Genomic DNA, 144,179 nt, shown 5'->3' on the forward strand with positions numbered 1-144,179 from the left:
AGATGCAACCTCTTTATATCTAGAAACTTCTGTGTATTTTTTTTATAAATATGAAGAGGCAGGCTGTATCAAACAAATAAATTATTTTCTCTTATTCTTTGCACACGCACCAGTATCACTACTTAGACCTCGCAAGTAGGGGTATCTGGATTCGGAAGGATCCGGAAAATTTGGATTTACAAAAATTCAGATTCGCATATTAAAAAATATGGATCCGGATCCTTAAAATTAAGATCCGTGCATATTCAAATATAAATCTGGATGTAAAATGCATTTGGAAAATCGGATATTTGGATCCACATTATTTTTCAATGAAATTATTTATTAAATTAAAATTAAATAAAATATATATAAGAAAAAAAACATAATAGGACTAATTAAAAAAATATAGAAGTTAAATTAAATTGAGAAATATATTGGGATTTGCATTATTTTTTAATTAAATTATTTATTAAATTAAAATTAAATGAAAAAATATATAAGCTAAATGAAAAACATAGTAGGATTAATTAAAAATATAGAAGTTAAATTAAATTAAGAAATTATTGAGATTTGCTTTGTTTTTTAATTAAATTATTTATACTATAAAATTAAATGAAAATATATATAAATTAAATGAAAAACATAATAGCATTAATTAAAAAATATAGAAGTTAATTTAAATTAAGAAATATATTGGGATCCGCTTTATTTTATGTGGATTTGTGGTCTTTTTATAATTTTATTTGTGGATTTGTGGTAATGCTAGACTTGAATTTATGTTATTCTTGATGTTTGATTTATGTTGTGGTATTTTTATTTGTAACTTTATAGTGTTGTATGTTATTCTAGGTATTAAATTGTTGATTGTTAAATTGTGATTGAATTTTATTTGATATTATTAGGTGAATTGTTGAATTTTAAATTATTGAATTGTAATTTTTACGGATCCATATATTCGGAATATCCACTCGCAATCTGTGCAGATATTACTTTATCCAGATCTTAATTTTTTTTTTAGATCCGTAAGTGGATTTGGATATAAGAATATCAATCCGGATCCAGATTTTGCCATCCCTACTCGCTAGGGTTGGGTGTTCGAAACCCAAAATTAGTTCGGGTTTGTTTTGGTTCAGATTAGCTATAAGAAGGTGAATGGGTAAATTTGGAGTCCAATCAATTTTCATTTTGAACCGAATTAAAAACTCAATCGGGTTTGTCCTTAAAAATAAAAAAATAAAAACAAGGGGTATGAAAGGCAAAAATAAAAACACGTAATCCCCAATACCCTTCTCCTTATTGTAAAACACATGTTATAAGCGCTAACCTTAAGCTAAGAAACATACATGCTACATCGCTGCCATTGTCACCTACTTTCAGGTGTTCTGGTGCTGGCTCAATCTTTGGTCAACTGAAGCTGCAATTATTTCTATTGCTTAAGTTCTTTAGTTGATTTGATTCCTTATGTCACGGCCCGCTTATATTCCACGTTGTGCTGTGCAGCCTTAGGTGCCAAATTCACACTCTCTTAACCTTAAGTCAGCTTTACACTCAAATTTGTTGCTAGATTCGAAAACTGGAATGAATATTCACTCAAACTCACACAAGATGGGAGGAAAGGACTTGTATTGTTCGATGAAATGCTTACAAGCTATGTGTGTTGTGTTGCTTGTTATGTCTTGTGTATCTTGGCCAAATGAGGCCCCCTCCTATATATAAAGTACAAGAGAGTGGGTTAATGCTCAGGTACCACCTACCACCTACCCATAATAAGTATATGAGAAATATCTACACACTGCATGAGTCTAGAATCATCTATGGGTCAAGCCATGCTACTTGGAGGCTTGGGCCATGACATTCTCCTGCACCTAATTAGGAGACGTCCTCGTTGATTCGCTGTGGAAGTCCTTGATCGTGTTTTAAAACTGCCACAAATCATTTGCGAGCTCCCAACTTACTTCGCTCTCAGGTAGTCCCTTTCACTTGACGAAGTACTCTTGGCATGACAGAAAACTCTTCTTCTGAACAACATGATTAGCCAAGATGGTCTCTACTTCTTTGTCTTACACCCTCATGTTACCGAGTGGAGGGCGCTTGGATTCTCCTCGCTTCGGATCTTCCGTATCCTCATGGTATGGCTTGAAGCAACTCACGTGGAAGACTGGATGGAGTTTTAGCCAAAAGGGCAACTCTAGCTTGTACGACACATTACCGACCCTCTTGATGAAGGGAAGTGGTCCCTCGTACTTCTGGATAAGGCTCTTGTACAGTGGACGAGTAGACTTAGGTAGGGACGGAAAGATCTTCATTAGCACATGTCCCTTACATTGAACTCCAAGTGTCTACGCTTACTATCCGCCCACTTCTTCATCCACATGGTTGCCTTGTCGAGGTGCGCCCGGGCTATGTCTGCTTGCTCATGCCACGACTTAGTCACCTTGTATGTTGTGGGACACCTCCCGGTGTAGCTCATGATGAGTGTGTGTGGCGTTAGCGGCTGTTGTCCCATGATCACCTCGAAAGGGCTCTTCGAAGTAGCCTCAATTCGCTGCAAGTTGTAGAAAAATTGGGCCACATCCAGTAACTTCGCCCAATCATGTTGGTTGACGCTCACAAAACACCGCAAGTACAGCTCTAACAAGTCATTCATTCTCTCTGTTTGCTCGTCGGTCTGTGGGTGAAAGCTCGTAAAGAAGTATAACGCCGACTCCATTAGCTTAAACAACTCAGTCCAAAACCTCCCCGTAAACCAGCTGTCATGGTCACTAACGATGGATTTCGGAAGTCCCTTATACTTTACCACATGCTTAAAGAAAAGGTTGATCGTGTCCTCCGTAGTGCATTCATTCGGGGCGGGAATAAAAGTGGCATATTTGGAGAAGCGATCCACCACCACAACAATGGTCGCAAACCCCGCAGACTTCGGAAGACAAGTTATGAAATCCATCAAAATGTTTTCCCACGGTCGATCCAGAGTAGACAATGGCTCAAGCAACCCTACGGGACATTGTTGCTCTGTTTTGTCCTACTGGCACACTAAGCATGTCTGCATAAACTACTCCACCTCATCCCGCATCTGAGGCCAATAGCATGCCGACTCAAGTAAGGCTCGTGTCCGTCTTTGCCTCAGGTGTCCATCCCACTTGGTGTCTTGACACTCCTTGATCAGGTTTTCCTCAAGTTTCCATACTTCAAAACATAGACACGCCGTCCTTTGGTGTATAAAAGGCCATCTTTGACTCAAAATCTCTTTGATTTCCCCTGCTGCACGAGAGAAACCAGCTGCTTGGACCTAAGCAAGTAGTGCCTTTATGTGTGCAAATAGTGCACTACCGCAGTCATCTCCTTCTCTTGTACCATATATCGCCGCTCCGTATTATTGAGCTTTCGGTTTTCAAAGGCTATGGGATGTTCAGTTTTCATAAATACAGCCCTAATAGCAAAATCGAAAGCATCCGTGTGTACCTCGAACAGTAAAGCATGGTTCGGCAGCGTCAGTACCAACTCTTCCGTCACGACCTTCTTAAAGGCATCAAAGGCTTGTTGGCTCTTCTTCATCCATTCCCACTTAGTAGTATTCTTGAGCAAGTCAGTGAGTAGTGAGACAATGGTGGAACAATCCCTAATGAACCTCTAATAGTAGTTGGTGAGGCCTAAGAAATATCGCAACTCTGTAACCTTCGTGGGCAGCTCCCACTTGGCAATGGCTTGGACCTTGGCCTTGTCCATGAGCAACGTCCCATCTCTAATTTTGTGGCCAAGAAAATCAACTTCCGGTTTAGCAAATGAGCACTTCTCCCGTTTAACATATAGCTCATTGTCCCGCAACACCTCGAACACAACCTGCAAGTGTTCGGCATGCTCCTCCAAGGTGTCGCTATAGACCACGATGTCGTCAAAATACACCACCAGAAACTAATCAAGGTATGGATAGAATATGCGGTTCATGAGGATGCAGAATGAGGCCGGCGCGTTGGTGAGGCCGAAAGGCATGACTTTGAACTCGTACGCCCTATATCTAGTCAAACAAGTTGTCTTGGGTTCATCTCCCTGTACAATCTTCACTTGGTAATATCCCGATCTAAGGTCCAGCTTGGAGAAGTACTTGGCCCGTCTAAATTGATCGAACAAGTCCACTATCAATGGAAAGGCATATTTGTTGTTCACGGTCACCTTGTTAAGAGCTCAGTAGTCAATGCACAATCGAAGTGAGCCATTATGCTTCCGTTGGAACAGCACTGGTGTCCTGTATGGTGCCTTCGAGGTCTGGATATATCCCGCGTCTAGCAGTGCCTTGATTTGCCTTTGAAACTCCTCTAACTCTAATGGAGACATACAGTAAGGTGCTTGTGCAGGCAGCTTGGCACTTGGCTCCAGCTCAATCTTGTAGTCCACCTCCTATCACGGGAGCAATTGTTTTTGGCAATTCAGATGGCATCACGTCCCTATACTCCTTAAGAACTTAGGCTACCGCCTCCGGATGGGCTTCATGGCCGTAGCGTCTTTCTCTTCACCAGCCTCATGAATGGTAGCGAGAAATGTCTCCTCATGTCGTTTGCAACACTTGTTGATTTGCATTGCAGAAAGTTGGCCTGGTGATGTGGCCTTGCTTACTGTCGGGACCAAGCATGGGATTCCCTCCAGGATGCACATTGGGTTGTACCTCAAAAGTGGCACCGCATTGAAGTGTTGCAAAAATTCCACGCCCAAAACAAGTGCAAAGTCATCCAAAGGTACAACGAAAAAATTGGCCTTAACTTGCCAAGGGCCTAAGTGTAGCTCCACGTCCCACACTACACCGCTAAGTTGTTTGGCCTCTGAATTCACCGTCTTCAGTCATCTATTCGTTTTCTCAACCTTGAGTCTAAGCCGCTTGGCCTCATCCACCTTGATGAAGTTATAAGACGCTCCCGTGTCAGTCAAGGCTTGAGCTTACTTCCCATTGATTGTGGCCTCGACGTGCATGAGCGACTTGTCCTGCACCTTTGCTAGAATTGGCTTGGCATTCAGTGCATTGAAGAGTTGGAGACAATCCATGTTGGTAGTGTCGGCTGGTGGTGCCTCCGGTTGCTTCTCACCGGTCTCGCTAAACATGGCGTTGAAAACCTTATTCTTTGGGCAGTCCTGCACCCAATGGTCCTCATCACAAATGAAGCAACTGTGCTTGCGTTTGGCTTCCTTCTTGCCATCCTTCGGACCATCCCTCGGGTCATCCTTCTTTTGTGGCTTATCATTGCCATCATGGTGCTACCCTTTGCTCCCCCACTTTTGCCATATTGAGGCTTATCATCCTTCTTCGCCTTAGATGACTCACGCTTCCAAAATTCTACAAGCATGTCCACCTCGGTAAGGGCTGTAGAGAAGTATTCACTTAACGTCACTATAACTCTTATTGTGCCCACAATTTGAGTCCTTCCATGAAGTTGAACAATAAGTCATCCGTGTCCATGTTATCGATTTGGAGCATGAGCTTCAAGAAATCATTAACATACTTTGAGATGGATGTGGTATGCTTCAGTTCTCGCATCTTCTTGCGAGCCTCATATGCCACATTCCCCGAATAGAATTACTTCTTGAGCTCGCACTTCAGCAAGTCCCATGTGTTGATGATGCAGGTCTCTCGCACAATCTTTGCATGCTTTCGCTGCCACCAAGCGATCGCGTAGTCTTCAAGATATCCCGTCGCAATGTTCACCTTTTCTTGCTCACCTTAAATATTGGTGGCCTCAAAGTACCTCTCCATTGACTACAAGAAGTTCTCGATCTCTTGGGCATCCCGCTTGCTCCATACCTCCTTAGTCTTGATCCTCATCGGAGGTGCTACATTAGTGTTAAGCACCCCCCCAGCCACCGTTTTCTTGCAAAGTGCCCAATCTGTCTTAGTTTCCTTAAGACCCGCGTGAAGCTCCTTCACTTGAGCCCTTAGCGTCTCAATGGAGTTCATGACCACTGCTTGAAACCAGGGGTGAAATAAGCCAACCTTAGTTGAGGGGGCCAAAGAATTTTTTTTAAAAATAAATAAATAAAATTTTTAAAGTAAATAAGTAATTATTAATATAATATAAAATATTGAGTATTAATTTTTTTTAACAAGGGTCACGGCCCATACTTGTCCCTTAATAGATCTGCCCCTGTTTGGAACTCCTCAAGGCTTTGGCGTTGCGCCACCAAGTCTTGGCTCAGGTCACCCATTCGTTCCCCAAGATCATCCACCTCCTCCATCTTTTACTCAAAGATCTCGAGGCATTCCTTAATCTCGGCGACAATAATTTCCCCATGGACAACCCGATTCTCTTTGGCATTAAGCAAGTCTACAGACTTCTCTTTATTGTTTTTCCCCTTCTTCGCATCCCTCCATCTTTGGTCATCATGAGTGAGTTCCGACATCCTTCTTTTCAAACCACGCAACTACCCCATGAGTGTTTACGGCTCTGATACCAACTATCACAGCCCGCTTATATCCTATGTTGTGCCGTGCGGCCTTAGGTGCCAAATTCACACTCTCTTGGCCCTAAGTCAACATTTCATTCAAATCGGTTGTTGGATTTGAAAACTGGAATGAATATTCACTCAAACTCAAACAAGATGGGAGGAAAAGACTTGTATTGGTCGATGAAATGCTTACAAGCTATGTGTACTGTGTTGCTTGTTATGTCTTTTGTATCTTGGCCAAATGAGGCCGCTCCTATATATAGAGTACAAGAGAGTGGGTTAATGCTCAACTACAACCTACCACCTACTTATAATAAGTACATGAGAAATATCTACACACATGAGTCTAGAGTCATCCATGGGCTAGGCCATGCTACTTGGAGGCTTGGGCCATGACACTTGTTATAGCTACCATTGTCTGTACTGTCACTCGTCATTGCTTCCATCTTCATTTGTCGTCGTCAGTTGTGCAGGGTAAATTATTGTATTTGATTTGGGACTTTGGGTGTTGTTATTGATGGTTGTTTACTGTAATTTGGGTGATGGTTATTTAAATATTATAATGGGTTTAGGGTTCTTAAAGAAATGGGTTTTAAATACTATAATTTGGTTGTTTACTCTCTTGATTCCATAATTTGTGTCGTGACATTCTTAAAGAAATGGCTTGGTTGAGAAGGTGTTCACCATCGTTAATAATAAGTAAAAAATAACAGCTTTTATGAGTTTCTCTTATTTATTTATTTTTCTAATTTCTTCTTCTATCGACAACCAACAACTTTTGCAATTGATCTAGGCTGGAATTTGATACATATGAAGCTGAATTTGGAATTTAGTCAGTTGGGATTTGATTCATTTAAAAGTGAATCTGAAATTTTAGGTTGTAACCTGAATTGTAACCTAAATCAAAATAAAGACCTGGATTTTCAATATAATACGATTCAAAACTTGAATTCATACCGAGTTCAATTTGGTTCAATTTGGCTTGGGTTTGAGTTTTGAGTCCAGTTGGGTTGAATTTTCCAACCTGAATGGATTGTAACCTAAACTGAAACCCGAACAACTTAAACCGAAACTCAATTTTCCCACCCCTACTAATATACACATACATATTTGGAGTAAAGTGAGGGAAGAAACTCCTCCTTTTAATAAATCAAAACTCACCTCTTCCTCTTCTCCTTATATGAAGTTTATTTCTTCAAACATTTCGTAATTGGCATGATTATAGTGCTAAAATCGCGAATAAATCTCCTATAAAATTTCACCAGTCCATGAGAAAATTCTTAACTTCACCCACTATCTTGGGCATAGGGCATTCTATAAGGGCTTGTATCTTCCATTCAATAGATTTAATCCTATCTATACCAACCATGAAACCCAAAAATTCCACATTACTATATAAAAGGCTATGTTTCTTCAAATTAATGTAAAGTTTATTACAACACCTCTATAATCATTGTCAAATGCTCCAGTGTGTCCACATAATAAATCAAAATATCATCAAAATACACCGCAACAAAGTTTTTGGAAAAAAGGCTGAACAACTTGATTCATTAAATATATAAAGGTACTTGGCGCATTTAATAACATGAATTTCATCATAAACCACTTGTACAACCCTGCCTTTGCCTTGAGTACTGTTTTCCACTCATTTAAAGGCCTAATTCTAATTTGATGATACCACTGCACAAGTCTATCTTTAAGAAAATTTGAGCACCTTCTAACTAATCTAACAAATCCTGGAATGTTAGAATAGCAAATCAATATTTCACGTTAATATGGTTAATTTACCTATTGTCTGTATACATACGCCAACTCCCATTGTTCTTTCGCATCAACAAAGCTAGTACAACATATTGACCCATGCTCTCAGGAATGAATTCTTTTTGCAACAACTCATCAATCTATTCTTGTAAGATTGCATGCTCTTGAAGAGTAATGCAACAGTGAGGCAAGTTAAGGTATACTCGCACCAGGAACTAGGTCAATATAATACTGCATATCTCCTAAATGTGGTAGGCCATCTAGCATCTTAGAGGATGTAAAATCAGCTAACAATAATTATACTTCATCAAGAACAGTCTTCGCCTTAAGTTCCTTCTCATTTTTTAACTTCTTGCGGTCATCACAATCATCCTCCAAATGACTCTTAAAAATGGTAAGAAAACTCTTCCTTTCAGCTTTAGAATTCTTTTTCTTATTCGTTGAAAGCACCAAATGAACCTTCTTGCTGTTCCACCAAAATTCATATATAGTATCCCTTCTTTTATTAATTGCATTAACAGTACACTATTATAGTCTACCCAGTAAAAGATGACAAGCATCCATATCCATTGTATCAGAAACCACATCACTCTTATAAATCTTTCAAATAAAGAAAGGAACACGACAAACTTTTGTAACTCACATTGCTGTCCTTTCTTTATCCACCTTATCTTGTAAGGTGCTAATTTTTTTTTTATAGTCCCATCACGTCAGCTAGTGTCTTCAAAACTATATTCTCGCTACTACCTCTATCGATTATCACATTGCAATTAATACTAAAAATTACAATATGTACTTGGCTTTCGTTTAAATTGAATAATTGATGGAATTACAAATAGGGTTGTATTACCATTTTTTTATAGGAAGTTAAGAATTAGTGATATTTTTTAGAAATCAAATCAAACATTATTATTAATGGTACCACATGTCCTAAAAATCTTAATGCATTGGTTATCATCTTTAAACTTTGGTGCTAATAAAATCTTTTACATGATACAATCAGTATCTCTCTTTCATTTGAACCAATATTTAATGCTTCTTCTCATCTCCATCCTTAACAACGTTTGTCTCTGTCTTGTCTACTTTATCTTTACCATGACATTCATTTGATCAATGCCTTGGTTTCCCACACCTTAAATACTTATCTAGTATAGGCTTTGCATATGGATTATTTTGCGGCTGCTATTGGTACAGCTGCTGTCTAGGTGGATACTGTCTTGTTTGTTGCTCTAATGGTTGTTGTGACTAACTACTTCTAGCCCATGTCTTTTGCTTGTTCTCAACCCTATGACTACTTGGCCAATTCTGCAGACCAATGAATTAACGTTGTTGAGTTTTTGAAACAGTAACCTACTTCCGTTCTTCCAACTACTTCACCATCGTGATCGTTGTGCCCATATTCCAAAGTGGCTCTATGATCTCATCTTGAAGCTCTTATTTCAATCCATCAATATAATTTGCAACTGTTCTAAATTTTGACTCATCCAAACTATTTCTCACTCGTGGTCGATTAAAATTCTCTTACATAGTTATCGACACTGCAATTTGCTTGCCTGCAGTTCTGATATTTCAAATATAATTGTTGTTTATAATCTATTGGCTTTTCCATTATCCTTTGGATTCTAGCCAACAATTTGATTATTGGCTCTCCCGTAACTCTTCTTCAATTTTGTATGTGTTGCCACCATGTGGATGACACACTCTTTAACTTAAATGCCACTAGCTTAAACCACTTCTCTTAAGGATTTTCCATATACTTAAGGAAATTATCTACTTGTGTTATCTAGCATGCACGTAGGCATTCGTCTTGTAGCCCTGGATACTGATGTACTATATTACAATTGACACACTGAGGCACTACTTCATGATTGTCTCCTTGAAGTATCGTTTTTTTTATTATAATCTTGTTCTTCACAATTGACTCCCTGAAATACTTCCTCGCGATTAACTACTTGCCTTTGATATGTCGCTTTGTTCATATCGTTAATAAAAAACCTAAGATCCTCGATTACTCGCCCTATTGCCTCCATTCTTGGGTTACAAGCTTCCTCAATGAATTGCAAGGATGTTTCTCTGGCTATCTGTTTGATAGCTTTTATAGCCTGTGCCTGCATCTCTTGATCATCACCTTTGGGATAGTTGTTTCTTTTATCGCTCGGTCATACCATGGTCACAAACGAACCTAGCTCTGATACCAACTGATGATGTGGAGATATAAGAGATTAATAGATAAAAGAAACTAAATTTTTGAATAATGAAAATTTTATTGGAAAACTCTAAATGAACAAAACTAGGATTTGAGGTCCCTTTTATATTAACCTTAAATATTACGAATTTACCAAAATGGGCAAGTCTGAAAATTTTCTTTTATAATGAAATTCTCATAATCTAAATAAGGAAAAAAAATTAACAACACCTAAATCTGATATTTAGAAAATAAAAATAAAAATCCTAATAGTTATAGGAAAAATAAAAAATAAGTAAAAATTATAAAACAATTAAAAAAGAAATAGAATTTCTGCCTCGACCACAAGGCAAAACGGCATAATTATTCTGAGTTTGCTTCGAAATATTACATTATACACCCAAAATTGACACCTATAACCCAAGTTAAAGCCCTCAGAAAGGTATCTTACTCATCCTACGCAACCAACTTACATCATTAACTTAGTTTAACAAAAATGTTTTAATTGACATTAGTTTATTTTGATATTCTTGTGTTGGTAATATGATTTTATACTATCAAGTTCTGAAAGTAAAATTATTAGTTATTTAAGGATCGAGTACTCTCGAGATCTCCTTTTATCAATTGCAATCCCCATCCCCTCCTCTCAAGTAATTATAACAGAGACAGGGAAGGTTCAAGGCCTTAAGCATAACATTGTGGATGGATATGGAATGTCAATCCCCTTACCTTTCCTTCCCATTACCATCTCTAATCACAAGATACAATTATTTTTATTATCTTTTTAACTTGTTAATCAATCTTTTCATGTCATTTAAGTTGTCGTTATTATGTATTGACTTGTACTATCTACCATGCTTAAAATTGGGGTCTTCTTAAGTTGTATTTAATGTAACTTATAGTCATTAAAAATAAAATAAAAATAAAATATTGATCTCATATATAGAGATGGCCAGCATCAAAGCAAGGCCCATGCATGCTCGTACTCGTGTCGTGCCATACCCACTATGTATTTCATGTCGTGCTTAATTTTTTTGCTTAGGCCCACCACATGTGTCGTGCCGTGCCTAAGAAAAAAAGCCTAATAAGTTTTTTTAAAAAAACATTTTTAAGAACGCATGTCAAGCTGTTGGTTTACTTTTTCAAGCCTAAGTATTTTTTTAGGTCTATACCTTTATTCAAATTTAATAAAATTAAAAATTGAAAACTCAAGTCAATATTTAATAATAATAAACTAATAATAATAAGAGAATGTGATATTAATTACTAAGTTTGACCTTATAGTATTAGAATTTTTTTAATACTTAACAACAACAACAATATTAAATTTTTCTTAAGAGTTAACTTAATTGTTAACTTGAATTTACATTGAGTCATAGATCATAGTTCACAAAATTATTAATGCATATTTATAAAATCATGATATTTATAATTTTATTTATTAAAATCATGATATCAATTATTTATTTAATAAATTATAAATATAAATCAATTATAGTATGTTTATGAAACTAAAAATTAAATGAATTTAATAATTCAATTTCAAGTTATTTGTAAAATTATAAAATTTTAAATTTACTTTCATTAAAAAATAAAACGTGCTTATTGCGGACTTTTTCATCATGTCATGCTTAACCCATCTTTAATCATACCATATTTTTAAGGTCTGCATGCCTAAAATTTTGAGCTCGGCTCAATCCACGTGCTTGTCGTACTGTACCTCGTGCCTTACCAAAACGTGTTCATATTGTACCGTATTGTGCGGATGCCACAGGCGATCTAACCCATTGACCATATGTGCACTTATATATTACTTATTTTTACATATTTACATTATTTTTACTAACCGTAATTTGTAACAAATATAACTCAGATATTGCCATAAAATTATTATATCTAAAAGCATTTTAATGTTTACTGCTTATTTTTAGGTTAACACACTATGGATATAGCTTTTATGTGGAATCAATAAATAAAAGGATCGGTTCCCATCACCCTATGCACGTTTCCCATTTTAATGCTTCATCTATTTATTGATTTTTGTTTGATACTATTGACCATCTACTGTTCCTAGAGCCCGATTTAATGTCATGTCTGTCTTTATTTGTCGTCAGGACAAGGACTTTACTGAGATGTTTCTCTACTTTTGCAAAAGATTTTCGAGATTTAACTTTCTTTTTCTCTAGGTAATTAGAAATTGAGTGTTCCTGATGGCACCGTCTTTTTAGCCATGCAGGACAAACAAACATCAATGAAATGGACGTGCAGTGGTGTGTACCTATCCCGTCCAGGCGCCCATGCTCTTTTGTTAGCGGAAAGTTATTTTACCACAATACCGCAATTGTATATTAAAGCTTAATGACAAAGTTCAAAAAATATAACCCCAGAAAAAATCTAATAAAAATATTCTAATTGGTAATGATTTTTTTTTTATTTAATGTACAACTGTTCTAAGAACAAAAGCTGGGCCTAATTAGAGAACCTAAGGTGATTAATATTGGATAATATGATTATACCGGTAAATGTACACTGTATCCCTTTTTTCTTTGAATAAGTTTTGTTTTATTAAATTTTAACAATACAGTATTGTTGGGAAAATATGCTCTTTAAAAGCATATGTGTTTATTTAATTGTAATAAACTATTTTTCTGATTAATAAAATAAATGAGATATTTTATTCAAATATCTTAATTGCATTAATACTTGTATTAAAGTCCATTTAATCATATTATATGTATTTATGTGATCACCATGTGGATTCACAGAAGACATAAATACAAGTTATCTTATGATTAAATAAATTTAGTTCGCAGTTGATAAATAAAGTTGGGCACTTTATTTAGGTATAGACTGTAATAAATTCATTGAATGATTTGTCTTAATCATGTATGAATTTATTGATGTAGTACGACTACATTGAACAGGATCACATATGAGATTTAATTAACTTTGTAATAACTGTCAGACTTATTAAATCTCATAGGCGTTGATTTTACTGTAATCTTAATCTTGAGTTAATTATGATTTCATGATTGTAATTGTTATTCCATTTGAGTTACCAATGGGCACGACACATCCTTGTGGTCAAGATTACCCGGTATCTTGGTGGGAGCAATTATGAGTATTGGAGTTATGGATTAACAATATAGAATTTGTACAACACATCTCTTGATGGGTTTTCGGCACTTGATCATAGAATTCTCTGGCCAGAGTGTGTCAACATATTTAGTATGTTGAAAATGATCATTAGAGAAAACCAGTAAAGATCAAGGAATAAGATGTTATTAAATTGATTGGACAGTTGAGATATCAATTTAATTAACGATGTGGTACAAAGGATTGTGCAGTAAAGAAATCAATGTGGCTTGAGACGAATTATTATTCGAGCATACAATTATGGAAGTCAGTTCCAATCTTTTAGTGGAGTAGATTTGGAATAAAATAATTGGGCTAGTTTAATTACAAGCCTAATTATTGTAGCCACTATTGTATGTTCCCAAATGATCCCCGGGTTAGCTCATTTAATTGACTGCACCACTACTGGACTAATAAGTAAGATAACTAGCTATTTGGGTCAAAAGCCTAAATATATCATTTAGTGGGAGGCTCCATTTAATTAGCTTTTGTATAAGGGGCCTTATGTTATTTTACAAGGTGGGTCCCCTATTGAAAAAGCAAATTACGTGAGTTTTGTTTTTTGATATTTTGGAGCCTAGGGTTTTCACTAAAGGGTGATATAAAAAAGACTTATTTTTCTCTAAAGAATAGAGAGAAGCCACTTTTTATACAGATCAGAGAAAAAGATTTTTCTCTCCATTGTTGAGAGAAAAATTTTCTCGTGCTAGTTGCTTTGGTAGTGATAAAGGCGCCCACACGTCAAGTGCAGATCGAACCTGAGTCATAACCTGGAAGATCATTGGAGACAGTTCGTGATCTAACAAGCGTGGTGGTGACGGATCGTGATCTAACAGGAGTGGTGGTGGCGGATCGTGATCTAGGAGCCTAAATCACTTCAGCGGAAAAAGCCAACTCGGATTTTCAAGGTACGATTTCTAGAATACAAATTCTTATATATTATATGAGAGCGATCTTCAAAAGGTTTTATAAAAATTTAAAAACCTAATTTTTCCCCAACAAGTATTGATCACATAATAACATCAATGAAATTTAACTAATATGATGATCCAAGAGAGAGTGTTGTTAAGTAGTGGCTCATCACTTTAGTAAAGCACAAATCCCATATGAAAATATAACATCCCTATAGCTTCCAATGATTGTATATATGTGTGATGCATGTAATTGTTTTGAAAATAATAAGAATTGACTTCTTATAAGTTTATTAACAAGCTACTTATACGTAATTTATTTTTTATTTTGTTAGATTTATGACAGTGAAACGTGACCAATAATATTAGTTATTTCTCTTCGATAAAAAAAGGGTTATTTTTTGCGAGCCCTCATAAGAATCTATAAATGTTACCGTGCACCCTAATCTTTCAACAACTATCGCCGCACACCCATTCCGTTAGAAATTACCATTAACCTTAACGATTTTATCAGACATCTGTTGAAATCACCATAATGCCTCCATATAAATTGAATTGATTGCAATTGCTGGAATTATAAGAACATATATTAATTGGCAGTTGGCACTTTATTTTCTTTAAAAAAAAATTATTATAGAATGTGTAAAAACAATGTTAAATATAAACCAGAAAATAATTACAATTAAATTAAAATTTTTTTAAAGAAATTAAATTAAAACTAAAATTAATTGGACATTATTAGTCCTTGAACCAAAACCCAGAAGACATCTCCAATCCAAGCTCCAACATCATGGCATTTCCCAGTATTTATAGCAATAACCAAATATCTTCTTTGAAAGCACACAGACAACAACATAAACTCCCAATTTTATAGCAAAATCAAAATAATTTATATATCAAACAAATTGTCAACTACCCAAACCTAAAAATCAATAAACAATAACATGGAAATCCAAAAATTTTGGGTTTGGGATTTTATAGTTGCTAGTCACCAGTGTTGGTGCCGCATCAGTCAGCAGCAACCCATGATTCTTTGAACTGCCAAAAGCCTCTCGATCTTGCGTCAAGCTCCTGTCGCTTGTTTCCACCTAGAAATGGTCATTCGTTGCGGTAGTGCAATTGGTTATGTGACCCTTGTGACGTCGATGGAAGGGGAAAAGCGAAAAACCTTGTTGGGGAGCGTGAATGGAGAAGGGAAGAAAATGAGCACTTGTTGCAAAGTGTAAATGGAGGAGGGAAGATGGAGCATCATCAGTGGTGGACCCAGAAATTAAAATGAGGGGGGGCTTAGTTCAAAAAATTTTATTTAAGTTAGATTTTTTTAATATTCACTCGAATATGTTTTAAGTCTTATAAACTCAAATTTTATTACTTTTTTTTTAAATTCTAAATAATAATAGTAATAAATTATTATTTTTAAATGCGTGAAAATATCATTTTTTGAAGTAGTATTTTAAATGCGTGAAAATATTATTTTTCGAAGTAGTTTCCACAAAACATTTTAAAAAATAAAATAATATGGCTAATGGGATTTGAATCAGGTTTTAAAATCATTAAATAGCACTCTTATCATTGAACCACAAGGCTTTTAATATATGAAAAATGTGTCCAAATTATTTTATCTAACTTTTTCAAAAGGGGCTTGGGATACATTTAAAAGAAAACTTAATGGTCCAGGGGGGCTGAAGCCCCTCCTGGACCTTAATTAGGTCCGTCCATGGGAGCATGAATGGGGTCACGGAGAAGGAAGAGAAAAAAATAATTTTTTTTCTTTTATCTTTATTCATCGATGTAACTTTAATATTCTACCCTTATAATAGTTAAGTTGATGGTGATTTTTAACGGAATGGGTGCGCTTTGATAGTTGTTGAAAAATTAGGGTACACAGTAACATTTGTCGATTTTTATGGGGGTCGGCGAAAAATAACCCTAAAAAAAATAATTATAATAAATGGTAGATATTTTTTAACGCTATAAAAGTGATTATTGATAGAATTTTCATATACGTTGCTGTGCTCTGACGAGAAGTTCCTGCTATTTAATTATGAATCGACCTTTTGAAATCAACTTTTGCACAATTAACATTTTCTTCCTCTTTTAGAAAGAGTTTTAACTATGAGGCATCCGTCCAGATGCAACGCACATCTGTCTTATTTTGTATTATTTATAGATTCTAAAAAAACTTATGAGAGCTCAGACTCAAAGAATGATTTCTCAAAAAAATAAAAAATAAAAACCTCAAACAATGAGGTGATCAATCTCTAAAACCATGGATGCCTTCAAAAAAAATATTGAGGAATCAATAATATTTTTTAAAAATATTTATGAAAAATAAAACATGTGCAATTTTTTTAGAAACAATAATCTGTGATTTTTGAGAAATTTTTTGACGTATCCAACTAGTAAAAATATTTTTTTATTCCATCTTAAAAAAATGTCTTATTTACACAAAATTAGTAATTTTTTAGAACTTCTCAATATAAATATAATTTACATTCTTGACAAAAAATTATTGATAAAATGTTATTGAATTGTTTTGTAGGTTATAAAATACTTCTAATTAGGGTGGGTAAAATTATCTTAATGGAATCAAACCAAACCATTTTAAACTCAAATAAATTAATTTGGTTCATTGAATTTAAAAATCTATTTTGGTTTGAATTATTTAAAAATAAAGGAAACTAAAATTAGAAAAAAAAAACCCAAACTAAACCAAAACTATTTGATTCAAGGGTTTAAATCGATTCAAATGTCTCGAAACCTAAATTTCTGTATAGATGAAATTCCAAAATTCCAATTCCAATAATGTAAATTTCCCCCAAAAAAATTCCCAATAATGTAGAAAAATCTCCATAAATAATAAGAAATGGAAAATTTATAGATATAAAATTCCATGTGATATGACTACGTTAATAATAAATTTCCAATAATGTATTCGGTAGATGATGATTCTGGGCTTACAGTGATATTGACCAAGTCACTTCGGAAAGTGTGGCATGCTATGAATGACATTGAAAGCATCCTCAACTACCTCACCTAAACTGCATTTATACCTCTGAGCAGCAGCTTCTCCTCTCACTCTGAGAGGCCACAAACAGAACTTCCCATCAACTCTCCCAATTGGCTGAGCTAGCTCGATTGAGACAACAATAACAACAACAACAAACAGCAGTAGTTGGTGCACATGGAGAAGAGTAATAATATTGGTGGTGCGGTTGCTGCAAGCTCTCCTCTGCCAATGATGGGATCGAGGGCTCATCAAGAGATCAATGAGGATGGCAACGCTGCCTTGCGCACAGCTGAGCCAATTGCACGTTTGGTGCCAATGGCTCTCTGTGTTGCTGCACTTGTGCTCATGCTTAAGAACTCTGAGACTAGTGACTTTGGCTCTCTTTCTTACTCCGACCTTGGAGCCTTCAGGTTTGTAGATTCATATTTCTTTCATTAAATTGTATACTTTCCGAGGATTTCAAGAGACTCAACTGGAATTGATTCATTATAATTGTTTAAAAATTGCCTCAAATATGTAGGTATTTAGTGCATGCCAATGGCATTTGTGCAGGCTATTCGCTTCTTTCAGCAATTATTGCAGCCATGCCTCGTCCCTCCACCATGTCTCAAGCCTGGACTTTCTTTTTCCTTGATCAGGTAAATAGGGCTCGTTTTTTGCTTGCTTTTGATGACATTCAGCTTGAATTGAAATAATTTCTACATGATTCCTTTCCTTATCTTAATTAGCTCTTCTGTTAAGCTTTCAACACATCTTGTGTTAAAGTGTACATCACATCAAGGGTAGTGCATGATTGGAATTCGAATACTCACGTGAAAATGCTAGTTTGACTTAAATTTATTGACATAATTTGGACCAAAAACTGAGCCATCGTTTACAAGTTGTTTCGTTAATTTTATGGGCATTTTAGGGTTTTGATTGTCTTATGGAAAAAAGTAGTGAAAAAAAATTTCACTTTATTATCATGCTTTAATATAATAAAACAACAGTTTAATATTTTTCTAATTTTTTATTACTAATATTACATAAACAACTATTAATATTTATAATCAGATAATTCTTAAGATTATTCTACATTCAATTTATGGAAATTAACCTAAATCTTCACTCTTACTAATATTTGGGGATATAATATTTTGTGAAAAAGAAAATTATCTCTACTCAATTATTTTTCATTGAGGAAGGAAATTTGAGTTCCCATAAATACTAGTACTCACTAAATAATCTTCTTCTTATCCATTACCACCAATTACATGTAAGTAAGAAACCCAAATCAGGGAATCTTCGTCCATCATAGTTCTCAATAACGAGAAACAGATCCATATAGGTCATCCAAATTCTATTATACAATTTGTTGACCAGATACTTAAATTTTTTAGTTTTAAAAATCAAGTTAAAAACAACGGGTACGAAAACTCCTTTAGTGACGATGATCAAACCCTAATTTTACTTCAATTATCTAACTTTTGTCAAAACAAGAATCAAAAGCTACTGCTAAATTCATGAACCCAGTTGCTCACTTACTTGATTCTGGCGGCTGGAGCCGTGTCGACGGAGGTGCTGTACCTGGAACGCAAGGGAGATTTAGCCATCACTTGGAGCGCAGTTTGTGGTTCATTTGGTGGATTCTGTCATAAAGCTATAGCATCAGTGATAATTACATTTGTTGCAGTGGCTTGCTATGTTGTTCTTTCGCTCATCTCCTCTTATAAACTCTTCAGCAAATACGACGCGCCTATCGCCTGCTCGGGCAAGAATATTGAGGTTGCCGCCTTCCATGGCTGATGATCGCTCACTCAGTTTGATGCGATATATTGTGTTTGCTCAAGTTACTCCATGCAAGTGCTTGTTTGTGTTATTGCATAATTGTAATGTAATTATGGTCATGATCTTTGCTTTTAGTCTCTCCAACACGAGAAAATAAATGATCTTTGCAAGCATTGGGTTATGGAAATTCTGGCATGGAGAAATAAACATCCTTTGTTTTCATATTCTAGCATGGATAAAAGGCACTGAATGGAAAAAATTGAGTACAGAAGAGGATCTGTAATTTGAAATTAGATAAGATGTTGTGCTCAATCATTTCATTTTTGAATGAATGGAGCAACTAAGAGTTAAATTTGAATAACCTATTGAGAATATTTTGTTGGTTAAAAAACAGTTTTTCTAAAAAAAAAACTTTCAGGATCAATCTCATATAATATATAAAAATTCGTAATTTAAAAAATCATACCTTAACAGTATGAGAAGATGAACAATCAAAATTAATCTAGGCCCCCAGATCACGATCCATCACCTACCTTTTCCTGTTAGATCACGATCTGTCACCACCACGCTTATTAGATCACGATCCGTCACCACCACGTTTCCGTTGTGCTTGTTGGATCACGATCTATCACCAAATAATCTTCCAAGCTATGACTCAAATTTGATCAACACTGGACGTGTGGGCGTCCATTTCACTACTTCCAAAATAGCTGCTTCTTTTTCAGTGTTTTTCTCAAAACGTGTATTTTAAATCACGTTCATCCTTAGGCTTGAGAAAAATACACTTATATAATATCTCTTGTAAAACCCTAAATATTTATTATTATCATTCAAAATAATAAATATTTTGAATTTAATATTATCTCTCCGATTACGTGAAAGTGGAGACCATGTGCAACCACTTTGGGGCCCACCTTGTAAAATAACACAAGGCCTCATTTGCCCATGAATATAATACATAAGGTTTAAACAAATATTATAATTAGGTTTAACACCTAATATGCCAGTTTTCTTGTTTTTAGGTCCAGTAGTGGTGTAGTCAATTAAATAAGCTAACCCGGGGATAATTTGAGAACATACAATAGTGGCTATAACAATTAAGTTTGTAAATGAACAAGTCTAATCATTTAATTCCAACTCTACTCCACTATAAGATTGGAACTGACCTCCATAATTGTATGCTCGAATAATAGTTTGTCGCAAGCCACATTGATTTCTTTACTTCATAATCTTTTATACCACATCGTTAATTAAATCGATATCTCAACTCTACAATCAATTTAATTACATCTTATTCCTTGATACTTACTAGTTTTCTCTAATGATCATCTTCAACATACTAAATATATTGACACACTTTGGCAAGAGAATTTTATGATCAAGTGCCGAAAACTCATCAAGAGATGTGTTGTACAAATTCTATATTGTTAATCTATAACTTCAATACTCATAATTGCTCCCACTAAGATATCGGGTAATCTTGACTACAAGTATGTGTCGTGCCCATTGATAACTCAAATGGAATAACAATTACAATCAGGAAATTATAACTAACTCAAGATTAAGATTACAGTAAAATCAATGCCTATAAGATTTAATAAGCCTGACAATCATTTCAATGTCAACTAAATTGATATGTGATCCAGCTCAATGTAGTCAAAGTATATCAGTAAATTTAGATATGATTAAGACAAATCATTCAATGAATTTACTACAGTCTAAACATAAATAGAGCGCCCAACTCTATTTATCAACTGCGAACTTAATTTATTTAATCATAAGATAAGTTGTATTTATGTCTTCCGTGAATCCATATGATACATATAATATGATTAAACGGACCTTATTCAAAATATCTATGCAATTAAAAATATCTCAAATATTTTATTGATCAGAAAATAAATAAATTAATATGTTTTAAAAGAGCACATAATCCCAACACATTTCTCATTGGAGCCTGACATAGTTTTGATCTGCCATTATAGCACCAAAAATTTTTCACAATAGGTTTTATAAGGTAATGTATAATCATTAGGGATTCAGATCTACTTATTCTATTCTTAGCTTCCTTTTTAGATCTACTGATCGGAGGTTGGGAAGAGAAAAAGAATAAATCGATACATTTAAACTATCATAATTAATGTACACGTCCGCGAGTCTTGAAAGACAAATCAAGTCAAGATGATGATAATAGAGCATTCATTTTCATATATCATAATTGAGACGTATCAGTGGAGAATTCAATCACCATATGGCACTGTATAGTCCTTGTAAAATATCACTTAATTCCCCAGTCAAAATTCATTTAAGTCCCCATTGAAAGAGTTTTTAAACCTTTGGATGAGAATGGTAGCTTTTGTTGAGCCCCAATCTATTTTACTTGTTTTCCTCATTAATCTTTTAAACTAAATATATAATAACATTCAGGTGTACTTTTAAATATTTGTTGTACTATTTTCATATTTTATATTAAAATAACTACTTAAACTTTACCAGTTTTTAATAAATTGAGAATTTTAATCATTAGTCATCTCTGTTTACACAAATAAAGATTGAAAAAAAATGAACATTATTTTTATGAAAAACCTCAATTTTAATTGCCTCCGAGGAGGTAGGTAAGTGGTGTTAAAACAATTTTATTTAGCTGACGAATCAAATTCAAATTTTGAAAAAATTAAAGCACTATAAAATAAATATAAAATTTTAACCAACCTTACCTTTTTAAAAAGAAAAATCAATTTATAAATTTAATTTATTGATAAGGACGACGAGATGGCACAGAAGATTTAAACACAAGAAAACAAAATAAAAACAAAAAAGAAAAGAAATTTAAAAAAAAAAGAAGAAACAAAACTACATCAAAATGAATTTTTATAATCATAGGGAATAGGGATGGACGGATAGTACCTGGCACGATCGTGCTTCTTTGGTCCTTTATTTATTTATTTTTTTCAGTTTGTTTTTTCCCTGCTGATCAACTCATTTTGTGATCTTTCTTTTATCCACACCAGACATTTTCCTCAGCTCTAAAATAAATCCGAGTACATTCTTCTCATCTTGAAGAGACTTGGAAACAGATTCTCACTGCTTGCATCTTTTTGCCCATGCAATAATTTTGGGCCACTCAGTCTCAAAGATGAATTGACCCAATGTTTCATATGAGTGAAACCAACAATAGAAAGGAATAAAAGCCACATCCACGAAACCGAACATTTTCTCCCCAAAATGAGGATCGTCTCCAAGCTCTTCCTGCAATGTTTTCAGAATTTCAATTAATTCCTTCGTTACTTCCTCCAGTTGTTCTGTTTTTAAGGCCCATATCTACTTTCTATCTGTATAAATCTGCAAATAATTATTTTACCTCATTTAATAACATTCGTTATTTATTTACTAGAGCAACAATTTTTTTGATTCATGACTAGGACAGTTTATTTTTCGACTGAATGTATATAGTGAATAAAGATTATATTTATATTTTAGCCTCTTATCTCTTCTGCAATTCGAATTCGGATGGTAAACTAAATAAAACTGTTTGAAAGCTATTCTACCAAATTAATTGGAGACCAAAACACTTATTAAAAAACATTTGTATAAATTAAGATATAATTTTTTTATGATATTAAGAACCTTTATCTTACTCAATGTTTTATAAAAATCAATTTATAAATAAAAATAAAAACAAATCTATTATTTAGATTTTTAAATTTGTATCTATTCATATTTTAATCAAATTCAAATTTCAAATGAAAAAAAATGATACCTAAATTTTATCGTTTTAGATACCAAAAAACTACAATCAAAACTTAGAACAAATAAAAAAAAATCAAAAAGAAAGAAAGATAGAACACCAAAATTGCCATAAAATATTAACTCTATCAATCATAATATTAAACACACATTCTTGTCAATATAATCGGGAACTAGCTTCGCACCTCACCCCGGGAACTCAAGGGTGCGTAGCTTGCTTGTTAAAGGGGTGTTTCCGTTCCTCCGTTGTGGGATAGTTTTTCCCTAGTTCGGTCCTATAAGAAGAGTTCTCTAGACTTTGTTATGATCATAAAGACTACTTAGGCGCTTAGCCACTCCTATATGGAAGCTTAGGTCATAGTTTTGGCAGAAAGAGGAATTGTAGCAATCTTTGATCAAAGAGCGTTAGTGCTTCGGTGATTCAACTGCATCACAGTTGATTCGAATAGAAAACGGTGCTTTGGATTGGGAGCAATCATTAATGGTTGGGCAAAAATTAAGGGGAAGGATAAAGAAAAGAGTGATGTTGTTGATGCTAAAAAAAAAAAAACCTCAACAACTGAATTTATTTTATGGAGGATAACAGAACGAACCCAACCTCAAATGTCAATTCGATCACAACGTTTCAAATCTGCCAACCACAAAACATGGTTAGGATGCAATGGAGGGGATTCGGGCATAGATCCTCCAATATCTAAGTTAGATATTTGCCATATAAGAAGGGAAAATGGGCTGGAAAAATTAGAGATAATGTTGGAATTCCATGGATTTTCGGTGTTGTTGTTGAAGATCATGTAGTAAGTAGAATGGTTGAAAGGTTGATAACTTGTAGAGTTAGTTGAATTCTTCATCTAATGCTCTCTTTAGCTTAAATAGGACCTGGATTGTGGGTGGTTACCTCCTCGATTTCAGCACACTCTCCAACAATTACCGGTAGTTGTCTATCAATTGAGGGTGCTTGAAAAGGTAGTGGCACATAACTTTCCTAAAAAATAAGCCACATTTATCAAACAAATTTTCAAGTCCAACAACTTTAGGTTGTACTAATAACCAGGTTGGCGACATAAGCTTCAAGTTATATTTACATACTAGGTTACTAATATAGGCTTATGGTTGTACTTATAAACCAGGTCGTCAATATAGGTTTAGGGTTGTACTTACAGACCATGTCGCCAATATAGGCCTGAGGTTGTACTTATAAACTAGGTCACCAATATAGACTTGAGCTTGTACTTATAAACTTAGTCGCTAACATAGGTTTCAAGTTGTACTTATAGTCAGTTGAATGGCAATAGGTTCCGAGTGCGCTTGGGTCAGCTCTTTTTCTTTAAAAAAAAAAAAAGAAACTTGAATTTGTTTGGGTTTGTGAAAATCTGGTGACTTGTCTTAAGCACCATTTGCTTGTTGCGTTATCACATTTTTTAATATAAATTTTGCTAGGTTTTAGAATTGTCCTACTTTGTTCTATCCAGTCACTGATGAATAAAGTAACATGGTGTCTAGTTGGAGGTTGCTATCATTTTGCTTTGTTGATGTACTGTGTATTGGTATTGAATAGAAAGTTAAGGTTTTAAGTGTGTTAAGGTTTAGGCAGTAATGGAGTTTAGAGGCAACAATAATTTGCTTTGAGAATTTGTAAAATGCAGTTAGAAATTCGTTAAATGGGTTAAGTGATATTGAATCGGGAATGAACAATAATCAAGAAATCAGAGGAGATAATGAACTAGAATCAAATTACAGTGTGGCGGAGAGTGAGTCCAAGAAAACAATAAATGAAAATGTAATTGTGGGGAATGATCTACACAGGCAGGCCGATGACAAATCCGATGATATGTTGCTTAAAAATAACGGAGATGAACATGAGTAATACAGCATGAAGAATTGAAATTTGATACAACAATTGAAGAGATTAAAGACGAGTCCAGATTCCAAATGATATTACACTTAGGTTATTGAGGGAAGATGAGATAGCTAGTGGATTAGGTGATGGAGAAATTGCGGTATACATAGAGATGAGTAAACTTGGTTTCAGGTTGCCAATTCAACCTTATTTTGCTCGAATTTTGTTAAAGGCTTTGAGTCACGGTCAACTTAATTTAAATGGCTGGAGGGTTTTTAGTGATATGTATGTTTTGTGGGCCGAGTAGAACAATATTGAACCTTGTTTTAAGGAACTCACGCACTTGTATCTATATAGTAAACATGGGGTATGTCATAAAAGATAATACTCTTTTGTCCAAATCAAAAGGTAGAAGAGTAATGCTCAACTTTTCGAGCTCATGTAGGGGTTTGAAAAGTAAACACTTTGTGGTGGGCGGAAATTAGGGTAAGGACGTAGAATTAAAAAAGAGTTGGTCTAAAGTTCCTACTCAATTTAATAGACCACGTAAAGAAAGTTTTATTCAGGTTGAGGTAAGAATAGGGTTGTAAACTAACACTTGTGTTTTGTTGTATTGACTTGGAAGAGGAACATTGGCATAGATGACAAATTAAATGCAAGAGTTAACAAAGAATTTTTAAATGCAAAGGACTCGAAGCTTTTGTTAGCACCTGAGAGATTGCTTAGCACTGTTCTCATTTTCAATTTACCCCAAAATTGTTCATGCTACAATTTTGGTCTGTGTATATATTACAAACTTCCTCAAAATATCTTAGATGCTCAAAATCTCTTAGATGCAAATATGGATTCTCATATTCGAAACCATGAAATGTTGGTAAAAGTTGGATAATACATGGTTTGAAGTTGAATCGAGACGCTTCTAGAGAAAATATTATACGCGACGGTGCTCCGGTTCTCATTGGATTCATGTAATCTCTCAAAGTTCTTAGTTGATTCTGATCATGTTGAGATTAGTTGTCTCCCTGATCAACTGGAGGATTAAATTGGCCTAAAATATTTTCATCTTGGATCTCGTCCATGATTGGTGGTGGTGATTGAGATCTACGAATTAACCTACCACTTGAAGTTCGAGACCAATGTTTCATGCAATGATGATGATGTGTAAGTATAAAATTATGTTGTAAAGTTGATACACGAACAAATGAATAACAAATAAAAAATGAAAAATTACACAAATTAAAGACAAAAGAAAAATTAAATAAATAAGATAAATGTACAAAAAAATAAACAAAAAATTAATTAACTAAAATTAAAATAACTAAATAGGCAATAAACCAAACATATAAACAAAGTAAAAGCCAAAAATAAAATAAATGCAAAAATTAAATTGCAGAAATAAATAAAAGAAAAAAAAGAAAAGAAATAATTAAAGTGTAGGCTCTTTTTCTTTTCTTTTTTCAAATTTTAAAAATTACCAACCAAGTAGTGATTAGTTCAAATTAATGGGCCTTGTAATTTTTAAAGTCAAATTCCTTTTATTGAGTCCAAATTAGGTCCAAAGAAATCAAATTTTGGTCCAAGAAAGTTCAAGTTATATGTCCGAATTTGAGGTTTATGGGAAATTTTGGCAAGGGACATATTCGAAAATGTTTTGTGATTTGGTGGTCCAACCGTAATTATGAGAAGAATGAGCCAGAAACTTTTTGTGGTACAACTGAAATTATGAAAGAGTTGAGGATTGAACAAAATTTAAGAAAAGAAAAAGGGGGTAAAAGAAAATTTACACAAAAAGTTAAAAAAGAAAAAGAAAAAAAACAAAATAAATACCTCTCATCGGCAACGACACTAAAAACTTGACACGACTTTAAGGTAATTTCTAACTCCCAAATATAAGAGTGTCTTATTATATTATAACTCGGTGAGTCCGATGTCGATTCACAAATAAATGATTTAATTTTTTTTTATTTAAGTTTATCAAAAACATTAAATTAAAAATTAAAAATATGCAATTTAATTTAAGAAAAACTATGAAATTGAATTAGTTAGTGTTATGGATCCACTTTTAGTAATAAATACAATTTTACAAATTCTTTTTATTTTTATTTTATTTCTCAAAAGATTAATTGTATAAATTAAAATAAGTTTCCCATTAGTTTTATTATAGATTAAGAACTTAATGTGCCAAAACTCAATTTGTCTACAATAAGTCAAAATACCATTTTTTCCATATATTATACTAAGATATTAAGAATTCATTATGCCAAACTCCCATGTTTGTGTACAATAAATCAAAATTTCAAAATATAAAATATGGGTAAAATTAAATAGAAAATAATTCAATTTGTACAATTAAAAATAGAATTTAATTAAATCATATTTTTTTACTAAGAGTTCCGCCTTCCCCTAACTATGAATATTTAGCTAAATATTTTTGAAATAAAGGAAATTATTAAAATTGAAAAACACATAATTAAAAAAATGGAATTTGAAAATTGAAATAAAACTAATTTTATTTATTGAAAATATATTACAAAGAGAGATGAGAAGAATAATTTGGGGGGAAAGAAGAGAAGAGAATGTGTGAAGAGGTGTGTTCCCCACCCTCTCTATGTATACTAATACATGGTAAATTCATACCACACAAATAAATAAATCTAATTATATCTTAGCCTTACATTTGTCACACTAATAAAGTATAAACTTAACTTAATCCACTCAAGTATATCCAACACATTCCACTCACAATTACCATACCTAATATGATAAAAACTTATAATTTTATAATTACCACATTTACCGTGGTAAAAACTTAAAAATTTACAACAAAAGTCTCGAATCCTTCTCGACAATGACATAATTTCTCGGACTTTCAGAATCTAAATTTGACATCCGCACATTTGTTTGGAGCCTCAAATTGCATTATGGATGAGAACCGGAATCTTCTTGTGAATCGGGTTCATCTGCAGAAGCATAGGGGTCTTATTAACCAAGTCCTCATCTCTGAACTCATACTCTACCCCTTTCTCTGCTAGTGCAATCCTGACTCTAATCCCAAACATGCTGGGCCAAGAATCCAGCAGAATCACCTCGTCCGCCATCGTAGCAAAAGCTTGCAGCTAAATTAATTAACCCGAAAATATCAAATTTAAGAGGCCATGAAGTTGATGAAAGATGAATTAAGGGTATTTAGTGTGCATTTATAGTGACGTTTTGTTTTAGTCTTGATCTTTTATTATGTATAAATATTTTGGGTTCACTTCATTTGGTCTTTCATATTGAAATAGAAAATAAATCAAACGTATTCTTACGCTAACTAAATATTTTAATTCATTTTAGTCTTTAAGAAAAAATAGATTAGAATTCTTTAAGCAAAAGATCCTTGTCGTTCAAGGCTGGACTGAAGGTTCAGTGTTTAGTAATTGGAGGGTTATTAAATTGTTTTAGTCTTGGTCATCTTTGGCGGGCTCACAGGAAAGTATTTACAATTATTATTTAAATCTTTGGCGGGCTCACAGGAAAGTATCCCTTTTTCCTGCCAATTGAGTAAACCGGCATTTTGTCATTGTTTCCGTCACCATTCTGTCACATTTTTTCCTTTTTCCTGCCTACGTACCCAAAATCTAGGGTCAAGTCAACCTTTATTAAAAAAAATTTCCAAACTCAACACATTCGAAGGATTTAAATTAGTTTGAAGCGATGTTAAAACTTAACTCCATAAATCACTTTTGCCGACATATCTGATGGGTTATATTTGGTATTGATCTTTTCAACAACACAACAACACTCTCGATAACCTCCCTCACATAATTATACTTCACATCTATGTGTTTTATTCGAGCATGATATGTTTGGTTCTTCGCCAGAAATATCGCGCTTTGGTTATCACAGAAGACCTCAATGTTCTATTGGATTACTCCCAAATCAATTAATAAACCTTTCAACCAAATAACTTCCTTTATAATCTTTGTTGCTACCATGTACTCCGCTTCCATAGTGGAAATAATAATTTTCCATTATAGAATCAACCTCCACTTAATCAAACCTCCATATAGCATGTTGTTAATCTTTGCTTGTCAAGGTCTTTGATAAAATCATAATCACAATATCCAACACATTGTTAATCACAATCTTTCTTGAATAATAATCCAACATGAACTATCCCATACAGATATTGGAAAATCTATTTCATCGCAAGCTAATGGTTTTTTCCTGTATTGTGCATGTATCAGCTAATCATACTCACAGCTTAAGATATATCAGACCTTATACACAACATAGCATACATAAGACTACCCATAGCAGTAGCATATGGAGCACGAGCCATGTAGTTGCACTCCTTTTGAAAAGTACAAATTGGTTTAGTTTTATCATTCTTACAAAACCTTTCTAGCACCTTTTTTCAAATAAGACTTTTGAATCAACCACACACTCCCACTCTTTTGGTCTATATTAATCTCTATCCCAAGTATTCTCTATGCATCACCCAATTCTTTCATCTTAAACTTAGAAGCTAGCTGCTTTTTTAATTTTTCAATCTCACCTCTATTCTTTAAAGCTATAAGCATATCATTAATATAAAGTAATAGATAGATAAAACTTCCATCTTGTAGTCTTATAAAGTAAACATAGTGATCGTGTTGACTTTTGGTGAATTTTTACCCTTTTATGAACTAGTCAAATCTCTTGTGTTACTGCCTTGATAATTGTTTTAATATGTACAAAGATTTAATCAATATACGCGCATGCTCCTTCCTAGCAACTTTGAAACCACAAGGTTGACTCGTATGGATTTCTTTCTTTAAATCTTCATGTAAGAATACTGTCTTAACATCCAATTGAGTTAATTCCAACTCATATTCAACTACAAAGGCAAGTAGGATAAAAATGAAAGCATGTTTTATAATTAGAGAGAATACTTCATTGTAGTTAATACTTTCTTTATAAGCAAAATCTTTTGATATGAGCTTTTCTTCGTATCGAAGAGTTGTTTGATTTAGAAAACTTTGCTTCTTAGTGTAGACCCATTTATTGCTAATAAACATTTTCCCCTTAGGTAACTTTATAAATTCTTAAGTCTGATTTTGATGAAGAGACTTCATTTCTTCTTCTATAGCTAACTTTTCACCACTTTCACTACTATATCTAGTTTCATTGAAGGTGTTGGGGATATCATTCTTTGCATGATAATAAACTAAACACCCAAATACATGAATGGAGTTATAATCTTGTGCATGCTTTGCAGACCACATTTTCGTTAAAAATTTTTCCTCCAATTGCAGCAGAAGGCAATCAATTTATTAAATGACTTGTATAGCTTATAGCCTCAACCCACAAATTTTTATTTAAACTAACATTAGATAACATACATTATACTTTCTACAACAAAGTACGATTCCTATGTTCAGCTACACTATTTTGTTGTAGAATATGTCTCATTATGAAATGTCTTTGTATACCCCCACTCTGGCATACTTGCAAGAACAAATCATAAGTATATTCACCCATATTATCATATCGTAGTACTATGATCTTTCTACCAGCTTGAGTCTCTGCCAATTTCTTCAATTTCACGAAAATCTTTAGAACCTCATTCTTTGCTCGCATGATGTACACCCATACACGTTTAGAGAAATCATCAACAAATGAAACAAAATAATGGCTTTCACTAAATGATGTAGTCTTGGTTGGACCCTCATAATCGCTATAAACATATTTAAGAACCTCATGAATATCATGATTAGCCATATCAAACTTGACCTTTTTTTTCTTGCCTATAATACAATGTTCATAGAACTTCATTTTACAGGTGTTGGTACAATTTAAAAGCCCATGCTTCATCAGAGTTTATAGAGAGTTTTCTCCAGTATATCCCAATCGTAAAGGCCATAGCTTAGTGGTGTCATTATACGCCTCAGAAACATTAGCTTCATCAGTTGTATCTTCTTTCAAATAGTAAAAATTGTGATATTGAACCCTTTGTAGAATCACTATAGCCCCATATGTGAACTTCATTGTGTCAGCTTCAATGGTAACCTTGCAGTTTTTAGCTTCTAAAGCACCTACAGAAATTAGATTTTTCTTTAAGACTGGAATATAACGTCTTTCAATTCTCTAATTATTTTATCGAACATCTTGAGTTAATTTTTTCCTATCCCTATCGTTCGATAAAGTTGATTATTCCTCAACATAACTGCACAAATTTCAAATTATGAAAATCCTTAAATCATTCCCTCATGAGACACAAATGATTAGTTGCTCCAGTATCAAGTATTCACTCACTTGAATTAGCCACATATGTTGTAGGCGTAATACTTAGTGAATAGTCAGAGTCTTCATCTTTACGTGCCATATTTACTGTTATTGGTTTCTTCTCATCTATCTTCTAAGTTTTCAAACAATCTTTCCTCCAATGGCCTCTTTCAGGATAAAAGAGACACTTATCTCGAGCAACATTTTTGCTTCTCAATATGGACCAAGAATTCTTTATACCCGTTTCTTCTTTTTTCCCATCGCCCTTTCTCCGATTGACAAGGCTTCAGATGATGCTCTTTTGGAATATTTGTCATTATTTTGAATTTTCAAATTAGTCAATGTTATGCAGACATCTTTAAAAATGATTATACTTTAATCATAAAATAAGGTAGTCCTAAAATGACTATATTCTTCTCAAAGTGAGTGCAGTAAAATTATAGCCTTGACTTCATCATTAATATTTTTATCAAAATTTCTCAAATTTATAAGTAGCTTTTCAAATTTTGAGACATGGTCATGCATTGACACATTGGACTTCATTCAAAAGCTATATACCTGGCTTGTTGCATGAAGGTGATTTTCAGGGCCTTTCGGCAAATACTACTCCTCTAATGTATGTCATAAGGTCATTGTACACTCCTCATCTTTCACCAAATATTTCACCTCCTTAGTCAAGTAAGATCTAATTTGACCACTGACTTTCTCATTCACACAATCTCAAGTTTCTTCGTTATACAAGTGTCTTTTATTTTTTAGAGTAACGTTGAGATCGTCTTGAATAATGGCATCCATAACTTTGCGCCTCCATATGTTGAAGTTGATTTTCCCATTAAACTTTTCAACATCGATCTTTCAGCGTCTTATAACCGATGCTGAATGATAATGTTATAAGTCTCACCTCCCAGCTGAAGTGTCTCCTAGAATAGTCTGGACAGATATCTCTGTACTTCTAGAAGTTTCACCTTATAATATTTTCTCAATAAACTATTTCTACCGGAGAGATCAATATGTATGAAAAAAATACATTACAAAAGTTCTCATAAAAGACTAGAGGGGTCAAACCGGTCCTACTTGAAACCCAGACTCCTTAAATTCTTATTGTCTTTATGATAGAACTCTCCTAAGCATGCACAAATCCAAACCATTTCACAAGTATGATCTGTTGGCTCCAACATATTTGAGAATAGTACCATATATGTAAATAATATTGTATACACGAACAGTACCATATGTGTAAATAGTACCATCTACACTAAGTACGAACTGTTGACTCTAATACCACTTGTTGTGTGTAAAATGTAGAATCAAACGCACCAAATAATCATAGAAAAATAAAAAGACAGGAATTTAACTTTGATTCGGCAATTATGCCTACATCTATGCGAGCAAGAGAAAATAATTGTATTAATAATAATTATTTAAATACAATATTTGAGTAAAAAAATGTCACTTCTCATACCTTAAATACATCGAGTACTCTCACACTCGCTAAAATAGAAAGAGTATTTTAATTATTCACTTTCAACAATTCTTCACTTGAATTATTTTTCTCAAAATTTGAGATGAAATGAAATAAAAAAATACCTGCAAGCTTGCACTATCACTATTGCACCTAACCCTTTAATTGCATTTCAACAATTTCGGCCACCTCCAAATACATGTCAATAATTTCAGCCACTGATTCGAAAGACTCTTTAATTTCTTCCAAAAAAAAAAAAAGAAGTCTTGCATCAAAAAAGTCTTCATAATTTTGCAAAAGTCTTCATGCCCTATTTGATTTTAACATATTAATGGTACATGACATCCATACCGAAGGGTAAATTAGTCATGAGACTTCACAATTGAATAAAAAATAATGGAAGAGAAATGATTTTAACTCATAAAGCATGGTAGATTGACGCCACAGAATATTCCCAAGAGAAAAACAAAATAGTAATAGACAAAATTCATTGTCCTAGTTTATTTTGAAGGGAAAATGACAAAGCATCTGTCGCAAGGAGAGATGCAAGGAGAGATACAACTAAACTCGCTACAACAAACCTGCACGATACAAATACAAGTATTATAAGCGGAACCCAACATTTAAGTCATCAACCACCTGAAAATAGCAGGCAGCACGATTGTGCTGCTTTGACTTCTCTCATCGTCTAGCTATATCCCTTTACTCAACTCTAATTTTTTCCCTCAACACTGAAACAAATTCAAACACTTTTTTCTCATCAGGAAGTGCCTTGGCAACAGTCTCTCTCTGCAAGCATCTCTTCACCCAAGCAATGAATTTGGGGCACTCAGCCTCAACGCTGAACTTTCCAAATGTCTCATACGAATAAAACCAACAATAGTACGGGATCAAACACAAATCCACATACCCAAAGTTGTCTCCTCCGAAAAAAGGCTTGTCTCCAAGCTCCCCTTCCAAGGTCTTCAGAACTTCGATGAACTCCTTCTTTGCTGCCTCCTGCTCTTCTCCCTTTGTGGCCCATGTCTTCCTCGAAGTATCGTACATCTGCAATTTACTTTTAATAATGTATCAAAAAGTTTATTTGTAATATACAAAATTTAGCACTTTTAGCATCCATCTCAAGACAACAATATCAGCAGCCGAGGGGTGCAAGTCTTACAGAGCCAAAATAAAGGACTGAATTTAAGTTTTCTTAGTAGTATGCATATTTTATGATAAACTCAAGTTCATGACTTCTCCATTTTGATCATAATTCATTGCTCCTCATCATTGGCCTTCACATTTTTTTCTGAATTTACATCATAGTCTACTCAAGTTTATGATATTTGTATTATAGCCCCGTCGAATCAAAATCGTGATTATGCCACAGCTTGCATCAACAATATGGATCTTTTTTTTTTTTTTGGTAATAAAAAAAAAGAACCCAGAACAGAATTCTCATAAACATTAAGTTAATTACTTTAGTTTAATCTGAAAGTTTCAGCTTCTATATAAGTTAATTACTTTAGCTTGGTTAAGAGATCAATTAGATCTGAAAGAGAAACAGAATTCTCATCTTGAAATTGATTATTTTAATCTGAAAGTTTCAGCTTCTTTGCAAGCTAATTACTTTAGTTTAGTTAAGAGACCAATTAGATCTGAAAGAGAAACAGAATTCTCATAAACATCTATCAGAAAATCAACAAGTTACCTTCTTGTCAATAAAATCGACCCAGAACCTCGCTTGAGCTCTTTGGTAAGGATCGTAGGGAAGCAATGGAGCCTTGTCCTTCCAGACTTCATCAATGTACTGAACAATGATGGATGACTCACAGACCGATTTGCCATTATGGATAAGAACCGGGATCTTCTTGTGGACGGGATTCATCCGCAGAAGCAGCGGGCTCTTGTTGAACAAGTCCTGTTCTTTGTACTCATACTTGACGCCTTTCTCTGCCAGAGCAATCCTGACCCTTATCCCAAACATACTGGCCCAGAAATCCAATAGAATCACTTCGTCCGCCATTGTCACAGAACCTTACTGAGAATTAAGGGCGAGTGAGTGAATAAATGAAACGATGAATATCGAAAAGTCAGGTTTTATGAGAGTGTGTATTTTATAGCGTTCAGTTTGCTGCAGGTCGTTTTTAGATTTGAACAATATTTGAGATGCCGTGTGTGCTACGAACAATACCTGGTCCCGGTGACAGCTAATTTGTGTTGTCGTTTTTTCATTGTTCTAGAAATATTTAATCCTTTATTCATATAAATACCTGGATCATTATTAATTGACCGAGATATTGAACATAATTTTAATTTAATTATTTTTCCTTATAAAAAAAGGTCCAATTGTTCAAAACATGTGCTTTTACATAATCAAATTAAACAATTAATGAGAATTTAATTAGTTAATTCAACAAAAATAGCTGCATGCCAAATCTAAGTTTTTATCAAATGCTTGGCAGCTGGCAGCCCAGCTGCCGAACAGCTTAAACAAATAAGACATTACGTTAATCTAGGTAGATTTCTAATTATATTATTGTAAAAAAATAATAATAATAATTGGTATTTGAGGAATTTTGGTACATTTAAAAATTAGTTTCAAATAATCTAACTTATTTATTTTCTACTTTATTAGTACTGAAATTAAATCTACATAATCAAAATAAATGACACATTTTCTGTTTTATTTGAACTTTATATTCACAAATAGTATTTAGGCTGCCATAGCCGACAGTCCTTAATGGGTGGGACCTTAGAAAGATGAATGCATAAAAATAATTTTTTTGAGATTTTTTATGTTGCTGTTAAAAAGAATTCATGTTCACATTTATTCAAAATTTAGACAAATTGAGTTGAAGTGCAATTATTAGTGTTTTGCTAGGCTTATTAATTAATTAATTATAAAAAAAATTTTATATAAAAATAATATGGCATTGTTGTCGAGGGAGAAGGAATCCTCCTTGTGAGAACAAGATATTTTAACAGTTTCGAACCAGTTTTCTCTTTTTTATTTTTTATTTTTTTCTTTTTTTTGTGGTTCTCAAAACCAAGAAGAAAATATTAGAAAGCTTTCTTGTAATAATATTGTCTTCATTTTTTTAATCAAAACCAACAATTTTATGTTTGGTTGAGCTAGACCTTAGGACAAAAAAAATAAAAAATAAAAGCGCTAAATCTTCGGAGGGCTAAATGATAATCAAATTTATGATAATGGTTAGAGTTCTAACGATCATATAGAAAATTCTTTGGGGAAACTATAGCTCATTTGATCTAGTTATTGGACTGTTTTAGACACCACCAATTTAGCCATCAGCTACGGAAAGAGATTTGATTTCATTTCAGATTTTCAATGTCATATTTCCATTATATTTTCTTATTTATTTATTATTTTTTTTTGTGGAAACCAGAAGGTAATTAAGTAGAATATTTTATACGCAATATGTGTGAAATCTCAACTACTCAAATAACCTTGTATTTGTGTCAAAAGAGCAATCTACCTTACGGTTATATATATATATATATATATTAGCACAAAATCTTTCCAAACATATCACTTTATCACTAAAATTTATTGCCAATTGCTTTTCTTAACTTAAAATTTTAATTTCTTTCATTTTACCATCAATAAAAAAAAAGCAGGATTTTTAATAGAAATTAAGAAAAAAAAACATTTATACTCTAAAATTTGAGGAAATGGTCAACAAGACCCCAAGTATTTAAAATGAGATACCAAGACCACCATTTAACCATTATGCACTTTATCTTTATTATCCAAAAAAATTGACTTTAATTTTTTTTTATAAATATGAATATTATATAAATAATGTAATTTATGCAGTAGACTAACAATATTAAAATATTAAAATATTTTAATAAATTTAAATATGTAAATTATTATATTTATTTTAGTAATATATTTCTATTTATTGTAGGATTTTAAATAAACATTTACATTACGCTACATTTTGCAATTAAAAAGAAAGTCACATACTAATAATGCTAAAATTATTATTTTACATAATATCTAATAGACTATAAAATATTAAAATATTTGTAAATATTGAAAATATTTTAAAATGTATATATTATCATATTTTATTTAATGTTGTTATAATACATTAGAGTTCATTTTTTCGTGATAATAGAGATAAACGATATTATAGTCAAAAGAAGGTCTTGGTGCCCCTTTTTTGAGACTTGGGGGTGTAATGACCCTTTTTTCCAAGTTTTAAGAGTGCACATATCCTTTTCCTTAAAAGTTACGGTAAAAGTTTATTTTCCCTAAAATGTGTAGGTACAAATTTACCTCTGAATTTAAAAAATATAAAATTAATTATATACAAAGAAATAACACTTTTATCAATTAATTATTTTAAATATAAATATTATAGTAGTTTTGACTCAAGGATCCCACATTAGCCCCAGGACATTGGTCTCCAACCAGAAAAGTAAATGCTTTAGCTTGAGAAGCTTCTGGCCCAGTTGGACCATAAAACTCACTAGGATAAGCAGTATTATTAAACCAGACAAAGCAACAAGCAATGAAATCAAAAACAGACAAAGCACCTAAACTATAAGATAAGTCAGCCTCCTTAAACCCTACAAGTGCACGACGAGCCCATGCAAAAATCTTGGTTAAGATATACCAGATTCCAACAAATATACAAATGAAACCTAACAATGACCTCCATTCCAAATCAGCCACACTAACAATCCATCGCTCTCCTCCAAAAAAAGAATTTTACTAAATAATCAAAAATAACACTAGGACTAAAGGTCAAGTTGGTAATTTTCCTTACACCCCCACCCCAAAAGCCCAAGTACAAAACTTGCCCAAAAAATAAAGAACCTTGAATGCTGGAACAAATTTCTTAAGATATCCTTATAACATCGGCAATTTCTTAGTAACATTAATCATTTAGTCGTAAAATAATAAAAACTAAAACATTAGATATTAAAAATAATTATTAAAAAACGTTGGTTGTAGAATAATTTAGAAAAATAATTAAGGAATAAAATGATAATGTCGAAAAGAAACTTATAATTTAACATCAACCCTATCGTCACGCGGCTTTATTTAAAGGTTTGAATCCCAACCTTTTGTTAGGACTCGCATTTCTCATTCCACCTTATTGAAGATAGGGATGGCAATAGATTGGATCTGACCCAAGATCCACATGATCCAAATCGAATGTGGATTGGTTTAAAATGATTGTAAGTTCTTGTATTGTATGATTTTGAGGATGGAATTAAAATTTTCCTAAAATAAATCACATTTGCAACGGGAAAGCGGATCACCACGGCGGACACCCCTACTACAAGAAGAGAACCGCTGGACAGATCCATTAATCAAGATAGATAACCAATAAAAGTCGAGTGAAAGCCAAACTGAGTCAGAGCCCGTAGAAGAAATTCCCATTGGAGAGTACCTAAAGCCTTGGCGTATCAATATTTAGGCCCAAATTTCTACCAAAAGATTTTCGATCCAAAAGGATAATATCTTCCAGAACCATACATGTACTACATTGAATGTGTCTACCTTTTACAAAGGCAACTCGCTGAGGAGAGGCCAGGTTTGACATAATCAGGCTTAATCTGTCGGCCAATATTTTATGAATGATTTTGAAAAGGAAGTTGACAACAACAATGGGACGAAATTGACCAACCTCAGTGGCTCCGTGCAATCTCTGAATCAAAGCCACAAAGTTCAGGAGGATCACGCCCTGCTTTAAAATGAATGAATATACTAAATAAGATCATTCTCAATAATATCCCAAAACCAATGGAAAAATAAGCCAGGAAAACCATTTGAGACTTGGGGCACTAGAGGCATCTAAACCAAAAAAACCCATCCTTTTTCCAGACACATTAGGAACAATAGTTGGCATTTCATTATCTTCAGGACTAGCTTCGTGATAACATTACCAATGGAAAGACCGGTGTAGAATCCGAATTCTCAGCATACAAATTTTGATAAAAATTAAACACTGTGAGAATGGATTCAAGTTTAGTTTCTCCGTTTACATCAGTTGGAAATCTTTTTTTTTTTGTTAGATTCAAAGTAGATTTTATTTTTATTTTTTTGTTAGCATGAATATCATAAACACATTTCAGTTCTCACATATTAGTTAAAAATTTAGATTTTATGTTTATTTTTACGATAATACACTACCCATTTAATAATTATGAATAAACTAATCAAGCACACCAAATAAATAAAACGACAAATAATCTCACAAAATAAAAAAGCCAAAAAAGAAAGCCATTAAAAAAAAATGCAGCAGGAGAAGATTTTTGTCAGAAATTTTATGATATTATTATTTTTTGATTAGGAGGTGGACAATTCAAAACAAACTTTAATTCACTACCTCTCCCATGATACCAAAGAAAATCTTAGAAATTGTCTACAACATATACGATAAAAGATTTGGCTGAGAGCGACTTTATAGAATTGTTAATTGAAGAGTAAATATGTCTTCCACAAATATAAAAAGAATAAATACAATTTAATATCGGGGACATTGGACGATTACATAAAGCAAAAAAAAGAGAGAACTAAAAAGAGAGAGAACGAATACACTAATTTATTAGCGTACTTGAACAAACTCTTTTCTTTTATTCGCCAAACTTCTTAATATATTTGAACTTTTCATGGGGTTCATTGAACTTTTCACGGGAATCATGCTCTTTCTCTTAGGTCAGTAACTTTCCGCTCACCGAACACGAAAGGATCAAGAAAAACAAGATGCGGTGGTAAGGACATTGGACAAAATCAAGGACCTGTCTACCTTAGAGATTCTGTAACATACACACCCAATGCATGCACCACACCTGTCCTGCATATGGAAAAAAAAATGCAATTGTTTTTGTTTGGTAGCCAGCTAACCAATCAGGAGCTGGCGAAGTTGGATCTGTATGTTACAGAATCTGTAACTTAGCCAGCTCCCAAAATCAATTGTCCTTTATTGCAGTTTATCTAGAAGGGAAAATGACAAAGCATCTTCGAGGAAGAGAAACTCAACCCAATACAAATAGTCACATCATATGAATACAAGTAAGCCAAGTACATCAACCCCCTAAGATTAGCCAAAGAACACTTCGTAGAAATAAATTTGTGGAAAATAATGTGATAGAAAGGTTTGGCTGAAAAATAATAACTGCTAACCAAAATAATTATATGAACTATCCAAATAATTTTCTCTAATGTCCAATCAATTTCTGCACGTGATAACATTTATATAATAATTATCAACGTTGTGATCTTTGTGATTACAATACTCTAAGATAACAGTCGGGGACAAAATTAATTATCCTTTATTGGAGCTTATTTTACAAGGGAAACACAACAAATCTGGATACAAACACACAATAGGAAAACAACTATCATAAGCCAAACCAACATCAACCACCTAAAGAATAAGCAGGCAGCACGGTTGCGCTACTTGACCTATTCTCAGCTCCTAGATATGTCCCTTTTTCTCTCTACTCCAATACTAAATTTTTCCTCATCCCTGAAGCATGTTCAAGCACTTTCTTCTCATCAGGAAGTGCCTTGGCAATAGTCTCCCTCTGCAAGCATCTCTTCACCCAAGCTTTGAACTTGGGGCACTCAGCCTCAATGCTGGACTTTCCAAATGTCTCATATGTGTAATAGAATGGGATCAAACTCAAATCCAAATACCCAAAATTGTCTCCTCCGAAGAAAGGCTTGTCTCCAAGCTGCCCTTCCAAGGTCTTCAGAGCTTCAAAGAACTCCTTCTTAGCAGCCTCCTGCTCTTCTCCCTCTGTGGTCCATGTCTTCGTCGAAGCATCATACATCTGCAATTTACTTTCAATATTTGTATCAGAAAATCTGGCTGAAAATGGATAAAATTTAACACATTCAGGTTCCTCATCCCTCTCAAGACAACAAAATCAGCAACAGGTAGGTTACAGTCTTACAGCCTGCTGTAAAATTATGTACAGGCCAAAAACATCCAAAAAAAATAAAGGAGCAAGTTGAATTCTAAGCATATTTTAAGATTTTCACCTAAAAATTCAGCTTAATCGCTTGTTTCTCTTTAATTATTTTCAAGACAAAAGATTCTACTATCTCAAAAATATAGAACTCCCAAATATCAAGCTATTCCTTAAAAAAAAAAAAAATCTATAAACTCACACACCCACTAAAGCTGAAGCCAAGAAATAAACATTAAGAAGGCCACTACTTACTACACTTACTACTGAAACTAGACTTTAACTGCAAATATTCAGCCTAATCTAGTTTATAGTACTCTCACTCTGATCCTCATCGTTGGGCCCTTTACTGATCTTAAGCTACAACTAAAACCTACTAAAGTTTATAATATCTGCATCATAGTGCTGTAAAAACCAAAATCTTCAACTCTATAGGGGACATCTTTTCCCCCTCCGTTCAATGCAAACCCAGTTTATTTGTAATCAAACAACAAATCCATGATATCTACTCGACAATGAAATATTTTAATAACAAAATTTCGGCTTCTATTTTAATAAAATTACAATTAAATCTAAAATTGAAAAAATACCCATAAACACACTTCATAAAATCAACAACTAAGTTACCTTCTTGTCAATGAAATCTACCCAGAACCTAGCTTGAGCTCTCTGGTAGCGATCAGAGGGAAGCAATGGAGCCTTGTCCTTCCACACTTCATCAATGTACTGAACAATGATGGATGACTCACAGACCGGTCTGCCGTTGTGGATGAGAACCGGGATCTTCTTGTGAACCGGGTTCATCTGCAGAAGCAGGGGGCTCTTGTTCTTCAAGTCCTCTTCCTTGTATTCATACTTGACGCCTTTCTCCGCCAGAGCAATCCTGACCCTCATCCCGAACATGCTGGGCCAGAAATCCAACAGAATCACTTCGTCCGCCATTATTACAGAAGCTTACTAAGAATCAACAGTGAATAAATGAAAAGACACGATAAACACGCCGAAAGTGAAGTTACGAGAGTGCATATTTATAGCGAAAAGTTTGCGCTAATCGGTTTGGACTTAGCAAATGTTTGAGATGACCGTACGTGGCTAATATTGGTGTCTTTTCTTTCCAGAAATATATGATCTTCTCCTGGCCACTTCGTGTTCAAAATAAAAAATAAAAAATAAAAAATAAAGTGATGTTATAAAACATTCCAGGCTCTTCCATCTCCAGGATAAGTCATTGCTTCCGTCACAATCGCGCAAGCACCCAACTAAATTTGTTTTGGATAAAAGATATTCATCTCAAATTTTATTGTAATTGATATGTTATTCATTAAATATTGATAATTTTTCATAATAATGACATTATCTTATTAATTAATTGTTGAATGTTAATTGAGATAGCTTTTGTGATAAAAATTTAGGTTGTGTAGCATTATTCATTTTTTCACAATATTTTCTTTAATGAGGAGGGCAACAACCATTACTTAATTAAAATTTCATTCCATGAAATTTAGATGGCAATTTAAGGGCTAATTTGATAGTAAAGTAGTTTTTAAAAATATTTATTGTTAATTCTATTATAAAAATAATTAGTTATGAATAGCATCAACTAACATTTAGTTTTTTTTAAATTAAAATTTTATTAATAGAAAAATGATTACAGCGATTTGTCTTTACATACAGTTGGAATTTCTTCTAACCAAACTTTTTCGATGGAATTACAAAGAGCTAATTTAGCGAGATGATGTGCAGCTCCATTGTAGGACCGTGGAGCAAATTTCACTTGGAAAGAACTCTCAGAGGAAGATAAGTGATGAGTATAATTTATATATATATTACCTTTTATTGTATATTTACTAGTTATTTTTATTTCTTATTTTTAATTAATTGAATTGTTTTACTGAATAGGGAATTAATTTGAGATTATGAACAAAAAAATACATAAAAGATCCATAAGAGGAAAGAATTGAAGAATTAAAGATTATATTCCAAAGCTTCCGCGTGAGCTTAAGATAATTAAAGAAAGATTTTATTTAGCAATTTGGAATGCATGGGCTGGGTATTAAAGGAAGAAATCATTAATTGACCTTTTGTTTTGGAAGTCAAACGTGTGGCTAGATTTCCACTTTTAATAAGGAAATAATATACAAAAGATTTGGCGTGTGAGAGCAAAACAAATAAAACGCCAAAGCCTTTTGGCTTTAGAATTGAAAAGGCGGGGCTCATTTTGAAGACTATATAACCAAGCTTTTTAACTTTTGGACCAAAAAGGGGGAAGGCGCCAGATGAAAAAGGAAGCAAAAGGAGACGCGATTCAGGAGAGAAGACAGGAGCGATAGCAGCTGTTCAGTTTTCATGGCTGGTGTTATTTATTTTGTTGCTCTCAATTTAAGTATATTTAATTAATTTTCTTATATTGAGATTAAGGATGAAACTCTATTAAATAAAGTAATTATCTCTTTATTTAATTAATTTTCTACATGTGTGTTTTAATATTTATAGTTCTTGTTTCACATGATTAGTTGGATGCTATTAAATTTTTTTCACCAACTCTGTCATGTATTATTGATTGTGAAGATTAATATTTGACTAAATCTATGTTTGGATCTATAAAGTTTATATATGATTATCTTTGATTTTATATTTTTCATTAAATTGTTTATATAAAGTGCTTATGAAAACTTTGACTCTTTGTTATTCAATATATTTATATGGGATGCTTAGATGTCATACTATCAAGCAGAAAAAGAACATACATAAGATTAATTTTATTTGAGCTCAATTGTTATATTTATGAGATGATATAAATTGATTTCGAGTTATCACTCTAAAATTGGGAATTAATTAATATTTAAATAATTACTAGTTGAATAGTGATGGATTCTGAAACCTTAGTAATTTTTGTCTTATTGAATTCTCATTTGCTTTAATTGTTTTCTTATTTAATTAGTTTAATTTTCTTTAAAACTCAATTTGCTCAACTAGGTTTGAATTAATATTAATTTTAGATTTAAATTAGACTTTTCAATTTATAACAATTCATGTGGGTTCGACCTCGTTACCACTATACTATCTCTAGATTCGTGCGCTTGCGAGTATATTAAAATTTTTCACAACAAGTTTTTGGCGCTGTTGCCGAAGTTTGTGCTAGAAAGTTAGTTTAATCTAAGTTGATTTGATTCTTCAACTAGTTATAATTTAGGTTGTCTTTTATTTATTTATTTAATTTTTTTATAAAAAAACACAAAAAAATTATTATTTTTTACTTTGAATTCTTGTTTGGTTATTTGATTTCTTTTAAATTTTATTTATTTTTATTATTGTTGTTTTATTTTTCTTCTTTGTCTAGTTAGTTTATGAGTGTTTGGAAAAGCGATTCAACAAATCGTTTAGTAAAAAAAGAGTCTAAAATTGATAGTAGTCAAGCTAGTTCTTCTCAAGTGATGGATGACCCAAATAGAATATTGCCAATACTACCACCAGTGCAAGCATAGAAAACCCCTAGAGATTATTTTTCACCACTTGCAGCCAATCAACCATCTTGTATTGTGTTGCCACAAACTACAGCAACACACATTGAACTTAAGCCCTCTGTCATTCAACTTTTACCATTTTTCCAAGGGTTAGAGAAAGAGGATCCATATTTGCAAACTAAGGAATTTCTTGACATATGCTCTACATTCTGTTTTTAAAATTTTAATGAAGAGTCAATTACGCTTCGTATGTTCACTTTCTCATTAAAAGACAAAGTGAAAGCTTGGTTGAATTCACTTCCTGATGGGTCTAATACTACGTGAGATGAATTGAGTAATAAGTTCCTCACCAAGTTTTTCTCTATATCTAAAACAAATGCCCTTATGAGAGAGATAAGTGGTTTTTATCAAAGAGAGGGTGAGCAATTTTATGAGTGTTGGCAAAGATTTAATGATTTATTCCTTAAGTGTCCCCACCATGGTTTTGAGAAATGGAGACTTATACAATGCTTTTATAATGGTTTAACCATGTCAAATCATCATATGGTGGAGTCTATGAATGGTGGGAGATTTTTGAACCTACATGAAGGGGCTGCATGAGATTTCTTTAATTCACTTTCTGAAAATTCTCAACAGTGAAATTTTTCAAATCAAAGGGAAAAATCATCTCAAGTTTCTAAAAAGGGTCTATATGAAGTTAAGGATGATTTTGATGTGAACGCCACTCTAGCTACTCTTTCTAGGAAAGTAGATGTCTTAGCTCTGAACCAATCAATGAATCACCATCCTAGTGTAGCTAATGAGATTTGTGCTCTTTATTCTAACTTATCTCATACAACACATAATTGTCCATCATTACCAGCCTATCCAAAGGCTTATTCTGAGCAGGTACATGTCTTACAGTCGTATGAAAAATCCTTCAATAGTCCATATTCATCGACATATAATCCTAATTGGAGGAATCAACCTAATTTTTCTTGAAAACAAAATCAACCTTTGTCGAACCAAGGAGGGCAACAATTTAACATGCCCAATCAACAATTTGTCCCTTCTAACCAACTATATCCCCTTGCCCAACAGCCTATGTCTCAATTTGTTGCACTCCAATAAAGAAAACCTTCTTTAGAGGATACACTTCAAAGTTTCATTCAGTCTATCCAACAAGCCTTTCAGTCAAACACTCAAGCTATTCTAAAGCTTGAACATCAATTGGGTCAATTAGCAACTACTGTGGCTGAGAGAGAAAAAGAAAAATTCTCAAGTCAACCAATTCCTAATCTTAAAAGAGTGCATGAAGTTGGATCAAGTTCGAGCCATCTGCATGAAGAAGCAAAATCTATTATGACCTTAAGAAGAGGAAAATTATTTGACAATAAGGTGGAGGTTCGAACAAGAAAGACATTTGAACATACTTCTGTAGATTTAGTTCCATCACAAGCTTCATCACCTAATGATCAAGAAGAAAGTGGCCCACCAACTTACATTCCTAAGGCTCTTTTTCCCTAAAGGTTAACAAAGGTAAAGAAAGGGAGTTCAACAGGTGAGATTATGGAAATCTTCAAGCATGTAAGTATAAACATCCATTTACTCGATGCTATTAAGCAAGTTCCCTCATATGCCAAGTTTTTAAAAGATTTACACTGTCATCATTAGAAGATAAATCAAAATGAGTTAAACATGCCTCTAATGGATCATCAGTGTGGTTAGAAATGAATGAATCTTCTACTAATTCTTCTATCATATTTGCTTCGACAAATTCATCTTCTTCTTGTGGCTGCTTGATAACATTAAAAATATTCAATTTCATGGTCATATTACCAAAGGACAGCTGCATGTTTCCATTTCTGCAATTAATAAAAGCATCGGCTGTAGTTAAGAAAGGACGGCCTAGAATAATTGGGGTGTGTTTCTTAGGATCTTGTACATGCTGAATATCAATAACAATAAAATCAACAGGATAAAATTTATCAATCTGTATCAACACATCCTCTAGAATTCCATGAGATATTTTCATTGACTTATCTGCAAGTTGTAAAATAATAGAAGTTGACTTTAACTCACCTAATCCAAGTTACTTGTAAACAAAATAAGGTAAGAGATTAACACTAGCTCCTAAATCCAACAATACTTTATTAAACAATTGGTTCCCTATAACATATGAGATATTAAGGGAACTTGGATCCTTAAATTTTGGTGGCATTTTACATTGAAGTACATTGCTGGTTTGTTCAGTTAAAAATGCCTTTTTGGTGACATGCAAATTTCTCTTTTTAGTGCCTCATTCTGAGAAGAAGATTAGCCCATCTGTTGAGACAATACCAAAATTAGAATTTAAAGCACTGCCCGACACACTGGAATATGCATTCTTGGGAGAATCTGACACTCTACCTGTTATTATTTCTTCTTCCCGATCTTGAGCAAAAAGGTAAGTTGTTGGGTATTCTAAAAGAGTATAAGGAGGCAATAGAATGGACCATTGCTGATATTAAATGTATTAATCTAGTAAATTGCATGCATCATATTAATCTTGAAGAAAATGCTAAGCCTATTAGGAAGATGCAACGTAGACTAAACCCTAACATAAAAGAAGTGGTAAGAGATAGGGTTAGCCATGTGTAAGTTGTTCCTAAGAAATCTGGTGTTACAGTAGTTACTAATGCTAATAATGAGTTAATTCCCATTAGAGTAACTACAGGTTGGCGTGTTTGCATTGACTATAGAAAATTGAATTTAGTCACAAGACAATATCATTTTCCTCTTCCATTTATTGATCAAATGTTTGATGGACTTGTAGGTCATGATTTTTATTGTTTTCTAGATGGATATTCAGGTTATAATCAGATTCCTATAGCTCTAGAGGACCAAGAGAAAATTACTTTTATTTGTCCATTTGGAACTTTTGCATATAAGAGAATACCATTTGGTTTATGCAATGCACCTGCTATCTTTCAAAGATGCATGCTTAGTATTTTTTTTGATATGGTTGAGCGATTTCTTGAAGTATTCATGGTGATTTTTCTGTTTATGGAGATTCTTTTGATGAATGTTTGCAACATCTAACATTAGTTTTGCAGAGATGTAAAGAAAAGAACTTGGTTCTAAATTGGGAAAAGTATCACTTCATGGTAAAACAAGATATTTTTCTCGGTCATATAATTTCCAGTAGAGGCATAAAAGTCGACAAAGCCAATGTGGATTTAATTTCCAATTTTCCACACCCCAAATCCGTAAAAGAAGTAAGATCTTTCCTTAGACATGCTAGTTTTTATAGAAGATTCATTAAAGATTTTAGTAAAATTTCTAAACCCTTATGCAATTTACTTGTTAAGGATGTACCTTTTATCTTTGATGAATCTTGTCTTGATGCTTTTGAAAAGCTTAAGAAATTGTTGACTTCTTCACTTATCATTCGACCACCTAATCGGAATTGCTTTTTGAAATTATGTGTGATGCATCTGATTATGTTGTAGGAGCAGTTTTAGGACAAAGATTAGATCGTATGCCTTATGTGATTTATTATACTAGTATGATACTCAATGATGCACAGTTGAACTATTCAACTACAGAAAAAGAAATGCTAGATGTGGTGTTTGCACTTGATTAATTCAGATCTTATCTTATACGTTGTAAAATGATTATTTTTACTGATCATGCTGCTTTGAAATATTTGCTTACTAAGAAAGATGCTAAGGCAAGATTGATTCGTTGGGTGTTGCTTTTACAAGAATTTTACATTGAATTTAGAGATAAAAAAAGTTCTGAAAATGCTGTGACAGATCATTTATCTCGCCTTGATCTTAAATTTATTTCAGAATCTTTACCTTTGAATGAGTCTTTCCCAGATGAGCAACTTATGAGTGTAAATATTGTACCATGGTTTGTGACACGACTCAAAATTGTATTACTCCCAAGTATAAGGGTGTATAGTTATAATATAACTTGGTGAGTTCGGGGTCGAACCACAGGGAATTTTAAATATAGTAGTCAATTTAAAACTAAGAAAATTAATTGTGGGGAAAAGAAATTATTTGAAATCAATTTAAAAATATGCTAAGGTTCGGGATCCACTCTCTGTATTCAAACTATAATTTTAATACTCTCTCATTTATATTTTGCCTCACTTTTACCAGTTAATTATTATATCATTTAATTTTATGTGTGTGGATGAATATGAAATAAAGTACCTAACGTATCACAACTATTTTAATGTGTCGACATTATATCAAAATACCATACATATTCAAGAAAATTTATAAATCGACATGACATAAAAGTAACTAGAAAATAATAAAATAAACTTAAAAACTCATTTGAGAAAATAATAAATTTAATAGTTTGAAACATTGAGCTTCACCTTTCACCCCAGCTTAGTAAAATTAGCCACTCATATCAAAATAAAACACAACACTCTTTTTATTTGATAAACTTTTGAAATATGTTACAAGGAAAATTGATACAAAAGGAAACAAGAAAAGAAAAGAAAGAAAGACGGAAATTCTTCAGTTCCCTCTTGGCTATAACTCTTTCTCTCGGCTTAAAAATCTCAAATCCCCTTGCGACTCTCCGCTCAAGCTTCCTGCATTTCCTTGCCTTTTATAGGCAAGGAATGCCTTATCTTTATTTATTTATTATTATTATTATTATTATTATTATTATATTATTATTATTATATTATTATATTATTATTATTATTATTATTATTATTATTATTATATGTGTGTGTGTGTGTGTGATTACGAGAATGAGAAATTTGGTTTTTGTTCTTTTGTTATTTTTTATTTTTTTATTTTTTTATTTTTTTATTTACATCTCCTCAATAATGCTTCCAAATCGCTCCAGCAGTCCTTCTTTGATCCCGCTTTCAATTCCAATTTATTCCTGAAAAATATTTATAAGATAAAAATTAACATATTGCGAATTAATTTAACACAAAAATTTATTTGGGGAATATTAAGATAATTTAGAAATAATGAGCGCATTAATCTACACAATAAGTGTAAAACTAATAATTTTATTTTTGTTACACGTACACTTTTTAGTGTTAATCACACCCCCCAACCAACTTATTGCTAGACCCTAATAATTTAATCGAAAAAAAGTTTAGTAAAATTTCAAACTCAAATTGAATTTTTTTTTTTATTTTTTTTGAAGGATTGTGTTTACTTCTTTCATCGTATTAATGACAACAATCAAATAAAAGTATAAGCATTATCTTCTGCCTAAAGAAAATCACACTCGCACAAAATAGTTTAGTAAAATAATGTAAAATGATCAATTATCAGAGCTACATTAATCAAGTCACTTTTAAAAATGATACATCAAACCCCAAAATCTCACGATTAAGAGTGACTCTCTCAAAAGAAAGTATATCCCAAATTAAACTGTCACTCTAAAAAAAAGGTAGATTTGAGAGAATAATAAAACAATATCATACGCTCTTACCAAGATGAAAGAATAAGACCCACCGCTTAGAAATAAAATGATCTCAACTCAGGGAATTATATTAGCAAAATTTATTTTTATTTTTATGCATCACCACATCTTTTAGTCCATATTACCAGCTTTTACTTCAGACTATAATTCCCTAAATCAAGAAGGACTTTTATTAGGACGTAATGTAGGCTATGGTTATGGCTAACAAAAAAGGTAATAGGGAAAACAAAAATATATGTTTGAAAAATAGAGGACTTTTTGGAGATTACAAGGTGCTTTTTTTTTTGCTCTCTTTTTTATTTTATTTTATTTATTTATATATACATATCCTCTTTTTTTTTTATAGCACCATTATTAGGAATACATAATCATCCCTATTTTCAAACATAATTGGGTGGTGGAAAACATAAAATATAAGGTGATGCTCCACATTGGAGTGGGATAAGATAATAGGTTATCAAAGGAAATTTTTTTTTTTAAGGCTCAAAGAGATTAACTATGGATTCTTTATAATAAGGTTGGCTAGAAAGGCTCAATGGGTCAAAGATGGTCTTCTGTCATCTTTTAGGGCTTTAAATAATCTTTCATATCCACTAGTTCAATAAACTTTTAGATGCGGTTGCACAAACTTTCTTTTTTTTTTTACTCTTTTTTTAAAGAAAATATTGAGATATTGTACAATAAATTGAGAAGCTGTATTGGCAAATAGGGTTACTCTCCAAGGATAATAGGCTCAAAAAACTCGCTTGGACTTTTTATAACATGTACATTCCTCCAAATGGCTTAATCAATTTCACTCATTCAATTTCTCAATTTACGTTTCAACATGCAAAGGGAAAAACATAGTGTAACATAACTCAAGGCCAAAGATAATACGAATACCAAAATTTAAAAATCATCATGTTATCCAATGTCAAAAGATCACACCGAAAAAGAAAACTTTTTTTTTTTTAAGAAAACACTAAAAATTTGGGACTAATTGCAGAAACTTAAGGGAGATGATTAAGAGAAAAAGAGAAAAAGACAGAAATAAAAAGTTAGAAAATAATTTTTTTTTAGAAAACACACTAAAATTAAGATGCGTTTTTAGAGATACTACATTCTATATTCTGTCATTTTCGACTCAAATTTTTATCCAAAGTTAGTCTTTACACCAAAAATTAGTAAAAACATCACCAGGACTGAGACATTCCACAATTATCAACTATTCCCTCCCCCAACCCAAAGGAGACATTGTCCTCAATGTCTAAAGAAAGGAGTAGAGTTTAGAAGATATCACCTGGCCACAACTGGAAATATTTACAAACGGAGAGTTAAATCTAATTTATACTTTTTACGAGAGTTACTGCCATCGTCCTCAGTTGCCCAATCCAATGCCAAAGTCACCGGATCTGGCTCTGGTTTATAAGCTTGCAAAAGATCAAATAACTCATTATCAATAGGAGCACAAATGAAGAGTTTTTTTGCTGAGGATGGAATGAAGTAATTTTTTATTGCATGATTAAGAAATATTATTGAGCCATCATAAAAGTTATTAACATTTAACAATTTGATGGGTTTTTGATGAATATTCAAATGGGCCCAAGAAGAAAATGTAATTAGCGTCTCTAAAGTTGCAAGATCTCCTGGCAAGAAAATGAAAGCGTCAGCATGATTTAACATTTCGGATATTCTTTCTTGCATACCTAAGACAACTAACTCTTCTCCAGTTGGTGGGTTTGGTAGACATCCTAAAGGTTTTAAAGCTTTTGGAATGATGCTTAGCACTTGGCTTCCTCGAATGAAGGCAGCTTCAGAGATAAGTTTTGATAACCCTTGGCCACCTCCTCCATATACAAGATGTAGTTTCCTCTCTGCTATAGCACGACCAAGATCTATGGCTGCTTGAATGAACTCCTTATACTTTCCATAGCGAAATCCAAAAAGTACACAAATGTTTTTAAGTTGACTGCTTGAAGTTGCTGCCATTAGAACAATTCTAAAAAGAAACAATTTGTGAGTGCTTGAAAAGAAGTTCCTATTTAAGGATCTTGGTGACGGACATAATGATATCTGTAAATGGGGTGGTGTGTGTGTCAAATGATGCGTGAAGCTTTTAGCTTAATAATTCAAAGGCAAACAGTAAAAAGAAAAACAAACAGTGATTAGATAAAAAAACACATAATAATAATAATAATGCAAAAGATAAAAGAACAGTAAAATAAAAGGATATTTACTGGTAGTTATGATTGTGGCTCACATCTTCCTCTGGTTTTACGTCCAGTAACGGCTTGAACGCCCTCTATGGGTTGAGAATAGGCTTCCCATCCAGTTTTCTTATAAACTGGTAAACAGGGTCTTTTAGAGTCAAATTCCCAAGACTAAACTGTACACTTTCCTTTTGGAATAGTTTCCACAAATTTTAAATTTCACATTGAACATATCTGCTCGGATGCGTCTTAAGAGATCGTAAGATATCATCCAACGATTCTTTGCTTATGCCATCCTTAACGAATTTGATTTTATCTTCACGATTTACAGAAACCATTCCTTACAATGTGGCTTTTTACAAGCAAGTCTTACATAGTGAGAACATTCAGAGCCAAGTCGCTTAGCTCTTCTTTTCTTAGCAAATATACTTTTACAAAGACCAGGCATGTAAGAAATGAATGGATAAGAAAACTCACATGCCAGTCGGACCTTTGCTTCAATTAACTAGCGAATCCCATTGATCATTAACAATTGTAGTCGTTCACAACGAGTTTTGTAAATCTTCTTAAGAGCATTTTGAGGGAGAGAAGGAAAACGTTGATGCAATTTTCATTGTATTTCTTCCATGCTTGACATTGAGGTTTCAGTTATTGTGGGATACTGAGAATATCGACTTAAAAAGTCACGGAGTACCGTTATTCGCCATTTATACGGAAGAGTGAATCAAAACAAATCAAAAGTGAATAAGAACAACAAAATAAAATAAAAACACACAAGGAATATAACTCACCTTTATCCTTTTATTGAATTTACCTCCAGTTCCAATAACATATTATAAATACCATCCTCTATTTCTTTGAGTTGTCTTTCTAGATCTTTCATGTGGGATACTGACTTTGGTGGTTGTAGGTCCCAAATGGGATGTGATTTACAAAATCAGAGTAATTTCCTCAGGTGAAATTTTACTTGTAAAAGTGCTTTAAAATGATCGAAAAGGAAATTTCTCATGGAGGTACTCATGACAAGTATAAAAATTTGGTGAGCTAAATCACAATTGTCAAACAACACACAATTAAAACAATGTAATGTACTCCATTCAAGATATAGGGAAGAGGAAAAAGAAAAAAAATCAAACAATTCAAACGATAAAGTAACAGTAAATCAAATTCACAAAACGTTAAAATGAAAAGGCTTAATCAAAATTTGGTGGGTCATTCAAATTGATTTCGGTATTCTGCTTTATGTGGTTGGTATTTCAGATATGGTTTCAATCTTTGGCCATTAACTTTAAATGTGACACCATCCTTTCGATTCTCAATTTCTACGGCTCCATATGGATACACATTTTTTACGAAAAAATGGACCATTCCACTTTGACCTTAACTTCCCTGAAAATAAATGAAGACGAGAATTATAAAGCAACATTTTTTGACCAATTTCAAACATTTTCTAAAAAATTCTTTTGTCAAGAAAAAATTTGGTTCTTCCCTTAATAATTCTAGAATTCTCATATGCATCATTCCTTAATTCCTCAAGTTCATTTATTTTCAATTTAAGCACATTACTAGCATCATCAAGATTTGAATTAAAAACTTTAATGGCCCAAAATGATTTATGTTCAAGTTCAACTGGTAAGTGGCAAGATTTTCCATAAACAAGACGATAGGGTGACATTCCTAAAGATGTTTTAAAAGTAGTACGATATGCCCGAAGTGCATCAGTTAGTCGAAGAGACCAATCTTTACGATTTGGATTAACTGTCTTTTCTAAAATTTATTTTATCTCCCTATTTGCTAATTCAACTTGATCACTTGTTTGAGGATGATAAGGGGTAGCAACCTTATGTGTAATTCGATATTTCTTCATTAATAACTCAAATGGCTTATTACAAAAATGCTTACATCCATCACTGATAATGGCTCGAGATATTCCAAATCTGCTCAAAATATTTTCTTTTAAAAAGCGGATCACAATCTTGTGATCATTGTGCCGACAATGAATCAGCTCGATCTATTTTGAAACATAATCAACAACAACCAAAATGTATACAAATCCAAATGATGATGGAAAAGGGCCCATAAAATCAATTCCCCAACAATCAAATATTTCAATAACAAGGATGGGGTTTAAAGGCATCATGTTTCGTTTTGAAATAGACCATATCATTTGACAATTCTTACACATTTTATAGAATGCATGTGAATCTTTAAATAATATAGGCCAATAAAATCCACACTGCAATATTTTTGCAGCTGTCTTTTTTGAAGAAAAATGGCCACCGCATGCTTCAGAATGACAAAATTGAATGACCCTACTTACCTCGTCATCTGGTATGCATCTTCAAAAAATTTGATCAGAGTAGTATTTGATCAGGGTAGTATTTGAACATGTATAGATCATCCCAGTAAAAGCTTCTCACTTCTGTTAAGAATTTCCTCTTGTCTTGGGAACTCCAGTCACATGGCATTTCACATGTCGTAAGATAATTAACAATATTAGCATACCAATGCATTTTGTTTATAGAAAACAAAAATTCATTAGAGAAAGAATCATTGATGGGTGTTGTTTCAATTGAAGACTCATTTGTAAGTCTTGAAAGATGATCTGCAACAACATTTTCAACGCCCTTTTTATCCTTAATCGTCAAATTAAATTCTTGAAGTAGCAAAATCCATCATATCAACCTTGGTTTGGCATCCTGTTTTGACATTAAATATCTCACAGCAGCATGATCAAAATAAACAACAGTAGATGAACCAATTAAATACGAATGAAATTTATCCAATGCAAATATTACAACAAGTAGTTCTTTCTCAGTTGTAGTGTAATTCATTTGAGTACTATTCAAAGTTCTACTTGCATAATAGATGACAAAGGGCTTACCTTCCTTTCTTTGACCTAGAATAGCGCCAACGGCATAATCACTAGCATCACACATTAGCTCAAAATGTAAAGACCAATCAGGGGGTTGCATTATTGGGGCTGATGTCAAAAGAGTAGTTATTTTTTCAAAAGCTTGTTGACAATCTTTAGTCCATTCAAAAGGTGTGTCTTTTATTAGTAGGTTACAAAGTGGTCTAGATATGACACTAAAGGCTTTTATAAACCTCCTATAAAATCCTGCATGTCCTAAAAAGGAACGGAGTTATCTAATTGTCTTTGGTGAAGGTAATTTTGAAATGACTTCAAACTTTAACTTTGCTAACTTCAATTCCTTTTGAAGACACAACATGGCCCAAGACAATTTTAGAAGTGGTCATGAAATGACATTTTCCCAATTTAAAACTAGTCCTTTTTCTTTGCACCTTTCCAAAAAATTTTCTAGATTATCAAGACATGTATCAAAAGAATTACCAAATACAGTTAAATCATCCATAAAAATCTCTAGACAATTTTCAACCATGTCACTAAAAATGCTTAGCATGCACCTTTGAAATATTGCAGGAGCATTACAAAGTCCAAAGGGCATTCTCCTAAATGCAAATATTTCAAATGGGCATGTGAATGTGGTCTTTTACTGGTCTTCTAAGGCTATAGGGATTTGATAATAGCCAGAGTAGCCATCAAGAAAGCAGTAGTAGGGATGTCCAACTAATCTTTGGAGAATTTGGTCTAGAAATGGATAGGAAAAATGATTTTTCTAGTGGCATCATTTAATTTTCTGTAATCAATGCACATCCGCCAACTAGATGGAATTTGTGTTGAGATTGGTTCACCTTTTTCATTTTTTAAAACAGTTATTCCAGATTTCTTTGGTATTACTTGTGTTGGACTTACCCATTTACTATAAGAGATAAGATAGATAATTCTTAGATCTAGTAGTTTAAGGACCTCATTATTTACCACTTCTTTCATATGAGGGTTTAGTCTTCTTTGTGGTTGACGAGTTGTTTTGGCATTTTCCTTTAAGTGTATTCGGTGTGTGCAAATTAAAGGATTAATGTCTTTTATGTCTTTTAAGGTCCAACCAAATGCAGTTTTACGCTTTTTTAGAATAGATAACAACTTACCTTCTTGATCATGCGTGAACTGGGAAGAAATTACCACCGGATATGTCTGCTGTTCTCCAAGATAGACATATTTCAATTCTTCTAGTAAGGGCTCTAATTCGATCTCTGGTGTTTTCTCTTCGTTTGGTTCTTCGGGTTGTATCGTATCTTCAAAGTTCGATTGGTCATCGTCACCTATAGGGACCTGCATAGAATCAAGTGTACGACATATGTTAGCAGTATCACAATCTAATTCCTTACTTGATTCAAAAGAACCAGCAAAACAAATTTTCGTAGAGTTTATAAAATTCTCATCCTGAATGTGTTCCTCAATGATTAGCTCGATGAGATCAATCTCCTCATTCTCATTATCATCATCTTCTTAGTGGTGAGGTTGTTTACATATGTTGAACACATTGAGTTCCAGTGTCATGTTGTCGAAAGATAAATTCATTAATCCATTCTTGCAATTTATCAAAGTATTAGCAGTAGCTAAAAATGGTCGACCCAATATAAGAGGAATTTGTTTGCATTCATTAGCAATTGGTTCCGTTTCCAAAACAATAAAATCCACAAGATATATGAATTTATTGACCTGAACTAATACATCTTCAATTATTCCTTTTGCAATCTTAATCGATCTATCAGCAAGTAAAAGAGTGGTAGAAGTTGGTTTTAACTTACCGAGATTGAGTTGTTAGTACAATGAGTAAGGAAGCAAATTAACACTGGCACCAAGATCAAGTAGAGCATGTCCAATTTTATGATCCCCAATAGTGCAAGAAATAGTTGGACAACCATGATCCTTGTATTTCAAAGTACTATTGGTTGAGAGAATGGAACTTATTTGTTCTGCTGGAAAAGTTCTCTTTTGCACCTTATGTTTCCTTTTCACCGTGCACATATCTTTCAGAATTTAGCATAAGAAGGTACTTATTTAATGACATCCAGCAGAGGAATGTTGACCTTTACTTATTTAAAAACTTCATAAATTTATAGACTGTGGTTTGATTTCTTTGGCTTGATTAGTGCTTGAGGAAATAGGGGTACAGGAGGAGAGTTGGTTATTTCTTCATGGGTTAAAGGTTCGACAGATTCTTCCCTATTTTCTGAAATTGAATCTTTACTAGTTTCACGAGGGTCCACAATATGTTTTCGACCACTTTACCACCACAAAGGGTTATAACCGATTTGAGTTGACTCATAATTTGGTTTCCTGAATTTCCCATTTGCGGATGTTGTTGACTCTTGGGGTTTGGTTCAGGTTGAGCAAGAAACTTTCCTTTTTCATACATGGTCAGAGTAGATGTAAGTTTGGAGATAGTTTCTGTCAAATTAGTTAAGGTTTACATCGTTTGGTTATTGATTGACTCTTATTTTTCAATAAACGAATGCAATGTGTTTTCCAAAGTTTTTCTTGGTGGTGGGACATATGATGGGTAACTCTGGAAGTTTTGAAAATTTTGATGTGGAGGAATTGGTTGTGAAGGTTGTGTATGATTGTCATTTCTCCAACTAAAATTTGGGTGGTTTTTCCATCCAGAGTTGTAAGTTTGGGAGTATGGATTTGAATTTGGCCTTTTGAAATTGTCAACGACATTTACTTGTTCATGCAAACTTTCGCTCATTGCTGGCAAAGTTGGACAATCCTACGTAAAATGGTCAGTAGAATCGCAAACATAACATGAAATATTTTGAACATATTTTACATGATCATTCTTTTTCAACTCTAATGCTTCGACTTTTCTAGCTAATAATGTAAATTTGGCTTGAAAATCATGGTCTTCCCTAGGGTTATGCATGCCTCCACCAGATAGAGATGACTGGGGTTGACTTGATGACTCATAAGAACCAACTGTATCCCAGTGTTGTGCATTCTCTGCTATATAGTCAAGATAGTTTAATGCATCTTCAAGACTTTTATCCCTAAACTCACCATTACACATCATTTCAATGACTTGTCTACCCTGGGATGTTAATCCCTCGTAGAAATAAGACACTAATCTCCATGTTTCAAAACCGTGGTGTGGGTAAATGTTAAGTAGTTCTTTAAACCTATCCCAACATTGGTAGAGGGTTTCTCCTAGTTTTTGAGTGAATGTGTTGATTTGTCTTTTGAAATAATTAGTTCTGTAGGGTGGGAAGAATTTTTTCAAAAATTGTGCTTGCATTTCATCCCAAGTTTTAATGGATCTTGACTTAAGATTTTGTAGCCAAGTTTTAGCTTTATCCTCTAGTGAGAAAGGAAAAAACTTAAGTACATGTGTTACAGACTTCCTCAAATTCCCTTAAATGCAAATATGGATTTTCAGACTCAAAAACATGAAAAGTAGGAAGAAGTTGAATGATACCAGGTTTAAAATTAAAACGTGATGCATCAGCAGGGAAAACTATGCATGATGATGACCCTGTTCTAGTAGGATGCATGAAATCTCTTAGGTTCCTAGGCTGTTCATGAAGATTTTGCAAGGCTTGGTCATTTTCACGCTCCGAAAAATTTTCAGCTCCTGTGTCAGCCATATCTAAGGGTTGTGAAGGTGATCTTCTAATTAATCTGCCACTATTTGTACGAGACCAACGACGCATACAATGCTAATGATGTGTGCTAAACTAATGATGCATAAAACGCTAAATGAAAATTGAAGAAAAAAACTAGAAATTAAATAAGAAAAAAATGTAAAATAAAAATAAACAAACTGAATTAAATAAATAAATAAATTAGGTGGTGAAACCAGCCATAAGCAAAGAAATTAAAAGAAACAGTTTAGAAGGTATTTTAAAACCAGCCATATAATAAAACATAAAATTAAATAAATTAATGTACAAGAATAAATAAACTGAAATTAAAATGCTAGGCGGTAGAACCGACCATTTAAAATAAATGTAGAAAGTAAATTGCATAAATTTAAAGAAATAAATTCGATTTGAGGACTGATTTGCAAATGTTTATGGGCTAAGATAAAGTTTCTCACAAATTTTATGGATAATGTTAAAGTTTGAAAAGAGGAGGGGTGCTAACTGAAGTTTTGCAAAAAGGGAATAAAATAGGATCACGGAAAGATAGTAGGACAAAAAATAATAATAATAAAATATTAAAATAAAATAAAAATAAAGTAAAAACAAACTAACGCAAAATTTAGAAAACTCCCCGGCAATGGTGCCAAAAATTTGACATGACTCAAAAGTATATTACTCCCAAATATAAGAGTATTTAGTTGTAATATAACCCGGCGAGTTCGGGTCGAACCACAAGGAATTTTTAAAATCTAGTTGTCAATTTGTTAAACAAAGAAAATTAATTGTGGGAAAAAGAAATTATTTGAAAACAATTTTAAAATATACTAATGTTATGGGATCCACTCCCAGTATTCAAACTATAATTTTAATACTCTCTCATTTATATTTTGCCTCACTTTTAGCAGTTAATTATTATATCATTTAATTTTATGTGTGTGGATAAATATGAAATAAAGTACCTAATGTGCCACACTATATTAATGTATCGATATTATGTCAAAATACCATATAGATCCAAGAAAATTTATAAATTAACATGACATAAAAATAACTAGAAATAAATAAAATAAACTTAAAAACTCATTTGAGAAAATAATAAATTTAATAGTTTGAAACATTGAGCTTCACCTTTCACCTCAGCTTACTAAAATTAGCCACTCATATCGAAAGAAAACACAATACTCTTTTTATTTGATAAACTTTTGAAATATGTTACGAGGAAAATTGATACAAAAGGAAACAAGAAAAGAAAAGAAAGAAAGACAGAAATTCTTCAGTTCCCTCGTGGCTACAACTAATTCTCTCGGCTTAAAAATCTCAAATCCCCTCGCGTCTCTCCACTCAAGCTTCCTGCATTTCCTTGCCTTTTATAGGCAAGGAATGCATTATCTTTATTTATTTTATTATCATTATTATTATTATTATTATTATTATTATATATGTACATTGAAATGTGTAATGGTCAAGTGGCTATGATGGCCACTTGACCATTACGAGAATGAGCAATTTGGTTTTTGTTCTTTTGTTCTTTTTTTATTTTTTATTCATTTTCATTTTTTTATTTATTTACATCTCCTCAATAATGCTTCCAAATTGCTCCAGCAGTCCTTCTTTGTTCACGCTTTCAATTCCAATTTATTCCTGAAAAATATTTATAAGATAAAACTTAATATATTGTGAATTAAATTAACACAAAAATTTATTTGGGAAGTATTAAGATAATTTAGAAATAATGAGCGCATTAATCTACACAATAAGTGTAAAACTGATAATTTTATCTTTATTACACGTACACTTTTTAGTGTTAATCAATTTGCTGATATAGTTAATTACCTTGTTACAGGTCAAATCCCAAAACATTGGACCAAGCAAGATAGAACAAAGTTCTTATCCAAAGTGAAGAATTTTTTTTGGGATGATCCCTATTTGTTTAAATATTGTGCTGATCAGATTATTAGGAGATGTGTTCCAGAGAATTAAATTCAAAATGTCATCTCTTTTTTCCATGAACAAGCTTGTGGAGGCCATTTTAGTGCTAAAAAGACAGCAACAATAATTTTACAATGTGATTTTTATTGGCCTACTCCTTTTCATGACGCTTAGGTTTTCTGTTCTTTATGTGATAGGTGCCAACGCATGAGTAGCATTTCAAAGAGGAATATGATGCCACTCAATCCTATTTTGATTGTTGAGATCTTCGATGTATGGGGTATTGATTTCATGAGACCTTTTCATCCATCTTTTGGTTATTAGTATATATTGGTTGCAGTGGACTATATGTCGAAATGGGTTGAAGCTATTCCATGCAAAACTAATGATCAGAGTGTTGAAGTGAAATTCTTGAAGAGTAATATTCTGTCTCATTTTGGTTTCTCTAAAATAATCATTAGTGATGGTGGTACCCATTTTTGCAATAAACCTTTCAAAAATCTTTTGAACAAATATTCCATTACACATAAGGTTGCCACCCCATACCATCGTCAAACTAATGGCCAAGTAGAGATTTCTAATAGAGAGATCAAGCAAATTCTAGAAAAAAACAGTTAGGCCAGATAGAAATGATTGGTCTTTAAGACTTGATGATGCATTGTGGGCATATAGGACAACTTTCAAAACCCCAATTGGGATGTCACCTTATAGAATTGTGTATAGAAAAGCAAGTCATCTGCCAATAGAGTTGGAGTATCGTGCATATTGGACTATCAAGAAATTCAATTTTGATATCCAGCAGGCTGGTTCTAAGAGAATATTACAACTAGCAGAACTTGAAGAGATCAAGAATGATGCATATGAGAATGCCAAGATTTATAAACAACAAATGAAATTCTTTCATGACAAGCACATTTTGAGAAAATCCTTTACACCAAGTCAGAAAGTACTTTTATATAATTCCCGACTGCATCTCTTTCCAAGTAAGTTACGCTCTCGATGATCTGGTCCTTTTATAGTTCGTACTGTCTTTTCTTATTTAAAGTCAAGGGTCAAAGATTCAAACCATTTTTAGAGTTAAGAACACCAGAAATTGAGGAGATAGTTTAGATGATTCTGTTTGTCATGATTAATTAATTCCATCTTTACATTCTTTTTTTTAAAATTTAAATAGTAGGTTTTCTTTTCATTGTTTGTTTTTCTTTTCTAGTATTTTTCTTTTCTAACGTTTTCTTGTTATTTGTCATTTTTTTACGCTTTTCCAGCCCATTCAGGTGTGTTCTCTCCAACTTTTTCTTTTATTATTTATGTTTTTATTTATTTATTCTCATATTTTTGCATGCATATCTTTTGTTTGTGAAACATTGAGGACAATGTTCCGAATAAGTTTGGGGGTGGGAATAGTGTGTGCTTTGTTTGTTATTAAAAAAAATTAAAAATTTTCAAAAATTCAAAAAAAAATTTGTGTTGTCTTTTTTTGTTTTTATGTGAAAAGCCAATGATAAGAACTTGATTGACAATGACTATGGTTCTTAGAAATGGTTGAATATTGTCTGAGTTTATACTTGATCCTTGTGTTAGTTCATCTTGATTGAGATTCTTTAAACTATGAGCACTAATATTAATTTTTTCTGACTTGAAATCTAAGATTGACGCAGCCTGAGTTGAGAATTTTAGATAGAGTAAATGACTGTTTGTCTTGATTCTTATCTCCACAGTACAAAATAGTATACACAGGCGCCAAAGTTAGAAATAACTACCTATAACCCTTAAGAGTGAAGCTATCCTTGAGTAATTTGAGCCTATGTACCACAAGTATGTAGAGGATAATCTACCATGAGAAGAAAGCTACCTTAAGGGGTAAAGTGAAGCTCCTGACTATGGTTAAAAAATAGGAAAAAAAATCAAGTGCATGTGTTGAAATGAAAAAAATCAAAAGAAAATGTACATAAAAGCCTGTGAAAAAAAATTGGAGATTAACATGATAAGATTAGTTTGACCTATTCTTTTTTTTATTCGAGGCAAAGGTCGTTGATATTAAAGATTTTGGGAATGGATTTGATTGAATTGATTCACACACACACTACAAGAATCAAAAGAGAGATGAGATTGACTAATGAATTAAAGTTAGAACTTTTCCAATATTTGAAATTGTCTTTGAGCTATATAAGTTATGCAATCATTGAGGCTATCTTTATATTTTATATAAAGTTTTTTGTTCTTTTTATTTTATTTTATTTTTATTTTTTTAAATGATGTTTGTAGGTATCATCACTAAAGCCCTCATGAGACTATAACTCGTCCATTAAGGCTGCCTAGGGGTTTAAAGGCTTGTTGGATACGCTAAATGCAATCGCAATCACCTGCAAAAGTGGTTTAGTTAGGATTTACTTTTTTGTTTTGTTACTTTTATTTTTGTTTTTAAGTTTTAGTTTTGCTCAAGGACTAGCAAAATCTAAGTTTGGGGGTATTTGATGAGCATAATTTATATATATATTTTACCCTTTATTGTATATTTGCTAGTTATTTTTATTTCTTATTTTTAACTAATTGAATTGTTTTATTAAATAGGGAATTAATTTGAGATTACGAAAAAAAAAAGTGCATAAAAGATCCATAAGAGAAAAGAATTGAAGAATTAAAGATTATGTTCCAAAGTTTCCGCATGAGCTTAAGATAATTAAAGAAAGATTTTATTTAGTAATTTGGAATGTACGTGTTGGGCATTAAAGGAAGAAATCATTAATTGGCCTTTTGCTTTGGAAGTCAAACGTGTGGCTAGATTTCCAATTTTAATAAGGAAATAATATACAAAGGATTTGGCGTGTGGGAGCAAAACAAATAAAAGGCCAAAGCGTTTTGGCTTTAGAATTGAAAATGTGGGGCCCATTTTGAAGCTATATAAGCAAGCTTTTGGCTTTTGGACAAAAAATGGGAGAAGCCGCCAAACGCAAAAGGAAGCAAAAGGAGACACGATTAAGGAGAGAAGACAGGAGCGGCAACGGCTGTTTAGTTTTCATGGCTGGGGTTATTTATTTTGTTGCTCTTAATTCAAATATGTCTACCTAATTTTCTTATACTGAGGTTAAGGATGAAATCTTATTCAATGAAATAGTTATCTCTTTATTTAATTAATTCCCCACATGTGTGTTTTAATGTTTATGGTTCTTGTTTCACATGATTAGTTGGATGTTATTAAATTCTTTTTCACTAATTCTGTCATGCATTATTGATTGTTAAGATTAATATTTGATTAAGTCTATGCTTGGATCTATAAAGTTTATATATGATTATATTTGATTTTGTGTTTTTCAATAAATTGTTTACACAGAGTGCTTAGGAAAACTTTGACTCTTTGTTATTCAATATGTTTACATAGGATACTTAGCTGTCATACTATCAAGCAGAAAAAGAACTTACGTAAGATTAATTTTATTTGGGCTTAATTGTTATATTTATGAGATGACATAGATTGTTTTCGAGTTGTCACTCTAAAATTGAGGATTAATTAATATTTAGATAAATACTAGTTGAATAGTGGTGGATTATGAAACCTTGGTAATTTTTGTCTTATTGAATTCTCATTTGCTTTAATAGTTTTCTTAGTTTAATTAGTTTAATTTTATTAAAAACTTAATTTGCTCAACTAGGCTAGAATTAATATTAATTTTAGATTTAAATTAGAATTTTCAATTTATAACAATCTCTGTGGGTTCGATCTCGTTACCACTATTCTATCTGTTGATTCGTGCGCTTGCGAGTATATTAAAATTTTTTACAACAGTAAGACTTCTTGAATGTTGGAGATTAATCACCCCACTTCACATCTGTTGTGCATTTTGTTACTAATAAGATTAACGACATTGAGAGAATCTAACTCAATTATAGCAGGAGCCAACCCGATATTCATTACCAATTGAAGGCCTTTGGGCATTGCAACAACTTCCACAAACTCTATATCTTTAGAGAAAATCACCCTACAAATCATCAACATTCACTTTGTACCATGACGAGGGAGGACTTTCGCAACATGAGCTGGGAGTATTGGGTTTAATGTTCTTGCTGGTTCCGAGCTAGCCAAATTGCTTGAGACTCAGTGATAACTTTACCATAAACCAAATGATTCTGAGCTAACCAAATTGACCAACATAAGACTACCAATTCTTCAAACTCATCTTTTGTTAATATAGATGTTATGTGAGTGGTCAAATTGGAAAACTCAACGGGCCTTGTAATCTTTAGACATGAATAAAATCTCGTGAGCTTCCATACCTTCTTCTCTTATTACACCCCACCAGAGCATGATACTGATCCTCATAAGCAAAGCCACAACAAGGGCATGAAGGAGCAACTTGAATTTTCCTTTTATGCATATTTAAATAAGTGGCTAGAATATTGGAAAAGGCTCGCCAATAAAAAAATTTAATCTTGGATGGTTGAGACAAATTCCAGAGATATTTCCACCACCCTGTGTTAGTACTGGAACTGGAAGGCCAGTCCTTGAGTTTCAAACAAAAGGACACATGGTAGCCACTTTTTACGTTATAGTGGCCTCACTTATCATATGTCCAGACCAGTTGATCCTCCAATGGCCTTTTGGGTAATAGGATTTTCAAAATCTGAGTTACATCTTCTTTGAGAAAATGAGTTCTTATTAACTATTCTTTCCAGCGTCCTTCTTCGTCAATCAAGATGGTTACTCGAGATTGAGAAGGTAGGATCTGAGGAGAGAATGACTTGAATGTGCTAGGATGAGGAAGTCATATGTGGTGATAAATAGAAACAATTTTACCATATCTAATTCTCTATCTTGAGGCAGCCTCAATGACCTCTTTCCCCCATAAGATACTTCTCCATATATATGAAGGATTACTACCCAATTTACTCTCCATGAAGTTGCCTCTTGGATAATATTTAGCTTTAATAACTTTGGAGACTAGAAAGTGTGGAAAAGAAATTTATCTCCAGCATTGTTTTGCTATAAGAGCTTTATTAAAAGAGCTCAACTCTCTAAAACCAAGGCCCCTATATTCCTTTGAAAGGAAGAGTTTCAGCCATGGCAACCAGTGAAGGCTTTTGGAGGATAAATTCTGACTCCACCAAAATTGGTGATTAATTTTTTCAAATCATCACAAAAGCTGAGAGGGAGCTTGAAGACACTCATCGCATATGTGGGGATAGCTTGAGCAACAAATTTGATCAATATCTCTTTACCGCCGCTTGAGAATAATTTGGCTTTCCAAATCTTTAATTTTGTCCCAAAGCTGAGTCTTTAATGTATTAAAGAAGAATTTTTTACTTCTGCCCAGCTTCAATGGGAGACCAAGATATTGCTTATGATGAGAGACAACAGAAAGGTTGAAGACATGTTTAATTGCCTCTCTGATGTTTCCTGGAGTATTTGGACTGAAAAATAAAGATGATTTTTGAAAATTGATGACTTGGCCAGATGCATTACTATACAGATCAAACAACTCTTTGAGATGGTTATATTCTGCAATCGTTGCTTTGGAGAACACCAAGCTGTCATCAACAAAAAATAAATGAGAAATAGTAGGGCCCTAGACACCAAACTTAATGCCATGAATGAATTTATGATTTTCGTCATGGACCAATAAAAAAGATAAAGATTCTACATATAGAATAAATAGATAAAGGGAAAAATGACATCCTTATTGCAACCCTTTCTGGGGATTGACGAGACCTCAAACTTTGCCATTAAGCAGGAAGGAGAATGTAGATGACATGATGCATTTAATTGTGAAACTCACCCATCGATTTGAAAAGCCTAGCTTACGCATAATGCCTTCTACAAAACACCATTCAATCCTATCATAAGCTTTGCTGATGTCAAGTTTTATAGCAACCAACCCCTATTTTCCATGTTTTTTGCATCTAATCTTATGGAGGCACTCATAGCCAATGATGATATTATCTGTGATCAATCTTTGAGGAATAAAGTAGGGATGGCAAAATCCGAGTCCGGGTCCGGGTTTGGCCTTCCCGGTTCCGGACCCGGATACTAAAATGCTATACCGGACCTGGATTTAAATCTGATTTTTGTGACACTGGGTCCGGAACAGGTTAAACCCAGATTATTTCGGGTTTCCCGATTGCGGGTTTTCAACCCGGATCACATGCAAATACAGATCCATGACATGACACTTACAAAATATAAATCCATGTCTACAACTCAAAATCGCGATTCACGGATTTGGTTCACAAACTTCAACAATCAGTGGCCGGCGAAGTAATGAACATTGGTGGCTGATGATATGATGATGATGAACACGTCATAGCTATGAGCGCAATTCGCAAAAGGTGGATGAACGGCAGCTAAAACCGAGATCACAATGGACAAACGACGGCCAAATGAAGGCTGGTGATGATGATGAATGCGAACACAGCAAAGCGAAGCGATAAGGAGTGACGACGATGATTTGATGAAAAGAAGAACTGAAGAGAAAAATGATGATTTGATGAAGAGAAGAAGTGAATGGGAACGAAAATGATGATTTGATTAAGAGAAAAGAAAAAGGTGAAGAGAGGCGACTGTGAAAGTGTGAAATGAAGAGAAGAGAAAAGAAAGAGTACGAAAAGGATGATTAGGGCATCAATATTTTCCCCCTTTTTATATTAAAAAATAATTTAAATATTATGCTAAAATAAGAATATTCGGGTCCGGGTTTCGGATATACGGGTTATCTCAAACCCGGAACCGGACCCGGATCCATCCGGGTTATTAAAATCTATTCCAGACTCGAATTTTTTTACATTCCGATACGGGTTCAACCCAGCTTGGATTATCCGGGTTCATCCGAGTTCGGGTTATTTTGTCATCCCTAGAATAAAGGTAGATTGGCTAGAAAACCAAATTAAAGTGGCGGCTAGGGTTTTCAAAACTTGTAAAGTTTTGATTTTTTTTCTTTTTTTGGTGATGGATTTGGTCGGAAGAGATGTGGGTATCCAGGAAAGCTGTACGATTCACACAGAACCACTCTCATACCAATTGATGGAGCGGCATAGCAGAAGCAGAAATTGATAGGATAGGAAAACTAGATATCGTTCTAGCACTGGACCAAGCCAACCTGATTAGCTTACACTCTAATCGAAGTGTGATTAGATATCATTCTAATCTAGACGATTCAATGAGATTTTTAATAACGCATAATGCGAGATTAGATGACGCTCTAATCCAAATGACTTTACGAGAGAGATTTTGATAGATAATTTCAGAGGGAATTATAAAATAGGGTTTTTTTTTTTAATAGAGTAAACCCGCTTTTTTTATATCTATTTTTTTTATAAAATAGATAATTTCTAAAGTTCTGAAAATAATAACAAGACCTCTCTATTTATTATAGAGTAAATCCGCTTCCCTAAGTTAACTTAAAAAGAGAAAATAATCATAATTATAATGAAAATAAAATATACTTTTCCTAAGTTAACTAAATCTCATACCTTAATTGTCTCTAATAAAAACAAAAAGTCCTAAAATAATAAAATACCATAATTGACTCTAATTAAAATAAAAATTCCTAAAATAATAAAATTCTACAATCTTAAAATTCCTAAATTAACCTAAATTAACTTCCTACATCACAAGCTATTAATCCTCCCAAGTACAATCTATTGGCTCCACCATATTCGAGAACAATACCATATATATGAATAATATTGTGTACATAAATAGTACCGTATACGTGAACAATACTATCTACACCAACTACAAACTGTCGGCTCTGATACCATTTGTTGTGCGTGAAATGCGGAATCAAATGCACTAAATAATCACAGAAAAATAAAGAACACAAGAATTTAAAGTGATTCGGCAATTATGCCTATATCTATGGGAGTAAGGGATAATAATTGTATTACTAATAATTATTTAAGTACAATATTTAAGTAAAGAAATTTCTTTTCTTAAAATTTAAATACACCCAATACTCTCATACATGGTTAAAAAAAAAAAACCTTTCAATTGCTCACCCTTAGCAATTCTTCACTTGAATTATTTATATCAAATTTTAAGATGATGCCTTCAAACTTGTACTATTACACCTAACCCTTTAATTGCATTTCAACAATTTCGGCCACTGATTTGAAAAACTCTTTAATTTCATCCAAAAAAAAAAAAAGTCTTGCATCCAAAAAAGTCGTCATAATTTTGCAAAAGTCTTCATGCCCTTTTTTATTTTAACATATTAATGGTAATCCATGCGGAAGGGTAAATTAGTCATGAGACTTCACAACTGAACAAAAAATAATACAAGAGAAATGATTTTAACTCATAAAGCGTGTTAGATTGACTCCACAGAATATTCCGAAGAGAAAAACAAAATAGTAATAGACAAAATTCATTGTCATCAACCACCAGAGAATAGCAGGCAGCACGATTGTGCTGCTTTGACTTTTCTCATCTTCTAGCTATACCCCTTTCCTCTACTCAAATCTAATTTTTTTCCTCAACAAAATAAATTTTAGCACATAATTTTTCCTAATATATCACTTTATCACTAAAATTTGTTGCCAAATACTTTTCTTAACTTAAAATTTTAATTTCTTTCATTTTACCATCAATCCATAAAACATAGCAGGATTTTAATAGAAATTAGGGAAAAAAACATTGATACTCTCACGATTTGAGGACATGGTCAACAAAACCCCAAATTTTTAAAAAGTGATACTAAGATCCCCATTTAACCATTATACACTTTATCTTTATTATCCAAAAAATTAACTTTAATTTTTTTATAAATATAAATATTATATAAATAATGTAATCTATGCGGTAGACTAACAGTATCAAAATATTTTAATAAATTTAAATACATAAATTATTATATTTATTTTAATAATATATTTCTATTATTGTAAGATTTTAAATAAACATTTGCATTAACTACATTTTGGAATTAAAAAGAAAGTCACATACTAATAATGTTAAAATTATTATTCTACTTAATATTAAAATAATTTCAATTTTAGTACATTTATTCTATTATTATGGTTCTATTTAGATTAAAATTTACTTTTATATAATAAAATATATCTATTAGATTGTAAAATATTAAAATATTCATAAATATTGAAATTATTTTAAAATATTTAAATATTTTATTATCACATTTAGTTTAATGTTATTATAATACATTAGAGTTCATTTTTTCGTGATAATAAAGATAAAAGATATTATAGTTAAAAGAGAGTTTTGGTGCCCTCTTTTCAAGACTTGGGGGTGTAATGACCATTTTTCTAAATTTGAAGAGTGTACATATCCTTTTCCCTAAAAGTTACAGTAAAAGTTTATTTTCCCTAAAATGTGCAAGTACAATTTGACCGCTGAATTTAAAAAATAAAATATTAATCAAATACAAAGAAATATCACTTTTATAAATTGATTATTTTAAATATAAATATTATAATACTTTTGACTCAAGGATTCCACATTAGCCCCAAGACGTTGGTCTCTAACCAGAAAAGTAAATGCTTGAGCTTGAGCTTGAGAAGCTTATGGCCCAATGGGACTATAAAACTCACTAGGATAAGTGGTATTATTAAACCAGACAAAACAACAAACAATGAAATCAAAAACAAATAAAACACCTAAACTATAAGACATGTTAGCCTCCCTAGACCCTACAAGTGCATGGTGAGCCCATGCAAAAAGCTTGGTTAAAATATGCGAGATTCCAACAAATATACAAATGAAAACTAACCATACCTGACCTCCAAAAATATCTTCCAAATCATCCACTCTAACAATCCATCATTCTCCTCCAAAAAGAGAATTTTCGCAAATAACTAAAAATAACACAGGGCTAAGGGTCAAGTTGGTAATTTTCCTTCCACCTCGCCTTCCCCCGCCCCCCTTCCAAGTGAGGTAGCACATGTATTATGCTTGCCCCCAAAATAAAGAACCTTGAATGCTTGAACAAATTTCTTAAAATATTCTTATGACATTAGTAATTTCTTAATGCGTTAATGATTTAGTTGTAAAATAATAAAAACTAAAACATTAGATATCAAAAAATAATTATAAAAAAAATTGGGTTCAGAATAATTTAGAAAAAAATTAAGTAATAAAATGATAACGTCCAACAAAAAAAAAACTTATAATTTAATATCAAGCCTATTTTCACGCAAATTTTATTTAAAGGTTTTGAATCCCAACCTTTTGCTAGGACTTGCCTTCTCATTCCACATTATTACAGAGTAAATGTGTCTTCCACAAATATAAAAACAATAAATACAATTTAATATCGGGGACACTGGACGATTACATAAAGGGAAAAAAGAGAGAGACAACTAAAAAGAGAGAACGAATACACTGATTTATTAACATACTTGAACCAAAATATCTTTTATTCTCCAAAATTCTTAATATTTCCGAACTTTTCATGGGATTCTTGCTCTTTTTCTTGGGTCAATAACTTTCCGCTCACCAAACACGAAAGAATCAAGAAAAACAGGATGCGATGGTAAGGACATTGGACAAAATCCATTGTCCTTTATTGTAGTTTATTTAGAAGGGAAAATGACAAAAGCATCTTCAAGGAAGAGATACCCAACCCAATACAAATAGTCACATCATACGAACACAAGTAAGCCAAACAACATCAACCCCCTTAGATAGTTAGTGTTGATGCGAGATTCCGGTTCTCCTCGTTCTGCGATCAGGATCTCTGCTCGATCAACTTCGTCACTACCAGGAGGTCTCCTCGCCAGGCTTCTTCTCCGGAGGTCCCTGCGTACACAGATAAGTCAGAGTACGCCGGTTGTTTTCCCGGCGCAAACCCTCCGACGCTCAAGTCAGATATGAAGGTTCGGGAAAAGCTTGCCACAGGTCTTATGGCGTTTCTTGTGGTTTTCTCCCCTTTTCTCAAGAATGCCAACCCTTTTACCTTCGTTGGCTACCTTTTTATAGGCTTCCTCTGAATCTCAGTCTTCCGCTCTTTTCGAGACGGTATGGGACTTCAACTGCTGCGTTATGGGCAAAACATGGGATCTAGCGTGTTACGCCACGGTTCAGGGGAAAGCGTGGCTGCCACGGCTCTGTGAGACCTTGCGTGTTACGCCACGGTTCTGGGGAAAGTGTGGCTGTCATGGCTCTGTGAGATCTTGCGTGTTACGTCGCGGTTCTGGGGAAAGCGTGGCTGTTGTGCATAGATTCTCGTGCTGGAGAGCACGTCTTGCCAACTGCCGTCGACCGGGTCTCCTCGCCTCTCGATCTCTAGCCGGAATGGCCTCATGCCTTTTATAGGAATTGGCCTCGCGGACGACAACATCGTGGACGAGCAGGATGTTTCTGATCCTGTTCTTCCACGCGCTAGGCTTTAACGGAACACATCGGTTCGCAGAACTCCGCCATCAGATGTCCGCTTGTCATTCCTGGTCCCTTCGACGCATTTGTCCCAAACAGTATCCCTCCCAAACACCGGTCCCCCAGTTTCTGGTGTTGGGTAATGTAGTGGACCAGCAGTAGAAACTCGATAGTACTCGCTCGCGTGGGTTTGGAAAAGGCTGCCAGGAGTCATGTCGCATTTAATTGCGGACGAGGTGACGTGGCAGAAATCCCCCCCCTCCATTTGAATTTCAAACCGACGGTTACGGGATTCTCGGAATATGCGTCATTAAATGCTGGCAGCCCAAGAGTTTGCTTCTCAGTAAGGAAACCCAAAATCTTCAAACACGAACTCGTCATTTTCTCCATTCTTGTCTCTCCGGCGAATGAACCTCGGCGCCAAAGCTGTCATCCCTGTCTCTCTCTGACCGAGTCCCTGCTTCAGGTATTTCTTCTATTTTTTTCGGTATTGGTTAGTTGTAGGTAATTTCCTTTCTCTCTGCTTTGCTTGAGGTTGTAGTTGGCGGTGGTGTTTTGGTTAGAACTTAGGATATGTCGAAGGGTAAGGAGAAGGTCGTTGAGGTTGGTGACGACGAACTAGGTTTTTTGCCTAGTCTGTCCGCTGATTTTGCTTTTGATCCCGGGATCCCCTTAGAGCCCATTAGGTCTAGTGTTGGTACTAGCGCTAGGAGGATGTCTCCCCAAACAACCTCCTCGAGCGACAGTAGCGATGAAGAAGGATCTTCTGGATCGGAGAACACCTTGAGTGAGGGTCAAGGGGATGATTCTGGTGAGGCGTCCCCATCAGGAGCATCACGACCAGAAGAACGGGGTACAGTAGGAGGTAGAGCCTTGTCGCGTGATTATGCCATTGATTACATGTCGTGTACGACCACGTTTGACGAGCTCAATGACCTCCGACTTAGGTATAGTATTCCTGGTGAGATACCTCTTAAGATCCCAGGAAAGAAGGATACACCTAGCCGGCCTCCCAGGGGATACGTTACCCTATATCTGGAGAGCTTTAAGTATGGGCTGAGGTGTCCCTTGCAGCCTTACTTTGCCCGGATACTTAACGGGCTAAATCTGGCTCCTGGTCAGCTGAACCCCAACGGGTGGAGAGTGCTCTCTGGTCTGTTCATATTGTGGGACAGATGTTGCCAAAGCGAGCCCACGGTTGATGAGGTGAAGCACCTGTACCAGCTGAAGAGCAGCCCTAAAGATGCCGGCTGGTACTACTTCCAATCTGGTACCAAGAGCAGGAAACCCATAACTGATCTTCCAACTGGTGGTGGTGGGACTTGGAAGAGGAAATTCTTTTTTGCTGGGGGTCCCTGGGGTCAAGTTGCACAAATAGACGGGAAGGATTGTCGCGTCCCACCCCGTTTCACGGTCCCAGGTTGCCTGCTCGCTTTAGATGTCTTGTATCCATAATTGTTCCTGCTGTATTGGTTTGTCTCTAACCAAGTGTCTGTTTGTGCTGTAGTTTCCTGGGGTGTTCACTTCCCGCTCCGACCTGGTCTGCTTAAACGGGTCGAGGCTGTATTGGCCAATTCCTGCTCGAGCCGAGAACTGCTATCTACATACAACTTCCTCGAGTCTCGGTTGATACTTCCTGGCCATAAGATGGAGGATGCAGTGATTGGAGCTCTGACCAGGAAACGCTCTCGGCCTCCAACAACCGATAGGGACCAGGACAAAGATGCTCCCGCTGCGAAGCGAAAGAACATCGTGCAGCAGGTTCCTCCCTTGCAGGCTCTCCCTCCTGCCTCTGCTAAAGTCGGGGAATCCAGTAGAGCAGCCACTGATCCTGCTTCCTCTTCTCCACCTGTTGTGCCTCGGTCTCGCTTACCCGACAGCCGACCAGAACACTTGGTTCCCTATCTCAATGAGTTGTCTAAACTCGTGAGCAAGAAGGACCTGGAAGGCTTTGACGGTTGTACCCTGGGCGAGCTGGTGGGAGCCATGCAGTACAGTGCTTTCCATCTCAGCTGCATGGCCACCTACTATAAGGCCAAGGTTGGCCGTTACGACAGGAAGATGAAGGAGGACATTCAATCGGCGACGACCAGAGCTGACGTTGCCGAGAAAAAGGCGGGGGAGCTAAACGTTGAGAACCTCAAGCTAATAGAGCAAGAGTCCCTTGCTCAAGCAAAAGCCATTACCCTCGAGGAGGAGCTGACCAAGGTTAAGGAGGATCTCCAAGGGCAGAGGGCTATGTATGAGGCTCAGCTCGAATCTCTCCGCGATTCCCACCGAGCTCATGTAGAGAACTTGGAGAGGGAGGCCGACAACCAGTACGACCAGGGACTTCGGCATTCCTATCGTTGTATCATGGCCGTCCTCGGGAAGCAACACCCTGATCTGAAGATGGATGACCTTGCAGCTGGTGTTGCTCAACATATGGACGAGGAGGCGGCCAAGGAAGATGCCGAGGGGTTAGAGCCGATCGTGATTGAGGAGGGTAACTCTCCTCCTCGTGCAGTCCCTGCTGATGTTGGCGAGGCGAGCACCCCCCCGGACGCAACTGGTGATACCCCCCCCGCACCCGAGGAGGTCCAGCCAACCGATGCTGCTCGGCTCACTGATCCACCATCTTTTTGATATATTTCTTCTTGTATTGTAATGAACAACGTTTATGAAATTTATCCCCTCTGTTAGCCATTAATAAAAATGTTGTTGATTACTATCTCGTGTCGTACTCATGAATTAATTTTCGTCTGAAACGCTGATCGCTTCTGTCTCGCCGTAAGACAGGCTTTGAGACTTGGTGAGGCCTTTGCGTGCCGTAGAAAACTTTCCGAATGCTTCGGAGTCTGCTCGCCTTCTCGCGAACGAGCAGATCCTGGCATGCTGGGCTTTTGTCTGGCCCTAAGACAGGCTTTGAGACTTTGTCGAGCCTTTGCATGCCTTGGGAATCTTCTTCAAACGATTTGGATTCTGCTGCCTTCTCGTGGCCGAGCAGATCCTGGCATGCTTGGCTTCTGTCTCGCCATAAGACAGGCTCTGAGACTTGGCGAGCCTTTGCATGCCTTAGGATTTTCTTCAAACGATTTGGATTCTGCTGCCTTCTCGTGGCCGAGCAGATCCTGGCATGCTTGGCTTCTGTCTCGCCATAAGACAGGCTCTGAGACTTGGCGAGCCTTTGCATGCCTCAGGATTTTCTTCAAACAATTTGGATTCTGCTGCCTTCTCGTGGCCGAGCAGATCCTGGCATGCTTGGCTTCTGTCTCGCCATAAGACAGGCTCTGAGACCTGGCAAGCCTTTGCATGCCTTAGGATTTTTTTTAAACGATTTGGATTCTGCTGCCTTCTCGTGGCCGAGCAGATCCTGGCATGCTTGGCTTCTGTCTCGCCATAAGACAGGCTCTGAGACTTGGCGAGCCTTTGCATGCCTCAGGATTTTCTTCAAACGATTTGGATTCTGCTGCCTTCTCGTGGCCGAGCAGATCCTGGCATGCTTGGCTTCTGTCTCGCCATAAGACAGGCTCTGAGACTTGGCGAGCCTTTGCATGCCTCAGGATTTTCTTCAAACGATTTGGATTCTGCTGCCTTCTCGTGGCCGAGCAGATCCTGGCATGCTTGGCTTCTGTCTCGCCATAAGACAGGCTCTGAGACTTGGCGAGCCTTTGCATGCCTCAGGATTTTCTTCAAACGATTTGGATTCTGCTGCCTTCTCGTGGCCGAGCAGATCCTGGCATGCTTGGCTTCTGTCTCGCCATAAGACAGGCTCTGAGACCTGGCGAGCCTTTGCATGCCTTAGGATTTTTTTTAAACGATTTGGATTCTGCTGCCTTCTCGTGGCCGAGCAGATCCTGGCATGCTTGGCTTCTGTCTCGCCATAAGACAGGCTCTGAGACTTGGCGAGCCTTTGCATGCCTCAGGATTTTCTTCAAACGATTTGGATTCTGCTGCCTTCTCGTGGCCGAGCAGATCCTGGCATGCTTGGCTTCTGTCTCGCCATAAGACAGGCTCTGAGACTTGGCGAGCCTTTGCATGCCTCAGGATTTTCTTCAAACGATTTGGATTCTGCTGCCTTCTCGTGGCCGAGCAGATCCTGGCATGCTTGGCTTCTGTCTCGCCATAAGACAGGCTCTGAGACTTGGCGAGCCTTTGCATGCCTTAGGATTTTTTTCGGTTTCAAGCGAAATAAATTCGTCGACGTTACATTAATGGCAGGATTTGACTTACATGAAATTGTTCGGACATTAAACATAAAAATAAAAGATAGAGAGCATGAGCAGAAATTGCTTTAAAATGTGAGCAAGTCTTACTGGAAGTATTTTCGGAGGTGTGCTGCGTTCCATGGGCGTTTCACTTCGTGGCCGTCCGCGCGAACCAGCTTGTAAGCTCCGGGCCCCGCTATCTGCTTGACTCTATACGGCCCTTCCCAATTCGGTCCCAGCACTCCTTGAGTCGAATCTTTGGTGCTCTGATTCACTCTTCTCAGTACCCAGTCTCCGACCCTGAATTGCCGTATGTTCACCTTCTGGTTATAATACCGAGCAACCCTCTGTTGGTAAGTGACTGATCGCTCGGCTGCTTGTTCCCTCCTCTCCATTAGCAGATCAAGATTCAAACATATCTGCTCGTCGTTCTCCTGTTCATTGAAATGATCTGTCCGGTGTGTGGTCGTTCCTACCTCAGCCGGCACGACCGCTTCATGTCCGAAAGCCAAAGCGAACGGTGTCTCCCCCGTTGCGGTTTTGTGGGTTGTTCTGTATGCCCATAGTACACCTGACAGCTCGTCAACCCACGCACCATTTTTTGCTCCGAGCCTGGTTTTCAGAAGCCTTTTGACTGTCTTGTTGGCTGCTTCTACTTGTCCATTCGATTGAGGGTGAGCAGGCGAGCAATACTTCAGTTCTATCCCGAGGTTCTGGCAGAAATCCCTGAAGCTGTGATTATCGAACTGCCTGCCATTATCCGTTACCAAGGCATATGGGATCCCGTATCGACAGACCAGGTTTCTCCACACGAAGTCTGTTGTTTTCTTCTCTGTGATCCTGCTAAGGGCTTCTACCTCTATCCACTTCGTGAAGTAATCTATAGCGACTATCGCATGTGTTGCTGCTCCTCGTCCCTTTGGCAATGGGCCGATCAGATCAATTCCCCATTGAGCGAATGGCCAAGGGGAGGCCATGGAGGTGAGCTTCTCTGGTGGTTGGTTAGAGAAATTCGCAAAACTCTGGCAGCTTGCACAGCTCCTGGTCTTCCTTTGCGCATCCTGGTGCATCGTCGGCCAGAAATATCCCTGCCTTAGAACCTTGTGGGCCAGGGACCTCCCGCCAGAATGATTTCCGCAAATTCCTTCATGCACTTCCCTCAGCACGTAATCCGCGTCGTCATCGTCCAAACACCGAAGGAACGGTAATGTATATCCTCGTCGATACAGTACCCCATCGATCATCGTGTATCTCGAGGCCTGAGCTCTAATCTTCCGAGCCCGTAGCTTATCTGGTGGTAAGACCCCGTCTCTAAGGTATGAAACTATCGGGTCCCTCCACGAGCTTTTTTGTTCTATCCGCAACACCCCCAAATTTTGCTCGATACTCGGGCGAGACTTCACTTCTAGGGGGACCGACTTTGGCATTTTTGGGTCGGCGACGGCTGCCATCCTAGCCAAAATGTCTGCTCGACTATTCTGCTCCCTGGGGATTTGTATCACCTCCACTGCTTCGAACTTCCCCATCATCTGCCTGACTATCCTTAGGTACTGTTCCATCTTCTCCTCTCTTGGTTGGAATCTTTCACTGACATGATTCGCAACCAGCTGGGAATCGGTTCTGATCTTAACTCTGTCCGCTTTCACGGCCCTAGCCAATTCCAGCCCTGCTATCAAGGCTTCATATTCTGCCTGGTTATTTGTGGCTGCAAATTCCAACTTTACAGCATAAGAGATCTCCTCCCCCTCTGGGCCTTCCAGGACAATCCCTGCTCCTGAACCCCGCTCTCCTGATGACCCATCCACAGATATCTGCCATACTTGAGTTTCGTCGTTGCCTACATCTGCATCTTGCTGACCCAAGCATACTTCGGGCTCCGCGAACTCAGCTACGAAATCGGCCATTGCCTGGGCCTTTATCGCCGCGCGGGGTTTATAGTCTAAGTCGAATTCGCTCAGCTCTACAGCCCATTTGACGAGCCGACCAGAGGCATCCGGCTTGTGCAGAATTTGACGCAATGGCTGGTTGGTGATTACCGAGACCGGGAATGCTTGAAAGTACGGCCTCAACTTCCGAGCAGCAACCACAAGGGCCAGTGCCCATTTCTCCGTCGTTGGGTATCTGGTCTCAGCGTCGAGCAGGGCCTTGCTGGTGTAGTATATCGGATACTGAATTCCTTCTTCCTCCCTCACTAGAACGGAACTGGCGGCCCGATCAGATACCGCCAAATACAGATTCAACTTGTCCCCATCCCTCGGTGTGGACAGTAGCGGGGCTTGCTGTAAGTAATGCTTCAAGTTCCGGAAGGCTTCCTCGCATTCTGGGGTCCATTCCGTTTTCTTTCCCCTCCTTATCACTTGAAAGAATGGCTGACACTTATCTGTAGCCTTGGATATGAATCTGCTCAACGCCGCCAGCCTCCCCGTGAGGCTCTGCATCTCCTTCAGGTTTCGAGGAGACGTCATTTGCATAATCGCCTGGATCTTCTCGGGATTTGCTTCAATCCCCCTATGGCTCACCATGAATCCCAGGAATTTCCCTGACTCGACCCCAAAAGCACACTTCTCCGGGTTGAGCTTCATCTTATACTTCCTCAAAAGCTCGAACGTCTCCTCGAGATGTCTGACATGTTCCTTCGGGATTTTGGACTTGGTGATCATGTCGTCCACGTACACCTCCATGGTTTTCCCGATCAAGGGCTTAAAGACTTTATTCACCAGCCTTTGATAGGTGGCCCCAGCATTCTTGAGACCGAATGGCATCACCCTGTAACAGAACAGACCTTGGTTAGTGATGAAAGCCGTGCTCTCCTCATCCGGCTCGTACATGGGGATCTGGTTGTATCCCGAGAATGCGTCCATGAAGCTAAGCAGACCATGTCCAGCCGTTGAATCTACTAGCTGATCGATCTTTGGTAAAGGGAAGCTGTCTTTTGGGCACGCCTTATTGAGGTCTGTGAAATCCACACACATCCTCCACTTGCCGTTTGCCTTCTTTACCAACACCACATTTGATATCCACTCCGGGTAATTGACTTCCCGAATGAACCCTGCTCTCAGAAGCTTCTCCACCTCATCATTTACAGCCTCATACCTCTCCTGGTTGAAGCACCTCCTCTTCTGCCTTACTGCCCGAGCACCTTTCTTTATTGCCAGCCTATGACATGCTACCTCTGGGTCAATCCCTGGCATGTCCTCATGTGTCCAGGCAAACACGTCGGCGTGAGCCTGTAAGCATTTCACCAACTCCTGCTTTTGCTCTCCCTCAAGTCTCGACCCGATTCTGATCGTCTTTCCCGGGTTCTCTGGTCCCATGCTTACTGTTTCCAGATCCTCTACGGGTTCTTGTCTGCCAGTCTTGTTTTCCACTCGGGTATCGAGGGATGTTATCTGCATCGCCTCCCTTGCTGCCGAGGAGTAGCAGCTTCTTGCGATCCTCTGGTCTCCTCGTACCACTCCGACTACCCCATTCACCCGGTACTTCAGAGCCAGATAATGGTTGGACAGCACCGCTTTGCTCATCCTTAAAAATGGCCGACCTAGGATCATCTGGTAAGGACCTTCCTCGTCCACTACGACGAAGTCCAGTATCATTGTTCTTTCTGTCGGGGGGCCCCCGATTGTGATAGGCAGTTCGACCACGCCCAGAGGGACCAGCTTCCCTCCTCCGAACCCCTTCAAGGAGGTGTTGGTGTATTCCAACTTCCGGTCGGCTATTCCCATTTCTTCCAAAGTTGATTTAAATAGCACATCAACTGAGCTCCCCGTATCAACCAGTATCCGGTCAAACTTCTTGCTAGCGATCGTAGCCTTGATGACTAAAGCGTCCTCGTGGGGGTATAGAATCCCTTCCTCATCCTCATCCGTCCACATGATTGGCACTTGCCTGACCCTTGCTCGTTTGGCTGCTGGGGTGTTGAAGAGTATCTCTTTACTGGTCATGGCGTATCTGGCATAATTTTTTCTCGATCTGTTCGAATCTCCGGCCAACGTTGGGCCCCCAGCTATCACCCTCGCTGCGGGCGGCTCGCGTCTCAAGATTCCTTCACTCTGCTCCCCTTCATCCGTTGTGGCCACCATCGGGAAAGTCCCATCCATAAACTCGTCCAGGTACCGATTTCTCACCAAATCTTCGACCTGGGTCTTGAGATCTCTACACTCTGCTGTGGTATGGCCATGGGTGCCATGGAACTTACAATAACGTCCTCTATCCCTCCTGTTGGGTAGCTTTGTTATTGGTGTAGGGAGGTGCAGCAGCCCTCGACCCTTTATGGCCTCGTACACCTCATCCAGGGGCATCTTCAAGGGAGTGTACCGCCCATAGTCCTGGTTCTGGTCGACCAGATGCACTGCTCTTTCTCTGTTTGCCCCACTGTGAGTTGGGGGCGGTGGGAGTGCTTCTGGTCTGCTCGTCCTGCTACCGTGGGAATGTTGATGAAGATCGCCGGATGCCGGATCATGTCTTCTCCAAGGCTCCCTAGCTGGGGAACGAGGAGGCGGTGCCCTGCTGCGCTGATACTGTGGCGGCCTCTGATGAGGCTGGTAAGCAATTACCCTACCTCCTGCTCCACTACCGGAGATCTGGTGGTCCCTCCTCCTGATCGGCCCATTAGTTGGTGATGCTTTCTTCTCTTTCCTCCCTAACCCTTCCAATTGGTCTGTCTTGATCCGTGCAGCCTTCTCCTCCTCAATCTCGATGTCTCTTTTAGCCTGTTCGTATGCGGCTGCATACGTTTGAATAGCTGGGCTTCTCAAATTGTACCACAGCCTTCCTATCTTCACCCCTTCTTTCAGTCCCCTTAACGCCTGAGGGTGGTTGAAGGCTCCCAAGTCGAGGACAGCCCGATGAAACCTCTTGATGAATTCCCGAAGGGTTTCTTGCTCCCCCTGTTTCATGCTCTTCAGCTCCATCATGTCATCTTCCGGTGACATTGCCCCACTAAACTGCTCTGCGAATTCCTGGCACATCTGCTCGAAGGTTTTTATGCTGCCCCGAGGAAGTTTCCTGTACCATTCTCGTGCACGTCCCTCAAGGGATAGTGGGAACACCCTGCACCTTTGGGATGGAGATAATCCCTGTACCCCCGTTATGTCGTTGAAGCGCTCCATGTGCATCAGCGGGTCAGTTCTTCCCGTGTATCTGAGGTCGGGGAGGCGGAAATCTCTCGGAATAACTGCCCTCATGATCTCTGCTGCGAGCGGTGATTCCCCGTCCAGCATTATCCTCCAACCAGGGGCTTTGTTCCTCCCTTGCATGTCATCAATTATTTGCGCTAGCCTTCGCACTTCCTCCTCCAGCTGTCCTGCGCGACCAGGGTCGCGCGCTGCAGCTTGATCCCGCTCTCGCTCTACATCATGTAAGTGTTGCCTCAGTTCTGTTTCCTCTGCATTCACCACCCCGTCGCCCCCGTCACAAGTCTGTCTTACCGGGGACTGCTCTCTTTCTCTATGAAATTCTCCTCGCAGAGGTACGTTACCTCTCTCACCACCAAATCTCCCAGCGGTTTGACTTCTCTCCGCACTATCGGTACCTGGTGCCGCTCCACCGCCTCTCACCCTTCCCTCTTGGGTTACCCTTCGCTCGTTCCGCAGCTCATGCAGGATGGTTGTCAAGGTTTCCATCTGCTTTTCCATTCGCTCCATCCGGTCGAACATGACTTTTTCCCGTGCTTCGCTGATTACCTCCCTCAGCGTCACGGAATCGTTAAGCCTTATGTCACCCCCTTGTGCGCTACTTCCTCCTATCTCCATTGCCTTTCGCTTACTCCCCCCCTTTTCTTGCTATCGACAGAAGCTTTTTGCTCTGGATCCCCACAGACGGCGCCAAAATGTTGATGTGAGATTCCGGTTCTCCTCGTTCTGCGATCAGGATCTCTGCTCGATCAACTTCGTCACTACCAGGAGGTCTCCTCGCCAGGCTTCTTCTCCGGAGGTCCCTGCGTACACAGATAAGTCAGAGTACGCCGGTTGTTTTCCCGGCGCAAACCCTCCGACGCTCAAGTCAGATATGAAGGTTCAGGAAAAGCTTGCCACAGGTCTTATGGCGTTTCTTGTGGTTTTCTCCCCTTTTCTCAAGAATGCCAACCCTTTTACCTTCGTTGGCTACCTTTTTATAGGCTTCCTCTGAATCTCAGTCTTCCGCTCTTTTCGAGACGGTATGGGACTTCAACTGCTGCGTTATGGGCAAAACATGGGATCTAGCGTGTTACGCCACGGTTCAGGGGAAAGCGTGGCTGCCACGGCTCTGTGAGACCTTGCGTGTTACGCCACGGTTCTGGGGAAAGTGTGGTTGTCATGGCTCTGTGAGATCTTGCGTGTTACGTCGCGGTTCTGGGGAAAGCGTGGCTGTTGTGCCTAGATTCTCGTGCTGGAGAGCACGTCTTGCCAACTGCCGTCGACCGGGTCTCCTCGCCTCTCGATCTCTAGCCGGAATGGCCTCATGCCTTTTATAGGAATTGGCCTCGCGGACGACAACATCGTGGACGAGCAGGATGTTTCTGATCCTGTTCTTCCACGCGCTAGGCTTTAACGGAACACATCGGTTCGCAGAACTCCGCCATCAGATGTCCGCTTGTCATTCCTGGTCCCTTCGACGCATTTGTCCCAAACAGTATCCCTCCCAAACAGTTAGATTAGCCAAAGAAAACTTCGTAGAAATAAATTTGCAGAAAATAATTTGATAAAAAGGTTTGGCTGAAAAATAATAACCGCTAATTAAAATAATTATATGAACTATCCAAATAATTTTATCCAATATCCAATCAAATTCTATACGTGATAACATTTTAGATAACCATTATCAACGTTGTGAACTTTGTGATTACGATACCCCAAGATAACAACAGTATGCGACAAAATTAATTGTCCTTTATTGCAGCTTATTTTACAAGGGAAATACAAAAAATCAAAATACAAACACACAATAGGAAAACAACTAAATTACCCTTAATCCATATAAAGATAATAAAATATTTTAATAGACTTATGTGTACAAATTTTAAAAACTAATATTTCCTTATAATTTTCAAAAAAAAATGAGGAACTGCAACGTTAATAATTAAGTGATTAAATTCTTACTGTTGGAATAATTTTTACAACTCTTAATTGAATCTAATGATTAAATCACAAAAAGACATAAAATAAATATCAAATCACGGTTGAATAGTAACTGAACCCTATCAACGTTGTAAACTTCGGCCATGTTTGGCAGGCTGCATTATGCTGTATCAGGGCTCTGCATTGCATTAAATTATCACAATACGGAGCTGGCTAAGTTACAGATGCTGTAACTTACAGATCCAACTGTAGCCAACTCCTATTGCCTGCATTTGCACAGTTTTTCTCTCTCCTCAGAACACGTGTGCTATTTCCCATTGGGTGTGTACGTTACACATTCTGTAACGTAGATTGGTCCATCACAATACAATGTTTGGCACTTCTTCGTTATTGCATTAAGAAAAAAAATGGGAAATTTACAAAATTAGCCATAAAACTTTTACGTTTTTCAACTTTAACCCCCCAAAGTTTTTTCTATCATAACTAGCCAAACACCTTATGTTTGGACTACATTACCCTCATCACTTTCATCAAATTTACAAAGCCATGCCACTTTTTCAAATTTACAAAGCCATGGCACCTGTTCCATTGCTTGTCGCGCATAAACCCACGGATTTTATGGAGTACATGATTTTGGATTTGATTTGTCTCGTCGTAAGCTTCGAAACGGTATATTATACGCCTAAAACGAACATATATAGCTCAAGTTATGGCTTTCGAAACATATATGAAATTTAGTGAGACAGGCAAGTGGGACAGGTGCCTGTCGCACATAAACGCACTGCATTTATGTGCGATAGGCACCTGTCCCACTGCTTGTCGCACATAAACTCACGGCGTTTATGGAATGCATGATTTTGGATTTGATTTGTCTCGTCGTAAGCTTCGAAACGGTATATTATACGCCTAAAACGGACATATATAGCTCAAGTTATGGCTTTCGAAACATATATGAAATTTAGTGAGACAGGCACCTGTCCCACTTGCCTGTCTCACTAAATTTCATATATGTTTCGAAAGCCATAACTTGAGCTATATATGTCCGTTTTAGGCGTATAATATACCGTTTCGAAGCTTACGACGAGACAAATCAAATCCAAAATCATGCATTCCATAAACGCCGTGAGTTTATGTGCGACAAGCAGTGGGACAGGTGCCTATCGCACATAAATGCAGTGCGTTTATGTGCGACAGGCACCTGTCCCACTTGCCTGTCTCACTAAATTTCATATATGTTTCGAAAGCCATAACTTGAGCTATATATGTTCGTTTTAGGCGTATAATATACCGTTTCGAAGCTTACGACGAGACAAATCAAATCCAAAATCATGTACTCCATAAAATTCGTGGGTTTATGCGCGACAAGCAATGGAACAGGTGCCATGGCTTTGTAAATTTGAAAAAGTGGCATGGCTTTGTAAATTTGATGAAAGTGATGAGGGTAATGTAGTCCAAACATAAGGTGTTTGGCTAGTTATGATAGAAAAAACTTTGGGGGGTTAAAGTTGAAAAACGTAAAAGTTTTATGGCTAATTTTGTAAATTTCCCAAAAAAAATTAATGTAGGAAACCCCGCATAACGAAACCCGAGTGAGACTCGGGTTTTTACCGCATTAGCTTCTTCTTCTTCATCTTCTCTATTTCTCTCTCTTTCTTTTTACTTTTATTTTTTATTTTCCTTTTCCCCTCTTATTCTTCATCTTCTCTGTTTTTCTCTCTTTTTTCTTTTATTTTTTTCCTTTTGCCCTCTTCTGCTTCGTTTTCTCTGATTCTCACTCTCTCTCTTTTTTCTTTTATTTTTTCCCTTTCCCCCTCTTATTCTTCGTCTTATGTGTTTCTCTCTCTCATTTTTCTTTTATTTTTATTTTTTCCTTTTCCCCTTTTTCGTCTTCTCTGTTCCTTCTTTTTCTAAGGTTCTTGTTTGTCATCTTCTCCATTTCTTCACCATCTTCATATAACCACTAATAGGCGCAGCCGCTGCCTCCCTTAGTTCCTTTGTATGTTTGATTCAGGGGGTTTGATTTTTCAGATTGGTTGAAGACGACAATGATGGATGAAATTTGTTTGAGATGAGATTGAATGCCTTCACAAAATTTTTAGTTTATTATGCTATACGAACCATTATTGATAATTATTTTTTTAAGAATTTTGTTTATAAAAAAACAAGTGTTTAGAATTTTGTTTATAAAAAGACAATGGTTGTACAACCCTTGTTGATAACTAAATTTGAGTTTACAAATTTGTTTAAAAAAAGACAATTGTTGTCATCATTTCTCAATAAAATTTAACATTTACACTAAAACAAATTGTTAAAATTTAAGACCTCTATTTTTATAATTTTTTTTAAGTACTAATAATTACTATTTTTAAATATATAATTTAAATTAATCATAAAAATTAATACAATAGAATATATCATAAAATATAATATAATACAGTGCAGGATCTACCTACGTTACAACAGTGGTATCATACCACAGTTTTTATCTTTATTCAGTTGAGTGTTGGATGTTTTACTGGTCAATTTAATGGCTGAAATTAATTATTAGATAATTGATGCGGCAACCTGCAACCGTTGGAGCCGGTTGCGTTTTAATGTAATGTAATATCATTTGCGAGCTTGTGGTGAGAAAGTTTGTTGTACTGCATCAATGGAACTGATTTCATCTCAAATCGATATGGAGACAGCAAAATAAGACAAAAAATTGGAATTAGGGTTTAGTTATGTTAGTCGCAATTAAAAATTTATGATGACTCGTAATGTGAATATGGCGTGTGTCTTGTAGGCAATCGACGACGAACTTATAATCAACAAGGCAAAGGGCAATCGGAAGTCGGTGCTGAATTTTTAGGCACACATGAAATCAGAGAAGTGAGATTGGTAACGAGGAGTCGTTGGTTAATTTAATTGCAACGAGCATTGGATTGAAGGAGGAAGATGCAATAAAATTCTTGCAGAATAAATGAAGATTGGCCTTGCATAAGGAAATCGAGAAACAATGAGAGGCATGAAAGGACAAACAATGAGGGCATAAGCTAGTGCAATTGTCCAAGCAATATAAGTCATTTTCATTTTTTCTTTCGTCTTCGTGGATTATGCAAGCGTGGAAGAACTTTTCAGTGAACAAAACTTCAAGCCAACGAGGAAGATGTGAAGAAACCCAGCATATATACGCGACTGCAACAATTATTCAATTTGATTTTCAGAATAAAATAACAAATTAAATTGCAGCATGAGATATATTAAAGCTGCACAAGACTATAGAGCAATGAACAAATTAAAGAACTCCACCATGAAATGATTTGAGATATCTTTTGATGTTTGATGAGAGAGCAAATTTGGTCAGGATTTATGGATATACAGAAAGAGGAGCGTTAGAAAAGAAAACGGTGCATAAGATTGTCCCTTTATCCATTTGGCCTTTGGCAGGGGCTTCCTTTGATTTTCACCTGGACTTCATAAATTCCTCAAATTTCCTTCTTGATAACAGTAATCTTGCGTTCGGAGAGAGGTGAGTCACCGTATTTCATCACATCCAAATTTACTTTTTCTTAATCGATTTCTCCGGTCTTATACAACACAAACATGGCCATCTCTTCTCCATTCGATTGGTTGCTTTAAATCCAATGGCTATATTAAATGAGGACAAAAATTGTGGTATAGTACCAATGTTGTAACATAGGTGGATCCTACAATGCAACACCAAATATTATACAATATTATTATAATACAACATAATATAATACACATATATTAAAATAATACAATAAAAATACACAATTCAATATACTAAACACACTCTTCGTGATTACCATACACTAAGATAACAACAGTAGGGGACAAAATTAATTGTCCTTTATTGGATTATTGGAGCTTATTTTTACTAGGGAAATACAACAATCCGAATACAAAAACACAATAGGAAAACAACCATCACAAGCCAAACCAACATCAACCACCTAAAGAATAAGCAGGCAGCACGATTGCGCTGCTTGACTTATTCTCAGCTCCTAGGTATGTCCCTTTTTCTCTCTACTCCAATCCTAAATTTGTCCTCATCACTGAAACAAATTCAAACACTTTCTTCCCATCAGGAAGTGCCTTGGCAACAGTCTCCCTCTGCAAGCATCTCTTCACCCAAGCTATGAACTTGGGGCACTCAGCCTCGACGCTGAACTTTCCACATGTCTCATACGTGTAAAACCAACAATAGAATGGGATCAAACTTAAATCCACATACCCAAAATTGTCTCCTCCAAAGAAAGGCTTGTCTCCAAGCTGCCCTTCCAAAGTCTTCAGAACTTCAAAGAACTCCTTCTTAGCTGCCTCCTGCTCTTCTCCCTTTGTGGTCCATGTCTTCCTCGAAGAATCGTACATCTGCAATTTACTTTCAATATTGTATCAGAAAATCTGTCCGAAAATGGATAAAATTTAACACATTCAGGTTCAGTATCCATTTCAAGACAACAAAATCAGCAACAGGTAGGTTACAGTCTTACACTTAGCTGCAAAACTATGTAGAGGCCAAGAAACATCCAGAAAAATAAAGGACTGAATTGAAATTTTACTAACTTCTAAGCATATCTTAAGATTTTCAAGACTAGATTTTACCATCTCAAAAATATAGATCCCACAGACATCCAGCTATTCCTTAAAAAAAAAAATATATATATATATATATATATATATATATATATATATTTGTAAAATCACACCCACTAAAGCTCAAACCAAGAGCTAAACATTAAGAAGGCCACTACTTACTACCCTTACTACTGAAACTAGACTTTTAACTGCAAATATTCAGCCTACTCTAGTTTATAGTATTCTCACTATGATCCTCATCGTTGGCCTCTCAGATTTACTGATTTTTTGCTGCAACCTACTAAAGTTTATAATATCTGCATCATAGTCCTGCAACAACCAAAATCTTCAACTCTGTAGGGGACATCTTTTCCCCCTCCGTTCAATGCAATCCCTGTTTATTTGTAGTCAAACAACAAATCCATGACATCTACTCGACAATGAAATATTTTAATAACAAAATTTCGGCTTCTATTTTAATAAAATTACAATTAAATCTAAAATTGAAAAAATACCCATAAACATACTTCAGAAAATCAACAACAAAGTTACCTTCTTGTCAATGAAATCTACCCAGAACCTAGCTTGAGCTCTCTGGTAGGGATCAGAGGGAAGCAATGGAGCCTTGTCCTTCCACACTTCATCAATGTACTGAACAATGATGGGTGACTCACAGACCGGTCTGCCGTTGTGGATGAGAACCGGGATCTTCTTGTGAACGGGGTTCATCTGCAGAAGCAGGGGGCTCTTGTTCTTCAAGTCCTCTTCCTTGTACTCATACTTGACGCCTTTCTCCGCCAGAGCAATCCTGACCCTTATCCCAAACATGCTGGGCCAGAAATCCAACAGAACCACTTCGTCCGCCATTGTGACAGAAGCTTACTAAGAGTCAAGAGTGAATAAATGAAAAGACAAGACAAACACGCCGAAAGTAAAGTTACGAGAGTGTAAATTTATATCGAAATGTTTGCACCAAGTGGGTTTGGACTTATCAAATGTTTAAGTTGACGTCTCCTAAAAAGACAAAAAAATGTTGGAGATGACCGTACGTGGCTAATATGTGGCGTCTTTTCCTCTCCAGAAATATCGATCTTCTCCTGGCCTCTTCGGGTTCAAAATAATAAATAATAAATAAAGTGAAGGTGTAAAACATTCTAGGCTCTTCCATCTCCAGGATAGGTCATAGCTTCCGTCACAATCACGTCCTAATTTTGTTTTGTATTAAAAGATACTCATCCCAAATTTTATTGTAATTGATATGATATTCATTAAATATTGATAATTTTTTATAATGATCATATTATTTTATTAATTAATTGTTGAATGTCTTATTAATTGAGATAGTTTTTGTGACAAAAATTTAAGTTTTGTAGTATTATTCATTTTTTTTCACAATATTTTCTTTAATGAGGAGGTTAACAGCCATCGCTTAATAAAAATTTCATTTAACGAAATTTAGATGGCAATTTAAGAGCTAATTTGATAATACTGTAGTTTTATTAATATTTATTATTAATTGTATTACAGAAATAATCAATTAAAAATAGAATCAACTAAGCAGTTAGTAAAATTCATTTTTAAAAGTGTTGTAAATTTTAGTTAGTAAAATTTATTTTTAAAAGTGCTGTAAATTTTAAAATCAGTCGTATATGTTTTATAAATTTTATTGTTGAATTATTATAAGAATAAATATAATTAAAATAAAAATAATATTAATAAAATTTATTTGTACATTTAAGAATATGTATATATGTGTTGGTGGTAAAATGTAGACTAGAGTTATTGAGGGCATGACATATGGGGAGTATGACTCAGGACCCGATAAACGATGTTGAAAATGTTAGCCTAAAGGGCTACACATAATGTAATTTTGATGATAACAAACATGTGTCTTAAGTAAATTTAATAAATATTGTATTTCACATTTTCACTAGTTTTTAAAGGATAATATTTATGCAAGTGAATCAAGTGAAATCAAGCTCAAGACACTCAATGGACAACGGCGACATCAAGAATATAGTTTAGAGCTCAACGAACAATTAGTGCGATAAATTCTTGTAAAGCCGGTATGATTTAATTGATGCATGATTTAGCATTTGAGAAGCTCAAGAGATTAATTTAATTAAATACTTTTCATAAACTAAAAGGTTTTATTTTTATAAAGTAAAGTATTTTGTGGATTTAAGTAATTTGGACTTAAATGCTAAGATTTGAAATCTTTGATTTTAAATAAGTATTAAATTTCGGAGTTAGACGTTTTTACAAACATTTGAAATGTTTTGGGCCATACTATAATTTATGAATATTTTGGACTAAAGTGAAAGGTTTTGAGAACTTTGAAAAATATGGGTATTATGTTGAAAAGGACCTTTGTGTGAAACAATAAAATCTTTGGGGTCATATCATAATTTCAGAAAGTTTAGGAAAGACAACTATTCTTAAGAAGTTCTGAAATTAAACCTATTTGTAAAGTTTTCTGACATTTTGGGCTATAATATAATTATAGAAAGTTTTAGACCAAAGTATAATTTTAGTGAACAGTATTACTGTAATAAAATTTAAAAATAACAGTAATATTACTGTTCCTAAGCGGCTAGCCGAATAATCAAGCGGCTAACCGCTTGAGAGCTAGAATTTACCTATAACGGTTAGTTTTTGGGCTTTCACTATAAAAACTCAACTCAAACTTCATTTTAAGAACGAATACAAGCAAATATAAAATCATATAACATATATTGAGCTTTCATTTCGTAAATCATCATTTATTGAATCATTATTGAGCTATAATTTGTTATCCACTCTTAAAGAGAGTTTCATTGTTGTGATTTTCATTTCTCATCAAATTGTGAGTGTACAAGTGTGGGAAACACTTAGGGTGAAGAGATTGGGGATATAATCTCTTGTTGTAAAGGTCCATTGATACCTTGGAAGTCAATTGTAAACATTTGAAGCCTTGGGAGGCTTGGATAGTGAAATCCTCAAGCCGGGTGAGCTTGGAGACGTGGACGTAGGCAGGGATAGCCGAACCACGTACAAATCCTTGTGTTTGTTTTCTCTTCCCTTACTCTTTTAATATTGTGCTTGATTGAATTTATTATTTTCATTTGATTAAGGCAATAGATTAAATTGTTGTGCTAATTGTATTGCATAAATTTTAAAATCTCAATTCACCCCCTCTCTTGGGTTGCATAACTTGCATTTAAGAAAAGGTAAGATGAAATAGGAAAATCTTGAAGAGCTAGCCTCAACCATCCAAATTGTCTAAGAGTAACAGAAAAATGCATTCTACAAGACCACAAGACAGTGACAGACATGCCAAAGCCACCATGCCATGCCGCAGTGCCCATCTGGACTGTCTCTAGAATATCTCCTTACAAGTTGTCAAAGTCATAATTAAGAAAGAGGAACGACACACAAAACCACTTGCACCATCTCAAGTGAAGTTAGGTGCTTCTCAGGCCAATTGGTTAATTCAAAATGGGCCAATTAGGGTTGAGGACATGCTGTCAGCACAGACTGTCACCCAATGGACAACTATCTAATCCAAGCAAGCTTAAAAGCCTATATAAGAGGGACCAAATTACCTTTAAGACCCTGCCTAAGGAGGAAAATCACTAATAACGGCTCAGCACATGTCCAAAAGAACATAAAGATGCCCTCATGGGCACTTTACTTTAAAAAGTCAGGTAGGTTTCTCAAAGGGAGTAAGTTCACTCACTTACAAAACACTAAATATTTATTATTATTGTTGAGGTTATGGGGCCCCAACAATTCTTCTGTGCACTTGTAGGTGTAATATCCTTCTGTGTAATTCCATTGAGGTGGCAGTAAGGTTACCTAGGGCGTAATTGCCCGGCCCATTGGCACAATTACAAATGTGTGCAGCCCCTCATGTCCATCCACCGCTTAGTGTAGGGCTCTGTGCTTCCATTGTATAAGGAAATAAAGTTGCACCTTAGCTATTAGCTTAAGCTTTTAGCCCAATGGTAAGCGCTAGATCCTAACAATTGGTATCAGAGTGAGGTCACTGGTTCAAGCCGCCACAGAAGCAATTTTGTCGGGGGGGGGGGGATTATTGAGGTTATGGGGCCCCAACAATTCTTCTGTGCGCTTGTGGGTGTAACATCCTTCTGTGTAATTCCATTGAGGTGGCAGTAAGGTTACTTAGGGCGTAACTACCCGGCCCGTTGGCACAATTACAAATGTGTGTAGCCCCTCATGTCCATCCACTGCTTAGTGTGGGGCTCTACGCTTCCATTGTATAAGGAAATAAAGTTGCACCTTGGCTATTAGCTTAAGCTTTTAGCCCAATGGTAAGCGCTTCATCCTAACAATTATAGGGTTTCTCTAAAAGCTCATAGCCTCCTTTAACCTCCTACTAACTTGACCATCGAAGTGTCATAGCCAACAACCACTGGCACTGCCTCTAACAACTTGTTTCTTTGTTTTCATGTTCGTCTCAGCGTTACTGTCCCCAAACAACTGTTTCCAGACAGCCTAGTCTTTATCTTTGCCAGAAAACCAATTTCTGCAGAAAAGCTCTCATAGTATTTTGGGCTAAACCAAAATCAAACCAAAACATTTTGGAATTGTCTGCGTGGGATCGAACAAAAGGCTGTTATTCCATCCTTTATTGACAAATAGAGCTCCTCATCTTCTAGGAAATTCTCAAAAAAGTCAAAGAATTGAAGAAAAGCGTCATAGGAGTAGAAAGCGAGGAGATTCTCAGAGAAGAGAACCCAATGGTTAATGGCTTAACAAGAAATGTGTCCAAATGAGAGGTCATCTTCCCTAATATTGTCGTTGTGGAAAGAGTACTCAAACCCTGCATCTTCGGGGATCATCTCTTTGAGGTGAACTTTGTGGTCATTGAGGGATCTTAGATGGACTCCATAGTCAATTAGTTGCAGAAGGGGGTTATCCCCAAGGATAAAAACAAGGCTTGAGGACTTAGAATCTCTCAAGGGATTGTCATTGACAATGGGACTCAGTTTAATAATTAGAGTTTTTGAGATTTTTGCACTAATCTAAGGATCGCCAATTGATTTGTCTTTCTAGCCCATTGCCAATCAAATGGGCAAGTAGGGTCGCCAATAAAGCCGTCAAGCACTTATAAAGAAGAAACTAGACAATTAGAAGGTTCATCCTTATGCCTTCATTGAAGAAGATCTAATGCTCTGCCGGGACACCTAGAACACCAAGGATATTGGGGATGACAATCTCAGTGCGAACTATGAGGGACCCAGTATGGTCAAATGAGTGCTTAAATCTAGCGCATACATGTTGCTGCACCTCGATGGAAGAAGAGTCAAACACCCCTAGAACATTGCCACACTCCGAAATTGTTATCAGTAACCTAGGGGATTATCTTCACAGCCAATCTCCGAAAAGGGGCTGGTATATCTATTAACTCTTGCAGTTTTTACTTTGCTTTTATTTCTTATTTTATACTATGATGACAATTCAAGAGGAAGCCTTTTATGACTCCGAGGGATCCCATTCAATTGGAGAACTACTAATTCTGTAACCATTCAGATGAGGTGCATGAATCGCCTCTTTATTAACAAAAATTATTATTCAATAGATATATATGTGTCAAACTACTAATTTTATCTTGTAACGCAGCTATGACACTAAAAAAAGGTATTTTCTATGAACCCTCGAGATCTTTATAAATTGAAAAAATAGGTCTCACACATGGAAAGGTAAATCCCCGTATCACAGAGGCATATTCTGAAATACTATCTAAGCAACCCAAGAGGGGGGTGAATTGATATTTTAAAACTTAAGCTAAACAAAACACATAACAATTCAATCTATTTCCTTAATGAAATAAAAATAAATAAATTTAATAAAGCATAATAATAAAAGATAAGGAAAGAGAGAACAAACACAACGATCTTTACGTAGTTCGGCAATCCCCGCCTACGTCCACGCTTCTAAGCTCACCGGGCTTGAGGATTTCACTAAGCAAGCCTCTAAGGCTTCAAATGCTTACAATTGACTTACAAGGTGTCAATGGACCTTCACAACAAGAGATTATCCACAATCTCTTAACCTAAGTGTATCCCAATATTTACAATCTCTTAACTTGATTTTACAAAAAAGATTACAAATGAATTTCTCTCACACAATGTATTTGATCACAAATGAAAGCTCAATGTGTGAATGAATGAGATGAATATAAGAATTTGAAAGTTGTATGCTCAGTATTTTGCTCACTGATAATTGTTGGAATTGTTGAAGTTTGAATTTGATTAAGCTTATTTATAGTTGGAGCTAAAAACTAGTTGTTATTGACTTTCTGCTCACTGTCGGATCGCCGTTACTAGATGTCGGCTCGCCGTTAGCGTCTAGAGGGTAAGCTTCAATTCTGTTCGATGTCGGCTAGCCGTTATCAAGACGTCGGTTAACCATTTGTACAATGAACTATTTTCTAAAATTTACAGTTTGGCCCTAAAATTTTATAAAATTATATTATGGCCCAAAACTATATGAAACGTTTCACATAATACCTTCTCTAGAATTCCAAGCAATACTTGTTGATTTCAAAGTTCTCAAAACTCTTTTAATTAGACCATAAACTTGAAAAATAATCAATTTTGTAAAATCATTTTTCCATTAAATATAAAACTTTTATAATGTGAAAATAATGATTTATTTAAAATGTATAAAAAATAATTTGAACTCTTAAAAACTTAATAATTCTTAATTTTGTTTGTTATCATCAAAATCAACATTATGGATACATAAATGTTAACAATCTCCCCCTTTTTGATGATGACAAACTTTTCATGTATTTAAAGAATGATTCCACAAATTACTCCCCCTAAATGTAAGTTTCTCTTACAATTTAGCTAAATTAAAAAATTTTAATACATGTATTTTTCTTCCTATTCATCATCAAAAAGAAAACTTACTGGAAAAGAAAAAAGAGTAGCAAATTTGTTACCCATGTTGTCCGAGTAGAAATTTTGATAGAATCTCCTCCTAATAACAAGCATTACCTCAAATACAAGTTTAATAATATTACTCCCAAATTATTATAAATCATGATACAAGCCAATTCCATATACAAATCATCACACAATCCATCAACCATAAAATGATTATGAACCATTAGTCCAACAATTACCAAATCAACAACTCATAACATAAAATTATCATATAAAACAACCATATAATCAAATCATCATCATATCCCAAAATCATCAAAATCATCACCATAATCACATATCAATCATCAAAACAATACTCAAAGTACATATCATTCTCCTCCTTTTGACAACATCGAAATGATATATTACTTTATCTCCCCCTTTGGACAACAAAAAAGTTCAAAACACATATTATCTAAAATCATATTGTATGCTCCCCTTAAATATATGGTCAATTTAAAATTTTAACCAAAATAATTTTATCCAAAAACATATCATATTTATCTCCTCCTTCATCGTAAAAAAGAAAAGATAGATAGATGCAATTTGATTAACACTAAAAAGTGTACGTGTAATAAAGATAACATTATTAGTTTTACACTTATTGTGTCGATTAATACGCTCATTATTTCTAAATTATTTTAATACTCTCCAAATATATTTTTATGTTAAATTAATTCGCAATATGTTAATTTTTATCTTATAAATATTTTTCAGGAATAAAGATGGAATTAGAATTGAAAGTAGGAATAAAGAAGAACTGTTGGAGTACAATTGAGGAGATATAATAAAAAAAATTAAAAAGAGCAAAAGGCAACCATGCTTTGGTTGCCTGTGATGGTCAGGAGGCCATCATACCTCCTGGCCATCACACTACACAACATTCATTTAATTTATAAAATAATAAAATAATAAAATAATAATAAATTAAATAAGAATAAAAAGAATGAAGAGGTGGCGATTGTTGCCTATAAAAGCCGACGAAGGGAGGAAGGGAGGAAAGAGCCGATTTCTGAGAGAGAATAGTCAAGGGTGTAGTTGAAGAATTTCTTTCTTTTTTTGTTTCTTTTCTTGTTTCCGTCTGTATCAATTTTCTTTGTAACATATTTTTAAAAGTTTATCAAATAAAAAGAGTGTTGTATTTTCTTTCAATATGAGTAGCTAATTTTATTAAGCTGGGGTGAAGGGTGAAGCTTAATGTTTCAAATTATTAAATTTATTATTTTCTCAAATGAGTTTTTAAGTTTATTTTATTTTTTTCTAGTTATTTTTATATCATGTTAATTTATAAATCTCACTGGATTTTATGGTATTTTGACATAATGTCGACACATTAATTGTGGCACATTAGGTACTCTATTTCATATTTATCCACACACATAGTTAGTTGAGAATTAAATGATATAATAATTAACTAGTAAAAGTGAGGCTAAAAATGAGAGAGTATTAAAATTATAGTTTGAATACTGAGAGTGGATCTTGTAGCCTTAGCTCATTTTTAAATCAATTTCAAATAATTTCTTTGCCCCGCAATTAATTTTCTTTGTTTTAAATTGACTACTAGATTTTAAATTTCCTGTGGTTCGACCCTGGACTCATTGGATTATATTATAACTAGACACTCTCATACTTGGGAGTAATAACACTTTTGAGTCATGTCAAATTTTTGGTACCGTTGTCGGGGAGTTTTTTAAATTTGGTGTTAGTTTGTCTTTATTTTATTTTATTTTTGTCGTTACTATCTTTTCGTGAGTCTATTTTATTCTCTTTTTGCAAAACTTCAGTTAGCACCCCTCCTCATTTCAAACTTTAATAATTTCCATAAAATTTATGGGAAACTTCATCTTAGCCCAGAAACCTTTGCAAATCAGTCCCCAAATCGAATTTATTTCTTTAAATTTAAGCAATTTACTTTCTGCATTTATTTTAAATGATCGGTTCTACCGCCTGACTGTTATTTAAATTTTGTTAATTTATGTATTTTTATTTATATAGTCGGTTCTACCGCCTAGCATTTTAATTTCAGTTTATTTATTCTTGTACATTAATTTATTTAATTTTATGTTTTATTATATGCCTGATTTTAAAATACTGCCTAAACTGTTTCTTTTAATTTCTTTGTTTATGGCTTGTTTCACCGCCTAATTTATTTATTTATTTAATTTCAGTTTTTTTTTTTTTATTTTTATTTTTATTTTGCTTATTTAATTTCCAGTTTATTTTTATTTCAGTAATTTCATTTAGCGTTTTATGCATCATTGGTTTAGCACACATCATTAGCATTGCATGCGTCGTTGGTCTCGCACAAATAGTGGCAGATTAATTAGAAGATCACCTTCACCACCCTTTGATATGGCTAACACAGGAGCTGAAAATTTTTCGGAGCACAAAAATGACCAAGCCTTGCAAAATCCTCATGAACAGCCTAGGACTCTTAGAGACTTCATGCATCCTACTAGAACAGGGTCACCATCATGCATAGTTTTCCCTCCTGATGCATCATGTTTTAATTTCAAACCTAGTATCATTCAACTTCTTCCTACTTTTCATGGTTTTAAGTCTGAAAATCCATATTTGCATTTAAGGGAATTTGAGGAAGTCTGTAACACATGTACTGATCAAAATTGTAACATGAATATAATCGGGCTTAAGTTTTTTCCTTTCTCACTAAAGGATAAAGATAAAACTTGGCTATAAAATCTTAGGTCAGGATCCATCAGAACTTGGGATAAAACTTTAGTACCATATCTAGACCACTTTGTAACCTCCTAATAAAAGACATCTTTTGAATGGACTAAAGATTGTCAACAAGCTTTTGAAAAAATAACTACTCTTTTGACATCAGCCCCAATAATGCAACCCCCTGATTGGTCTTTACCTTTTGAGCTAATGTGTGATGCTAGTGATTATGTCGCTGGCGTTGTTCTGGGTCAAAGAAAGGAAGGTAAGCCCTTTGTCATCTATTATGCAAGTAGAACTTTGAATAGTGCTCAAATGAATTACACTACAATTGAGAAAGAATTACTTACTGTACTATTTGCATTGGATAAATTTTGTTCGTGTTTAATTGGTTCATCTACTGTTGTTTATTCTGATCATACTGCTGTGAGATATTTAATGTCAAAACAGGATGCCAAACCAAGGTTGATACGATGAATTTTGCTACTTCAAGAATTTAATTTGACAATCAATGACAAAAAGGGTGCTGAAAATTTTGTTGCAGATCATCTTTTAAGACTTACAAATGAGTCTTCAATTGAAACAACACCCATCAATGATTCTTTTCCTGATGAAATTTTGTTTTCTATAAATAAAATGCCCTGGTATGCTAATATTGTTAATTATCTTGTGACAGGTGAAATGCCATGTGACTAGAGTTCCCAAGTCAAGAGGAAATTCTTAATAGAAGTGAGAAGCTTTTACTGGGATGATCCATACTTGTTCAAATACTGCTCTGATCAAATTTTTTGAAGATGCATACCAGACGACGAGGTAAGTAGGGTCATTCAATTTTGTCATTTTGAAGTATGCGGTGACCATTTTTCTTCAAAAAAGACAGCTGCAAAAATATTGCAGTGTGGATTTTATTGGCCTACATTATTTAAAGATTCACGTGCATTCTGTAAAATGTGTAAGAATTGTCAAATGGTAGGGTCTATTTCAAAGCAAAACATGATGCCTTTAAACCTCATCCTTGTCATTGAAATATTTGATTGTTGGGGAATTGATTTTATGGGCCCTTTTCCATCATCATTTGGATGTGTATACATTTTGGTTGCTGTTGATTATGTTTCAAAATGGATCGAGGCGATTCCTTATCGGCACAATGATCACAAGATTGTGATCCGCTTTTTAAAAGAAAATATTTTGAGCAGATTTGGAATACCTCGAGCCATTATCAGTGATGGAGGTAAGCATTTTTGTAATAAGTCATTTTAGTCCTTAATAAAGAAATATGGAATTACACATAAGGTTGCTACCCCTTATCACCCTCAAATAAGTGGTCAAGTTGAATTAGCAAATAGGGAGATAAAATAAATTTTAGAAAAGACAGTGAATCCAAACCATAAAGATTGGTCTCTTCGACTAACTGATGCATTTTGGGCATATCGTACTGCTTTTAAAACATCTTTAGGAATGTCACCCTATCGGCTTGTTTATAGAAAATCTTGCCACTTACTAGTAGAACTTGAACATAAATCATTTTGGGCCATTAAAGCTTTTAATTCAAATCTTGATGATGCTGGTAATGTATGTAAATTGCAATTAAATAAACTTGAGGAATTAAGAAACGATGCATATGAGAATTCTAGAATTATTAAGGCAAGAACCAAATTTTTTCATGACAAAAATTTTTTCGGAAAACATTTTAAATTGATCAAACAGTGTTGCTTTATAATTCTCGTCTTTATTTATTTCTAGGAAAGTTAAAGTCAAAATGGAATGGTCCATTTGTTGTAAAAAATGTGTATCCATATGGAGCCGTAGAAATCGAGAATCCAAAGGATGGTGTCACATTTAAAGTTAGTGGCCAAAAATTGAAACCATATCTGGAATACCAACCACATGAAGCAGATACCGAAATCAATTTGAGTGACCCACTAAATTTTAATTAAGCCTTTTAATTTTAACTTTTTTTGAATTTGATTTACTGTTACTCTATCATTTGAATTGTTTGATTTTTTTTTCTTTTTCCTTATCTCTATGTCTTGAATGGAGTGCATTGTATTATTTTTATTGTGTGTTGTTTGACAATTGTGATTTAGCTCACCAATTTTTTATACTTGTCATGAGTGCCTCCATGAGAAATTTCCTTTTCGATCATCTTAAAGCGCTTTTACACGTAAAATTTCACCTGAGGAAATTACTCCGATTTTGTAAATCACATCCCATTTGGGATCTACAACCACTAGAGTTAGTATCCCACGTGAAAGATCTAGAAAGACAACTCAAGGAAATAGAGGATGGTATTTATAATCTGCAATTGGAGCTGGAGGTAAATTCAATAAAAGGACGAAGGTGAGTTATATTCCTTGTGTGTTTTTGTTTTATTTTGTTGTTCTTCTTCACTTTTGATTTGATTTTGCAGATTTGATTCATTTTGTCTTGATTCACTCTCCTGTATAAATGGCGAATAACGGTACTCCGTGACTTTTTAAGTCGGTATTCTCAGTTTTCCACAATAACTGAAACCTCAATGTCAGGCATGGAAGAAATACAACGAAAATTGCATCAATGTTTTCCTTCTCTCTCTCAAAATGTTCTTAAGAAGATTTACAAAGCTCGTTGTGAACGACTGCGTTTGTTAATGATCAATGAGATTCCTGCTGACATTCGATGGTTAATTGAAGTAAAGGTCAGATTGGCAGGTGAGGTTTCTGATCCGTTCACATCCTACACGCCTGGTTTTGGTAAAAGTACATTTGCTAAGAAAAGAAGAGCTAAGCGACTTGGCTCTGACTGTTCTCACTGTGTAAAACTTGCTTGCAAAAAGCCATGTTGTAAAACTTTAGGAATGGTTTCTGTAAATCGTGAAGATAAAATCAAATTCGTTAAGGATGGCATGAGTAAAGAATCGTAGGATGATATCTTACGATCTCTTGAGACGCATCCGAGCGAATATGTTCAACGTGAAATTCAAAATTTGTGGAAGTTGTTACAAAAGGAAAGTGCACAGTTTAGTCTTGAGAATCTGACTCTAAAAGAATAATAATATAATAATAAATTAAATAAGAATAAAAAGAATGAAGAGGTGGCGATTGTTGCCTATAAAAGTCGACGAAGTGAGGAAGGGAGGAAAGAGTCGATTTCTGAGAGAGAATAGCCAAGGGTGTAGCTGAAGAATTTCTTTCTTTCTTTGTTTCTTTTCTTGTTTCCGTTTGTATCAATTTTCTTTGTAACATATTTTCAAAAGTTTATCAAATAAAAAGAGTGTTGTGTTTTCTTTCAATATGAGTGGCTAATTTTATTAAGCTGAGGTGAAGGGTGAAATTAAATGTTTCAAACTATTACATTTATTATTTTCTTAAATGAGTTTTTAAGTTTATTTTATTTTTTCTAGTTATTTTTATATCATGTTAATTTATAAATCTCACTAAATTTTATGGTATTTTAATATAATATCGACACATTAATTGTGGCACATTAGGTACTTTATTTCATATTTATCCACACACATAGTTAGTTGAGAATTAAATGATATAATAATTAATTGGTAAAAGTGAGGCTAAAAATGAGAGGGTATTAAAATTATAGTTTGAATACTGAGAGTGGATCCCGTAGCCTTAGCTCATTTTTAAATTAATTTCAAATAATTTCTTTGTCCCGCAATTAATTTTCTTTGTTTTAAATTGACTACTAGATTTTAAATTCCTTATGGTTCGACCCCGGACTCACGGGGTTATATTATAACTAGACACTCTTATATTTGGGAGTAATAACACTTTTCAGTCGTGTCACAATCGAAACAAGATCATAAAAAATATTTCGATGAAGATACTACCCATTTTGTGCGAGCAAAAATTTCGGCAGAATCTCCTCTTAAAAATAAACAAATCCTCAAATACACAAAATGATTAAAAACACTTCCATATAAGCTTAAACAATTATAAAAAATTAACAACTCTATCAATTCATCAAGCAACGCACATATAATTATCAATCATCAAAATCATCAAGAAATCAAATCATCCTAAGTTCGTGCTGAATTTTTGAAAAATATTCTTCGCAAAGAGGTTTTGATTTGTTTACGAAATTGGCATGCAAAAGCTATAAGAACATATTATCAACTATCCGAGCTCCATTATTACTAATCACATTTTAGAAATCAAGACAACTAAACTCATCAAAGATCTAATGGAACATTTCAATATCAACTATCCGAGCTCCATAATTACTAATCACACTTTAGAAATCAAGACAACTAAACTCATCAAAGATCTAATGTGATATTCAATATAACTTAAAAAATCTTATATGCTGAAAATTCTTGAAGTATATGTAGTTTCCCCCCTTTCGATATCATTTAAAACAAGTTGCACATTCAACAATACATCGATAAAGTACAAAAAATGCATCCATTCACCAATCATAGATTGCATAAGATCAAACTTCATCAAATACAATGTAATCATCAAAGCACATTCTTTATCATCAAAACTTAAGTAAAGCATAAGTACATAATGACAATATATAGATCATCAAAATAAACATAGCTATTAAGAAAAGCCATCATTATGAGTAAAGAACAAGTGATCAAATCCATTATTACAAATGCTCACATAGGCCAATTTAATGAATGATGATAGAATACAATAAATGACATATGAATTCACACATACATAAGTGATGAACAAATAAGGAAGATGAAAAAATAACATTAAACATAATGATAGACAATTTAAAAGATGAAACCAAGGATCGTACAATCATCAAAATCAAACAAAGGCATCATGATAAGTTGGCAAGCTACCATTATATATATCTATCCATGCATCATAATTACACAGAATAATAATTCATTTATGTAAACGTATGAGCATGCTTTCGCAAATTCAAGCTATTATTCATCCATCATGATCCATTCAATAAAATCAATATGGTAAGAATTATTACCAAAACAATTAAATCATCTTACTCATCATTTTCTCTTAGATCATGATCTAATGATTATTCTCACAAGCTTTAATCAAGAAATTCTCCATCATTTCTTGATTATAGTACCTATAAAAAAAAATATTCAAGTTGTGCTTTTTGGTACCCAAATACTCTTGGGTCCTTGAGTTTTAGATTTGGTTCCTTTTGGAACCCAAATACATTTGACTCCAAAATATACATTTCTCTTAACTGGACATCTAAAACTCATATGACCATTTTGATTGCAATAATGACATACAATTTGATCATTAATAGAGGTACTCTTCATAAAATAGTTCTTATAATACTTTTGTTTCAAATTAGGCTTATAACCAATACTTCCTTTGTCAAACACACATTTTTGTGAATTAAGCAAGTTATCTTACATCTTTTGCCCATTTGTAAATTTTAAGACGATCTCATTTAACTCATTGCTCTTCTTCTTAAGCACTTCATTTTCTTTCATTAATTCATCAACATGTGATTTCTCGTGCTTATATGAAGTACTTTATTTATATTTAAACAATACAATCCTATCATGTAACATTTCATTATCTAATTCCAATTCTTTGATCTTTTCATTTAATGAAACATTGCATTTTTGCAGGGCGTCTTTTTCATTTTTCAAGTCATCTACATGTGATTCTAGATGCTTGTGCGAAGTGCTAGGTTTCTCATTTGATAATGCAACTCTATCATGCAATGTTTTATTTTCTAATCCTAGGCATGTAATCTTTGCACTTAGAGATTCATTTTCATTTGTGAGCTTTATCATTTTCTTTTTAAGACATACATTCTTTTTACCAGTTTTTATCCAATTATCATGCAATTCTTTAAAAGCATCATATAATTCATCATAGGTAGGATCACTTATCTCATCAAGTTCGTCATCTCCTATTATTATAAGTGCTGGGTTTGACACTACTTACGAATCTTCTTCATCACTCGATTCTTCATCGCTATCGTCCCAAGTAGCCACTATGACTTTCTTATTGAGTTTGTTGAGAAGTGGACACTCCGATCTTATATGGCAATGCTTTTTGCATTCAAAACAAACAATTGCCTCCTTCTTCTATTTCTCCACCTTAAGGTTTTCTCTCATGAGATCTTTAAAGTTTCTTCTCTTGATTTGCTTCTTAAAGATCCTTCTAAACTTTCTAGCAATCATCTCAATGCCTTCATCTTTAAAGTCACTTCCATCATCATCACTTTCAATTATAGAAGATTTAAAAGCAAAGCTCTTCTTCTTTTTATCTTCATCAATTCTTTCATTAGCTATATCTTCTTCATATGAAATAAGTGAACAAATAAGATCATCAAGTGATAAAGTATTAAGATTTTTTGCTTCTTCTATGGTCGTTCTCTTTGGTTTCCACTCTTTCGTCAATGATCTAATAATTTTCTTCACTTTTTCACTCCTCATATGATTCCATTTGAAACATCTCATATTGCCTAGTGAATCTACTAATTTTGCCCTCCTTGACTTGATTTGTTCCCTCATATACAACTTCAAGTTTCTTCCAAATTTCATAAGCACTTTCACAACTAAAAACTCTATGAAATTCTTTCTTATTTAAAGCACAAAATAATGCACTCATTGCCTTGGAGTTTAAGGACGTCTTTTTCTTCTCTAACTTACTCCATTAACTTGAAGGTTTTAGAATATCATCTCCTACTTCATTTTTTGTTATAGGCATGCATGGTCCATCACAAATAACTTCCCAAATTTCATAATTTAAGGCTTGCAAGTAAATTCTTATCCTAAGTTTCCAATATGGGTAGCAATTACTATCAAAGAACAGTAGTCTAGTTGTGGATTGTCTTTCTCTAAAAGTTAAGTCATTTTAGATTGCCATGAATCTTTTACTCTAGAGGTTAAATCTACACAAGAGCACCTTGCTCTGATACCAAATGAAGTACTATTTAAGCAACCCAAGAGGGGGGTGAATTGGAATTTTAAAACTTAAGCTAAACAAAACACATAACAATTCAATCTATTCCCTTAATGAAATTTAAAAAAAATAAATTTAATAAAGCATAATAATAAAAGATAATGGAAGAGAGAACAAACACAATGAGTTTTACGTGGTTCAGCAATCCCCGCCTATGTCCATGCTTCCAAGCTCACCAAGCTTAAGGATTTCACTCAGTAAGCCTCTAAGGTTTCAAATGGTTACAATTGACTTCCAAGGTGTCAATAGACCTTCACAACAAGAGATTATCCCCAATATCTTAACCTAAATGTATCCCAACACTTACAATCTTTTAACTTGATTTTACAAAAAAGATTACAAATGAATTTCTCTCACACAATGTGTTTGATCACAAATGAAAGCTCAATGTGTGAATGAATGAGATGAATACAAGGATTTGAAAGTTGTCTGCTCAATATTTTGCTCAATGATAATTGTTGGAATTATTGAAGTTTGAATTTGATTGAGCTTATTTATAGTTGAAGCTAAAAACTAGCTGTTATTGACTTTCTGTTCACTTTCGGATCGCCATTAACTAGATATTAGATCATCGTTTTAACTGGTCAATATGACCGTTGGGCTGAATTTTCAAATTGTCGGATCACCATTTTCAAGATGTCGGATCGCCGTTAGTGTCCAGAGGTTAAGCTTCAATTCTGTTTGATGTCGGTTAACCGTTATCAAGATGTCGGTTAGCCGTTTGCTACAGTGACTGCTATAGTGAACTATTTTTTAAAATTTATAGTTTGGCCCTAAAACTTTATAAAATTATATTGTGGCCCAAAACTATATGAAACGTTTCACATAAGACCTTCTCTAGAATTCCAAGCAATGCTTATTGATTTCAAAGTTCTCAAAACTCTTTTAATTACACTATAAACTTGAAAAATAATCAATTTCATAAAATTATTTTTTCATTAAATATAAAACATTTATAATGTGAAAACAATAATTTATTTAAAATGTATAAAAAAATAATTTGAGCTTTTAAAAACTTAATCATTCTTAATTTTGTTTATTATCATCAAAATCAACATTATGGATACATAAATGTTAACATATTCTTCAATCTCTATTGTCTCTATTATAAGGGCCCATTAATGATGAGATCAACCCTACATGGCGGTGAAGGGACTCAGAAATCTCTATTATAAGGGCTCATGCATTATAGAATCAACCTTACACGGCAATGAAGGGACCTGGCAATATCTATTATAAAAGCCTATGCATGATCTAACCCAGCATAGCAGTGAAGAAACCCGGCAATCTCTATTATAAGGCCCATTCATAATTTGATCGACTCCACATGGTGTCCAAAGTACCCTATAATCTCTACATTACGGGGCCACACATTATGAGAGCAACCCCAGATGGCATTCAAGGGACTCCATTATCTCTGATATCTTCATGGTAAAGACCCACGCTTGATGGGGATAGCCCATTGGCCATGAAGGGACCTAGTGATCTTTAGTATAAGGCCCATGCCTAGTGAGATCAACCCCATATGGCGATGAATGAACCCAGTGACCTCTAGTATATATGTCCACACATGGTTAGATCAACCCCATATAACGATGAAAGGGCCTAGTACTTTCCTATATAAGGGCCCATGCATGGTGAAATCAACCCCACATGGCATTTAGGAGACCCCACAATCTCCAACGTCTCCATCATATAAAGGGTCTGAAATACTAACTAGGCAACCCAAGAAGAAAGTAAATTGAGATTTTAAATTTTAAACTAAGCAAATCATAAAACAATCTAATGCCTTAATGGAATAAAATAATAATAAATTCAACAAAGCACAATAATAAGAGAGTAAGGGAAGAGCAAACAAACACAATGATTTTTACATGGTTCGACAATCCCCGCTTACGTCCATGCCTCCAAGCTGACCCGGCTTGAGAATTTCACTATCCAAGCCTCCCAAGGCTTCAAGTTCTTTACAATTGACTTCTAAGGCGTCAATAAACCTTTACAATCAAGAGATTATCTCCACAATCTCTTCACCCCAAGTGTTTCTCATACTTGTACACTCATAATTTAATGAGAAATGAAAATTACAACAAACAACGCTCTTTTAGAGTGGATATACAAATGATAGCTCAATGAAGATTTAATCTATGATGATTTGCAAAATTGAAGCTCAATATATGTCGTGTGCACTTGTTTATGCTTGCAAAGATTACCAAAGATGAATTGGATTTAAGTTTATATAGTTTGAGCTAAAAAACTAGCCTTTATAGACTTTTTGGTGATAACCAGCTTGCTGCTTTATGAATTCGGTTAACCGCTTTTATCTTACTGTTATAGCAAATATTTGAATTTTGAAACATCTGGCATGCAGCTTTCGGAATCCGGTTAGCCGCTTTCATTCCAGTAAGCTACTGCCTAAAATCCAATCTACCGCTTGTCAAATCCAGTTAAATGCTTGCTACAGTGACTGCTACAATTAATTATTTTTCAAAATTATAGTTTTGATCCAAAACTTTATACAATTACGCTATGGCCCAAAACGTCATAAAATCTTGCACAAATGTCCAATTTCAGAATTTTTAAATAATGCTTGTTATTTCTAAAACTTTATGAAATTATGATATCTCTCAAAATGCTATGAAATTTTTCAAATAAGTCCTCCTCCAAAATTCCAAGCAATACTTGTTGATTTCAAAATTTTCAAAACTCTTTCAATTAGACCATAAACTTGAAAAACAACCAATTTTATAACATCATTTTTCCATTAAATACAAAACCTTTATAATGTGAAAATAATGATTTATTTAAAATGTATACAAAATAATTTGAGCTTTTAAAAACTTAATTATTCTTAATTTTGTTTGTTATCATCAAAATCAACATCATGGATATATAAATGTTAACAGGGCCTACGCATGATGGGTGCTCCTAACATGCCATTTAAAGATCCTCATACTCTTCAACAAAGCAACTCAGATCTTACGCACGGGGGGACGCCCTGCATGACGATGAGTTAATCCCGCAAGATCTCTAGGAACCATGCATGCTTGGGACTAAAATAAATGTCCTAAGTGTTGCGAAGAGTGTTAGGCAGGATACATGAAATATATGCCCCGAGTGCAGTGAAGAGCCCCAAGCGCAGCAAATGAAATAAATGCCTCGACTACAGCAAAGAGTCTTCGGCGTAGTACATGAAATAAATACTGTGAGTGTGGTGAAAAGCCCCAAGTGTAACACATGAAATAAATGCCCCGAGTGTGGCAAAGAGCCCCAGTTGCGACACATTAAAATAAATGCCCTAAGTTCAGCGAAGAGCTTCAGGTGCGACATATGAAATAAATGCTCCTAGCGCGTTGAAGAGCCCCGGGTATAACACATGAAATAAATGCCTTGAGCGTGCCGAAGAGCCCCTGGTGTGATAAATAAAATATATGTCTCAGAGTGCAGTGAAGAGTCCTGACACGACTCAAAAGTGTATTACTCCCAAGTATAAGAGTGTCTAGTTATAATATAACTCAGTAAGTCCGGGGTCGAACCACCGGGAATTTTAAATCCAGTAGTCAATTTAAAACTAAGAAAATTAATTGTGGGAAAAAGAAATTATTTGAAATCAATTTAAAAATATGCTAAGGTTCGGGATCCACTCTCTGTATTCAAACTATAATTTAATACTCTCTCATTTATATTTTGCCCTCACTTTTACCAATTAGTTATTATATCATTTAATTCTCAACTAACTATGTGTGTGGATAAATATGGAATAAAGTACCTAAAGTGCCACACTATATTAATGTATCGACATTATGTCAAAATACCATACAGATCCAAAGAAATTTATAAATTAACATGACATAAAAATAACTAGAAAAGAATAAAATAAACTTAAAAATTCATTTGAGAAAATAATAAATTTAATAGTTTGAAACATTAAGTTTCACGTTTCACCTCAACTTAGTAAAATTAACCACTCATATTGAAAGAAAACATAACACTCTTTTTATTTCATAAACTTTTGAAATATGTTATAAGGAAAATTGATACAAAAGGAAACAAGAAAAGAAAATAAAGAAAGACAGAAATTCTTTAGTTCCCTCTTGGCTACAACTCTCTCTCTCTCTGCTTAAGCATCTCCTGTATCTAGTTGATTAGTAGGAGTCACACTAATGTAGCAGAAATTTAATGTTCAAATATTTGCATTGATTCTTGAGAGTACTGGAATCAAAAGAACAATCTTAATTCATGTTGATTTGAAAAGAATATTGTGGACTTGGGGGCTAAAACTCATCGATTCTGCAGAATGCCAAGAATTAACTAAACTCAAAAGTTCACAAAAAGCCTTGAAAATTGAAAATATTGTTGAACTCAAATCTCCTTCAAGGGCTACAAGAGATGGTTTTTATATTAGTAGTAATTATCCTAAACCATGAATTAAAATGAAAAAAAAAAGTTCTAAACTAGAAAGGAAAACAAAGTCTAAATTTTAGATAATAAGAAAATTAATTCAAATATGATAAGAAATCATAATCTGCATCACATACTTGTATCACGACAAGTATCGACACATCCCGGACCATCCCCTTGGAACTATATTGGGAAGATCCTTCATTTTCCATGTAGATGATTCGGGGACTCTCCCCATATCATGCACGAAGTGTTCCTATAACTTGAGCATAAGAAAAAAATTCGAACCACTTTGAGATGGTCCACCCCGATGCATAACGATAGTTTAATGCCATACACTAAGCCTGCTGCTTTGAATCAAGTGCTTTCTCTTTAGCCTACTCCTTAGCTCTCTTCTCTCAACCGCAACCAAAATTAACAGCTTCTTAAAGGAGCTCCTCTCCTCACGGGACCTCTATTTAAGATCTACCACCTCCTTGTGGAGCTTCCTTACTATATAAGGTTGGAGAATAAATATTTACAAAGGGTAAAATCATCGTTTGGCATTCTAAGCCTCGCTAACATTTCTACTTTTATGTATTTAAGTTTTTCAAACTTTGATTGTGTGTGTTTTGTTATAATTTGAGTATTTTATGCATTTCATAGGTATTTTGGTCTTTTTAAAATTAACAAGAAATCGAACAGCAAATAGATTGCATTTTTAGTTCAAAACAACTGAAAACCTTCGGAAGGGCATAAAGGGCAAAATTATAAATTTTAGGATTTTTGTGGGGCGTTGACTAGTTGAGGTGGCATTGACTAGCTGAGAGGAATGGACCAGCTGATGTGACATTGACTTATTATGTGGCAGTATACTATTGAAATGAAAAATGTTGATGTGGCATTGATCGATGAAGTGGCATTAACCTATGACGTGACAGTATCCTACTGGACCGAAAGATATTGATATGGCGTTGATGGATGATGTGGTGCCATATTACTGGACCTAATGATGTGTTTTAACTAATTAGATATTGCCACGTGGCGTAATCCTGAGCGTCCAAATTGTTTTCATCTGATGATTGTAATTTACTCATTGTATCTATAAATAAGGGTTTCTCCTTATTTAATAGCTCTGAGAGCTTCATTTTTTGTAATTCTCACTCTATCTTATATTTTCTATGTATTTCAATGCAATTAACATTTTACCCCTAGTTCAATTATGAGTGACTAATTTAATTTTTAGTTTGAGTTGAAGGTGAAGCCTTTATAAGATCCATGGGCTTAATTTGGTAAGTTTATTTTTCTCTCTCTAATTTATGTGGTTTTTTAACTCATTATCAACAGATAGTGTATCTTGTTTTATTTTGTACAATATACGGATCCCTAGTAAAAGATCGTTATTGTTTGTCACAATGAACATTTTACACCATATTTATTGGAAAGAGGCTCTTCTCTAGTGTTTATGGGTCGTCTGACTTAGTGCTGATAAAGAGTGCATTTAAGTTATTTAGTAGGCGATCTTGCCACATTGTTGATAGAATGATTATTATCATCTAACATAGGGGTGGGCATTTGGTTTGGTTTTTAACGAACCAAACTGAATTGATATTTTTCGATTTGGTTCGATTTGATTCTAAAGATAAAACCCGAATGATTTGGAAATTAAAGAACCGATTGGTTTGTATTCGGTTCTTTCTTTAAAAATAAAAAATATTTTAATATTCATATATATAGGTAAAGTGAATAGAAACCTAAATCTCACACACTCATCTCTCAAACACAGCAGTAACACACCATCCCTCACACTCCCACACTCTGATCAGTACATTCTATTTCTACCACCAATAACCGCTCCTCTCTGACACCATACATGCAGCTGGCAACTACTTCTTTTGCACCACACAACCATCATCAACTCTTAGCACAACCACCTATCAGCCACCGGCTATTTGTCACAACCCCACAACAGCCGTCCTTCAGCTGCAATCATCGCAGGCCGTCGACCACCACACAAAGATTCTTAGTTTCTTCTTATTTCTCTCATAACAAATATTATAGATCTAGATCTATTTCTTTGTCTAAGTACAATAACAATATTAAATTTTGATTTTTTTCCAGCTTTTTTTTAGGTATTTGTAACTGTTGCAGACTTTCTAGCTTTTAATGTATTGTATTTGTTGTTGTTGCCGATTGGTAGCTTTGACACCCATGTGTTGGCCTCGTTTGGTTGTTGGAAAAATTGTGATTTTGAAGGCCTTGGTTGGTTATTAAAAATGTTGATATTGAAACCCTATGTACAGGCCTGGTTTGTGTTGTGGGAAAATGGTGATTTTGAAACCCATGAGATTTTTGGTTTGTTATTATTATTTTGACAATGAAAAAATATTATATATATATTTTTTTTTCGATTTATAATGTGTTGGGGCTTTATTATTTTTGTTGAATTTTATTACATTGTATATAATGTTAATACTACGTGTAGTTTAATACATGAGAAAATATATACTTGAAACCGAAAAGAACCAAAATAACTCGAACTGAACCGAACCAAAATTCACAACCGAAACTGAACCAAATAAAAAAATTTCAGTTCAGTTTGGTTTTAAATTTCGAGTTACGTTCGATTCTAGTTTGAGAGAATCGATTCGTTTTAGTTCGGTTCCGTTTTCTATCTAAACTGAACCAAACCGAGATAGAAAATCGAACTGAACCATATCGTGCCCAGCCCTAATTTGACATAACATGTACTTGACATCACATTTAGAGAAAGATCATTACCCTCTGACACATTGAGCGCTTGATATAATTTTTATTAGAGTGAAGCTTATGAGGAGGGGAAATAACCCCTTATAAATTAATTCGAACTAAAAATGAATATTAAGCCCATGGTAAAGTATTAAGTGTGAATCCAGATACTCAAATGTTTATTTGAATTATTCTCATCATTAATTTATTCCCACCACTTTTATTTTAAATTTTAATATTGTTCAAAAATCATTTCCAGCCAATTCACACACGTAAAAAATTAACCTTGGACATAAGTAAATCTCCATCCTTGTGGGATCGACACTACTCATCACTATAAATCTATACTGAAATAGATTTGCACACTTGTAAGTACAATAAAATTTGCATAACACCTACCTCTAGCAACAGCTAGGAATTTCATTCCAAGATCTCGTTTGTTACTGTCTACGAGTAATGTTTATAGTACTATTCATCATACCTATTCACTACACTATTCACATTTACTGTTCATTCATCATAAATATGCTAAAAACAGTAAATTATAAAAAATAAAACATAAAAAGGATTTTTATGTGGTTCAGATTACAATCCTACATCCATAAGGACATGCCTAAATAATAAGCTTTACTAAGTAATGTAAAGATTACAACTTATTGAATTCTCGCACAATTTCAAACACCCTCTCACTAGAGATGGCAAAACCCCGGGCCGGGTCCGGGTATTGCCATGACCGGACCCTGCCCGGATGCAACCGGTCCGGGTTCGGGTCTGGGCCGGGTTTTAATCCGGGTACCCGGATTTTATATTTTTTAATATTTTATGTGTATATATTTTTTATTTTTTGATAATTTTATAAGTTTTAAATTTATTTCAATAAAATTTGACATGAAAATATAAACTTTAAGTGTTTAAAACTTTATATATGTATAATAAATAAGTCAAATAAATATAAAATATTTAAAATAATATATATTTTATAATTTTTTTTAATAAAATCCGGGTTCCGGGTTTATCAAGTGATGCCCAAGACCGACCCGGCTTCATACAATACCCGACCCGCAACACCCGGGTACGGTCCGGGTCCGGACCGGGCAGGTATTTTTGCCACCTCTACCTCTCACTCTTATTGCCACCTTGTTGTATCTAACTTAGTCAATCTTGCTTAACGCCTTATCTTTAATTGAGTTTACTGTTTTCTTTGGAATCCTCTCAACATAACAAACGACATCTTCATCTTGAAGAGACTGAAGTAAAAATAAAGAATGTTGATTAGTGTTAAAAATTGTATGTTTATTAAGGGATAAAAATGTTATTTTGTGCTATTAATGTAATTTATATTTGTAATTGTGTAACATCTTGTGAATTTCTAATTATTTTTCTAAGTATTTGATTTTGTGTATTTTTTTGTGTTTATTAGGTAAAAATAATAATTTTATGCAATTTGAGGCTCCAAACAAATGTATGGATGTTAAATGTGGATTCCAGAAATTCGAGAAATTATGTCATTGTCGAGGAGGATCCAAGACTTTTGTTATAAATTTTTACGTTTTTACCATGGTAAATGTGGTAACTGTAAGATTATAAGTTTTTATTATATTAAGTATTGTAATTGTTAGTGGAATGTGTTGGATATACTTGAGTGGATTAAGTTAGGTTTATGTTTTATTAGTGGGATTATTAGTGAGACAAATGTAAGGTTAAGATGTAATTAGATTTTTTTATTTGTGTGGTGTGAATTTATCATGTATTAGTATAAATAGAGAGGTGATGAACACAGCTCTACACACCTTCTCTTCTCTTATTTCCCCCCAAATTCTTCTTCTCATCTCTCTTTATAATATATTTTCAATCAATAAAATTAGTTTTATTTCAATTTTCAAATTCTATTTTTTTAATTATGTGTTTTTCAATTGAAATAATTTCCTTTATTTCAAATATGTTAAACTAAATATTCATAGCTATGGGAAGGTGAAACTCTTAGTAAAAAATATTGTTTTCTATTTAATTTTATCCATATTTTATATTTTGAAATTTTCATTTAGTGTAGACAAAAATAGGAATTTGGCACAATGAATTCCTAATATCTTAGTATAAAATATGGAAAAATGTTATTTTGATTTAGTGTAACAAATTAAGTTTTGGCACATTAAATTTTTAATCCACAATAAAATAAATGGGAAATAATTTTAATTTATACAATTAATCTTTTGGAAAATAAAATAAAAATAAAAAGAATTTGTTAAATTGTATTTATTACTAAGAGTGGATCCATAACCCTAATTAATTTAATTTTATACTTTTCTTAAATAAATTACATATTTTTAAATTTAATTCTTATTTAGATAAATTTAAGTGAACAAATTAAATCGTTTCTCTGTGGATCGACCTCGAACTCACCGAGTTATATTATTACAAGACACTTTTATACTTGGAACTAGAAATCACATTTAAGTCATGTTAAGTTTTTTGTGCCGTTGCTGGGGAGAGGTATTTATTTTGTTTTATTTTTCTTTTTTTTGTAAATTTTGTTTTACCCCCTTTTTATTTTCTTAAATTCTGCTCTATCCCCAAATCTTTCATAATTCTAGTTTCACCCTAAATATTCTCGTTTTTGGCTCATTCTTCTCATAATTACAATTTGACCACAATCATAGAAAACTTTCACATTGGTCCCTAGCCAAAATTTCCCATAAATCTCAAATTCGGACCTATAACTTAAACTTCTTTGGACTTGATTTGGACTCAATAAAAAGAATTTTGACTTTAAAAATTATGAGGCCCATTAATTTGAATAAATCACTTAATTCATTGGTAATTTTTAAAATTTTAAAAAAAAAAAAAAGAGCCTACACTTTAATTATTTCTCTTCTTTTTTTTCTTCTTTTATTTATTTTTGCAATTTAATTTTTGAATTTATTTTATTTTTCTTTTTGGTTTCTACTTTGTTTATATGTTTGGTTTATTGTCTATTTAGTTATTTTAATTTTAGTTAATTAATTTTTAATTTATTTATTTTTGTCTTGTATTTTTTTTGTACATTTATCTTGTTTATTTAATTTTTCTTTTGTCTTTAATTTGTGTAATTTTCAGTCTTCTTTTTTTTATTTGTTTGTAAATCATTTTTACAACATAATTTTATAGTCACACATTATCATCATTGCATGAGACGTTGGTCTCGAAATTCAAGTGGCAGGTTAATTCGTAGATCTCAATCACCACCACCAATCATGGATGAGATCCAAGACGAAAATATTTTAGGCCAACTTAATCCTCCAGTTGATCAAAGAGACAACTAATCTCAACATGATCAGAATCAACCGAGAACTTTGAGAGATTACATAAATTCAACAAGAATCGGAGCACCGTCATGTATAGTATTTCCGCCATAAGCATCTCGATTCGACCTCAAACCAGGTATTATCCAACTTTTATCAACATTTCATGGTTTAGAATCTAAGAATCCATACTTGCATCTAAGAGATTTTGAGGAAGTTTGTAATACATACACAGACCAAAATTGTAGCATCAACATAATTAGATTAATGCTTTTTTCCCTTTTCATTAAAAGATACAGCTAAAACTTGGCTACAAAACTTTAGATCTGGATCAATAAGAACTTGGAACTTTTTATTCGGTCTTTGGAATCGATGTGGAAATTCTATGGCTCGAATCTTTAGTATTCTCTTATTTATTACATGTATCTACTATTTAGGCAGAATATCCTCACCCATAACATGCAAGAACAGTTTTTGAACAAATTCTTTCCATCTTATAGAACCAATTCTTTTAAAAGGCAAATCACTGCTTTCATTCAAAAAAATGGAGAAACATTGTACCAATGTTAGGATACATTTAAAGAATTGCTTAACATATCTCCACACCATAGTTTTGAAACTTGGCGATTGGTCACTTATTTCTACGAGGCCTTAACACTACAAAGTAGACAAGTTGTAGAAATGATGTGTGATGGTGAATTTAGAGATAAAAATCCTGAAGATGCACTAGATTACCTTGACCAATTAGTTGAAAATGCATAACATTGGGATATTGTTAGAACTTTTGAATTGACTAATAAACCACAACCATCTCCATCTAGTGGAGGAATCTATAACCTTAGGGAAGATCATGATTTACAAGAAAAAAATTTCATCTTAGTTAGGAAGGTTGAAGCTTTGGAAAATAAAAAAAGTGATCAAGTAAAATATGTTCAAGAAATTGCATGTGATGTTTGTAGTTCTAATGATCATTTCACTCAAGATTGTCCCACTCTGCCTGCACTCAAAGAATGTTTGCATGATCAAGCTAATGCCATCAACACTTTTAACAAACAAACCCATATTTACATACTTATAAGATTTGGTCCAGAAATGCTAAGATTTGGTCAAGAAATGGTAATGGAAAATGATCTTTTCTAGTGGCTTAATTTAATTTCCTATAATCAATGCATATGCGCCAACTAGATGTAATTCGTGTTGGAATTAATTCACCTTTTTCATTTTTAACAATAGTGATTCCAAATTTTTTAGGCACTACTTATGTAGAACTTACCCACTTACTATCAAAGATAGGGTAGACAATTCCCGCATCAAGTAACTTAAGAACTTCTGTTTTTACTACTTCTTTCATGTGTGGGTTTAATCTTCTTTGAGGTTATTGACATGTTTTAGCATTTTCTTCCAAATTGATTCTATGTGTGCAAATTAAAGGATTAATACATTTAATGTCATTGAAAGTCCATCCAATTTTGTTTTTATGCTTTTTAAGAATAGATAGTAATTTACCTTCTTGGTCGCTTGATAAGGTTGAAGAAATCACAAAACGATAAGTTTGTTCTTCTCCAAGATAAGCATACTTCAATCCATATGGCAAAGGTTTCAATTCCAATTTAAGTGCTTCTTGTTGTTCAGTCTTTTCAATGATTCTAAGCTCCTCAATTTTTGATTTCCCATCATCACTTTGTAAAGTCTGACAACAATCAAACAACAAATATATATTAAAAGTATCATGTTCAAGTTGTTTATATGATTCAATCAAATTAACTAAACAAATATCACTAAGTACAGAAAAACTCCCTTTTTGAATATTCTCCTCTATATAAGATTCAAGCAATTCATTTTGTTCATCAATTTCATTTTCATTCTCATTTTCCTCATTAGGTTGCCTAGACATGTTGAAAACATTCAATTCCAAAGTCATATTTCCAAATGACAAATTCATTAAAGCATTAGCAGTTGCGAAAAATGGTCGACCTAAAATTACAGGAATTGGTTTATAATTCTTCACAATAGGTTCAGTTTCTAAAACAATAAAATCTACAAGGTATATGAATTTATCAACTTGTACTAAAACATCTTTCACTATTCCTTTTGGTACTTAACTGATCTATCGGCAAGTAAAAATGTAGATGAAGTTGATTTTAACTCACCAAAATTAAGTTGAAGATAAACTGAATATGGAAGCAAATTAACACTAGCACCAAGGTCTAACAAAGCATGTTCAATTTTGTGATCTCCAATAATACAAGAAATAGTAGGACAATCAGGATCTTTATATTTTAACTTACTATTAGTAGACATAATGGTACTTACCTGTTCAGCCATGAAAACACTTTTTTTTACCTTCAATTTCCTCTTACCAGTGCATAAGTCCTTTAAAAAGTTGGCATATGAAGGTACCTTCTTAATTGCATCTAACAGAGTAATGTTAACTTTCACTTACTTAAAGATTTCATAAATTTTAAGTGGTTTGATTTTCTTAGTTTATTCAATGCATGCGGAAAATGGCTGATCAATAACTTTTTGTATGTTTACTGCTGAATTGTCCTAAAATTTATCAACAGAATATCCACGTATCAGGAGTATTGTCGTTGTTCTGGTGTTCTTTAGGACTCATGTTTAACTACTTTTTCTTGTCCTTCTAACTAGTTCTTATAATTGTTCTCAGAAGGGAAAAAAAATGAAAACTAGTTCTTATTAGCCTTCTGTGTCAACACATATATGTATTTACCTGCATGGTTTTTTTTTTTTTTTTTTTGGGGGGGGGGGGGGGGGGGGGGGGGGGTGTTGTATCCTAAATTTATTCTCTGTGGCACAATCAATTTGCTTATTGGGTCAACATGCCTTGAAAAAAAAAATGTGTAGCATGTATAGTGCCGCCAATTTTAGGATTGTTTAAGTCAATGTCTAAGCCACAAAAATCTTATGTTTTCTTCACGGTGATTCTGCTTTGACAGCCATCAATCATCATTGAAAATCTCATTGTAGGCCTGTTAAGTGATGAAATGTTGCTGCAGAACAGTGCAATCTTCAAAAAGAATGTCATCTCCTTAATTGTGCCTTTTGCACTCAGATCCAATTTTTTATCAAATAATTTCATGGTGGCTACCAATACCACATCATGAATATCTTCTCGCCCAAGTGACAAGGTCACCTCTAGATTGAACAAGTGAGGTTATTAGTTCCAACGAATCAAACCCCAAAACTGTAGATGTCACACTTTTCCGTCACTTGCACTGTTTAAGCAATATTCTGGTTTGAAAATTAAGCAGCTATAAAGTTAACAACTATGTAATGAAATTTAAAAATAGTGAATAATGATTACCATGTTAGGACAGACCTTTGGCGCCTTTTATTTTACTTTTTTTTTTCCCATCAAATAAGATTTTTTGATAAATGTACTAGCGAAAGGATAAAAAATAGGGTTAATTATTTTTGGGTAATACATGTTTGGACAAATTTCATAAAGGTGACACATGTTTTAAAAATAATTGAGTAGGTGACATTCTATTAACTTTTGCCATTAACTTTAAGCGGCCAAGGGTAAAATTGAAAAAAAAAATTCCAGTTAAGCGAAAGAGATAAAAATATTATATTTATATAATCAAGGGTGGAGACAACATATTGATTAATTGGGCACTTGGAGACAAAAAGAGTAGTGCGCCATGTCACTACATTTTTAGCTTTTGCATATGCAAAAGTAAAAAAAAAAATTGTTTATGAATTTTTTACGGCCGTTGGACTGATGGTGGAATTGGTAAATCTAAGATTAATAAAAAATTAATGAGCTTGTGCATTATTTAAAAAAATTAAATTAATGTTATTATTTACATACTTGATTTTAGTTTGAAAAACCCAACTCTTTTAATTTGTATTTAAAATTTTTGGAACAAGAATTTGAGTGTAAATATATATTGTGGGATTGAGTATAATTTAATGGGGGTATTATGACAATTTATTAAAGACTTTTGGAAAGATACAATTAAATATTAAATGAATTTTTTTATTTCAGTTGTCCTTCAACAAATCCGCCCCTGTATATAATGCTTTACAATTCATAAGAGATTTGTTTCTATATGCTCACAAATCATTTGATTCAACAAGAATTTTTTTTTAAAAAAAAAAAGAGTTTGATTTAACAAAAAAAATGCTTTGTTAATTAGACTTAAATTTAATTTTTTTTATATATTTTTCTATTTGAAAAATTAAAAATGAATAAGGATAGAAACATCATTTTGTAATAAATTGTTGGGGTAAGATCGTTATTTTGTAATTAATTGTAGGGGAAAAATGTCATTTTGTAACTAATTTACTATTCCTGTTAAAGTTAACTGCAAAAGTCAATGAAATGTCACTTCTTGGAGTATTTTTAAAAAATGTGTCACCTTCTTAAAATTTGTCAAGACATGTGTCACTTAAGAATAATTAACTCTAAAAAATATTAAAAATATAAATACATAATGCAAATGATTATATAGCTCAAAGATATTTGTGTTCGTGAACAAATTTGCCGGGAAGGACTGGCGGATTTTAAAATTTCCCAATCTTTTCATGTTTGATTCAAAGTTTAATGTGAGGCTTGCTGGTGAGTCAAACTCAACAGGCATAAAACGGCAGCGTTTTTGTGTATTATAATCATTAAAGGTCACGGGCAGAGCACGTGTTTATCTGCTTAATAACCTTAAGCTTCAAAACGGCAGTGCCTCTAAACCAAACTTTAAGTGACACACGTGGTGGTCATGTGATCTTGCTTAAGCCAATTCGGTAAAGCCGTTATGCCACATTTCCACAAGCTGTGCATTCTGGGTTTGCTGGTTTGTTGCTCTGGTAGCTATAAAGCTGACTGATGTAACAGTTTTGATTTGTTCGTTAATAACAAAATTGAGAGATATGGATCAGAGAGAGTAGTTAAACTTGTTCTCTGTAGTCTCTTGTGCAAGCTGTGTAAAAGATACTCCATTGTTGTTCAATAAAAGCTCTCCAAAAAGCTTCTCCCGTGGATGTAGGTTGTGCCATTCTTGGTGCAACTGAACCACGTAATTGTTCTTTGTGTTGGCTGTGCTTGCTTCTGTTCATTTTAATTTCTTGATTCTTTGTTTAAGAAGAAAGTTCCTGTGTTAACGAATTCTTTCTGGGTTTAATCTTCTCACTGTGCAACTTGATCAAACCTGATTAAAGATCCTGGGAAGTGGTCGTGTCTTGCTTAGGTTATAACCAGACACAATCACTACATTTAATCCGATGCGTTTATTTGTCCTTGTTTTCTGCAATTTTTAAATCCAAGAAGTTTAGATTACAAGATTGTTGCACTAGTTCATAATCACAAACTTGTGAATTGTTCGTTCGTTCGTTTGTTTATTTATTTTCCTCTTCGGATATTTCAATGTTAAGATTAGATGTGATGGAGTTGATTACCACGTTTTTTTTCCCTTCTCCAATGAAATTAGTCACGAAGGCGGTCATTGTAATATCTCTATGCTGAAAATTTGATAAATCAAGAAGACTGGATAAAAATGGTTGATGAAATTGTTTGAATATTTCTAAGGTGTGGTTACAGTCAGAAATCAATTACCTGACTTTTTGGTTGTGTTTGGCTGTCAAGGAAGTGAAAGAAAATCAGACTTAAGAAAATTAGGACAAATTTTATTAATTTTTGTTTAATGAGGAAAAAAAATCTTGTTTAATCTTATGTTGCGTGTTAGGAAATATTAATTTGTAATTTGAAAAAGTGATAATTTACTGTGATATAATTTTAATTTTCCCTGTAATCTAATTTTATTTATTTGAAATACTGTGTCAAACATAATGTTAGATAATTTATTTAGGATATTGCATCAAATATAATTTTAAATTGTTTGACTTGAAAACAGTTTTTGGAATTTATATCAACAAATTTTTGGATATTAAAAATTATAAAACATCGAACTCAGTGAAGGTTAGTTCTAAATAGCAATCAAACCAACCTTATTTTCGTATTGGCAGTCCATGCCAAATTGCATATTTTAAAATATAAAAGCTTCCTTCATTCCGAACATTAAATACATCTTGATAATTAAAAGATGGAGTAAATTTGATCGATATTATATCAATTTGATGAACATTATAAGGGATTTTATTGAAATATCCAAAATACGTACTACTTCAATGTCACATTTACATACAGAAATACAAAACATTTGGAAGATTAGGAAAATTAAATATAATCTTAGGAAAATTAAATTTTCTCCACTATATTATTAAATTACTTTCTGAAATTAATAACAACTACAAATTCTTAAACTATGTTTCGCTAAAAACAACTTGCTGTTTTAGAATATATTTAACGAATGAGCCAACTTGAATGGTGTGTTGTGCGGCCGGTATGCTTCATAAAAATTGCATACCAAAACAAACCAAAAAAAAAAAATCTAGGTCTATGTGAAAATAAAAATTAAAAATAACAAAAACGTGAAGAATTTGGCCGCAAAATTGCGTACATTTTAAGGGGTTTAATATTATTTTGGGATTGTAAATTATTAATTCCCATAAGGTTTGGCTTATGTGTATATAATTATTAAAATAGAATGCCCTAGCTATGGCCGAATGGTCTGTATATAATTCTTAAAATAGAATACTCTCATCTGAATAGTTTTCAAGTAACTTTGTTTAGTTAGCTACATGAATTCGAATATTAGAAAAAGTAGGGCAAAAAATTAAAAGTTGGACTATTGGCACCCCCTCTAATGATCTCTTCATGAAACTCCTTTTTCAATTATATTTATTTTATTTCCAAAAATCTCTCTTTTTTTTTTCAAAGACACTCTTCTTGTTTTTCATTTAATTTTTTTTATTTAAAACTCAAAGTAGGATTGTGCTATTTTTCATTTCTTCCATAAATTTATTGTTGTTCTACATACAAATTAAAAAGTTGTCTAGGTGATAAAGTTTTCTATGAAATCATTAGCTTGAATAACACATTTTTTAGATTGTAGTTTGAAAGTAATTTTAAGTGCAAAAATGTTTAATCAATAAGAAACAGGAAAATAAAATATAGATTGTTCCAAATTTGTACAATTTATTTTAGTTAGATAAGAAGTAATAGGTAGAAAATTAAAAAAAAATGCGATTGATTATGAATGTAAGAAATGTGTTGGAAAAAAAATTCAATATGTGTTTAATTCTTCTTTGTCCCTTAACTGTAATTTTATTTGAAATAGGATTTTATAAGAATAATGAAGGGGTGCCAATAGCTTCACTCAAAATTAATTTGTGCTTCGCTCGCCTGTAGAAAAATTAAAAAAATAAAAATATTCATAAAATTCATAAACTGGAATAACAAATATATCTCTACATTTTAAGAAATCAGTGAACGAGAGAACTTCAATATAACGTTTTTATTGGCTGAGTTTATCACAAGAAACAATAATAAAGTGAAATCAATGTGTATTTTGTACGGCTGTGAGGGCTAATGTCCGTATCTATAACTAGAAATTGCTAAATGCATTGGAGCATTTCATAAACTTCTCCATGGGAAACAATTTGGATTAGAGCAATAATTTGGAAAATAGGACTTTCAAATTGTTTTTAAATTAGCTTAGGGATATACAACAAGAAACTTGAGCTAGATTCCAGATAAAATCAGAACAATTAATTCACTTTGCATAATCTATGAGTTACTACCTCATAAGGTCAAACTGAGACATCCCAAAGAATGCAATCGGTACGAAGAAGATGAGAGCATATATTTTATGGTCTTGAACAGTTGCACAATCCTGAGTGAATCTGGCAGAGCTCAGTAAATATGATTCTGGTCTCCGAGCTTTACGCACCACTCTCTTTTGACGACAGAATGGAGCTTACGGTGCAATAGAATCTGAAATTATGTGTACTGCTTTTAGTTCTTTGTTTGATAATATAGTCACCAACAGCAAAATGACTAATCAACAATGCAAGGCGCTCTACGTTGTGTTATGATATGAATGCTGTTTGCTATGTCTAATCAAGATCAGAGGATGTAACTAGATGAAGAAATCATTTTTCTAACCTCTAGAAGAAGCATCTGCTTCTAAAGGAGTTTCTGATGTTGGCGAAGACGGGTAATCACTCACAGACTGCCTAGCATCAATCATCATTGCAATGACCTCTCTCATAGTTGGCCTATTAAGCGGTGAAGTGCTGCTGCAGAACAATGCAATCTTCAGAAATAATGTCATCTCCTCAACTGTCCTTTTTGCACTCAGATCCAACCTTTTGTCAAATAATTCCGAGGTGGGCACCATTTCATGAATTGATCTTCTCACCCAAGTGACAAGATCACCTCCCAGCTCTAGAGATTGAACAGGAGACTTCCCAGTTATTAGTTCCAACAGAACAACCCCAAAACTGTAGATGTCACACTTCTCTGTCACTTTCATTGTGTAAGCATACTCTGCAATGAAAATCAAGCAATTTTCATGTTAGAACTGCCAAATACTATGTAAAATAGTGAATAATGTATGTTTGTTTTGACAATCATCTTTGTATTTGAGGCAATTACATAAATTTTGCAGCATGAAATGCGTTATAGAATACACATCATTTGCACCCAGTTAAGATATTGGCCCAGTTCTTTGTCTAAATTCTATATGAAAGATATAAATAAATCAACTGCAAGGAAAATGAAGTTCACCAAATTTGAAGATGTATACAGCATTTTAACTGAGAGAATTACACAACAAAAGAGAATTCTTCACAGAGAAATTACCAGGGAAATTAAGTTTGAGAGAAAATTAGGGGGAGAGGGAGGTAAGATGACGATGTTACCTGGGGCAATGTAGCCATATGAACCTGCAATTGCAGACATGGATTTTGAGTAGGGCAAGTCAATTAACTTGGCCAAGCCAAAGTCTCCGACATGAGCTTGAAATTCTTCATCCAATAAAATGTTGTTTGACTTTATATCCCGGTGAATGATGTGAGGCCTACAATCATAATGAAGATAGCACAGACCCTCTGCTGCCCCAAGAGCAATTCTATATCGAGCATCCCAGTCCAGCAAACATGTTTGCTTATTACCATGAAGCTGTTCTCCGAGACTTCCATTTTCCATGTACTCGTAAAGGAGAAGATTAGAGTCCTGGTGGTAGCAGAAGCCAAAGAGTTTCACAATATTACGGTGTCTAATCTTTCCGAGGGTTGATATCTCCGCAAGGAAACTGTTGTCAGCAGTTGCTCCTTCACCACGCAACTTGATCTTCTTGACGGCAATCACCTCACCATTAGCCAGAGTAGCCTTGTATACAGTGCCACAAGCTCCCCTTCCTATAACAGCACTTTCTGAAAAATTGCCAGTCGCTTCCAAAAGATTGTGGTATTTAAAGCCTTCCTTGGGGAAGTAATAGTTATCTATAACTTCAGGATTTTTCTGTTCTTCCAGTGGAACAAATGCAGGCTTGCGGCACTTCATAGCCCAAGAAATGCCTATGATAAAAGACAAAGAGATTAACCCAACAATGACGGAAATGATGCTTACTAATTTCTCCTTGGTGGAACCCCCTTTTATCCAGTTTTTTTTAGGAGTGTGAGAAGGGGGCATCAGTTGATGACAATCTGACCCTAGCATGCACAAGCCCCTATTTCCAGCAAAATTTGAGGAATCTATCCTTCGAAATACAGTGGTATTTGGTACTGTTCCCACCAGGTTGTTGTTTGAAAGGTTGCAGACCAGGAGGCTCATCTGCTCACCCATTGATGCAGGAATTTCACCAGTAAGCTGATTATCATCCAAGTAGAGATCTTCCAACATCTGCAAGTTCCCCAACTCATAAGGAATCACACCAGATAGATTATTATGGGAAATGTTGAGTGCAATCTGGAGAGCTGTAAGCTGGCCCAAGGCAACAGGAATGCTGCCAGAAAAAATGTTTCCCCCCATTTGTAACTCTGTGAGTCGGGCCAGACCTCCTAAGGAACTTGGAATTGCTCCTGTTAATTTGTTGTCAGAAAGCTTCAGGAGTTCCAGATTCACTAGCTGTCCAAGTTCTTCTGGAGCAGAGCCAGTGAACTGGTTTCTACTGAGATCAAGCCTCTGGAGATTTACACAATTTCCCAATTCATGGGGGATAGTCCCAGAGAGGCTATTTGAAGAAATGTTAAATGTGACGAGGTGCTCCAGATTTCCGACCTCAGAAGGTATGTACCCAACGAAATAGTTTTCTGACAAATGCAACCTCTCTAAATTCCGAAGTTTGCCAATCTCTGGGGGTATTAGTCCAGAGAATCGGTTCTGATAAAGTTCCAGAGCAGAGAGGTTTTGAAGATTATAAAACTCAATAGGAAGACTTCCTGTCAGCTGGTTTTGTCCTAGCATTAGCTGCATAAGAGACTTGCAGGTTTTTAGACCAGGAGGAATGTTTCCAGACAATCTGTTTGATCCAAGGCTCAAAAATATCAGTTTCTGATACATGCAAAGATGCGGAGGTATGCTACCATCAAGATTATTCATAGACATGTCAAGTACTGAGAGGTGACTGTTGACCCCAATGTGAGGCGGGATAGTTCCCTCGAGATGATTATCAAAAAGTTGCAAATCCACCAGATATGTAAGGTTCTGAAACTCCAAAGGAATTGTACCCGTCAGATTATTTATGGACAAGTCCAATTTATGAAGTTGTGTCAACTGACCAAGCTCTCTAGGAATGCTTCCCTGAAGCATGTTTTCAAATAGTTGAAGCAAGCAGAGATTAGGAATCAGACCCAACTCTCTCGGGATGAACCCAGTCAACTGATTTTCAGAAAGATCTATCTCGACAGCACTTGTACAGTTCCCTAGTTCGTGAGGAATGGTACCATTCAACTCATTGGTGTAAATGTACAATTTTTTTAGCCGGGACAACTTCCCAAGCTCTTTTGGTAGCCCTCCACTAAAAGAATTTTCATGCAAGGCAAGCAACTCAAGACTTCGGATATTTCCAATTGTGGGAGGCATCTCACCAGACAAATGGTTTTGCCAAAGGATCAAATCAGTAAGATTCTTAAGTTTCTCAAGCTCACTTGGTAGAAAACCTTCTAAACTATTTTGTGCCAACCCCAAAACCTCTAAGCTCTCACACTCACTGATTTCCGGTGGTATTGGACCAGAAAGGGAATTATGGCCTGCCCTGATAACTCTAAGCTGCCTCAACTTACTAATCGATGCAGGAATTGCACTGGTGAGATTATTACTATAGATTACTAGTTCTTCTAGTGAAGTTAAATTTCCTATCTCCTCAGGAATTTCACCAAAAATGTAGTTCTCACACAAATAAAGCTTTCTAAGAGTGTTAATGAAGAACAGCTGGAATGGTATTACCCCATGAAGCCTATTCGTGCAAAGGTCAAGAATCTCTAAACTACTACAGTTAGCAAGGTCTGTAGGAATGGAACCAGTGATAAAATTCATGGAAATATTGAACTCAACTAATCGAGGAAGATCACAAATGCGAGGAGATAAAATACCAGACAAGTTAAGGCCATGGAGATCAACAGAAGTTACCTTAAAATCGGTACACTCTACACCAATCCAATTGCATGGAGTCATGTCTGATGAATTCCAGCTCTCAAGATTGTTGCTAGGGTCGATAAGGGAAGCTTTAAACTCCAAAAGGGAAACACCCTCTTCCGTTAAAGATGTTACTGAGACGTTACTAAAACAAAATATCAATGCAAAGTAAAACAGCTTCTGGGTATGTGATGAAATCCCCTGTCTAGCCATTTATGACTCAAAAAATCATTAAATGGGATAAAATCTTAAAGAAAAAATTAAACTTTTTAGAAGATTAAAGATTATTCCTAACTTCCTAAGTGTGAATGACAAGATTAGTAATACCAAAACCAGACTTCAACACTAATAATGCAGGCACATGAGGAAAGTTTAAATTCCATGTCAAGTGACCATTGAATTGAACCCAAAACCTTAAGATATAAGCTAAAGATTCTAACTAAGCAATTCAACAAGCAAAGGCCTCAGAAGAAAGTGAAGTGAAGTGGATTGCATAAGTGAGAGCTATAAATGAACAAGAATGGAGCCAAAGCTAAATAAATGAAAGATAAAATGACAGTTATCCAACAGAGTCATAAAGCCTAAAAACCTGGAGAGAAAAATAAACACAACCCATGAACCGAAACCATTAATGAAAGTCTAAGAAGATAGATAGAATAGACAAAGACAGACAGGGAGACAGCAACCAAATTTTGCACACTGATTGATTGATGAAGGCAAGAGACTGAAGAAAGACCACGAGAGTCACGATCATTTTAGCAGTGTGTAAATGCTTTGCACTTTTGGAGTCAACTCTACACTTTACAGAACACAATAGCGAAGTGGTTCTTTAATTTCTTTCTTTCTTTTCATTCTTCTTGTTATTTGTTATGCTACTTGCATTGCATTTTGGCCATTTTCAATGCACCATTTGATGTTGTTGGTGGTGGGGATTTTTTCCTTTTCGTGTTTATGATAATACAAATGGATGTGAAAGAGACGAGGCCTTGGAATTCAGAGGTCATGATCTCTGCCATTGCTATTGTTGTTGATGAGTCTGACAATTTGGGATTTAAAGGAGTCTCGAATTTCATCATTTGCTTGTGGACTTCTTTTCTTTTTTTCTTTCTAGTAGTCATCGTAGTCAGTGCGGCTTCTCAAGTGGATTGACTCTCTCTCTCTCTCTCTGTGGGCTCTTCTTGCCGACTAATGCTGTAATTGCCGCTGTTCAGTGATCACCAGCTGCTGACCATATGAATTCGGCTTTGCTTTTAATGTTGTCACGTAACCACAATACAAATTTCATTTTCACACGCAACGTGAAGACTTCAGTATGGTTTTGTCCCGCATCATCGGTTACGAACATGAATAGTTGTTAAGGGATGAGGATGAGTTGGGTACGCTGGCATAAAATTTCGTGCCAACGTGTACTTTTAAAATATCTGTCTATCTATATGCGTATATATAAAGTTAGGATTTGAAGAAGTGACGTGGCATCACCATTTTTCATCATCTCATATTCTCTATTATTTAATAAATTGATTGAAATTAAAAAATAATTAAATTACAAAATATTAAAATAAAAAATAATTATTAGATTATAAATGATTACATGTCTTTTCCTCTTTCTATTTAAATTCAACAATATGTTACCATTAATAATAATTAATTATAAGTCTTGAAATATTCATTTATTTTATTATGCCAACAATTAAATTTTAGTGGCTTAAAATACATCAATTAATTAATATTAATATATGAAGGAAGGTTCCTTAATCTTCCTTCAACAATGTTATTAGAACCTAATTTTAATGTTATAATCTCATATTTAATTATTCAATCTTTTGTTTAGTGCATTTTAGCTTCTTCAAACTCCATAAACATTAAATACTTAAGATTTGTGGCATCATTATTTCTCATCTTTTTATATTCTTTATTATCTAATATATTGGTTGAGATTAAAAAATAATTACACTATAAAATATTAAAAATCTATATCTATCTATCTATATATCTATATATATAAAGTTGAGACTAGAGGAGGTGATGTGGCATCACTATTTCTCATCTTCTTGTATTCTCTATTATCTAATAAATTGGTTGATATTAAAAAAAAATAAAGTTGAGACTTGAGGAGGTGACGTGATATCAACATTTCTCATCATCTCATATTCTCTATTATCTAATAAATTGGTTGAAATTAAAAAATAATTAGATTACAAAATATTAAAATAGAAAATAATTATTAGATTATAAATGATTACATGTCTTTTCCTCTTTCTATTTAAATTCAACAATATGTTACTATTAATAATAATTAATTATAAGTCTTGAAATATTCATTATTTTATTATGCCAACAATTAAATTTTAGTGGCTTAAAATACATCAATTAATTAATATTAATATATGAAGGAAGGTTCCTTAATCTTCCCTAAAAAATATCATTAGAGCCTAATTTTAATGTCATAATCGCATATTTAATTATTCAATCTTTTGTTTAGTGCATTTTGGCTTCTTCAAACTCCATAAACATTAAATATTTAAGATTTGTGGCATCATTATTTCTCATCTTTTTATATTCTCTATTATCTAATACATTGGTTGAGATTAAAAAATAATTACATTATAAAATATTAAAAATCTATATCTATCTATCTATATATCTATATATATAACGTTGAGACTAGAGGAGGTGATGTGTCATCACTATTTCTCATCTTCTTGTATTCTCTATTATCTAATAAATTAGTGATATTAAAAAAATAATTACATTACAAATTATTAAAAATAAAAAATAATTATTAGATTATAAACGATTATATGTCTCTTCTTCTTTCTATTTAAATTCAACAATATATAACCATTAATAATAATTAATTATAAGTCTTCAAACATTAATTTATTTTATTATGCCAACAATTAAACTTTAATGTCTTAAATATATCAATTAATTAATATAGGAAGGAATGTTCCTTCATCTTCCCTCAATAATGCCATTAAGGTCTAATTTTAATGCTATAATCTCATATTTAATTATGCAACATTTTGTTTAGTGCCTTTTGGCTTCTTCAAACTCTATAAATATTAAGTAGTTAAGATTTGTGGCATTATTATTTCTCGTCTTTTTATATTCTCTATAATCTAATATATTGGTTGAGATTAAAAAATAATTACATTACAAAATGTTAAAAATAGAAAATAATTAGTAGATTATAAAAGATTACATGTCTCTTCTTCTTTCTATTTAAATTCAACAATATGTAATCATTAATAATAAATTAATTATAGTTTTGAAACATTTATTTATTTTATTAAGCCAACAACTAAACTTTAGTGGTTTAAAATACATCAACTAATTAATATAGGAAGGAAGGTTCTTTCATCTTCCCTCACCAATACTACTAGGATCTAATTTTAATGTCATAATTTCATATTTAATTATGCAACCTTTTATTTAGTATCTTGTGGCTTCTTCAAACTATATAAATATTAAGTATTTAAGATTTGTTATGTTTGGATTTTTTTTTATTATTTAACCAACATCCTCTTTAGAAATGTTCTTATGTTTTTATTTTTTGACTTATTTAAATTTTTTGTATTGTGTGCTTCATGGAGTATTTTTTTCTTCATGAGTTAAACAATGATAAAAATAGTTGGATGATAAGGGTTAGACTTTGTAAAATGTGGGAGTCTGTTAATACCGAGAAGAATGGAGAGTTGATTAGTGTGAACATAATTTTTATTGATGAAAATGTTGTGTATACTTAACTATACACATTAATATATATTTTTAAAGTTAACAAAAAAATAATTAACTTTCATAAATAACATTAGTTTTATAAGGCTGCGTCATCTTTAAAAAAAATCATTTCATATTTTTTATCAGTTTTATCAAGTGTAAAATAATACTAAATTTTTTTTTAAAGCCGTACGAAGTGCGGTTTTATTTTCTAGTTATAAAGTAAAATAAACGACCGCCTATAAAATGTTGAGAAATCTAAGGAATAGGATTTTTTTACTAATTTGAATTTTATTGATTTTTTAAATATTTTTTATTATATATTTTTTAGTGATAATGTACGAGTAAAATTTAATATTTTTTATTTTTTTATTTATTAACGATCAACCAATAATTGAATTATTTACTCAAGATATAATTAGATCAGAGAGAATCCTGATCCGAAATCTACACCACACGCATCTTATTTGATAAAAATGAATGTAAACAAACTCTCTCCCTTGGGATTAAAGAACAAGAATAGGGATTCATGGATTATTTGATATTGAGATATTATAACATTTAAATCATAACTATTATAAAAAAAAATATTGCAATTATGGACGGAACTGATTTATATGGAAAGAAGGGGGATGAACAATTGATCCTGTAAAAAAAAAAATCAGTCTTTATTTTCATATTAACTCTTTTATAAAATTATATTTGATTGAAAAAAAATTATAAACAAATTATGGTATTGGAGTCAATTTTATAAATTATTGATTTTTATTATTAGTTTTCTCACCAACGAATTAAGTTTTAGTCTGCCTCTGCAAAATTAAAAAAAAAATTGATAGCCTAGGATAAATATTATTTTTAAATAAAAACTTCAACAAAAATAATAAAATTATTATAGTTTTTTACTATGAAATGTAGTTAAAATTAACTTAACATTCAAATGGTTAAAATTAACTTAACTTTTAAATTACAATAATAAATATTTACCAAATGCTTTAAAATTGTAGCTTATAAGCTACATTTACGCACTCACAATGCCAAACAAACCCTTAATCTCCCATTCACAAGGATGGGCCCACTATTTTTTTTTTTTTTGTTTAGGCTAATTTATATATTAATTGTGAATTTTTTTGTGCATGTGGGTGTTATATAAACACCTACATCAAGTGGGTGACATCAAAACTCTTAGAAAAATACATATATTTAACAAGGAATGACAACATTGCAATAAATAAGCTTATATTATTAAAATTGTACAAAATAATTTTATGAAGTTTTTTATTTTATTATTAAAGAAGGCAAAATATTTGAATAATTTAATGTACCAAAAGGAAGAAGACCGACTGAAAAGGAAATAAACTATGAAATTATGAAAATGTTATTAATTATTACTCTATGTCAATTTGTATCTTTCTAATACTAATGATGATGTTATAATAAATCGGTACACTTTTCTTTCAATTAGACTAAATCATAACATTTTTATGATAAGTTAAAGTAGTTAAGTTTATCCAATAAATATATAATTTAATCATGTTACAATACAAGTTTGAAACTCTCGTTGCATGGAACTTAGATATAAGTGTAAGAATTGTGAAATAGAAGTTTGTAAATTTTGTTTAGTTAAAGCTTACGAAAACCAGCTAGTAGAAATAGAAACACAAGTTTCTAGGCAAACCATAGCGACCCAAGATTTAGAAATAGAAAGATTAGAATTTCAATTAAAAAAAAAGATTGAATTTACACAAAAAATTCTTATATTAGAATAAAACCAAAATAAGCAGAAAGATGAACAAATTATTGAGGTGACATATGGATATCTAGATCATTAGACGAAGACCAAAGCAACCTTTTGTTCAATCTTCACCACTTTTACCTCAAATAACCTATTCAATATTATTAGTAAGATTAAACTTTAGAAATGTTAATATCATAGATACATTAGCCATGATAAACACAGGAAGTGGCAAGTCCCATATAGATATTAATCTTGTCCAAGTAGATTCTTTGCAAATATTGTTGCAACCAATATTTGCTGAACAAATGGATGGAACCTTATTAAAATATGATAAATGTGCTAGAGATGCTCAAATAAGATTTTACACAATAGAAAATTAATTTAATGAATATTATCCCTTACCACAAGTATGGGTTAGTCTAATAAATCGTAAATTTAAGTTTATCTTAGGATTAGATTTTATATGTAATAGTAAAGATAATATGTTAATCAATAGTAATTATGTCACATTTTTTAAAAGAAAAGTTGTCACCCCAATTGATTTTTGTCTTTCTCGTCATATACAACGTCAGATTGTCACGAGTGAGATTGAATAGTCTAGGATAGGGGTGGGCATCGGATCGGATTCGGATTTGAAGGTAAATCCGACTGGATGAAGTTTGAGCGATCCGATTGGATTTGGTTCGGATCGGATCGGATTCGGATCAATCCGAATCATCCGATCGGATCTGCAATATAAACCAACAAAAAATTAAATAAATAAGCTAAAGTGCTAAAAAAATAAGTTTAATCCGATTGGATGAAGTTTGAGCGATCCGATCGGATTTGGTTCGGATCCGATCGGATTCGGATCAATCCGAATCATCCGATCGGATCTGCAGTATAAACCAAAAAAAAAAAAAGAAAATGAAATAAATAAGCTAAAGTGCTAAAAAAAATAAGTTTAACTCATGTTCGGATTTGGACTTCGGACTTCGAAATTCGGATCACCAGCGCAGCCACCACTCACTAGTTCACACTTCACATTGTTCACTCACTCTCAGATCTTACATCTCACTCTCAGTCACAGACTCACAACACACTGAGCACAGGTCACAGCCAACTGAGCCAAGTACCAACTCAAAATCTCAAACTGTCAAACACTCAAACTGACATTAACAAAAGACACAGGACTCAGCGAGCACGAGCAGCAGAGCAAAAGCAAAATGCCAAAACCAGCTTCATCCCGTCATCTGTCTTCAACCCATTAATGAGTAACGACCACGCCAAAACTCAGCTCTCGCCGGCCCACTGACACCAATCGACTGGAAGCTAGCCGATTTCGATTGAAACCCAGGCGAACGGAACCCAATTAATCGACTTAAACCCAGCTAAAACCCAGCTGACAGCTGCCTCTGCAACCACCGAACTGATCACATCCAGCGATGGCCAGTTGCCACGCCAAACGCCGATAATCCACTTCCACTATTTCTCGAGAACCTAGCAACTTTATTCATGGTAAGCAATTAAACCCGACCCATGACAATTGAAACTTTGAAAGTTAACACAACTCACTTAGAATTTCATGCTTCTTTTCGACTTTTAGGGATTTTTTTGTTGCCTTGCGGGTAAGTTGGTAAGTGGTAACTGTTTGGAAAATGAAAATCTGAAAATGCCACCAAATGGTTTGGGCCAAACTCGAGAGCAAGCGGCTAGCCGCTTGCAAACTGTCCCCAAACCCGTGAGCAAGACATTAATTATTATGTTTTTTCCTTTTATTTTTTCTAATGTATGATTATTCATTTGTAATATTAGTTGAGAAAGACATGAATATGTATTGATGTAAAATTCAAATTTATTAATTATTAAATAATCATCATTATTTAATGTATGATTATTCATTTATAACATTAGTTTATTAATTATTAACAAACTAAGGAACAATATCAATTCTTTAAAATTAAAAATTCAACTTCATACCGTACATTGTGATAGTAGAATTATTTTATGATAAGTTAATGTCATTAATTGCTTTATTTCCAAATAATAATTTGATAAATGAATTTGTATAGCTAGTAAGCTAGACTGAAGAGATTATATATAGTCAAAAGTTATATTTATTTTTTAGTTGAAAATTCATAAACGGAAGTTACAGAACAATGATGATTGATATGATTTTTGTATTTTCAGATGACTGGACATTCAAAATCAAATTCCAATGATGATGATGAAGTTGAAAGTGTACAAGTACCCACAGAAAAGACAAATACAAAGCGGAAGAATCCAACTCAGAGACGACCAATGAAGAAAAGATCTGAGACATGGAATCATTACACTGTACTTGAGGACAATCAATATATAGCAAAGTGCAACTATTGTGGCAAGATATATCAGTGCCATCCTAGGTTTGATGGGATTAGCAATATGGGAACTCATTTAAAAGTATGTGAAGCGTACTTGAACGTGAAGCGAGAGCAAGATGAAAGACAACAAAAATTGGTAGCCGAGAGTGGTGAAGGAAATGCAAGTAATATGGTTTTGGCCAAAGGATGGAGTCAAGAAGCTTGTATAAGGGCAGTCAGTAAAATGATTATATTATGCCATCTCAGAGAACTATTAGTAGAGATGTTATGAATATGTTCTTGGAAGAAAAATGAATTTTGAAGAGTTTGATATGTAAGAATAAGCATAGAGTGTCTCTTACAACTGACATATGGACTTCAGTTCAGAACATGAGTTATATGGTAATCACAGCTCACTTTATTGATAGTGATTGGTGTTTACATAGGAAGATTATTAGTTTCAGCGTGATTGAAGACCATAAAGGGAAGCCCATTGGCAAAAAGATTGAGTCTTGTTTGCTTGAATGGGGAATAGAGAGGGTGTGTGCAATAATTGTTGATAATGCGTCGGGCAATGATGTTGTTATTGATTATGTGAAGAACCAAATGCTTATGCGGAAGAATGTTGATGCACTTGTGTTGCGGGGTGATTACATGCATGTGCGTTGTTGTGCACATATCTTAAATTTGATTGTCACTGGGGGGTTAAAAGAGTTGCATGCCTCAGTTGCCGGTATTCGGAATGCTGTGAAGTATGTAAGATCATCCACTTCGAGATTAAAAGCATTTAAACAGTGTATAGATCATGTGAAAGGCCTTAATGGGACTGTGGTTTTGGATTGTATCACTAGATGGAATTCCACCTATTTGATGTTGATGACTGCTTTGAAATTTCGGGAGGCATTTGAGAGGATGGCGGAAGTGGATAAACCATATGAAGCATACTTTAGAGAGGAAGAAAATGGGAAAAAAGGGTGGGGCCACCGAAGCTTGAAGATTGGGAACATGCCGAAAGAATTGTGAGGTTTTTAAAGATCTTTTATGATGCTACATTGACTTTTTCAGCCTCTTTAAGTGTCACTTATAATCTTTGTTCTGATACAATTGGCTTAATCGAGAATTCATTGAGTGCATTAGAAAAAAGCAAAGATGTTTATGTGCATTTGATGGCTTCTAGTATGAGGGAAAAATATGACAAATATTGGTAGTGCACGGAGAAAATCAACAAAATCTTGATTATTGCCTTAATACTTGATCCACGCTGCAAAATGGATTTTACTAAATATATTTTTAGTATGATTTTTTCCGATGATAGTGCAAAGATTGAAGAAATGGTCGCGGTGATGAAAGGCTTGTTGAATTCACTTTTTGATGCATATAGTGGATGGAACTCCTCACCACCATTGCCTAGTGAGAGTTTTCGTAGTGGCAGTGCCAGTGGTGGTGGTGGTGGTTCTAGTTCTTCTCCGCACCTTATAGATGACATGGATCGGCAACAGGGGTACATAATGGAATATGGTGATGATACTTTATGAGTTGCTCGCCCTTTTCTTGGATATGCTAAGAAAGTTCTAATTCAAAACGAGGGCAAGCTTGTGACGACCGAGGTGAAAAGATACTTACTTGACCCGATTGAAGATCCTAGTAATGATAAACTAAATGTTTTATTATGGTGGAAGGTGAACGGGTCGAAGTATCCGATATTGTAGAAAATAGCAAGGGATATCCTTGCAATTCTGGTATCCACTGTGGCTTCGGAGCCCGCCTTCAGCACTAGGGGTCGTATCATTGATAAATATAGGAGTTCTTTAACTCCCACTATGATTGAAGCATTGATTTGCACTGAAAATTGGTTGCAGTCTAAACTTTTTGCCACTCCTATCTACGACCTTAATCAAGAGTTGAAAGATCATATATATCAAAAGGAGTTACAAGAGGGTAACTTTTTTATATTACATTTTATATAGAATACCTTTTAAATTTATTATAACACATTTTTTATATTATTCATGCACTAATTATAAGTTATTATGTTTTTTTTTTCATTTTAAAGAGTATGTACAATCACAAGCTTCAACAATTACAAGTTACAACGATGGGTGCTAGTATTCGTCATGATATTTGAATGGGTAAGGTAACTGTTAAATTTAATAAATCTTTTGGTTTCAAGGTATTATATTTATAATTGTTTTACTTTTGGTTTTAAGTCAATTGTAACATGATAATTGTTTGTGATCTTATGTTAGGAAAATTGAAGTTGGTAGTTGGAAAGCAAAAGTTAAGGACTCATCAAAGTGTGTTGTGAGTTTAATTTGATGTTATTGTACTTTTGGTTTGAGGAACTTGTAGTCTATCTAAATGTTTTTGGATGATAATTTTTATTTTGGTTTATTTTATTGTTGGATGATATAATGATAATAATTATTTTGTGATTTTGTGTTGTTTATTTATTTGGAGACTTGGAGTAGTGTTTAATTGTTTATTTTGTGTTGTTTGTTGGGAGACTTGGAGTAATGTTTATTTTGTGTTGTTTACTTGGAGACTTATAGTTGGAGCAAAGTTTATTTTGTGTTGTTTATTTAGAGACTTGGAGCAATGTTTATTTTATGTTGCTTATTTGGAGGCTTGGACTTGGAGTAATGTTTATGCACCTAACTTGTAAGAGCATTACTAATTAAATGAAATGGGAGTGTTTGTACAAAATGAATGCATATGAGAATATAAATGGGTCGTTGATTATAAATTATTAGATTATTAGATTTGATTACTTAAATGTTTTCATTTTAATGGTTTATAACTTTTTTTTTTTTTTACTTTTGTGAATGGAAACTTTGCATCGGCTTGTTTTCTTGGTATATGTCAATGCCATATTGTTAAGGAAACAATACAATATAGATTATTAGATTGTCATTTGTTACCTTGTTTTAATTTTTTTTTTAATGGTTAATAAGTTTTCATTAATTATAGATTTCATATTTTTTTTGTGAGAATTGTGACAAAGGTCCAAATCCGATTTCAATCCGAATTAATCCGAATCCGAAAATTAATCTGAAATCCAAACTCATCCGATCCAATCCGAATCCGAATTAATTCGGATCGGATTCGGATCGGATGAAAATTCGGATTGAATTCAGATGAATTTTTTTTCAATCCGAATTATCCGAAATCCGATCGGATTCATCCGAATCCGAAAATTGCCCACCCCTAGTCTAGGATGTGGGAGCGAGGCAAAACTACCGCACTCCCACTCATTAGTTAAGCTTTGACAACTCAAATACTGGTTTTTTTTTTTTTTGACAACTCAACTCAAATATATTGATGGATTTAAAGCACTGTGGAGAGAATAATGGCATTGTTAATTAAGATAATTGTTCCTATCAGCTGTTTGATGTGAAATTAATTGGTGTTTATAAATTGAGATTTAGGATCAGTATTAAACACCATACTGATCTTTTTATTAATTTCTTGAAAATATACAATTAATAGTTATTAGGTAAGAATATAAAACTAATTAAATTCTAATCGTATATTATTATACATGCACATTGGTAAAAGATTATGAAGAAGTAAGCACAGATGAACTGAAAATTGAATCTAAATCTGGCTTATAGTCAGGTACTAATAATGAGATAAAGGCTATGCATCGAGTAGCATCACTCACGCTGTGTTCCGGTAAACGTCGTTTCTAGCAGCTCTTTTGTATAGTCACGGAATTTTTATTTTGGGCCTTGTAGTACAGTACAACGACGAAGCACTCTACAATTTTTCTTTTATGATTTTTTATTTAAGTACACCTAGGACATCGACATAGCTAGATTCAGCAGTAGTATTAGCCAATCTGTTTGAATATGGGCCACGGGCCGTGAAGTCTTGGCTGACGGCAAAACTGCACTGGAACAAGTTGTAATGAGTTTACAAACATATTTTTAAAAAGTTGGCTTGTATTTCTTAATTTGTTTTTCTTTTTTTGTACTTTTTTATGAGAAGGGCTTCCATTTCAAAATTAAAGGAGTGTTAAATTGGTGGCAAGTTAGATTTATTTTGGTCATATTGAGGTTCTATTTAGTATTGTGGTTGGACTATTATAACTTAATCCACAATATTAAAATATTTAATAATACTTAATGTTATGGCTTAAAACTTTAAAAGCTGAATTGATTTTATTCATTTCACTTCTATGATAAAAAACTTAAAATATTTTCTGATATTTTTTGCTTTTGCCCTAATTAATATTAACACAGATAGTTAAGCGTAATCCATAAACGTCTTCGTATGTGGAGTATTTCGGAGTTTCAATGGAACTCTTTATGGTCTGCTGCTGCAATGCCGCTTGGAATCCGTACATCCTTCTCTGTTGAAATCTTATCAGTCATTGTTTATGTTGAGATTGTTCGTTAGAAAGGCTAAAACAGGTTTAGGCTACACACACAAACTATTACGGTGTGTTTCTTTCAGAGTAGATGATTAAAAATTACTGCAGGGCAAATCTTGGTCATGGGTTGATCGGATCTAACACAGTGGGATGAGCCACTTGGATATCCCTAAATACTGAATTTGTAATTCTCGCATGTAATTCGACTATTTCATTTTTTTTTTATGTATAAATTTTGGCCTCTTAATGGAAAAGAAATAAAAATGATCCACTTTGTCTTATTTTTCATATTAATAACCAAATGAAAATTAAAAAAAGAAAAGAAAAAAGTGAATCAAATATTCTTGAGAAAACAAAGAGTTAAGCATCAAGGTGTCTTGAACGAAAGGGTATATCATCATCTTGATTCATTTACAATAGTAAATCACATGTGTAGAAAAATAAATATAAACTCCCCCAAAATTGAAAAATCACCACCTCTCTCTACTCTCTAAAACTCCTCACTAAATTTCAATCCTAATAAAATCAGAGGCGGATGCAGCACATGACTAGTGGGGGCTCAAGCCCCCACTGGCCAAAAAAAAAATTTAAAAATAAAAGAATTTTTTTTAATTTTTTAATTAACCCTATTAAATTTATTAAAATAGTCACTATAAAATGTAAAACCCATAAAATTTAAACTTTGACTTTAAAAAAATATAAAAATATATATTTTAATTAAAAATAATGATAGCCAACTACTCAAAATATTTTATATTCTAAAAAATATGGTTAATTCTTTCAATTTATATAATAATAGTAGAACGAATATTTTCAGTAATAAAACTCATGAATGATCATCTTTGGAATCAGATGAGATAAGTGATAGTTTGGTTGTCTGTATAAGAAACAATAAATTTAATAATATTAATAATAAGTCTATTGCATAACATTTTTAAAATATAAAAATGCGTAGAGACTAATTATAAATATTTTATATATTCAAAATTTTAATTTTTTATATTTTACTATTATCTAATTTAACCCCCGGTAAATCATTTTTTTAGATCCGCCATTGAATAAAATTACACCCAAAAGAAAAAATCTAAGCACATTTCGTAGCCTTGTTATTAATATAATAAAACTGAGAGTAATTGCTATTACTTCGATTTAAGCTTAAATTATGGTAATTTCTAGACGCCTTATTATTTCTCTTCGCAAACCGAACAAGTTTCTTCCACCAGCAACGCCTGTTCTTATGGGAACCGATCCCTGTCACGTGACTCACGTGCGACCTTGTTCTCCTAACGAGCCCGCGCACCTCCGGGGTCTTGTAGTGTCTGATCAACGGCCATTTGATACCATCAAAAAACGGGTGCCGTTTAATATCCGTCGCACCCCTGGCGCACCCTAGCCTCTCCCGCGGATCTTTAACCAACAACTTGTCGATCAAATCCCTCGCATCCGCTGTTCCTTCCTCTTCCTTATTACCCACGTGGCACGCCACCCGGCTGCTCGACGCTATATTGCGCAGGGTGCTCTCTTTGCTCCCTCCTCTAAACGGCGTCGACCCGTACATCAACTCGTAAATAAGAATCCCAAACGCCCACCAGTCAACGCCGTTACCGTGGCCGTTACCAGAAACCAACTCAGGCGCTAAGTACTCGTGCGTCCCAACGCATGACCTTGAAAACGCCGCCACCGGCTCCGCCACAAACTCCATCACATTCTCTTGCCTCCTTTTCGCTGAACCAAAACCATTACAACTCTTCCTTCTCCTCCTCCTCGTAGCGGACCCCACGTTAGTTTCGACTAAAGTGGGAACGACGTCGGATTGGAAGCACAAATCGAAATCTGACAGCATGATATGTCCGTCTTCACGGAGCAAGATATTTTCTGGTTTCAGATCACGGTAAATAATCCCGAGTGCATGGAGATACTCCAAACCGACGAGCACTTCAGCGGCGAAGAATCGAACGGCTTGGAGGGAGAAGCGGTTATTGGGCTGCTTAGGGAGAAGAGAATGGAGGTCTCCATTGGGACAGTAGTCAATCAAGAAACAGATGTAATGAGAAACTTCGAGGTGGGCGTAGAGAGTTGGGAGAAAAGGGTGGTCAAGCATGGAGAGAATCTCGGCCTCCATTTGTACGTGGGAGAGTTTCTTGGCGCTGAGCAAATCTTTATCGACGACTTTGAGGGCGAAGTTGGCGCTGGTACAATCTCTGAGGTGGCAAAGGAAGACGCGTCCGAGGTTTCCGGTGCCGAGGTGGCGGACGAGTTTTAGGTGGCGGAGGTGGAGCTTGCCATTGGAGGAGAGATTCGTCGCGGCTTTTATGGCCGACCAATGTAAGTCTGATTTACGATGGTGGTGGAGTGATGAGGTGGATGATGTAGCAGGGGTTGTTGTTGTTGTTGTTGTTGAAGAATGTGGGGTGCAGCCGGAGAGAAGGGATTCGTTGAAGCTGAGTGTGAGGCTGGAGCGTGCGAGACTTGAGCGGGCGCTGGAGGAAGTGAAGGTTCGGTCGGTAGTGGTGGATGTGAAGCTGAGTTCGAGATCAGTGTCCGGAAAATTAGTTTCATCGTCCATGATCACTTAAATTGATTTGATTGAATGAGTGATGAAAAGATGCAGGCTTTTTGTTTAGCGATGTTTGCTTATGAAGAAAGGAGAGAGAGAATTATAGAAAGAAAGAGACAGATATAACATGGTGGGAGGTTCGGGGTGAATTAAATATGTGTGTTTGGTTGACCAAATTGCATGTAGTAGAGCGGAAACAGAGGGATAAAATTATCTAGGGATTATATCCCCAATCTTTATAGAAAAACTACTCAAAGATCAAAAGCTTAAATGTTTTATCACTTAAGTCCTCATGTCTTATATTTTTTTTTTCTCTTTTTACTCATTTTTTTATTAAGAGGCTGTTTGTTTTTTTGACTTAATTAATTTAATCTCAATCAGTTAAGACATTAAGTACATTTATTTTGAACTTAGAAAAAATTTTCAATCATTAAATTATCAAGCTAATTGTTTTTAGTTTTTTACTTAATTTAAAAAGTTTGAATGATGTTATTAAAAATATTCTTCAAAATATTCTTATTTAATTAGTTAATTTTCATCTTTACCAAAGTAAAATTTAATAATTAGCATTATTACTCATCTTTATAACTTGTGATAATACAGTGGAAGACTATTATTATCTTTTTATTTTTTTCAAATTTGTTTTTTTATCTTTATAATTTTTTGAATTTTTTCACATAAAAACATCATAAACTACAATAAAATTGATTAATATAGATTATTTTAGGATATAAAGAGTTGTATTCAATTGAATATGATTTATATTATGATAATATATTATCTTGTTTAAGTTCTTTGAGATGTTTATTGCTTATTTAATATTTATAATTACTAAGGGTACAAATATAAAAATACTAGTTTTCAGATATTTTGAGTTGAAATACAAACAACTTAATATTTATTTTTAGCAATTCAGATAAAAATAACAAACATACCATTCAAATTCAAATATTCAGTTTTATTTAGAATTCAAACTAATTCAGATCTATTCAAATTTCAAAAAAAAAAAAATACCATCTAAGTGTACATGGCTACTAGAAATGAAGGGGATTTTTACCTTGACAACTAAGAATAGACTATAGAGAATTTCCTCAAGAAAGCTTACTATCTCATACAAAGTCACTCTCATCAGTCATCCTCGTGTGCTTGTTTATAAGCATCTTTCTTGAATTAGATATATCTTAGATGTAATCTCGGCCATCTATTTTATTGGATCAATCTTGGCCTTTCAATCAAGTCATGTACCCTTTTAAAGAAGCATGCGATTCGAGAGTCATATACATCACATGTTTTCCTTAATTAGGATTGATGTTTTGGATATTCCACTTCCAGAACCAATTTATGCTATGAATTTAGTAGACATGTAACTCGGTGTGAGCCCTTTGAAAATAGGGCACCTACGAGAGAGAATTAAGATGTAAGGGTATTGTAGTCAAATGAAAGTAATTATCTCTTAATTTACAAATGAGCTAGATGTACTTGAAGTTTAAACAACTTATAAGCATTGATTAACCATGTAAAAGAAATTCATAATGAATGTTTGAATTTGTTAATTCTCTTTTCTTTTGAGAATATACACAACAATTACCAATCCCTTATTAATAATGTTAGGCCACTTAAAATTGCTTTGGGACTCTAAATGTGGTAATTAATTTTAGACCGGAATTTTTTGCATCATTCAAACGGATAAAGAAAAAAAATTAAGGGATACAAGTAAAATGGAGATTAAGCCAAAAAATGAGATGAGATTTATAGATAAAATTGTCATTTCATGTAATGTATTTATTGCTTCAAGGATTTAATAGACAATGCGTAATCTATTAATCTGTGGACTCAATTAGGATATTTTTGTAACCTATGGTCTCTGTGTTATGTTTTACAAACTATGAGGACTCAGAATGATAAATATCTTAAAATTAACCAAGGTGTTATGTTGGGTTGACCCAACTGGTATCTTTGTATTATTTTAATGAAGAAAAGTTTAATTGGAAGGAATACAAGGCAAAGGGTGATGGTTCAGCACTTCGCAGAATTGAAGGCAGCTAACAAATGGAATAGTAGCCGCGTTAATTCCATTTATTGGTAGCTGTGAATATCAAGATTAATTAAATGAAGATTGAGAGGAGACAACGGCCAGTCGGCTGTACGTAGCCACCTTGACCTCATATACCATTGTTTATGAATTAAATTGATTATGGTCTTCATTTTTCCTTTACGTTTACATTTCATTGGAAAATTCATGTTAGTGCCCATCTTGCGGTTAATCTAGCTACTATTCTCACTATTACTAATATTATTGTATTATCATTATATATGTTAACATGCATGTGTATATATAATAAAAACAAATACTGTGAACAATGTTATTAATTTAATTTTGTGACTCTTCGAATTGACTTTGAAATATAAACTAAACAAACATTGTTCAGAACCCAATCCTTAATTTATCAAATTTGTCTATAAGAACTGATCATTAGTCCAATCTATATATATATTGTATGATTTAACAATGTAATTGAAGGTAACTTCACAACCAAGTTTGTAGCTTGAATGGATAACGGCAGCACCTTCCTTCATTTTCATTTTTGCTTTTGTTTAATAAATAGAATTTAATGCGATATTATTGTTTCTTTTTCTAGGTTCAATCCCTTTGACCAAATTTCCTAGCGTATCATTTTCATATGAGGGATTGCCACTTTCTCCCCTACAGTAATTAATATATACCATTTACCCTCCTTCTGTTTTTATAATGGTCAAAAATCTCCCATGACAACATAAATTTACAATATTACCCTTATTTTTAATTACTCTTTTATTTACATTTATTATAAATTAAATAAATTACATGAATAGAAACTAAATAAAAAAATTAAGTATTAAAAACAAGAAATATATGTTTTGATATGAGCAAAAAAATTAATAATAAAATTTTTTCTTGTAATTATTTATTTTGTGAACATTTTCTTATAATAAACATTTTGTAATATTTTAAAATTAAATGTAAAAAGTATAGGCAAAATATTTTATTGTTTATCTTATAATAAATTTTTATTTGTCACTCAAGTTTTCTTATAGTAATTTTTTTTATCATTTTACTAATAATTTTCTTATATATTTATTATAAGAAAATTTCACAAAATAAATAAGTATAAAAAAAATTTTATTATTAATTTTTTGGTTCATATCAAAACATATATTTCTTATTTTTAATGTTTAATTTTTTATTTAGTTTCTATTTATGTGATTTATTTAATTTATAATAAATATAAATAAAAAAATAGTTGAAAATAAGGATAATATTATAAACTTATACTATTAGGAGAGTTTTTTGCCATTATATAAAAAAAAAATACTATATATTAATTACTGTAGAGGAAAAAATAACAATATCCCTTTTCATATTGATATTTTATCACCTTCGAAATATGCTGATCACAATAGTGCGGAGGAAAGTTGGCAAGTGAAGTTACGATCTGATTTATTGCTTATAGACTTTTTATGAATGGACTAGTCCTTTTTTCCACAGCTAATCGCATTAATGGCTCAGCGATATCATAACTAAAAGGGTTATTATTTCCGAGGAAATATATTTAATAAAATGGTTCCAGTGGTAACCATTATAGGGCTGTGACTATCCACTTTTTTTTTAATGGTATTGTCAGGCCGATAACTCAATGTTATTGATTTTCTACTCATTTAACTGTATTCAGGCTATGATTTACAATACAACTGATTAAATACCTTAATCTAGCCATAGGACTATAAAATAAGTGCTCCGAGGTTTTTTTGAGATTTTATCCCCTATTGTTATAATTGTTTCTATGATTTAAGTCTTGTTTTTAATTGAGGTACTGTATCTTTTAAGTTACAATTGTTGTGGAAAAAATTGTAATTATAAAACAAAAGTTAATAGTATGCAGTAAATATAAATTTTAAATAATAATTTAATAAATTATTAA

At 34.2% G+C, this 144,179-nt stretch overlaps 6 protein-coding genes and 2 long non-coding RNA genes across 8 annotated transcripts; 1 reads left to right on the forward strand and 7 right to left on the reverse strand.

The window, feature by feature from the left end:
* Positions 1–1,177: 1,177 nt before the first annotated feature.
* LOC127901089 (uncharacterized) lies at positions 1,178–6,684 on the reverse strand. The gene is made up of 2 exons (XR_008053148.1): positions 6,089–6,684; positions 1,178–5,928 (listed from the first exon to the last, which is right to left on the reverse strand). It is a non-coding gene; the product is annotated as an uncharacterized LOC127901089 (long non-coding RNA).
* Positions 6,685–17,464: 10,780 nt separating this feature from the next.
* LOC102621195 (CASP-like protein 2A1) lies at positions 17,465–19,402 on the forward strand. The gene is made up of 3 exons (XM_006477915.4): positions 17,465–17,823; positions 17,934–18,051; positions 18,926–19,402. The coding sequence occupies exons 1-3, from the start codon at positions 17,588–17,590 to the stop codon at positions 19,196–19,198; spliced, it is 627 nt and encodes a 208-aa protein (XP_006477978.1). The 5' UTR covers positions 17,465–17,587; the 3' UTR covers positions 19,199–19,402.
* A 13,547-nt stretch (positions 19,403–32,949) lies between these two features.
* On the reverse strand, positions 32,950–34,587 carry LOC102621779 (probable glutathione S-transferase). The gene is made up of 2 exons (XM_006477916.4): positions 34,172–34,587; positions 32,950–33,525 (listed from the first exon to the last, which is right to left on the reverse strand). The coding sequence occupies exons 1-2, from the start codon at positions 34,484–34,486 to the stop codon at positions 33,181–33,183; spliced, it is 660 nt and encodes a 219-aa protein (XP_006477979.2). The 5' UTR covers positions 34,487–34,587; the 3' UTR covers positions 32,950–33,180.
* Positions 32,950–68,393, reverse strand: LOC127901465 (uncharacterized). Its single transcript, XR_008053626.1, has 2 exons — positions 68,316–68,393; positions 32,950–33,117 (listed from the first exon to the last, which is right to left on the reverse strand). It is a non-coding gene; the product is annotated as an uncharacterized LOC127901465 (long non-coding RNA).
* GSTU1 (glutathione S-transferase) lies at positions 39,946–41,361 on the reverse strand. Its single transcript, NM_001288861.1, is given in 2 exon segments — positions 39,946–40,281; positions 41,047–41,361. Coding segments are annotated over 2 exon segments (651 nt in total).
* A 17,811-nt stretch (positions 68,394–86,204) lies between the features above and the next one.
* On the reverse strand, positions 86,205–88,059 carry LOC102631055 (probable glutathione S-transferase). The gene is made up of 2 exons (XM_006477952.4): positions 87,643–88,059; positions 86,205–86,883 (listed from the first exon to the last, which is right to left on the reverse strand). Exons 1-2 carry the CDS (start codon positions 87,955–87,957, stop codon positions 86,539–86,541), a joined length of 660 nt encoding a protein of 219 aa, XP_006478015.2. The 5' UTR covers positions 87,958–88,059; the 3' UTR covers positions 86,205–86,538.
* A 33,449-nt stretch (positions 88,060–121,508) lies between these two features.
* Positions 121,509–126,786, reverse strand: LOC102630756 (leucine-rich repeat receptor-like serine/threonine-protein kinase At1g17230). The gene is made up of 3 exons (XM_006477951.4): positions 122,800–126,786; positions 122,042–122,425; positions 121,509–121,870 (listed from the first exon to the last, which is right to left on the reverse strand). Exons 1-3 carry the CDS (start codon positions 125,726–125,728, stop codon positions 121,854–121,856), a joined length of 3,330 nt encoding a protein of 1,109 aa, XP_006478014.2. The 5' UTR covers positions 125,729–126,786; the 3' UTR covers positions 121,509–121,853.
* Positions 126,787–138,666: 11,880 nt separating this feature from the next.
* Positions 138,667–140,476, reverse strand: LOC102630444 (serine/threonine-protein kinase WAG1). Its single transcript, XM_006477950.4, has one exon. The coding sequence runs from the start codon at positions 140,227–140,229 to the stop codon at positions 138,748–138,750; it is 1,482 nt and encodes a 493-aa protein (XP_006478013.2). The 5' UTR covers positions 140,230–140,476; the 3' UTR covers positions 138,667–138,747.
* Positions 140,477–144,179: the final 3,703 nt, after the last annotated feature.

This window comes from Citrus sinensis, chromosome 3, assembly GCF_022201045.2.
Source record: "Citrus sinensis cultivar Valencia sweet orange chromosome 3, DVS_A1.0, whole genome shotgun sequence".
Lineage (NCBI taxonomy): Eukaryota > Viridiplantae > Streptophyta > Magnoliopsida > Sapindales > Rutaceae > Citrus > Citrus sinensis.

Bases quoted from the DNA above. Each gene is read 5' to 3' on its own strand.
- LOC102630444 (XM_006477950.4), bottom strand. From the start codon at position 140,229: ATGGACGATGAAACTAATTTTCCGGACACTGATCTCGAACTCAGCTTC.
- LOC102621195 (XM_006477915.4), top strand. From the start codon at position 17,588: ATGGAGAAGAGTAATAATATTGGTGGTGCGGTTGCTGCAAGCTCTCCT. The intron at 17,824-17,933 runs GTTTGTAGATTC...TCAAATATGTAG, and splicing joins TCCGACCTTGGAGCCTTCAG to GTATTTAGTGCATGCCAATG. The intron at 18,052-18,925 runs GTAAATAGGGCT...TCATGAACCCAG, and splicing joins CTTTCTTTTTCCTTGATCAG to TTGCTCACTTACTTGATTCT.
- LOC102630756 (XM_006477951.4), bottom strand. From the start codon at position 125,728: ATGGCTAGACAGGGGATTTCATCACATACCCAGAAGCTGTTTTACTTT. The intron at 122,426-122,799 runs GTAACATCGTCA...TTTTCATTGCAG, and splicing joins ATATGGCTACATTGCCCCAG to AGTATGCTTACACAATGAAA.
- LOC102631055 (XM_006477952.4), bottom strand. From the start codon at position 87,957: ATGGCGGACGAAGTGGTTCTGTTGGATTTCTGGCCCAGCATGTTTGGG. The intron at 86,884-87,642 runs GTAACTTTGTTG...AGTAAATTGCAG, and splicing joins TAGATTTCATTGACAAGAAG to ATGTACGATTCTTCGAGGAA.
- LOC102621779 (XM_006477916.4), bottom strand. From the start codon at position 34,486: ATGGCGGACGAAGTGATTCTATTGGATTTCTGGGCCAGTATGTTTGGG. The intron at 33,526-34,171 runs GTAACTTGTTGA...AGTAAATTGCAG, and splicing joins TCGATTTTATTGACAAGAAG to ATGTACGATACTTCGAGGAA.